The sequence below is a fragment of the Bufo bufo genome, chromosome 7, assembly GCF_905171765.1.
Source record: "Bufo bufo chromosome 7, aBufBuf1.1, whole genome shotgun sequence".
Taxonomy (NCBI): domain Eukaryota; kingdom Metazoa; phylum Chordata; class Amphibia; order Anura; family Bufonidae; genus Bufo; species Bufo bufo.
This window is the reverse complement of record NC_053395.1, coordinates 14,298,181-14,426,898: the sequence shown is the minus strand read 5'-3', so window position 1 is coordinate 14,426,898 and position 128,718 is coordinate 14,298,181. Positions and strand designations below refer to the sequence as shown.

The window sequence follows — 128,718 nt, the reverse complement described above, 5'->3', positions numbered from 1 at the left end:
AACTCAGGATACACAGACACAACACATCCCCACAATGCATCATGGTTTCCTCCTCTCTGCCCTGGAGACACCCGAGGAGCAATTCAATTATCTCTCAGGACAAAGGGAAATCACCAATACACATGTGGAGACAACAGGACAGAAATCAACACCCAAACACACAATGTCACACCTCCACAGCAAACACAGACATTTAACATATCCCAGATAGCTCAAGTCTGAGTGCATATCATTAGGTGAATGGCACTCAGAATACACAAATACAATAAAATTAGCTATCTGGGTACCCTCACATAACAAAATACAATTCCAAAGACAGCTGTGCGGCCGGTCTGTCTTCTCCTTTAAAGTTAGTATGGGCCTTAATCCTGAGTCAAGAGGCTGGTAAACAGGCCTCTCCAAAACCCAGTGGCGAGGTTGGTTTCGCCACACATCTCCCCCTCCCAGGAAAGACTAACCAGATATCTGACCTCACGGTCAGTACCTGAGTTAGTCTGGCAGTCCAACCACAACCCAATACGGGACCTGTTGAATCTTGGGGCCTGGCTCTGTTCTGTATGTCCCCAGCTGTTGAGTGGGCATCTGCTACTCCTTGCTTCCTTGTTGCTCTCTAGCTTGAAGCTGTAGGTACTTGGTGGGCAGAGGCCGACTGCGCTCTGCCCCGATGCCAGCTCTTCCGCTGGGGTAGCCTGTGGGAAGTCCGGCTCTGGAGAAGAGGATAGGGGAGGGCAGTGGCCGACTGCGCTCTGCCCAGATGCCAGCGCTTCCGCTGGGGTAGCCTGTGGAAAGTCAGTCTCTGGAGAAGAGGATAGAGGAGGGCAGAGGCCAACTGCGCTCTGCCCAGATGCCAGCTCTTCCGCTGGGGTAGCCTGTGGGATGTCCGGCTCTGGAGAAGAGGATAGGGGAGGGCAGAGGCTGACTGCGCTCTGCCCAGATGCCAGCTCTTCCGCTGGGATGTGGTCAGGGAATCCTATCCCCAGGACCTTGTTGCAGATCGGCTGTGGAGAAGAGGATAGGGGAGGGCAGAGGCCAACTGCGCTCTGCCCAGATGCCAGCTCTTCCGCTGGGATGTGGTCAGGGAATCCTATCCCCAGGACCTTGTTGCAGATCGGCTGTGGAGAAGAGGATAGGGGAGGGCAGAGGCCAACTGCGCTCTGCCCAGATGCCAGCTCTTCCGCTGGGGTAGCCTGTGGAAAGTCAGCCTCTGGATAAGAGGATAGGGGAGGCCAGAGGCAGACTGCGCTCTGCCCAGATGCCAGCTCTTCTGCTGGGATGTGGTCATAGAATCCTATCCCCAGGACCTTGTTGTAGATCGGCTGTGGAGAGGAGGAATCGCTTACCTCCTCCTCCTGGCATTCCTGCAGGGTTGGTGGGGGATCTGAACCGGCCATCCAGCATCCCGGTAGGCCTGGTGCCGAGACCGCGGTCCCATCTGCACCATTGGAGTTAGGGGTGCTGTCCCCCTGGGGTTGGGGAGAGAGATCGGTTGTCTCTTCTCTCTTTACAACACACTGCCGCTGGGGAATGGAGATGATGCTCTCCTCTCCCTGCAAAACATACTGCCGCTGGGGAGCAGGACCAACTGTCCCTACTCCCTGAAACTCCGGCTGCCGTTGGGGATCTGGGCCGACTGCCCAGCATCCCTGTAGGGCCGGTGGAGAGATCTCGGTCCCATCTCCACCTGCCATATGGGTTTCCCCCCAGGACCAGTCTATGAGGTCCCCTACCTCTGTAGCTGGTACTGAAGCAGGGGATACTTCAGTCGGGTCTTCCCAGAACACCTCCACAATATCCTTCCAGCTGAAGGGCTCTGGACCTGGGTCTGACACTCTGCTCTCTCGCTGAGCCCTCTCAATGGAGTGGAAAAGATCTCGGTAGTCCTGCTCCAGTTCCCACTCCAGGGTTGCTAGGTGAGCCAGGTCTTTCTCTACCTCATGGGGGTCATCCCAATCCAGCCTAGCCTCCCTCTCGTAGAAGACGTTCTGAAGTCTGGACTGTGCAGGGCTCCCGAAGTCAGGCTCTGCAAAGGACTCCCATAACAAGCCAGGACCATAAAAGTCCTCTCCCTCTGGCTTGTCATGCTCAGCTGCCCAGGGGGAATGTTGAATGACATGCCACCTTAGGGCCTGGTAAGCGTCCTCTAGCCAAAGCTCCTTACATACCAGGCTCTGGAGCACTGTTACCGAGTCATCCAGTGGCTGCTCTCCCAAGAGACCCATCCGTTTTGCCACACGCTTCTGTAGCTGCTGCTCATAACTGGGGAGACTCTCACCTCGCCGCCGCTGGGCATTTTCCAGTGCATCATACCAGACTTCCTTTCTGTCTGCATCCCTGTAGTCTGTGGCTGCCTCCTCCTCCTCGTCATAGAACGTTGTCCGAAGACTAGCCAATTCCATCCTGCTGTAGCCAGGGGCGCTGTATGGATACTAGCGTTGCCCTTAATATACTCCACGAACGGTGTCTCCGAGCTGCTTCTCCTCACACTAGGATGCCATCCCACTGCTGCCACCAAATGTAACGGAACTCCTTGCACCCCGACCGGGTACCTCCGTTGATAGATGCTCCTAGTGCTTTCCAAGGACTCCAAGCACTCCACTTGACACCGTACGCACTGCAGACCCCACGAACCGCCGAAGCTTGGTTGAGGCCTCACCGTCTCCTACCCACCCTGAACCTATGACAAGGCTCCAGTGGGTGAACCTCTCCTACATCCAGAGAGCAGGAACCAGGAGCAAGCTCTTACAAGAGCTAGTAGTTATAGCCAGGGGAGTATAGCAAATCTCCCAGCGTATAGCAATCCCCCAGTGTCGATCAATTACCCAAACACCAGCCTCAACATGATGAAGGATAAAACAGGAACTCTTTATTGAGGGCTACCCGCCCGTATTTATGCAGGTCCCCATCTGGTGGACACGCCCCTAGTGGACCAGAAGGAAGACTGTGACACAGGACAGATACGTAGCAACTCAGGATACACAGACACAACACATCCCCACAATGCATCATGGTTTCCTCCTCTCTGCCCTGGAGACACCCGAGGAGCAATTCAATTATCTCTCAGGACAAAGGGAAATCGCCAATACACATGTGGAGAAAACAGGACAGAAATCACCACCCAAACACACAATGTCACACCTCCACAGCAAACACAGACATTTAACATATCCCAGATAGCTCAAGTCTGAGTGCATATCACTAGGTGAATGGCACTCAGAATACACAAATACAATAAAATTAGCTATCTGGGTACCCTCACATAACAAAATACAATTCCAAAGACAGCTGTGCGGCCAGTCTGTCTTCTCCTTTAAAGTTAGTATGGGCCATAATCCTGAGGCAAGAGGCTGGTAAACAGGCCTCTCCGAAACCCAGTGGCGAGGTTGGTTTCGCCACAGTCCCTATAATGACAGTCCGTACAAGGAGGGGAGAGAACAAGAGCTGTAAAAAAGGCACACTTTAAGTAAGTTGCTACATTTTTGTTAAGTGCAATGGTTAAGTGCAATCGTCACAAACAGTGCATAAATTCACATTGTGGCACCTAGACAGAGAAGACACACAATGGGCATCTTATCTTGAATGTTGCATAACAGATAACTGGTACAATAAGTGCAAAATTATTACATTATAAAATCACAAAGAGCTCAGGTATCACGTTTGAGTCTTTTCCTTGGGTGCAAGCTTTTATGTTGCAATAAAACATGTTATAAAATAGTGCAAATTTTAATGCAAGGATAGGCTCAACAAGAACTTGAGTCATTTTTCCTGGAAGTGCTTAAAGTTGTAGAATCCTCTGGAAACTGATAAAAGTCAATTTGTAATCCACAGGGTAAAAGTTAATTGTAATCCAAAAGGTATAAAATGTCATAAGAGCACCAGGCTATCAGGTAACCTGAGAAAGGGGAAAAAACACTGAACTTGGACGTGAAGGGGTTAAGTGCTGGGGGGAGTCCTAACTGGCATGACCATCAGGATGAGGACTAAACAGACAACCTGAAACAAAATGTTAAAAACACACAAAAGGCCAACAGGTCCTGACCCGTCAGGAATCAGTTCATGGAGTGGCTCCCAAATGTCATTGTTATTATTTTTTTCTTTATAGGGGACACCTTTTACAGATAGGTGTCCAGCTCCTCATCGCTGCTGGAGCTGCTGAACCTCATGAGAGGTTGTTCCTGCCTCTGGTGGTAGCTCATTGTAGCTGCCGTTGTGGTACGCCACTGCCCTCTGCTGGTGGCGGCAGGTACTGGTTGTGCTGACAGCCTGGAAAACGCTGCGGTGACGCGCTTTCGCCCGGGATCTCCAGCCGGCACAGAAGGTCTCAGAACCTCTGGCTGAAGGGGCTCAGGAAGGGTTGGAGCAGCTTCCTGGGGCTGTTTCCAGGGCAGAATGTATGGGGGCTTGGCATATGACTGTACCTTAGGGTTAAACGTAAGGACAGAGTTATTTATCTGTCCTACCCTCAGGGTTGGTGGTGCTGCCAAATCCGGTATAAGGGTTTCTCCTTAAACTGCATACGGCCGTCCAGGGTTTCCTGGAGGCATCTTACTTTGCCCGCAGACCCTGGTTCTTCCTGCCAGGTCTCTGGGGTGATGGCAGGGGTGAGTGGCTTGTCCAGCAATGTGACACCGGCAGCGAAAAGGCCTTGCATGGACCGCATGGGGGTATGCTCTATTTGGTCCCCCACATAGAGATTGTGTCGGGCCTGGGGCAGGTAGTGTCTCTTAACAGAACACCGGCCCACAAAAACTTCGGTGCCTGAATAGTTATCCTGCAGGAACTCGACTCCTCGCTCTACAGAAAACCAAAATACAGTCCCGATTCTTCTAATTAGCTTGGGGTCCCCTGGCTGGGGGTCATCGACCACCTGTTTGACCCATTCTTTGATGGCTGATTTATATTCCCAGGTCGTCTGGGCAAATGCGGTGATTTTGTGAGACACCTCAGGGTTCAGGCTCCTTAACTGGCCGGGAAGGGAGCTGGGCGGCGGAGTAGATACGTCAGCCGCCTCCGCCGCACCAGTAGGTGACGTCAGCGGTGCAGGCCTAGGCCTGGTGCCAGGTGCTGGGGTCTCAGGATGCGGTGCAGGGGCGGACACGGACTGGGCTGGGGCCTCAGGGAGCGCGGCAGCTCCTACCTGTGGTTGCTGCCGGGCAGCCGGTTCCGGTGCCTCCTGGGTGCCGTCAAGGGGTGTCATCTTCATCTTGTCGTTGGCTGTGGTGAGTGCGTCAGCGGCGTCCTCTGCGGGAACAGGCTTGACGTCGGCTTCTCTCTTTACTTGCACGTCGTCTTCCGCGGGGGCGCTTGACTTGGCGGAGGGATCCACTGCCTCTGGGAACTCGATTAAGTCCTGGCCCTTTGCATCGGGAACCGGGACATCAGCGGCGGCCTTCTCAGGATCCTCAGGGATACTGGCCAAGGTAGGAGACGCAGGTGCTTTGACCAGGGAGGAATCCACGGCCTCCGGACTGGTGCCAAAGATGGAGGGTCCGCGCCGCTTCAATAGCTGGGAGACCTGAATCTCCAGCGGATACTCTGGGTACACTGGCTCTCCACCGATGGACATCTCGTTCCATTTTGGGCGCGGGTAGGCCATCACTGCTTCTTCACATGAGCAAACTTCTAGATCTGAGGGTGTAGTCCGGAGGGAGGAGTCTTTATCACCTCGGCTCACCATAGAAAGTTCACAGGGGGCCGTCTCTATTTTTACCGCTCCCAGAGGGGCATATTCGATATCTTTGATCTCTGGAGGGGGAGTTACTAATTTTTCCCGCTTCTGGGGGGCGTATACAGCATTTTCACGCTCTTGTGAGGGCGTTCTCATCTTGTCCTGTCTCCGGCAAGCATGGAGAGGCGGCGCCATTTTGTGAATATGGCGAATTAACTTTTTAAGTACTCGTGGGCATTGCATGGCAATTCTTTGCACAGCAAACAGGCGATAAAGTCACTTTTCTGGGTTTTTACACAAGCGGCAGCGCTTGCACTACTGTGAAACATGCGATGGGATCCGTTTCAACACACAATTGGATTCGGTTCTGTTGGACAGGGATGGCACACAATTCAATCCGATCCTGTTCTCAGGGGTGGCACACAATTCAATCCGATCCTGTTCTCAGGGGTGGCACACATTTCAATCCGATCCTGTTCTCAGGGGTGGCACACAATTCAATCCAATCCTGTTCGTGACGCCAAATATGCAGTAAGCCGGATTGGGACTAATGCACACTGGCGCAAAATTAATAGTTTTTAGTTCGTGATGCCAATTGCAATGTGCGCAGGTTATAGTCTCAGGGCCCGTTGAGGTGTTATAGCTCACGTACCAGGTGAGGAATGCCAGAGGGGGATAATGTCTCTGTGTAGTGTCAACAGTGTTTCCTACCTTGATACGGCTGGACTCCTGGATCCTGGCTCACTTGCAATAAATTGAGTGTTGTTAGTAGAAGTGATTGAGGAATGAATGAGATCCAGACTTGCAGTATAATGCAACTTGTCTTTACTGGATGGCAACAATAATCCATATGAGTTACAGCAATAGTCTTTAGGTCCCAGCAGGTATAGGCAATGTATGGCAGAGATCAATATCTCTTCTGCTCCTATACTATGTGCCTGGAGAATCTGGCAGGTATTTATCTTCTGCTCTGTCTGTCTTCTGCTTAGTATGGGCCTGACTAGCTGAGGAGGAATTTGGCTTCTACTGGTCTCTGGATAAGTACTCACAGGACTGCTCGCAGGGAATGATTCTTCCTGGAGATTTGTAGTTCTGGAGGTGTTGCTTGGTTGTCCACAGTTGAGGCTGAAGGGCTCAGACTGGGAGGATGGATCCTTGGCCTCAGCCAAGGTTGAATTCTAGGTTGGGTTCCCTGTAACTGGGAGCTCCTACTAACACAGCCTTCCCCAAGCGGGGGTAGCTGGTACACTAACTAAACTTCCTTCTCCTCTCCATGAGACAGGACATGGGAACATCCCACTTCTGCTCACACAGGGGAGACTAGGCTGGAATGAACTATTCCAGACTAGCAATACTAAACTGGCTAAGGTCTGCTGAATACATTGCTGCCACCTGCTGGTGTACATGGAAGTTACAACATAATATATAAAACAGACTTCAAAGTATATATACTAGGAAATGCAATGTTAGATTACACAAGATGACAATAAATATACACCTGACAGGTTGTAGCAGGGCAACAGAGTTTAGTAACATACTCTGGGATGTTACAGATATACCCATAAAGAACCCCATGAATCGTCAGGGGACACAGGGCTTGCTACAAACATAAAAGAAGGAGGGGCGCCTTTATCAAAGCCCCATACTGTAAAGCAAGGTAGAGGGATATTTAGGTGAGGCGTCTGGAGTTGGCATCAGCAGGAGAAGGCCACCGAGTGGCACAATGACCGAGTCTGGAGTTGGCAGAGGTAGGAGGAGGCCACAGAGTGGCACAATTACAGTCTAGAGGTGGCGGCAGTATGAGGGGGCCACCGAGTGGCACAATGACAATCTGGAGGTGGCGACAGCAGCAGCATCAGGAGTATACCACAGAGTGGCAATGTGACATAGTGTGGAGATGGCAGCAGCATCAGTAGACCTCAAAGTGACCCGATGACAGAGTGGGGCGGTGGGTGGCAATACCAGTACCCGCTGACAAAGGTGGGTGAAAGAAGGAGCACTTGGCATCAGATGTGTGGCATCAGGCAGGTTGCAGCATCAGAGTAGTAGCTGAGGCAGGTAGCCAGAAGAAACCACTCTCTTTTGTCAAAGTGTTGCTATGGCACCATGGATTATCAAAGTCTAATGCATCAGACATTGGTGGGTGGAAATCCTGGCTGACCCACGCCTGATTCATCTTGACAAAGGTCAGTCTATTCACATTTTGGGTAGACGGGTGAGTTCTCATTGGGATTACTATGGCCCCAGCCACACTAAACACCCACTCTGATGCCACACTATTGGCCGGACAGGACAGCTTTTCCAGGGCAAACTCTGCTAGTTGCAGCCACAATTCCAGTTTGGCTGCTCAGTAGTCCAGCAGATCTTCAATGTGGGTTGGACGATGGAGCAGATAGGCAGCGGCCAACTGACTACATAGGATGTCTTTGTAGTAGTTCAGTTTGTCCTCCCTCTCAGTGGGTGTAAAAAAGGCCCCTATTTTGGACCGGTAGCGAGGGTCCAACAAGGTGGAGAGCCAGAAGTCGTCTCTCTGCCGAATGGTGACAATTCGGCTGTCACTATGCAAGCAAGTGAGCATTAGTGTTGAGCGCGAATATTCGAATTGCGAATTTTTTTCTCGAATATCGCAATTTCGAGATTTCGCGAATATTTAGAATATCGTTCTATATATTCGCGAAATAGAATATTCGTTTTTTTTTTTTTTTTTTTTATTATATTTTTTTCTTTCCCACTTCCCTAAAATTGTTCTTACCTGTCCTTTGGATTCCTGGCTTCCTGGCTGCTCCAGTCAGTGGCGTTTTCAACTTACTGCTATATTCCATATTAGCTAAATTACAATCTAATCTATATGTGTATTTTACGAAATTTCGCAATAGTCGCAATTGCGATGCGAGTAATATAACACGAAATATTCGCATGAAGATTTCAACTTAGCACTGCTATACTCCATATTCTAGCCTAATATGGAATATAGCTGTGCTAAGTTAGCACTGCTATATTCCATATTAGGCTAGAATATGGAGTATAGCAGTGCTAAGTTGAAATCTTCATGCGAATATTTCGTGTTATATATTATATAACACGAAATTTTCGCATGAAGATTTCAACTTAGCACTGCTATACTCCATATTCTAGCCTAATATGGAATATAGCAGTGCTAACTTAGCACAGCTATATTCCATATTAGGCTAGAATATGGAGTATAGCAGTGCTAAGTTGAAATCTTCATGCGAAAATTTCGTGTTGTATAAGTCGCATCGCAATTTCGACTTTTTCAAATCTTCTTAATATTGCTCTAACTTCGTCTTTTAGAAATTTCGTAATATTGCTCTAACTTCGTCTCTTAGAATATTACGAATATTCTAAAAGACGAAGTTAGAGCAATATTAAGAAATTTCGTAAAATACACATATAGATTGTAATTTAGCTAATATAGTGCTATAATCCCTTTTTTTTCCTGTAATTTTTTTTTGCCTCTTCTGAACCTAAGTTTTGTAAAATATGTACACTATTAAAAATTATTACTATAGCAGTATATTAGCTTAAATACAATCTATGTGTATTTTACGAAATTTCTTAATATTGCTCTAACTTCGTCTTTTAGAATATTACGAATATTCTAAAAGACGAAGTTAGAGCAATATTAAGAACATTTGCAAAAGTCGAAATTGCGATGCGAGTAATATAACACGAAATAGTCGCATGAAGATTTCAACTTAGCACAGCTATATTCCATATTCTAGCCTAATATGGAATATAGCAGTGCTAACTTAGCACAGCTATATTCCATATTAGGCTAGAATATGGAATATAGCTGTGCTAAGTTGAAATCTTCATGCGACTATTTCGTGTTATATTACTCGCATCGCAATTTCGACTTTTGCAAATGTTCTTAATATTGCTCTAACTTCGTCTTTTAGAATATTCGTAATATTCTAAGAGATGAAGTTAGAGCAATATTACGAAATTTCGTAAAATACACATATTAGCCTAGCCATAGTCATTAGCATAGGAACGTTGCCTTATACTATCAAGATAAATTTTCGCAATATGCGAAAAAAAAAATTCGCGATAATTGGAATAATTGCGAATATTCGATTTCGACGAATATAACACGAATATTCGTGCGAATATTCGCGAAATATCGCGAAATCGAATATGGCACCTCCCGCTCATCACTAGTGAGCATGCATCGGGCCATTTGTGCAAGTGACTCGGTGGGACTCCCTGCCTCCATCTCCACTGCATACTGCGACGGTGTGTCTGGGTCCTCTGTCTCGTCTTCCTCATCGCCCTGTAGCTCCTCTGGCTGCTCCTGCTCCTCCTCTCCTGTCAGCTGAGTAGAAAAAACACCCATTTCGCTACACATTGCCTGTGATCCAATGTCCTCCTTCTCTTCCTCCTCCTCTTTCAGTTCAGCCCCCACATGGTTAATGTGGCCATGAGATCTAGGCACCACGTCTCTTGTCCCCTTACCAGCCATTGTTACCACCATCTGTTCCAGGACATGAAGCAGTGGAATGACGTCATTCATCCCATACTCCTGGCGACTGACAAATAACATGGCGTCCTCAAAGGACCTGAGCAAACGGCAGGTGTCATGCATGAGCGGACACTGGCTGACATCAAAGTTATAAAGTGGAGTACTCCTATCCGCTTGGATCATCAAGAAATCGTTGATGGCCTTTCTCTGTTCGTACAGTCGGTCCAACATATGGAGGGTGGAAACGTCGCATATCAGCCTATGTTGGGGGATGCTGTTCTGCCGCTGCAGCTCAAGGAGGGTGTGCTTTGTGGTGTACGAGTAGCTGAAGTGCGTGCAAAGTTTCCTGGCCATTTTTAGGATGTCTTGCAGATGGGTTGAAGACTTCAGGAACCAATTGAAAACCAGATTGAACACGTGCGCCATGCAGAGCACATGGCTCAGCCCTCCTTGACGCAGCACCGACGCCATGTTCTTCCCGTTGTCGGTCACCATGGTTCCGATTTTGAGTTGTCGCGGAGAAAGCCAGGATTCGATTTCTTGATGAAGGACACGGAGCAGTTCCTCTCCTGTGTGACTCTGTTCGCCCAGGCAAACGAGGTGTAGAACAGCGTGACACCGCCATGCCCTGCATATGTGGTATGCTGGAGGGGCACTGTGACTTGTCCCTGCAGTGGAGGCTGAGGACATGGTGGAGGAGGCAGAGGCGGACATTGTCACAAGACCAACGTTGTGACACCATGGAGGCGGAAGCGGCGTGACCTGGCCAAGTTGCTGCTGTGGCTGTGCAGGAACCACATTCACCCAGTGGGCCGTAAAGGACATATATTGTCCCTAACCGTAGTTACAGCTCCACACGTCGGCGCTGCCGTGCACTTTGGCAGACACCGACAGGCAGACACCTTCTGTTCTACATATTTGTGCAGGGCTGGTACTGCCTTTTTCGCAAAGAAATGACTGCTTGGGCCTTCTACCTCGGCTCGGCACAAGCCATCAGTTCTCTAAAGGTGCAGAGTCCAACACTTGGAAAGGGAGAGACTGCAGCACCAGCAACTTGGCCAGGAGCACGTGCAGCTTCTGTGCCGTTGGATGAGTGCACGCATACTGCTGTCTCTTGGCAACCACTGGGTTGCTGGTCAAGACACGACCACTAGCTGACACTGGGAGCTCATGCCTCTCGCTGCGACTCCTGCCGCCACGCCCCCTTACTCTGCTGCGACCTCTGCCTGCGTCAGAATCATTTATTCCTCTGCCACTCCCCTGTGCATGGCCTGGCACTTCTCTGTCTGACATTATTTTAGCTGAACTAAATAAATTAAAAGCAAATTAAAGACACCCCTAAAAGCAACAAATATATTTTTCTTTCTGTACTGAAATAGGCCAAGAAACACTTTCACCACATAAAACTGCAGAAGTGAACTGAAAATATTTTTTTCTTTTTCCACAGATATAAGCCACTAAAGGCTTTTCAACTAGTGTTGAGCGCGAATATTCGAAAAGCAAATTTTTATCGCGAATATCGCAACTTCGAGAATTCGCTAATATTTAGACTATATTGCTATATATTCATAATGAAGAATATTATTATTATTTTTTTTTTTTAACGCAGTCTAGCTTGTGGGCCAATGAGAACGCTTTGTCGCAGCTTAGCAACATCCCTAGCAACCAATAGAAAAGTTGCCTACCCCTTACTATATAAGAACCTCCCCAGCAGCCATTTTCTAAAGTTTATTGCAGTTATGAAAGAGACAGCAGTGTGATATATATATATATATATATGTGTTATTTCAAATAGTTAGTGTAGGTTAGATTAATCTATAGTGTAGCTGATAGGTTCTGCTGTCTATACATACATGCTACAGACATAGTGCTGTGTTGTCACAAGTTGCACGTATTGCGAAAAAATATGCGCATCATTAATTGCTGAAAATTTGCAATCACAAATATATTGGAGCACTCTATCTGCATATAAAGCTATTCTAATGTTCTGCCGTGTCAACCATTTTCTCCAGTCTCAGGAAACTAATACCAGCTTGAAAAATGTAGTATAAGTGACTCACGCCGGTATTTCGCGCGCATTACGCAAATAATACAATGCCGATTTTCGCAATCAAGAATATAATCTTGAATTCGCGAATATATGATGAATATTCTACTAAATATTCGCAAAATATTGCGAATTCGAATATTGCCCCTGCCGCTCGTCACTATTTTCAACATAGCACTTGCACACCAAGAACAAATTGCTGGAATGACAGAGATGTCTAATGGCTATTTGGATCCCCAAGTAATCTTTCCCTGCAATTGTAAAACACTTTTTTTTCACAATGAGGTTTTTCATATCACTGTCCCTAGCGCCTTTTGACGTCTGCACTAAGATGATGTGAAATAATTCCTCCTTATCCTTTCCCTGCACTTATAAATCGTTCAGTTTTTTTTCACAATGAGGTTTTTCCTATTGCTGTCCCTAGCGTCTTATCACGTCTCTCCCTGCACTCCAAACGCCTGAAAATGTCTGCATCCAAGATAGCTGCCATATTTATACGGCTGTGACATCACAGGGCTGGCTCGCTGATGATTGGCTGCATGAAGGCATGTCAGTCTGGGTGATCCCGCCTTCCCAGAGTTCCTTGCCCCATGTTTTAACACATGCAGCAGCCATTTTAGGAAAAATCTAATTTTTCCTGAAATTCGGATTGAATTCCACTTCGTCAGCTTCGATTCGCTCATCTCTAGAAGATACACAAGAGGCCTCTGCACTGCGTCTGTGTGAGATTGTGAGACAGATCTCTTTGTTTAAAGTTTGTATATAATTGTCATTTGGCATTTCTGCCACTAGATGCCACTGTTTCGCAGTTACAACCAGTACACTCTGGGATTTGAATATGTAAAACAGATGATGCCTCTTGCAGACTGTTTTTGTGAGGAGAACCAGGAAGTGAAGGTGCTGACATCTTGAGAGGATTGTGTGTGAAGGAGGCCACACGGTTACATCCTGGCTGCAGGGAGTCTAAAAGTGACCGTAGTCGCAGAAAGGAGAGACTGATCGCTGTTTACTATTTTTGATCCTGCTTGTGGGAGAAAGGATTACTTCCAGGAAGGCTGCTGTGAGCTGTGTAGTGAAACATCATCTACCTCGGCAATGCTGCATTTGTGTAAAGGAACCTGTGGCCATCCCGGTCAAAGCCACCCTCTGATACAGAAGGGACTAGGGGCTGTGAACCGGTTTATGCTTTATATTGCATCAGTGACTCCAGTACCAGAAACCAAGTTTAGGCCTGCAAGTAGTTAGATAGATAGGTTTCTATTTTTGCTAGACTGCACTAAATTGTTCTGCGGCGCGGTAACGACTTGCAGGCTCTGCTGTGTCCGCCACCGGCTAGGTTTGTCCTCTTTTGCGGCACAGCACGACTTGTAGGCTCTGTTGTGTGCGCCACCGGTCTAGGCCTGGTGAGCGGAGGGACACTGACTGGGGAAGGGAGTCTGGAATACAAGATATTCTGGATGTCTTTATATTGTTGTGTTATTACTACTGTTAAAGTAAAGTTTCTGTTCTTGCATAAAAAGCTGGTGTCTGTGTCACTTTTCTCATCTGTGACTTTGCTGTATCCTGGGGAACCCACCCCGGTATACGGCTAACATCTTGACGTAGTCGGCAGGATACAGCAACCGTTATTCACGTGAAGGCGGCGGGAGACCTTCCCCTGGCGCCAGTGGTGCCAGATCAGGACCCAGCCCAGGGTGCACATGCGCAAGACCAGCTTGCCCCCAACAACATGGCCAACCCAGTAGGATACATCCCCGTAGGGGCACTGCTGCGTCATCTGCCAAAGTATGACGGTAGATACATGACATTGCAGGGCTGGACTGAAAGGGTGTGAAGTGTGGTTAAAATGTGTAACTTGACCCCCAAACTGCAGGCAGAGGTTGCGTTGGGAGCCCTAGAGGATGACGTCAGACGGACAGTGATGGTAAGGCCCGACTTCGAGAGAGATATCCTAGAGAAGATATTCTCCCTGCTAGAGAGAGACCAAGGTGGGCGTGCCAAAGTGGTACAGTTACGGAGTCACTTCTTTAACCGACCCCAATGAGAGGGAGAGACCCTGATAAAATATTCCAATGCTCTACAGGAGACGATGAATGAGATACAACGACGGTACCCCAAGGCCATGGGCAACTTCCGGGAGGTGGACCGGCTACTACGAGATCAGTTCATAGTGGGGCTCTCAAATAAATTCTTACAAGAGATGACCCGAACAATGGCCGACATAACATTCTACAGCGTTTACTTAGCCACAGTAGAGAGAGAGGAAGAGCCCATGCCTGCGGTGGCGAGAGTAGTGAATAGCACGCATGCTACAGGGGACCGGCCGGGGTCTGAAGAATCGGAGACCTTAAAGGATGTGGTCCTGGCCCTGCGGGCGGAATTGAAAGCTTCGCTGGAAGTGTCCCAGATGAAGGCCGAGCTGCTTCGGCATCCAGAAACGATCCCTGCACCTCGTGCCACTTCACCCAGAACAACCCAAGTGAGGGGGCTGGTCAGAAGAGGGCCTCTCTGTTGGACTTGCCGAAAGTACGGCCATATGGTCAGAGAGTGCCCAGAACAGGTAGCGTTAGAGCAGATGTTAAACTTCCGACTGCTGCAGTAGCTGGGCGTCCTGCAGTGGTGCACAAGGAGTTAAGCCCTCTGCATGAAGAACATGATCTGTATGCCAACAGCCCCGTTATAGAAGCAGAGTTGGAAGGCCGGAAGGTCTGCTGCCTAGTCAATACAGGGTCGGAGTGCACCCTTATGCCTCTGGAGTTCTTCGAGAGGCACTTCCGGCATATGATGGAGCCCGAAGGCGGGAGCATCATCAGGCTGACGGCTGCCGATAACAGAGAGATGGATGTCCGAGGGATAGTCTGGATGCGGGTCCGACTGTTTGGGCAAGACATCGGAAAGGTGGACCATTTGTCCCGGAAAGGAATGGACGTGACCTTGGGCATGAATGTACTGAGAGATCTAGACCATCAACTCTATGCCAAAGAAGGGCCGAAGTATTGGCAACGGGCCACCACACACCGGCCTACCCAGAAGGTTTTACAACAGATGGTGAGAAGCTGTAGCCTGCAAAAGAGTAACATGTCTGGTTGGCCCATTGGAAATGTGAGGGTGCCACGGAGGACCCCGGTGAAGATCCACCCCCCCCAGACAAGAGCGAATATTGATGCTGCCGGTGGGGGCTGGACGACTACTGAATGGACTGGAGGTCCTGATCGAGCCTGCCCATCAGAAAAAAACACAGGCTTGTCCGCTGGTAGCCCGGGTCCTTGCCATTGTGAAGGATGGATGTGTGCCTGTACGCTGCCCCAGTGTTGAGGACTGCGAGTAAACTGTCCCTGGAAACACCTTGCTGGCCACAGTTTGTGTCCGAAGAGGGTATCTTTCAACAAAGGGACTTTACGCTACAGCCTGATAGGAGATCAGCCTGGACCTATGCCGTAGAGATCCATCCAAGGGAAACTCCGACAGCGGGGTGGAACGGTCGAGTGATCATGGCCGGGATGGGGGTGGACTGTAGAACAAAAGCTGCTGGAAGACACCCTTTGGGTATTTCAGGAGGCCTTCTCAAGACATGATGAGGACTTTGGGTGTGCTGCTGCCATTGAACACGAAATCCCGACCGGCGATGCTGCACCGATCAGGGAATGTTACCGGCAAATCCCACCTAATATGTACCAGGAGGTGAAAGATATGGTGGCCAGCATGTTGGAAAACTGGGTGATCCAGGAGAGTCAAAATCTGTGGGCTGCTCCGGTAGTCTTGGTGCGGAAGAAAGATGGGAGTCTCCAGTTCTGCGTGGATTATCGGAAGCTGAATGCTCAGACCGTCCGGGATGCCTGCCCCCTTCCGCGGATTGAGGAGTCATTGCCAGCCCTAAGCCAAGCAAAGTTCTTCTTGACTTTTGACCTGGCTAGTGGGTACTGGCAGGTGCCGGTGGCCAAGAAGGACGAAGCCAAGACGGCCTTCATTCTACCTATGGGACTCTACGAGTTCAACCGGATGCCATTCAGCCTCTCCAATGCTCCGGGGACATTCCAGTGATTGATGGAGCACTGTCTGGGGGATCTCCACTTCGAGTCAGTATTGATATACCTTTATGACATAGTAGTGTTTGGGGCCTCCTTTGAAGATCACCTCCAGAAGCTGCGACAAGTCCTGGGACGGCTACGAGACCATGTGCTCAAGATCAAGCCCAAGAAGTGCCAGCTGTTCCGACAGCAGATAGACTACTTAGGACATGTGGTCACCCAGGAGGAGGTAAAACCGGCCCCCAGCAAGGTGGAGGCCGTTCAGAAGTGGCCCCGGCCAAATACACTACAAGAGGTGTGGGCGTTCGTGGGACTGGCCGGTTACTAAAGGAGGTTTATACCCAAATTTTCTCAGCTGGTGGGCCCATTAAACGAGTTACTAAGGGGCACGGCTAGGGGCCCGAAGAAACTTCCTGGGGACCACAGCAACAAGAAGCCTTTGAAGCGGTGAAGGAAGCGCTGACCAGTGCCCCGATCCATGCTTACACGCGGTTCGACACCCCATTCCCGCTGTACACTGACGGAAGCCTACATGGAGTGGGGGTGTACTTTCCCAAATCCAGGATGGACGGGAGAGAATCTTCACCTATGGGAGCCGGTCCCTAAGAGTCAGAGCGCAACCCTGATAAATATAGCTCTTTCAAACTGGAACTACTGGCACTGGTGTGGGCCATGACCGAAAGGTTTGCAGAATACCTGACTGGTGCAGAAGTGACCGTGATGACGGACAACAACTCATTGGCACATCTGGAGAATGTCAAGCTCGGTGCACTCGAGCAGAGATGGTTGGCCCACCTTTCTAAGTACCAATATCGCATCAAGTTCTGGTCCGGTAGGGAGAACGGCAATGCCGATGCACTCTCCCGAGTTCCAGTAGGACAGTCATCTCAGAGGGCCGATGAGGAGTTAGCGGACACTGAAACCCCTGACCTTGTTCGCTTACCCATGTTAAAGGATGTGGCACATTCAAGTGGGGGTGGCGTCCGGAATGACCCTGGTGCTGGGAAAAATGTTGGCTGATTGGGAGAGTCCAGAATGGCTGCCCGAACTTGTGGAAAGTGAAAGAATGGGTTCGGAGCAAGATCTGGCCTCGGCCAGAAGAACGAGCCAGTCTGACACTAGAGGGCCAAAAGTTGTTAAGGGAGTGGGACAAGCTGACAGTTACCCAGGGTCTCCTGTGCTGGACCATATATTTACAGTCAGAACTGCAGTATCGGCAACAGATTGTCATCCTCATGTCGTTGGGATCGGAGGCCGCCAGGGAAGCTCATGAAAAGGGAGCTCATTTCGGGAGCGACAAAACGTTCAAGTGGCTCCAATGGCTTGTATACTGTCCAGATCTGACCGACATGGTGGCCGCGGCACGTCTGTGTCGCTCCTGCGGGCTGAGTAAGAGTACTGAACAGTGGGCTCCTGTGCAGACCATCCGCACCTCAGCGCCCCTAGAACTTCTGATGATCGATTATGTACAGATTGGATACTCTACCTCGGGACACTCGTACTGTCTATGACAGATCACTTCCCCAAGTATGCGGTGGCCGTGCCCACCAGAGACCCAACCGCAGAGTCGGCCGCCGAAGTTGTCTGTAAACCCTTTATACAGGTGTTCGGGTGTCCACGGAGAATACATTCTGACCAGGGAGCATGCTTTCAGGGTACGTTAATGACCAAACTGTACCAGCTGTATGGGATCGAATGCTCCTGCACCACTCCATATCACCCACAAGGAAAAGGGGCGTGCGACCGCTTTAATCGCACCATGCTTCAGATGCTGCATACTCTGGAAGACAGCCAAAAAGCTCAGTGGCCCACGTACCTACCTGAATTGATGTGGGCCTACAACAGGGTACACAGTACCACTGGATACTCTCCACATATGCTCATGTTTGGAAGAGCCGGACGGGAGATTGAAGATCTTCACATGCCTAACCCGATGGAGCCCCCACCGAGAAGTACCACCGCGTGGGTGCAGGAGCACCGCCGCCGGCTGAGAGCGGTTCACAAGGTTGTGGAGGAGCGCCTGGGACAGGTGGTACACCCTAACCCAAGACCAGTGCAGAAAGATGGGAATGCCCCGGGTGATCGGGTGATGGTTAAAGCCAAACGGCCGTCTGGGAAGTTGGATGGACAGTGGGAGGCGGTTCCATACACGGTGAAGAGAAGGATAGACCCCGCTATTCCAGTCTATGAGGTAGAGCCAGTAGGGACAGGGGGACGCTCACAAAACTTGCACCGTAATATGTTGCGACATTGCAATTTTGATGAGCCGGTGTGCATGGAGGAGGTGCCTCCTCACGCTTAGAGTATGGAGGAAAGTCCCTCAGATGAGGAAGAGGAGGAATGGTGGGTTGTCCCTGCCCAGGTGTCCACGGAGGTTCCAGCCATGGCAGGTTTGCCACACAGGTGCAATGCTGAGCAGTCAACAGCTCCTCCCTTGTCAAATATGCCCGACGTCCCCAGTATTTCTGAGCCCCTCAATAGGCGAGGCCCAATGCTGGTGTGCCTCCACAGCGCTATGCACAAGATTAGTTTGTATGGGGGGAGTTGCAGAGGACGACAACCTCTAGTGGGGTCGCATGTGAGATTGTGAGCCAGCTCTCTCTTGTTCAAAGTTTGTATATAATTGTTATTTGGCATTTCTGCCACTAGATGCCACTGTTTCGCAGTTACAACCAGTACACTCTGGGATTTGAATATGTAAAACAGATGATGCCTCTTGCAGACTGTTTTTGTGAGGAGAACCAGGAAGTGAAGGTGCTGACATCTTGAGAGGATTGTGTGTGAAGGAGGCCACACGGTTACATCCTGGCTGCAGGGAGTCTAATAGTGACCGTAGTCGCGGAAAGGAGAGACTTATCGCTGCTTACTATTTGATCCTGCTTGTTGGAGAAAGGATTGCTTCCAGGAAGGCTGCTGTGAGCTGTGTAGTGAAACATCATCTACCTCGGCAATGCTGCATTTGTGTAAAGGGACCTGTGGCTAATACAGAAGGGACTCAGGTCAGTGAACCCGTGTATGCTTTATGTTGCATCAGGGACTCCAGTACCAGAAACCAAGTTTAGGCCTGCAAGTAGTTAGATAGATAGGGTTCTATTTTTGCTAGACTGCACCGAAATTGTTCTGCAGCGCGGTAACAACTTGCAGGCTCTGCTGTGTCCGCCACCGGCTAGGTTTGTCCTCTTTTGCGACACAGCACGACTTGTAGGCTCTGTTGTGTGCGCCACCGGTCTAGGCCTGGTGAGCGGAGGGACACTGACTGGGGGAGGGAGTCTGGAATACGAGATATTCTGGGTGTCTTTATATTGTTGTGTTATTACTACTGTTAAAGTAAAGTTTCAGTTCTTGCATAAAAAGCAGGTGTCTGTGTTGCTTTTCTCGTCTGGGACTTTGCTGTATCCTGGGGAGCCCACCCCGGTACATGCTTACATCTGTGTAGTTGATGATCCTTCACTAGTCTTCAGTTAGTTCCTTCTTATTCTCTGCTGCCTATTACTATGAAGAGTAAATGGAATAAATCCGGATGGTATTATTCAGATTACATTTTATTTGCTGTATTAGCAGACATTTTCCGCAAAGAAATCCGCACGTAACTTTTTTTTGCATCCAGCAGGTCAGTTGTGGTTGTGGATATCTGTAGTGCAAGAGGAGCAATTCTCAACAAACCTGCTGCATGTCCACCAGGATTTCCACAATGAAATGCACACCATTTGGTCTGAACTCTGCTGTTGTGAATACAGCCGGCCCAGCGAGATTGGCCATATTTTCTTTTGGAGACACAAGTCCTTCAGGTGATATATCATCTCTCCATGTACAGACTTCCTGGTGGACTTGTGATGGGCTTGTGAGGTTCTCCAGTGTAATGAAGTAACAAGAATCGGAGTGACAGCAGAGAGTAGAAGACTACCAGCGGTGCACGGCGAATGACTGCTTTAAAAGAAGGCACCTGGGAGAGATTTCTAGTGAACCTTCAGATGAGCGGGTGTGTACGTCCTACCATCCTTATCTCAAGCTTTTGAATAGGAGCTGCGCAGACCCGTCATGACGCTCTGCAGCAGGTACACCCCGCAGGTGATGTACCTGTATGACGCTCTGCAGCAGGTACACCCCGCAGGATATGTACATGTATGATGCTCTGCAGCAGGTACACCCCGCAGGTGATGTTGGTGACATTTTATAATAAGTATCTAATTAAAAATAATTAGAATTGCACATTTACTTCATATAAGATGTTATTAATGATGTATCAGTTCTACTTGGTAATTACTGGAGAAGGACTCACCATAGACTTGTATTGGTCCTGTAGATTTCTCCACGTGTTGCTCTGAGCTCGGATGCTGCACTGTGCAGATGATCTCTGCTTCATCATGGTCTTGTATGGATGGTCTGACTACCAGGCTGGAGGTACAGGTGTACGTGTTGTCAGGCTGTCTCTCTGCTGTGGTTGTAGTGTCCTCGGTTAGCTTTTCATATCCACTTTTTGTCGTCTTCCTGTACCAGGTCACAGTGAGATCGTTTGGAAAGTACTGAGAGATTTTACACTGTAATCTGGCTTCAGTGTTCACATGGAAAACGGGTTTCTCTATTTCTTCAAAGACCGGACGCCAGGGAAGATCTAGAAAGAAGTCACAGAAAACCGACCGATGAGGGATATTACCGGACGTCACTTGTTAGGATCTGTTCACACCTGTGCTCTTTACTGAGACGTTCTGCTCTGTTATAGGAGAACAACAAGAAAATGGCCGTGCGGGGTCCATTAGACGCCGGACACCAGACCCCATTGACTATAAGGTCAGTTACCCTTCCGCCATGGCGCACAATACTGCAGCGTGCTGGGGGATGGAATCTTCTATGGAGTCTCTAAACTCCTATAATCCCTTTCTCTAATACATACATTTTATAAATCCACAGAATAATGCAAGTACAGATGACTGTGGGGACCGAAAACTATCCTTTACTACAATGTAACAGGGTCGACCTCCAGCTTATCCTACTGTATGTACTACTACTCCCACCAGATCTCTGCAGGAAATCATTCACAGTGCAGATGATGGGGGTCTGGTGGGAACTATCTATGGAGTCAGTGTGGTGCAGGGTGTGACTAGGCCATCAGTGTTCTGTGCGGTGCGGGGTCCTTCTAGGGTTGTACCTGTTACAGGGAGGTCGTGATGCTGAGGAGATGTCAGGGATTCATGCTCCCAAGTCACTCGCACTCCAGAGCGGAAATCTTTCCAGGGAACTGTGCATTCACTTGTAGCATCAAAGGTCTGTTCCTCGTCCGTCTGGATAAGTTTTCTGGTTGAAGGGATTGGTTTATTATCTGCCATATTTTTCCAGGTAATCTTAATACTTGATGGATAAAACTTTAATAAACTCATGGAGCAGGTCACTGTGTCTGATGCACCGGGGGTTAAAGTCACAGGCTTCACCATCTGTGGAGTCACTGGGGGTAAAAGTGATAAATCATGATAACGTAGGAGGAAATTTATCACAAGGGACATTTTTAGTTAAGTTAGTTTTGCCAAAATCTGCAGTAATTCACTATAATGCAGGCATGCTCAAACTACGGCCCTCCAGCTGTTGCAAAACTACAACTCCCAGCCTGCCCGAACAGCCTACAGCAGGGCATTGTGGGAGTTGTAGTTATACAACAGCTGGAGGGCCGCAGGTTGAGCACGCCTGCTATAATGCACATACACAGCTGAGCCGAACGTGCACGGGGGTCGGGGAAGCCGGGAGAGACTGTCCTGTGGACAACATCTATTGAATTTGTATGAGCAGCTTAACACTAATGTCTTTAGATTTTAATCCACTTTCTACACCGCCCCTTTATTGGATCACAAATGGCCACTTTCACACGGTCAGTATTTTTATCTGTATTTGGCCTCATGCACATGGCCGTTGGGCAGCCGTGGCCGTATTGCAGCCCGCAAATGGCTGGTCGACAATCCACGGCCGCCGGCCGTGTGCACTCCGCATCACGGATGCGGACCCATTCACTTGAATGGGTCCGCAATTCCAGAGATGCGGAACGGAGTCACGGAACGGAGCACCGGAAGCACTACGGAGTGCTTCCATGGTGTTTCTTTCTGTGGTTCCGCACCGCAAAAAAAATGACATGTCATATTTTTTCACGGTGCGGACATACCATGGACCGAATGGGTCCGGCCCGCTGCACGGATGTTGCCCGTGCATTGAGGACCACAATTGCGGTCCCCAAATACACGGAATGGCCGCACAACGCCCTTGTGCATGAGGCCTCTGTGAGCTAATTCCAGGAGTAGGTACAAAATCCAGATGAGAATCATTTCCATCCTACTTGGATAACAAATAGTGATTTCAAATTCTGACTGAACACCGACCATGTGAAGGTGGACATTGACAAGTTAATAAATCTGGCTACAATCAGCTCCTCGGACTAATCATGTCCTCATTTACCACCTACTTATCAAAACTGAAGTGAGTGGAGTAAAAGGACTAAATGTGGCAACATTTTTGCTTAACAGTGTTTTCTAAGATTTAAACACCGATGACTTATCCTCTAGACAGGTCATCAGTATCAGATTGGTGGGCGTCTAATGCCCGGGACCCCCGCCGATCGGCTGTTTGAGAATGTACCAGAGCTCCTGTGAGCGCCGTGGCCTTTCCTTGCTCACCAAGCACAGCGCCGTACATTGTATAGTGCGCCTAGGCCATGTGACCAATAAACGTGACGTCACATGGCCTAGGGAAGGCTGCGAGAAAGCCATGGCGCTACTGTGAGCCCTGCCGTCTTCTCAAACAGCTGATCAGCGGGAGTCCCGGGTGTCCTGAGGGGAAGATTTTTTGGACTTAATTTATATTTTTCAACCCCCAATGATTAATTTATCCCCGTATGGCCTTCCGGTCTCTGCACTTAGCAGTCATTTTCTTTATTTTAAATGTTTAATCAGAAAAATACCTATTGTTTTTATGCTAAACGCATATTTTATAAAGATTTGGTTTGATTTTCTCTATTTCTTTATAAATTTAACAAATCATCCTTCATTTTCATCCCGACCATTGAGCTTCATAATAGGCTGACACGTTCTGTTCTGCACTTCTTAGCAGTCACCTCATTATCACAAGCAGGATTGCAATGACCATTACCAACTCTATTAGGGTTCATTCACACGATTGCATTCCTGGGTCCGCATCCGTTCTGCAATTTTCTTCAATGAGTGCGGACCCAATCATTTTAATGGGTCCGCAAAAGATGTAGACGGGACACTGTGTGCTGTCCTCATCAGTAGTTCTGTTCCGCGGCGCCGCAAAAAAGATAGAGCGTGTCCTATTCTTGTCCAATAGGCATTTCTCTCATAGGACCGGCCATGTGCGGACCGCAAAACAGTTACGGACACGTGAATGCACCCTTGTACATATATGATTTTAAACGTTTGTATAAATCACTTTACTCACCCCTCTTCGTTGCTTTCTTTGTGCTCCATTCTATTGGATCCTTTAGGCTAGGATGTGAAACTTTGCAGATAAATTCGAGGTCTTCAGGCTCTGACTGAGCCATGAATGATAAGGAGGCTGAGCAGGAGCACAGGGTATCAGCAGTTCTCTCCGGTTTCTTAGACATGTTGTAAGTTCCATCCATACACTGTGTTACAGATTCCCCAACCTTCTCGTACCAGTTCACCGTCAAGTTATCAGGGAAAAACATTGAGATTTTGCAAGTGACTGCAGTCTGTTCGCCCATTTGCAGAATCAGAGGAGTCATTTCCACAATTCTTGGACGCCAAGGAAAATCTAGGAAATATTAGTGTTAGATGTAGAGAATGTTCTCGCATAAGACGATGCAGTAACATCAAGACAATCTGCTTGAGATTTTCATTTGGAAAAAGTGTGTGGAAACACATGAGATAATTGCCTGCTACCTTTTTCTTATTTTTTTTTTACATTTTTGCTGTAGGTTGAATTTCTTTAAAGGGGTTGGCCACTTTTTGGCTTCTGTTGACTGATGTGTTAGTAAATGCTGTATACTGTAGTCATATTGCAAATATAACCTTTTTGATATTTTGTACCATATGCCCCTTGTTGGCCAAGTCTTTTGGGCGGACAACACAGAGGTCCTGTCCATATAATGGCTGCTGGTGGAGGGTCATGGGACTAGACAAATCCCCCCCCCCCAGTCTCCTCATTTAACATATACTGCACCTGCCATCTGCACTTGGGAGTTTAGAGCCGGAGGATTGTGTTTGAACGGAGGAGACTGAGTGATGTGTCTGGTGACACGACCCTTCATCAGTGGCCATCTTATGGACAGGACCGCTATACTTTCGGCACAGAATATTTGCCCAAGAAGGGGACATGGCAAATATAAATCTGCCTCCCCCTCCCTTAACTGATTTCTAATTTAACCCACCAAAACACTCGTAAACCTCCAGTTTACAAATAATTAGTACTTGATTGAATATGATACATACACATATTAAAAATTCATAAGAAAGAATAGCAGCAAATATCAACCCAAAGGAGGATACGGAGGGGGCAGCAGAGTCCGTCCCCCACACTCCATAAGCACCCAAGGCAATGGCTCTCACCATAATGATACACGATAACGGGGCCATACAACCTACCCAAAGCTTAACTATAATCACAGCAATGTAGAAACCCATTGCACTTCAGTACAGACCAATACAGTAGCGTGTATCATGAATAGTATAAGCACAACCATCAAGCCATACCGAATGTGGGAACGTGACTCTCCAGCCGCCTCCACCCAACGCCGTTTCGCCAACCAGGCTTCTTTTAATCTGTTGGGAGCTCGGTGGGGGATGGAGGTCACAGTGGTAGAGTAGCTCTACAAAGCACTTTTACCATCTACAGTATGTCCTGTCTGTTGCTCTTGTAGAACAACGGCCCATTGTGACCATAGAATCTCAGGTTTAGACACTGAAATTAAATAATACGTGTGACACCTTTAATAACGCACGGCCATTAACAATAATGACATGGCCACAACCCGACCTTATCACAGCCGCTCTGTGTGGCCGTACCCCAAGAAAGAAAAGGAAGAAAGAACATACCTGTCAACAAGACCATTAATGTTCATGGGTATGGAAAGAAGGGTGCTCACAAATAAACTTAACATTGTAATAATCAGCGACTTCCATCGTTAGTATGCTCAGAATTCTCCAACACTCTGCATATTTATATGGATAAACGATGGAAAGATAAACTTTGCCCATTACAACGTGAATGTATAATGTAGGTATAAAACACTCCTGACTGCTCAGCATCCTAAGGTAGCTGGAACAGAAGCCTCACCGTTCAGTGATCTGCCATCACCGCAAGATGTAGCTGAACAAAAAATACTGGGATAGTTATAGTCGGGTTATTGGAAATGTATGGATTGCTGACAGAAGAGTTTTCTACGGCTGCTGTGTAGTGTAATACATAGAGGCTGCAGAAGCCAAAAGGATGGACGCGTTTTTATAAGAACCTAATACCAAAATGTATTAGCCCCAAAATGCATAAAAATCAATAATATGTAAAATATGGCTCTGAAGGTTTCTTTAAACCCCTCTTTTTTTTAATGCAGAGTTGTCAGGAGGATCATGTACGCGCACCGAGTTCACCGTCTCACCTGCATCTCTTACAGACATCTCTCTGCTTTCTGCCCGCTCCATTGTTTTATGTTTCCATGTCACTTTCATTTTAAAATCCACGTCGTTAAAGCTCTGCCCGGGGATTGTACACCTTGTAGTAATGGAGAAGGTGCCTTCAGGATTTTCAGCGGCACATTCAACTGACGGCCTCTTCTCCTGGGATTGACCATCGCTCCATGTGATGCTTATGTCTTTAGGATAAAACTTTAGAAGAGATAAAGCTGCTATCACATCTCCGGAGTCACTGATGGAAAGCTGTATGGGATGGTCGAGTGTAGGTTTTACTGAAAGAGAGAAGAACTAAAGTGTAAATCATCAGTAAGTCATCAGTAATACACAGACGGTCATCGGATGCAGGATCTGCATTTAAATGATGTCTAATATCTCTTTTTGGAAGTAACATAGTAACATAGTACATAAGGCCGAAAAAAGACATTTGTCCATACAGTTCGGCCTGTTATCTTGCAAGTTGATCCAGAGGAAGGAAAAAAAAAACAACTGCCATACTAGTGCACGCTAGGCTGAGTACCAGTGCTATAAGGTCATAGTGATGGCAGGTCCTTCATGGTATAAAGTGAATAGACACTGCAGCTCTTGACGGCTGGAGATGACACTGGTGCGGATCTTACTCGGAGGATCAGCCTGAACTCACCGCACACTTGTATCTGTCCTGTGCTCCTCTCCGCCGGCTGCTCCAGGCTGGGATGTGCGACTCTACAGATGATCTCTGCGCCTTGATCCTCCAGCGATGGGGTGAGCAGTAGACATGCTGTGCAGGTAAATGTCTTGTCACGCTGCTTCTGTGACGTGTGAGGTGTAATCTTGTATTTCTCAGACGTCTTCATTATTTCCTCATTACCCTTTACTTTCTTAATCCAGTTCACAGTGAGATTATCGGGGTAAAAACGTGAGATTGTGCACTGGAGCTGCGTCTGGCTGTTCAGCGTCAGATTTGGTGTCAATATTTCCCCCAGTTCTGGAGAAGACATTAAATCTGCAAAAAGAAAACTTATCAGATGCTTCTTTACACATTCATACACAACAGTTGTGTTATTGATGTGATTTTTTAATTCGTCATCATTTGGGTGAAATCAATGTACTGTGTATCTAAGTGCAGGGCCGTATTTATAGCATCTTGGGTGTCTCAGCAGTTACAGCACATCAAGAAGAATACATTAGAGCTTATACAATTGTATGGACTTAGTCTGTCACTCAGTAGTTAAAATCAATCAGTAGTGCTGGAAAATGTCACCATGTAGCCCAGGCCCATCATTTTTTTCAAATGTTGAACCCTTGTCTATGTACAGCCTTGAGTTTCTCTTGTATAAGGATCTGAATTTTCATTCTGTGCCATCAGGCAGCTTAGTTGACGGCCCCTACTATTAACCCGTATAGAACCCTCACCGTACATTTACGGCGCTGGTCGACGTGACTTAAGGACCGGTGCCGTACATGTACGGCGGGCTGATCGGGCGGGTGCAGGAGCTGCACCCACCCGATCAGCGGCACAGATCTGGCAGTCACTGACAGGCGGTCCCCGGCTGCATCGGTGAAAACACCTATCCCGGCGTATTAACCCCTTGTATGCAGCAGTCAAAGCTGACCGTGGCATGCAGAGGGTTTGCGGAGGGTACCGGTGCCCTCTGCATCTCCATCGGGTCCCAACGCTGCAGTGACGGGTACCCGATGGCAGAGAAGGCAAGCCCGATGCCTTCCATAGGCATCGTATCTTTCCTTCTACGGAAGCCTGTAAGATCCAGCACCTTAGGCTGGGTCTCACAGGAAGGCTGTCAGCATAAAAAGATGCATGTTGTATTGTAATGCATTGCAGAGGGGATCAGACCCCAGAAGTTGAAGTCCCAGAGTGAGACAAAAAAAAGTGTTTTTCATAATAAAAAAAATGAAGTTTCAAGTAAAAAATATATATATATTTCCATAATAAAACACCTAAGATTGTAAAAAACAAAAACAAAAAAAAGACAGACATATTCGGTATTGCCGCGTCCGTAACAACCGGCTCTTTAAAAATATTACATTATCCACCTCCTGATCTGAACGCCGTAGAAAAAAATAAAAAAAAAACTGTGCTAAAACAATAAAAAAAAAAATTCACCTTGCATCACAAAAAGTGCAACACCAAACGATCAAAAAGGTCTATGCCCCCCAAAATAGTACCAATCAAACTCTTACCTCATCCTGCAAAAAATAAGCCTCTACATTAAAAAAAAAGAAAAATCGGGCAAAAAAAAAAAAAAAACATGGCCTCAGGTGAACACCGTTAAAAAAAATTAAAATGTTGTCAAAAAAGCTATTTTTTTTGTCACCTTACTTTACAAATAGTGTAATACCAATCGATCAAATTATCATATGCACCCCAAAATAGTACCAATCAAACTGTCATCTCATCCTGCAAAAAATGAGACCCTACATAAGACAAAAAACTTTGCTCTCAGAATATGGAGGACACTAAAACATGATTTTATATTTTTTTGTTTCAAAAATTCTTTTATTGTGTAAAACTTAAATAAATAAAAAAGTATACATATTAGGTATCGCCACATCCATAACGACCTGTTGTATACAAATATCATATGACCTAACCCCTCAGGTGGACACTGTAAAATAATAGAATAAAAACTGTCAAAGCTATTTTTTGTCATCTTACATCACAAAAAGTGTAATACCAAGCGAGCAAAAAGTCATATGCACCCCAAATTGTACCAATCAAACTGTCATCTTGTCCCACAAAAAATGAGACCCTACATAAGACAGTCGAACAAAAAATAAATTATGTTTCAAAAATGTTTTTATTGTGTAAAACTTAAATAAATAAAAAAAGTATACATAATAGGTATCGCCACGTCCATAACAACCTGCTGTATAAAAATATCACATGAACTAACCCCTCAGGTGGACACCGTAAATTTTTTGTCACCTTACATACCAATCGATCAAAAAGTCACATGCACCCCAAAATAGAACCAAACTGTCATCTCGTCCTGCAAAAAGTGAGACCCTACCTAAGACAATCGCCCGCCCCCCCCCCCAAAAAAATAAAATATGGCTTTCAGAAAAACAACCAAAAAAAGTAGTGTATTTAGTATTGTCGCGTCCGTAACAACCTGCTCTATAAAAATTGCACATGATCTAACCTGTCAGATGAACATTGTAAATAATAAAAAATAAAAACGGTGCCAAAACAGCTATGTTATGTTACCTTGGCTTACAAAAAGTATAATATAGAGCAACCAAAAATCATATGTACCCTAAAATAGTACCAACAAAACTGCCACCTTATCCCGTAGTTTCTAAAATTGGATCACATTTTTGGAGTTTCTACTCTAGGGGTACATCATGGGGGCTTCAAATGTTACATGGCAAATTAAAATTATCCCAGTGAAATCTGCCTTCCAAAAACCACATGGCGTTCCTTTCCTTCTGCGCCCTGCCGTGTGCCCGTACAGCAGTTTACGACCACATATGGGGTGTTTCTGTAAACTACAGAATCAGGGTAATAAATATTGAGTTTTGTTTGGCTGTTAACCCTTGCTTTGTTACTGGATTAAAATGGAAAATCTGCCAAAAAAGTGAAATTCTGAAATTTCAATTACATTTTCCTTTAATTCTTGTAGAACACCTCAAGGGTTAACAAAGTTTGAATACCTTGAGGGGTCTAGTTTCAAAAATGGGGTCATTTATGGGTGATTTCTACAATGTAAGCCCCACAAACTGCCTTCAGACCTGAAGTGGGTTTTGGAAATTTTCCTGAAAAATTTCAAGATTTGCTTCTAAACTTCTTTAAGCCTTCTAACGAGCCCAAAAAATAAAATGGAATTCACATAATTATCCAGACATAAAGTAGACATATGGGAAATGTAAAGTAATAACTATTATATGAGGTATCACTATCTGTTTTAAAAGCAGAGAAATTGAAAATTGGAAAGTTGCTAATTTTTCCAATTTCTTTGTAAATTTATTATTATTTTTTTTAAATAAAAATTACAAATATTGACTTAAATTTTCCACTGTCATGAAGTACAAAGTGTCACGAGAAAACAGTATCAGAATGGCTTGGATAAGTAAAAACATTCCAAAGTCAAATTTCCAAAAAACGGCCTGGTCCTTAAAGTGAAAAATGGTAGGGTCCTGAAGGGGTTAAAATATGGGGGTCATGTGTTCAGAGGACTAGTTACTTGGTACAGCAATTATGGTTACTTTTATAATTTTTTGATGTTTTTGCCCCATCAAAGTCTTCTAACCACGTGTTTTTGATTCATTGGATAAAAAACTTTGTTTTGATATGTATTATTATTGGGCATTGTGTTTTTTATTCTCTAAATCAATCCCATTGCCTAGGACACCAGGATCTATAAATACGGACCTTTCCGAATGGTCAAAAATTGTGTACTTCACAACGTCTTGATATATTCTTATAACGGTCGGAGCTCAATGTCTATGCTAGAAATCCAAATTCCCTGGATAGACATAGATGTCAAAAAGTAACTGGAAAACTGGTTATTGGCAGCCTCTGCCATTAGGTGGAATGAGAGCTTATTGCCAACTAATTATTGAATTCATTATATAAGAATATGCGCTCAGCTCCCTCTTATGGTAGGCGCAGATGCAAGACTTTCTAGATTAATTTGAAGCATTAGGGTATGTCCACAGCCTGTTTCTGCAGCCTAAATCAAAAGTGTATAATAAAAACAGGGAAAGTATAGGTCAGATACAGCTTGTAACCTTTTTTTAATTTACTTCTGGTTGGCTTCCAAAACTGAATCAGGAAACCTGACCGTGTGGTCGTATGCGTAAAATTTATCTAGGAAGTCTTCCCTAGAATGTGATGGAGCTGTGAGTGATATGGAAGCTGAGTAGTAGAGAGGAGCAAAGTTTTGAAAAATTCAATTTGGCAACTTCGCAGAATTTAGCCAAGAAATTTGATTAGTTAACAATGAATTTGTCACGAATCACTATAAATCAGGAATACCCAGGCCACTCTGCCTTAGGGTGCGGCCACACGGAGCAGCTGCTTTTCATTTAATAATGAAGACCGCACTGTATAGTCCTTCTTTGTTAATAGCCGCGCAAAACCTTTAAAAAGGGGCTGTTGCTGGTATGCGGTTTGGCTGGTTAGATGGGGGCACAATATGCATATTATTGCTGTTCTTGCCTGCAATCTCCTTCAGGTTATTTTACAGTAAACACAGAATATTAATCAGCTCTGGCATACCCTACAGGTGGGAGCCCTTCTTCTGCCATCTGCCTTTCCTCCTTTTCCACATCATCTAATATCACTGAGAATATGTAATCGGGAACATCCAGCTCCTCCTTTCTCTGCATTTTGTTGACTTTTTTTAGGACACAGAAACTTTGAAGGATGATTTGGAAGACTTAAAGCCAGCAAAAGATGAGGATGGTCATCATTAAAATTCGGCCCCCTTAAGGGGTGCAGACTGGATGGAGGAGTAAGTAGGAAGGAGTAAATAAAACTGACACAGCATAAGTCTCCCTGCACTGTCCCTGCAGTCTTCCTATCCTCTCCCTGCACTGTCCCTGCACTCTCCCTTCTCCAATATTTTTCTATACATTTTTTTTCAGCAACAATGTCCCTAGCGTATGAAAACTTGCCACGTCTCTCCCTATGCTCAGCTCACAGGACAATGGCAGAGACCGCGTGGGATAAGGGCTTTATAGGGCTGTGACATCACAGGTGATGGCTTTCTGCAGATTGGCTGGCTGCATGGCATTATGGGTGATCTTGCGTTCCTGGGCTTCTTACTTTCACTTTGCAGCCGCCATTTTAGGAAAAACTGATTTGCTACCACGAAGTGCAAGGAAATTCAGATTTGTTGCGAATCGAAGTTTTCATAAACTTTGGACCAAATTCCACTTCGAATGGTTTGCTTCGCTCAACACTACTGAGCAGGAACCCCAGATATCACCCGTTTTCTCTTGTGTACGGGAAATATTTATTTGACCCATTTTTAGGGATTTCTTCCTTTTCTCTGTGCCCGGTCACATTTACGCTACTTGGTAAAAACTCTGGGGGACAATTATTAGGACTGGCATTTTACATGCCCTTGTTATCTCTGCCCCCCTTGCATGAAAGGTGCACTCCTCTTAATAATTGTAGTGCATCTCTGAAGGTCCATGTCGCAGAACTGAAATCTAAGTCAGCAAGGGAGCCGATGAAGATTTCAGGTATAACCTACGCCAGTTTCCAGGCCTAGATCATAATAAATGTGGCTATACACAAACTGAGCACAAAGCAGGACGCAAACTGCCCAAAAAAATTCACCTTTTTGACACCAGTTGTCTGGCATACAAGGATTGATAAATGTCCCTAACCTTAGCTTGTTTTGCTCATTTGCAGAATGAAAACATTTTGGACATAACGGAAAATAGAAAATCTTTGTGTTAGATGTAGAAAAATATCATCATGTATATGTGTGGTTATACGATGCAGTAATATTATACAGCAGAATGCCGTCCTTACATGTGTTGTCTTTGTTCTGATGAGGCGTCCATTCTTTGTAGGACGGATGCTTCAGTTTCCGGTGAGTCACCGTAGCACGCAGGGTATACTCCTCTCCTGCGTTGACTTTGTCTCTGAGGCTTTCAGTGGTGCTGGTCACATTAAAAGTGCCATCTGGGTTTTCTTGCATGACGTTTGTAGATTCCAGGTTCTGTGGGTTTTTACTTGAAGAAGGTTGAAAGATTTCCCAGGTGACTGAGATTTCTTTGGGGTAAAAATGGTCCACATTCAAAGTGAAGCTGCCGTCTGTCACCTGTGTGATGTTCCTTAGCTTTGGATGGCCTGGAACGAGCAAAACCATAATTTATACTTACACTATACAGAACGGTTAATGTGGAGAACCCTTTGGAGAGATGGCAAATGAAGTTCATTTTGGAAAAATTTTAAGTTTTGTTCTTTGGTCAAGGAAACAAAAGGTATAGTTATGTATGTAATAGTGGAACTTTGGGAAAATCTGTGTAAGACTTGTGGATGTTGGTGGACAGTAATCCTAACTTCAGCAGCCAGTGTCAGATAGCTGCTACCAAGGAGAATAAATAATGTGCATTAAAAGAGGAGGGTGACCACGGGAATTATAGGAATGGGTGGACTGCAGTACAAGATAGGTTATCCGATTTGGGGTTATTTCATTTGGGAAAAGATGGCTTAGGGGCAATCTCTTTACAATGTGAAACACAGTATGTGGGCAGTGTAGAGATCCCTCTAATCTTTTTTTACCTAAACCACTGACTATGATGAGAGGGCATCTTCTACGTCTAAAGGAAAGAAGGTTTCCCTGTCATCATAAACAAGGATTCTTTACTGTAAGAGCAGTGAGACTATCGATCTCTCCGCCACAAGTGGTGATGGTTCATTCATTGTACAGGTCTTTCTTTAAAAATTTAATATCACAGGTTATTTGTACTAGATTTGTGGAGACGGGACGTTGATCCAGGGAGGTATACCAGTTGTCGGATTTGGAGTTGCAAATGAAGCAATTTTGGTAGTAAACTATAGCAATAACAAATTACCCGTCATAAAAACACTATGATCAGTTGAAGGGGTGAGACAAGGTACTAACAGAGATTGATGAGAGTGGATCCTACATTCATCCGGTAAACCTGTTATAACATTCCAATGTTTTATATCAGGGGGTATGATGTGTGTGATTCTAAACCTATATTTATATTCTGAATTCTGATATAATAATATCAATGACTTACGTTTCTGTCTGTATCTATACACATAAAAGAAAATGGTCCCAGCTCCTAATCCAGCAGACAGTAATATAGCGACCGCTACAACGAGAAGTTTGTAATGTGCCTTCAGATCTGAAACAAAAGACACAAAACAAGAAAAGATCATAATATATGATAAAATGTTATAGAAATGGTTCGGCAAGACTTGTAATCTTGCAGTTCTTATCATGCTCGTGTATCGAGTGCTGTAAATTCATGCTCATAAATTGCTAGAATTACTTGATGTTCTCCAACAGGAGTCGTAAGTCAGGAATTGAATTCGACTTGTTGACTTTGGCTCCTGCTCGTTGTTATAATCCAGTGTCATCAGTGGTTTCTAGGCTCATTATTGTCACATTTTCACCCACCTTTCCCCAGTATGATCAGGCTCTTAGCTTCCGGACGTAGTAGGGTTTCATGTTCCACCACACAGGAGACCTCCGTACCCCAGTTCTCCTCTGTTGGCATGAATTGGAGGACAGCTTCCAGGGCTGAGCTGTTAATTCTCCTTGTTTCGGTTTTATCCACAGATGTCCCGTTCAAGAACCAATTCACCACAATGGATTCTGGGTAAAACCCAGAGACGTGACAGACCAATGGCTGTTCTACATTCTTTTTGAAAGCATGAGGAAGGATGTGCACAGTTGGGATAGCTAAAAATGAAGTAAAATTGAGGTTATTTCTTAATATCATAGCTATTATTTTATGAGGACTTCAGGTTTGTAGAAGATATAATTTTCAGGCCTATTCCATTGTGTTGTGCATAGTTGTCACTATAGGTTATGTACCTCATAATTTCTGTAGAAACAGTCCAGACCTGTTGAGAAAGCTACATACCTATACACACCATTATAGGTAGTCAATAATACCTGTGATTACAGCAGCCTCAGCACAGATTCCAGTTGCCAACAGACAGAGTCAAAGAAGTGGTGAATGTTATATGAGATAGAAAGATTGTAGAAACAGTGACCAGAGACCAGGCGGAACCTTTACTATGTCTGCAACATGGCAGACAATTACAGCAACTTCCTGTTCTTTGATTCAGGAGGATGGAGAGGACTGCTGGAGTCTGAAGGTAAAGGCTTCACTAAGGTGCTGCCGGTCTAAGGCTACTTTCACACTAGCGTTGTTAGAATCCGGCAGTTACGTTGCCGGAATCGGCAAACCGTATACAAACGGATATAATTGTTTGCTGGATCGTTTAGACGTATCTGGTGAAATACCAGATTCATCTCACCCAGTATCATCTGGTTTCAAACGGAATGCCATATCTGGTATTTTAATTTTTCAAAGATCAAAGGAACCAATTTCAGATGCAAATTGTACACTGGCTATAAGGGTACTTTCACACTAGCGTTACAAGAATCCGGCAGGCAGTTCCGGATCTGGAAATCCATATGCAAACGGATATATTTTTGATCCGGTATTTAATTTTTTTGACAGCTATAAAGAACTGCGCATGCGCAGACCGGAAAACCGGATCCGGCAATGCAGCAATTTAGGGAACACTTGGTACCGAATCCGGCATTAATACATTTCAATAAAAATTAATGCCGGATCCGGCAAGTGCGGTAGTGTTCCGGGATTTTGTCCGGTTAAATACCGTACAAGGGACGGAACGGAAGACATCCTGATGCATACTGAACGCATTGCTTTCCATTCAGAATGCATTGGGACAAAACTGATGAGTTCTTTTCCGGTATTGAGACCCTTTACCGGATTTGAATACCTGAAAAGAATAATGCTAGTGTGAGAGTACCCTAAGAGGACTGTCAGGTTTTCATTTTTACTAATTACACTAAACTTTAACCACAAACTTAATGTTCGTTAGCAAGGAATGGGTATACTCTAGAGGCTGCTCCACTCTTGGTGACTTTTTTCATGCTCTGGAGTTCAGTACCTTTGGAGTATATGAAATGATTAGAGATATCTCTGGTGTCGATGCCCATGTGAAGTTCACATTGGAAAGTCCACTACTGGCCTTCCAAGTATAGTTCACTACCAAGCAGGTGAAAGGGAATACCTGGAAACAACCGGTCATATATCTGGATGCTAAGAATAATAAAGTCTCTTGGCACGTGATTGATGAAACATCATCTTCAATCTCATGCAAATCCCAAGATAAATATGATAAATTTCAACAACCGTGGTCTCATGGATAGACTATGCCATCCAATCTGACCAATCCCCCTTTCATATTTATTTTTCTGTTTCTTATTTTTCCTTTGATCCTCAAAATTAAAATTACGTATTAGCAAATTTAGAGTATCACATGTTATCAGTAGTATTCTGTCAATCATTTTAACAGTTAATTTCAATTGAGTAAACCTGGATTTATTTAATGTATTCTAAAAAGAAAAGGTTTGCAGGTTCCTTAGTAACTGCAAATAGGAAACTAAAGGGGTTGTGCCATAAGCTATTTCCATCAATTACTCTAGCTCCCATTCCTTCAGATTTACCTCATTTGCAGTTTCCTCTTACCCCCCATGCTTTAATCCTATTTTCTGGTTTTTCATGTGACTGCTGTCCCATCATGCTTCAGGGCAGTGAGATGTGTTCTGACATCAGCAGATCATGTGAAACTTTCCATGACCCCTTGTTCTTACCAGTGGGGCCTCCTATGTCCTACATTTCAAGGCTCTAATGCAGAACCTACAGCAACTGAATATCCAAACAGATCTGCCACGGGGTGCAACGGTAGGCTAATAATGTTTGAAAAAGGCAGTATTGATAAGTGATGTTATTTGGGAAAAGTAAAATAACAGCAATATCAGTTGGGCTGGATACATTTGTATTAGTGGTACAATCCTTTTGTTAAGTCTGAACTCCAGTGCAGCATTCTCATTATACTTAGTTACCTCCATATAAAAGTTGGAACGTTTCTTGGAGAGGTTGCTGAAGAGATTCATGTTGGACTGTACATGAGAAGTTCAGCTTTCTGTCCTCGTCGGTGGGGATGATTGTCACCGAGCTGTTCACATTGTACGTCCTGTCTGGGTTCCTCCAGGGCTCATCTGTAGTGACATCCCTCAGCATCTCCGAGCCCCTGAACCATTTAATACCAAGGTCCACCGGGTAGAATCCAGTGACGGAGCAGCGCATGACGCTCTTATCATTCAGTACAACTGTTTTACCCGTGATTGTCACCTGCGGAGGAGCTGAATCAAAGGAAACACAGGAAATATATTATACATTATGTTTGTTGGTTGTCATAAAAAAATTACTGGACATAAAAGTTGCCTAATGCAACTAGCATAGGGTGTGGGACTTGGAGCTTGAAGCTCCACCAAAGAAAACTATTGATACAACTGTAAGAAGTAAAGGCATTTCTTCTAAGATGTCATCTCAAACATACAAAGACATTCTGGAAATCGTACTGATGGCGACCTCTTTTTGGGAACAGTAAAACATTGGTGTTTACAGAAAATAATGAACAACACCTTTGTGACGATCTGCAGGTCTGTCTGGTCTGGTTTCTTTTACCTTCTGTGATCAGGTCAGACATTTCAGCGTCAGAGATTACATGGCAGCCATTCAAATTAGTGACATCCATGTAACATATCCACCAATGGACAGCGGAAGGCTTGTTTTCAGATCGACACTCCATGCTAGCTCATAGAGGATGGACCTCCTCCATGACGTCCATATTTCTTTTTGAGCATATGGAGAGAACTTTGTTTAACGAGAGATTAATAAACAATAACCAACTCAGATCATAAAAGTGTTTCCAGGCCGTCTTGTGGCATATAGAGAGGGGTCAGCCGCTTGTAAAACAATGGCAAACAGGGACACAGCCATGTATCTCCTAAAAGCTGATCAATGAGGTTCAAACAGCTGCTGCCTCAATATCATCTCGCTGTCTAGGGACTGTCCTTGGTGGACATCCCTTTGGAAATAGGTATGATGAGTAGTGATGAGCGGCAGGGGACATATTCAAATTCGCGATATTTCGTGAATAATCTGTAGAATATTCATCATATATTCGCAAATTCGTGAATTCGCTATTATTTTCTTGATTGCGAAAATCGGCAATGCAATATTTGCGTCAGGCGTGGGTCACTTATGCTACATTTTTTAAGCTATTAGAAGTTTCCTGAGACTGGAGAAAATGGTTGACACGGCAGAACATTAGAATAGCTTTATATGCAGATAGAGTGCTCCAATATATTCGCGATTGCGAAAGAAATCGGCACTAATGATGCGAATATTTTGGCGCAATACGGGCAACTTCACATTTTAACAGGTCTGAGTAGATATTACTGATTGGTGCACTAAGTATTGTTGTGACATCCCAGCACTATGTCTGTAGCATGTATGTATGGACAGCAGAGAAACAGTAATCCCTATCACACTACCTAACACCCTGCACTGGAACCTATCAGCTCCACTATATCACTATCTAACCTACACTGACTATCTCCCACTAACTAACTAACTAACTAACTAACTAACTAACTAACTGTCTAATGTAATGACACAGGAAAGCAGAGAGCACAGCAATAACACTGCTCTCAGATCTGCAAAATACTGCAGACAAGAGCTGCTGGGGAGGTTCTTATATAGTAAGGGGGAGGCAGCTTTCCTATTGGTTGCTAGGGATGTTGCTAAGCTCAGACAAAGACATTGCAGCCTTCTCATTGGCCCACAAGCAAGAAGCAGGGAGGTTACTGATGAAAAAAAAATCTGGAATATTTGAAATTCCGAATATATAGCACTATATTCTAAATATTCGCGAATTCTCGAAGTGCCGATAATCGTGATTAATATTCACAATTCGAATATTCGCGCCCAACATTTTATTATGAGGTGTTTTTTCTTACCTTGAATGTCCAGCCGGACTTCCCCCTCCTTCCTCTGTGAGCCGTATAGGACAGAGCATTTGTAAAGGCCGCCATCAGATAGCGCTAGGTTTGAAATTAACAGATCGGCGCCCCCGTCCCAGGCTCTGTCCACATAGGACAATCTTGGATTCGTTGTTGTCTCTGATTTGTCATCGACTCTTAAGACTTGTTTTCCTTGAAAGTACCAAGTTATCACAAGCAGCGTGCGGTCGACTGGAGGTTTATCCACGGTGAACGAGCACGGGATCTGCACATTTCCCCCCAGAAATGCTTTATGAGTGTTCGGGACAAAGAACCTCAAAGCTGCAACTGTAGACAATGAAAGAGGACGTATTGTCAGACGATTTCATGAAGATATTTATAATAATCCGCCTAGATATAATCAGTGCCGTCTTGTCCCTGTGTGATTTGCTGGCACCTAGGATAGGTTTGCACGTCTGCAGTTTCTCTTTTTGCAGTACTCCTCTCCCCTTCAATCCATACACGATAATAAGAGCGACATTAGCGTCCGAGTGTTCATCTTAATTGGTCTATCATTCACTAAGTGATTTTTGGCTCAATTCAATTCAGTTTACCTGAGAAGGGCTCAGATTAAGGCCTCTTTCACACTACAGTATGTCCATTTCAGTGTTTTGCGTTCCGTTTTTAACGGATCCGTTGTTCCGTTTTTTTGTTCCGTTGTGTTTCCGTTTCCGTTGTTCCGTTCCGTTTTTCCGTATGGCATATACAGTATACAGTAATTACATTGGAAAAATTGGGCTGGCCATAACATTTTCAATAGATGGTTCAGAAAAAACGGAACGGAAACGGAAGACATACGGATGCATTTCCGTATGTAATCCGTTTTTTTTGCGGACCCATTGACTTGCATGGAGCCACGGACCGTGATTTGCGGACAAACATAGGACATGTTCTATCTTTCCACGGAACGGAAAAACGGAAATACGTAAACGGAATGCATACGGAACACATTCCGTTTTTTTGCGGACCCATTGAAATGAATGGTTCCGTATACGGAACGCAAAAAACGGACCGCAAAACGGAAAAAAAAAAACGGTAGTGTGAAAGAGGCCTAAAGCCAAAATGCCTGTTAGGTTTCTTTCTGACAACTGTGATATGGGTGACAGTTGTCAGAAAGCTGACAATTTTTTTGCCAATTGCAGGTCCAACATCCAATATCAGAAAGAGAGTTTAGTCACCATAGGTTTCCATACAACTAATTTTAACCATAGTATAGGAGCCCACAAAAAAACACATATTACAGTCAGTGGTCAGGGTGTGATCAGAGAATTTTGTAAATTTTTTTGTGTGGAATTTTCGCTGCTATTTATTTGCTGTTCCAATTTTGCATAAATCAATAGCACAAGTGAATATAAGAAACATTCTAATATATCTTATTAGAGAAAACATCTGCCACTTATCAGCAACTTCTCTTCCCCCTGCCTCCTGAAATGTCCATTCACTCTCGGTTCACTTCACTACATTTTGTGTCTAGAGCTGAGGACATGGGTTGCTAGATGGCCGCTAGCACATCCACAATATCCAGTCCCCATAGCTCTGTGTGCTTTTATTGTGTAAAAAACCCGATTTGATACATATGCAAATTAACCTGAGATGAGTCCTGTCCCGGAGATGAGCCCAGCGTGAAGGAGCCCAGCACCGCCCCGCATCCTCAGAATCTCCTCCTTGCTCCCCGACATCAGCCGTAATCTCGCGATGTGCGAGCTAGCGCATGCACATCGCGAGATTACAGCGTTCTAGCGTTCTGACGTCGGGGAGCAAGGAGGAGATTCTGAGGATGCGGGGCGGTGCTGGGCTCCTTCACGCTGGACTCATCTCACGTACAGGACTCATCTCAGGTTAATTTGCATATGTATCAAATCGGTTTTTTTACACAATAAAAGCACACAGAGCTATGAGGACTGGGTATTGCGGATGTGCTAGCGGCCATCTAGTAACTGATGTCCTCAGCTCTATACACAAAATCCCGGTGACATGTTCCCTTTAAAGGGGTTATCCGAATTCTAAAAAATCCCCTCCATTGCCTGGGCCCCTCGTGTACATTATACTTAGGGTACTTTCACTTGCGTTGCCGGAACGGCCTGCCGGATCCGGAAAAATGTTTGAACACTGATTACATTTGCATCCGGATACTTTTGACAAATGTATTGAAATACCAGATCAGTCTCTCCGGTGTCATCTGGAAAAACGGATCCGGTATTTACTATTTTCACATTTTTAAAGGTCTGCGCATGCGCAGACTGGAAGAACGGATTCGTCAATGTGGCAATTTTCAATGCCGGATCTGGCCCTAATACATTTCAATGTAAATTAATGCCGGCATTCCAGCAAGCGTTTCCGGACACGTCCTCGTTCATATTCACACATCAGTGTTTTAGCACGGTCCGTGGGTCCGTGTTTTCAGCACGGATGCATGTCCTATCTTGGTCCGTGTTTCCGGATCCCTCACGCCCATGAGTCCGTGAAAACCACAGATGCAACACGGATGCCATCCGTGTTGCATCCGTGTTTCATGGATCATTAAGAAGAGATGCTTTGAAAATTGTTTTTCAGCTCTTCAGTGTCAGTGAAACACGGATGCCACACGGACAGCAAAAAACGGACACACGGACCCAACACGGAGGCATCACTGACCACCTGCTCACGGATTTCAGCGCGGACACCGATGTGTGAATGAGGCTTTATGCGTAGAAAATGGTCTAAATATAAGACAACTTGGAAGCCGTCTTACATTTAGAACTGGCGCTGGATACGCTGAAGGTATGGAGAGGCCTCCACTTCTTCATAACTTCAACGGATCCTCCGCCAGCCATGTATGGGACTTTACTAAGACCGACGTCCAAAACAATCCCCTGACCATGATACACGTGGAATCTCCCGTTTGACTCTTCCCTTTTAGTGCTGGGGGAAGGGGTTAAATATTAGATCTCGGTGGTTTATCTGTAACTAGCAGCCCTTGTCCTGCTCCAGACCTAAGCCTCACACAGATGGGACCTACATCGTGCGGAGGATTCCTGCCTGTCCTGAACTGTTATGCCGCTCGTCCTCAAGGAGTTAAATGCATTATATGAGATTAGAAAAAATTAGTTATTTTTTTTTTCCCTGCAAAAACAGAAATCCCTCCAGTTCACTGGTTGTGTCACAGCAAAGCGAGTTACCGTACACATGGGGTTAATGCAGTGAGAGACATCATACAAGGAGCTGGAGAAGCCAGGATCCCGGCTGGGACACACTGTACAGTATATTACATGTCACCATCCGCGCTGCAGACGTGTATTTCTGGCGTCACGCTGAGCTCTGTGATACTGTTCTATTCTCCATGATCTCCTCTCTGCGAACAAGATAAAATATAAAACATACCTGAATGGAGAAGGAGGACAACGCGTGAGGTGGCCATGATCTTCTGAACCCTCTACCTTTACTTTCACTATTGTTATGCAGACTGCTGGGAAAAACCACACAGAACTGCATGTGTTCTCCTCCATGTTCACCCGATAACGGAGGAAATCTGCACAAGAATACAGCACGCCGCAGAGTTTATGCCTTTTTTTTGCCTTCCTGCATTCAGACAACCATAGCTTTTTAACATTTTTGGTTTCAGCAGGAGAAGTTGTACATACTTACAGATACATGGAACTTAAACTGGTTTCCTGGGAGTTTTCTGTCGATGTCCTAACATCAGATCGGATGCGACGCCCCCACCAGTCAGCTCTTCAGGAATGATGCACAGTGGACACCGCTACATCCAAACAGTAGACCGGTTGGGGCGCCAGGAGACCTAAGGAAAGTCCCAGGAAACCCTTTTAGATGTATTACTGTGTGATCTCGTAGAGCATCCTAAATAAAGCATTCTAGGAATACGCATGGAATAAAATGTTGTTTGTTGTTTTATATACATTACATTTTCCTCTCAGGTGGCGCCCCCTTCAGGTCCATTTAGTGGTGGACTGACACGCCCAGTAGAGATCTCATGGACACGACCGTATGTATTTTGCGGTCTGCAAAAAACAGACCTGCGAAAAATACAGATGACATCCGCGTGCATTCCGTATTTTGCGGAACGGAAGAGCTGGCACCTAATAGAACAGTCCTATCCTTGTCCGTAATACGGACAATTATAGGACATGTTCTATTTTTTGGGCAGAACGGAAATATGGACTTACAGAAACAGAATGCACACAGAGTACCTTCCGTTTTTTTTTGCAGACCCAATGAAATGAATGGTTCCATATGCGGTCCGTAAAAAAGAACGGAAGGGACACAGAATTTAAAAAATAGGTTTGTGTGCATTAGGCCTAAAGCAGGTGGTGGTCCTACCTCTCGTTCATTCATCCAAACATCTAAGTTGATCTATATAATAGAAGTATATAGTTATAGCTCTCCAGATAGTGGAGATGGAAGGTTGGGGAGGGCGGTACATACATATATATTTCTATACACCAGGGACTATTTGCTATACACCAGGGGTTAATTGCAGTGCATCTTGTGTGATACAGGCGCTTCATGAGCTGCAGCTACCCGCAAAAAGGCAAACAAGTCCCAGAGATAGAAAAGTAAAAATCTGCTTTTTTTTTTTTATGTAGTATTTCATGGCAGCTAGGGATCAGCGAATCGACTTTGGATGAAATATCCAAAGTCAATTCGCATAAAACTTTATTTCAATACAGTATGGAGCAAGCGCTCCTTACAGTATTAGAATGTATTGGCTCCGATGAGCCGAAGTTATTAGTTTCCGAAGTCTCGTGATACTTCGGGTAATAACTTCATAAATTAAAGGGGTATTCTCATTTGATTAATCATAGTTTATTCTATAAAATGTCCCCCAACAAACTTTTTACTAAATATATATATTTATAAAAAAACTACTATTCTTATAATTGAAAAATTCTAATTTGTTGTCGATCAGCGCTGCCCATGGATACGGCCACCGCTCGCGGGCCGCATCCATGGGCCACACTTGCGCACATTATTCCCTGGTGATCTAGTGCCGGCCTCTATTCTCCTTGAGATCGCGCACGTCGCATGCGCAGATCTATTTTCCTTTGAGCCGCGTTGAAAATAGAGCCGCACATGCGCGGCTCCAATGCAGCGCAAGGGAATATAGATCTGCACATGCGCGGCCTCCCAATCACTTCATGGAAGGAAGAGACGATTGCGGACGGCGTGGGAGAGACAGCGGGGTGAGTATTTGTTATATATGCGATTGGGGGCAGATGGAAGCACTTGATGGGGGCACTTGATGGAGGCACTTGATGGGGTCAGATGGAGGTACTTGATGGGGGCACTTGATGGGGGCAGATGGAGGCACTTGATGGGGGCACTTGATTGAGGCACTTGATGGAGGCACTTGATGGAGGCACTTGATGGGGGCACTTGATGGAGGCACTTGATGGAGGCACTTGATGGAGGCACTTGATGGGGGCAGATGGAGGCACTTGATGGGGGCACTTGATGGAGGCACTTGATGGAGGCACTTGATGGGGGCACTTGATGGAGGCACTTGATGGGGGCACTTGATGGAGGCACTTGATGGGGGCACTTGATGGGGCACTTGATGGAGGCACTTGATGGGGGCACTTGATGGAGGCACTTGATGGGGGCACTTGATGGAGGCACTTAATGGGGGCAGATGGAGGCACTTGATGGGGGCACTTGATGGAGGCACCTGATGGGGGCACTTGATGGGGGCACTTGATGGAGGCACTTGATGGGGGCACTTGATGGAGGCACTTGATGGAGACACTTGATGGGGACACTTGATGGAGGCACTTGATGGGGGCACTTGATGGGGCACTTGATGGAGGCACTTAATGGGGGCCCTTGATGGAGGCACTTGATGGAGGCACTTGATGGGGGCACTTGATGGAGACACTTGATGGGGGCACTTGATGGGGCACTTGATGAAGGCACTTCATGGGGTCACTTGATGGAGGCACTTCATGGGGGCACTTGATGGAGGCACTTGATGGGGGCACTTGATGGAGGCACTTAATGGGGGCAGATGGAGGCACTTGATGGGGCACTTGGGGGCACTTGATGGTGGCACCTAATGGGGGCACTTGATGGGGGCACTTGATGGGGGCAGATGGAGGCACTTGATGGGGCAGATGGAGGCACTTGATGGGGGCAGATGGAGGCACTTGATGGGGGCACTTGATGGGGGCACTTGATGGAGGCACTTGATGGGGGCACTTGATGGAGGCACTTGATGGGGGCACTTGATGGGGGCACTTGATGGGGGCACTTGATGGAGGCACTTGATGGGGCAGAAGGAGGCACTTGATGGGGGCACTTGATGGGGGCACTTGATGGAGGCACTTGATGGGGGCACTTGATGGGGGCTCTTGATGGGGCAGATGGGGGCACTTGATGGAGGCACTTGATGGGGGCGGATGGAGGCATTTGATGGGGCAGATGAAGGCACTTGATGGGGCAGATGGAGGCACTTGATGGGGCAGATGGAGGCACTTGGGGGCAGATGGAGGCACTTGGGGGGCTGATGGATGTAGCAGAGCTGATGGGGGCACTTGATGGAGGCACTTGATGGAGGCACTTGATGGGGGCACTTGATGGAGGCACTTGATGGGGGCACTTGATGGGGGCACTTGATGGGGCACTTGATGGAGGCACTTGATGGGGGCACTTGATGGAGGCACTTGATGGGGGCACTTGATGGAGGCACTTAATGGGGGCAGATGGAGGCACTTGATGGGGGCACTTGATGGAGGCACCTGATGGGGGCACTTGATGGGGGCACTTGATGGAGGCACTTGATGGGGGCACTTGATGGAGGCACTTGATGGAGACACTTGATGGGGACACTTGATGGAGGCACTTGATGGGGGCACTTGATGGGGCACTTGATGGAGGCACTTAATGGGGGCCCTTGATGGAGGCACTTGATGGAGGCACTTGATGGGGGCACTTGATGGAGACACTTGATGGGGGCACTTGATGGGGCACTTGATGAAGGCACTTCATGGGGTCACTTGATGGAGGCACTTCATGGGGGCACTTGATGGAGGCACTTGATGGGGGCACTTGATGGAGGCACTTAATGGGGGCAGATGGAGGCACTTGATGGGGCACTTGGGGGCACTTGATGGTGGCACCTAATGGGGGCACTTGATGGGGGCACTTGATGGGGCAGATGGAGGCACTTGATGGGGGCAGATGGAGGCACTTGATGGGGGCACTTGATGGAGGCACTTGATGGGGGCACTTGATGGGGGCACTTGATGGGGGCACTTGATGGAGGCACTTGATGGGGCAGAAGGAGGCACTTGATGGGGGCACTTGATGGGGGCACTTGATGGAGGCACTTGATGGGGGCACTTGATGGAGGCTCTTGATGGGGCAGATGGGGGCACTTGATGGAGGCACTTGATGGGGGCGGATGGAGGCATTTGATGGGGCAGATGAAGGCACTTGATGGGGCAGATGGAGGCACTTGATGGGGCAGATGGAGGCACTTGATGGGGACAGATGGAGGCACTTGGGGCAGATGGAGGCACTTGGGGGCAGATGGAGGCACTTGGGGGGCTGATGGATGTAGCAGAGCTGAATATGCTGCTGTTCAGCCATAGTTCGAGTGGGGAAGGGAATAGACAGATGTCAATGCTGGTGAAAGAGAGAAACAGATGTAGCAGAGCTGTATATGTGGCAGGTCAGCATCAATGCTGGTGAAAGAGAGAAACAGATGTAGCAGAGCTGAATATGCGGCTGTTCTGACACAGTGCTGGTTGAAGAGAAAAACAGATGTAGCAGAGCTGTATATGTGGCAGGTCAGCATCAATGCTGGTGAAAGAGAGAAACAGATGTAGCAGTGCTGTATATGCGGTGGTTCTGACACAGTGCTGGTTGAAGAGATAAACAGACAAATGTAGCAGAGCTGTATATGAAGCTTTTCAGACCCAGTGCTAGCGGGGGAGTAGAATAAAGATGTAGTTGGGCTGTATAGGAAGCTATTCAGCCAAAGTGATGTTAGGGGACTGGAGACGACACATGCAGCTGAGCTGTATATGCATCTATAAAGATACATAGTGTAAGGTTTATACACAACTGGAGTACAGCTGTAATGGAAACAAATCTGCATCAGTGCTGGGGGATGGGGGTTGGTCAAGCTTTTGAGCTAATGTATAATATGGAATTATAGTTTTTGATGCACAGAATGGGTTTGTAAAAGATCAGAATGATATTTTATGTGTAAAACTGCATGACAGCCACGTGTTACTGTACGCTGAGCTCACTTCACATGGCTCTCTGAGTGACCATTCCCCTCACAGACACTGCAGGCTGCCAGACTGATGAGTCATACTCTTCACATGAACTAGCACGCAGGACTCAGCTCTCAGTGTGATGTCATAAGGAGGCGTGGCCGGCCTTCACTCTAGCTGCCTAAGCCCGCCCAGCCTTAGCAGCAGAAAAACCGAAAAGTGAACAGCTAGCTGGCAGCAGGTGAGGATGAAGTAGCAAGATGAGAATACCCCTTTAATTTCTACTGTTAAAATTGTTTTCAGTTCCAAGTGATACAAGGGCAGCTGCAGTCACCACTATGGGAGCCGCTCATACTATAGGGTAAATATAGGGCGTATGGACAAGATTTATATTTAATTTAAGGCCTCATGCACACAAATGTGCCGTTTTTTGCGGTCCGCAAACCTCGGATCTGCAAAAAAACAGAAGCCGCCTGTGTGCCTTCAGCAATTTGCGGAACGGAACGGGCGGCCCATTGTAGAAATTCCTATTCTTGTCTACAAAACGGACAAGATAAGGACATGCTATATTTTTTTTGCGGGGCCACGGAACAGAGCAACGGATGCGGACAGAACACTGAGTGCTGTCTGCATCTTTTGCGGCCCCATTGAAGTGAATGGGTCCGCATCCGAGCCGCAAAAAATGCGGCTCGGATGCAGACCATAACTACGGTCGTGTGCATGAGTCCTTACTCTTATTTTTATCTGTAATTGTAGTATTTGAAGTGTGCCCTACTGCTGCATTCACACACACTTTTTCCTGGCATTTTTATTGCCATTTATCTTTTTTTTACTGTGGCCAAATGTTCCTATAACACCTTCCCAGCCAGTAGGGAGGATATACAGTGCCTTGCAAAAGTATTCACCCCCTTGACTTTTTGGGTATTTTGGTGCCTCACAACCTGGAATTAACATGGATTGTTTGAGGATTTGCATCATGTAATTTACAGAACATGCCGACAACTTTGAAGATTTTTATTTTATTGTGAAGCAAACAACAAATAGGACAAAATAACAGAAAAGGTCAATGTGCAGAACTATTCACCCCCTAAAGTCAGTACTTTGTAGAGCCACCTTTGCGGCAATCACAGCTCCAAGTCACTGTGGATAAGTCTCTATGAGCAGTTGCCACATCTGACCTCTGGGATTTTTGCCCATTCCTCCTTGCAGAACTGCTCCAGCTCCTTTAGGTCGGATGTTTGCGCTTGTGAACAGCAATCTTTACGTCTGACCACAGATGTTCTATTGGATTGAGATCTGGGCTGTGTCTCGGCCATTCCAACACATTTACAGGTTTCCCCTTAAACTACCCAAGTGTTGCTTTAGCCGTGTGTTTGGGGTCATTGTCCTGCTGGATGGTGAACCTCCGTCCGAGCCTCAGGTCACACACAGAGTGGGACAGGTTCTGCTCAAGAATATCCCTGCATTTAGCACCATCCATCTTTCCCTCCACTCTGACCAGTTTCCTAGTCCCCCCAGCATGATGCTGCCACCACCAGGTCTCACTGTGGGGATAGTGTTCTTTGGGTTATGTGATGGGTTGGGTTTGCTCCAGACATAGAATTTTCTTTGATGGCCGAAAAGTTAAATTTTAGTCTCCTCAGACCGGAGCCCCTTCCTCCATACATTTTGGGAGTCTCCCACTTGCCTTTTCGCAAACTCACAACTTGCCTTAGGCTGCGTTCACACGGGCGAGATTTCCGCACGGGTGCAATGCGGTAGGTGAACGTATTGCACCCGCACTGAATCCCGACCCATTCATTTCAATGGGGCTGTTCAGATGAGCAGTGATTTTCACGCAACGCAGGCCCCATAGAAGTAAATGGGGTTGCGTGAAAATCGCAAGCATCCGCAAGCAAGTGCGGATGCGGTGCGATTTTCATGCACGGTTGCTAGGAGACGATCGGGATGGAGACCCGATCATTACTATTTCCCCTTATAACATGGTTATAAGGGAAAATAATAGCATTCTGAATACAGAATGCTTAGTAAACTAGCGCTGGAGGGGTTAAAAAAAATTAAATAAATTATTTAACTCACCTTAGTCCACTTGATTGCGTAGCTCGGCATCTCCTTCTGTCTCCTTCACAGGACCTGTGGTGAGCATTAATTACAGGTAAAGGACCTTTGGTGACGTCACTCCGGTCATTACATGATCCATCACATGATCTTTTACCATGGTGATGGATCATGTGATGACCGGAGTGACGTCACCAAAGGTCCTTTACCTGTAATTAATGCTCACCACAGGTCCTGTTCAGCAAAGGAGACAGAAGGAGATGCCGGGCTACGCGATCAAGTGGACTAAGGTGAGTTAATTTTTTTATTTATTTTTTTTAACCCCTCCAGCGCTAGTTTACTATGCATTCTGTATTCAGAATGCTATTATTTTCCCTTATAACTATGTTATAAGGGGAAATAATACAATCTACAGAACTCCGATCCCAAGCCCGAACTTCCGTGAAGAAGTTCGGGTTTGGGTACCAAACATGCGTGATTTTTCTCACGTGAGTGCAAAACGTATTACAATGTTTTGCACTCGCACTGAAAAATCGCGGGTGTTCCCGCAACGTACCCGCACATTTTCCCGCGACGCCCGTGTGAACCCAGCCTTATTGTTTTTAGCTGAAAGTAATGGCTTCTTCTGGTCGCTCTGCCATAAAGCCCAACTCTATGAAGCGTACGGCTTATTGTCGTCCTATGTACAGATCCTCCAGTCTCTGCTGTGGAACTCTGCAGCTCCTCCAGGGTTACCTTAGGTCTCTGTGCTGCCTCTCTGATTAATGTCCTCCTTGCCCGCTCCGTGAATTTTGGTGGGCGGCCGTCTCTTGGCAGGTTTGCTGTTGTGCCATGTTCTTTCCATTTGCTTATGATAGATTTGATGGCGCTCCTGGGGATCATCAAAGATTTGGATATTTTTTTATAACCTAACACTGACTTGTACTTCTCAACAACATTGTCCCTTACTTGTTTGGAGAGTTCCTTGGTCTTCATGTCAGTGTTTGGTTAGTGATGCCTCATGCTTAGGTGTTGCAGCCTCTGGTGTGTATATGTGAGGACAGATCATGTGACACTTAGATTGCACACAGGTGACATCATGTCACTAATTATGTGACTTCTGAAGGTAATTGGTTGCACCAGAGCTTTTTATGGGCTTCCTAACAAAGGGGGTGAATACATACGCACATGACAATTTTCTATTTCTAAACAATAGTTTTATTTAGATATTTTTCTCATTTCACTTCACCAACTTAGACTATTGTTTTCTGATCCATCACATAAAATTAAGGCTGTAATGTAACAAAATACCAAAAAAGTCAAGGGGGTGAATACTTTTGCAAGGCACTGTACATCACAATCACCCGCTAGCTCCCTGCATGGTGACATACATTTTTGTCACAGCAATCTCAGCCCAATTAATACACAGACGAACACCTGACGCAACTTCTGAAAGTAGAGAAAACGCAGCATTTAACCCCTTCAATGCTGTGACAAAGCACCTGTGGCTGCCCCCTGTGGCTGCCCCCTCCCGCCTATGGCCCACATACTTTTTGTAAAAGCGGCGAGGATGGTAGAGAAAATAAAAAATGCTACTTTCGTACAAACTTTCATACAAACTTGACACATTTTCCCCCCACTGTTAGGGTACATGCACACGACCGTATGTGTTTTGCGGTCCGCAAATTGCGGATCCGCAAAAAAAAATCTGTATGCCATCCGTGGTTTTTTTTTGCGGATCCATTGTAACAATGCCTAAAACGGACAAGAATAGGACATGTTCTATTTTTTTTGTGGGGCTACGGAACGGACATACTGATGCGGACAGCACACGGTGTGCTGTCCGCATTTTTTGCGGACCCATTGAAATTAATGGGTCCGCATCCTATCCGCAAAAAAAAGGGAACGGACACAGAAACAAACAACATTCGTGTGCATGTAGCCTTAGTCTAAGTGAGGGGTGCAGGAAATGATACGCAAACGGTAATGTTATCATCAGTGACGCACAGTATAGTGCTGCAATTTAATGCAACGGTGGCTTTATTCTGTTGGATAAGAATTTGATGCACAGATCGTATAACCGCAGGGGACAGGTATGAGATGTGAACAAGCCTTAGGCCTCTTTTACACAACCGTTTTTTTTTTTCGTTTAAGAGCCGTTTTTTGCGGTCCGTATACGGAATCATTCATTTCAATGGTTCCGCAAAAAAAAAACGGAATGTACTCCGTATGCATTCCGTTTCCGTATTTCCGTTCCGTTGAAAGATAGAACATGTCCTATTATTGCCCGCAAATCACGTTCCATGGCTCCATTCAAGTAAATGGGTCCGCAAAAAAAAGGAACATATACAGAAATGCATCCATATGTCTTCCGTATCCATTCCATTTTTTGCGGAACCATCTATTGAAAATTTTATGCCCAGCCCAATTTTTTCTATGTAATTACTGTATATGCCATACGGAAAAACGGAACAGAAACGGAAACACAACGGAAACAAAAAACGGAACAGCAGATCCATGAAAAATGGACCGCAAAACGGTCATGTGCAGGAGGCCTTAGGCCTCCTGCACACGACCGTTGTGTGCATCCGCGTCCGTTCCGTCATTTTTCACAGTTTAGCGGAGGTCCCATTCATTTCTATGGAGCTGTGAAAAAAAACTGATAGTCTTCCGTTTTTTTTCCGCGTCTGTGATTCCAGTCCGTCAAAAAAATATAACCTGTCCTATTCTTGTCAGTGAAAAACGGAGGACGGACCCATTCAAGTCAATGGGTCCGTCATAAAAAACGGATGCACAACTGGTATGTCATCCATGTCCGTGTCCGTTTTTTTCTACACGACTTTGGTGCAATAAAATTACACTTTTCATTAACCTTCCTTTTATTTCCCCTGTCAGACAAAAAAAAAGGAAGACACAGGGAAACACAACTGAAGCAAAATCGGACACGGACCACTGAAGCCAAATCACTGAAGTAGTAAGAGGGTATATGTTTCGTCAAAGTGACAGGTACCACGCCCCCTTTTACACGCCCCTTTTATATCGCTTGATATAAAGTTTATATCGCTTGATATTAGTTTTATATCGCATGATATTAGGTTTATATATCTTGATATTAGTTTATATTGGCACTTCTCAGATGCCTGCTAAACTGCATATCACAAATGTCTGTAAACATATTGCTTAATTAATGATTTACCAGACCCATGTCCCCGGAGCTGCCGTACAAGGTCGTGACACCTGTCAAGTACATCAAAGCACAGCTTTTAGGATAGGCCACAGACTGCATTCTTGTAATCGATACGGGTCTAAATGACTTTTCTACAGACATGCTCATTAAAACATCTGGACATTGCCACATGGCTGTTTTATAAATAAATTTTGTAATTTTATATCATCTCATAACTCGTTTACAACATTTAAGTTTTGATATAAAGCTACCCAGTTTGATATGAATTTGATATGAATTTATATCATTGTTTGATATAAAGTTTATATGGCTTGATATTAATTTTATATCGCTTGATATTGTTTGATATAAAGTTTATATCGCTTGATATTAATTTTATATCGCTTGATATTAAGTTTATATTGCCTTATATTGTTTGTTATAAAGAGTATTCGTCCATTAAGGTCTTACCACTTCTGCCAGCTTCTTACTACAGAGGGCAACATCCCCCCAGACATTCTTCTCAGATTACTGTTAGTGCTAAAACAGGATGCTGAAGAGAGACAGCAACTAATGAATGTGCTAATAGTTGCAACATGTGTTTTACAACAGGACCCGCTGATATAAAACAGGAGACAGTCTGTGCATGGTTAGCACAGAGAAACGTATCCCCGTACATGCATAGGTCTATCCAACTATCTGGCTATATCCAGCTATCTGTTATCTATCTATGTATCTATACATCCATATACCCCATCTATCTAAATTATATCTATCTATTAGCTATCTATCTTTCTAGCTACCTATCTATAGTCTATCTATCCATCTATCTGTTTTCTATCTATCTACATATCTATAGTCTATTTTTCCATCTATCTATCTATTATCTATACTTCTATCTATCTATCTATCTATCTATCTATCAATTATCTATATTTCTATCTACCTATCTATAGTCTATCTTTACATCTATTTATCTATCTATCTATCTATCTATCTATACAGCCATATACCCCATCTATCTAAAGTCTATCTATCAATGTATCTACCTATCTATCCTTCTATCTAACAATTATCTATCTATCTTTCTATCATACCTAGCTATAGTCTATCTTTCTAGCTATTTCTATCTATCCATTTTATCTATCAATCTATTTTTATCCAGACAACTGTCTATCTATCTATCTATCTATCTGTCTATCTATCTATCTATCTATCTATCTATCTATCCAACTATCTATTATCTATGTATATATACATCCATATACCCCATCTATCTAAATTCTAGCTATCAAACTTCTATTTATCTATCTATCTAACTGGCTGTCTTTCTATCTTTCTTTCTATCTATTATCTATCTATCTATCTATCTATCTATCTAGCTATCTAACTATCTAACAAATGTATCTGTATATCTATCTAACTGGCTGTCTTTCTATCTATTTTGCCTATCAATCTACCCATTTATCTAACAATTTATCCATTTATCTATCTATCTATCTATTTCTAACCATCTAGCTACTATAACATGGCTAGCTATCAAACATTTATTTACATTTCTATCAAACATCTATTTATCTTTCTACCTATCTAACTGTCTGTCTTTCTATCTATGATCTATCTTTCTATCTATTATCTATCCATCTTTCTATCTAGTATCTATATGTCTTTCTATCTATTTAGCTATCTATTTATCTAGCTTCTAATATCTATCTAACTTCCAATCTTTCTATCTATTTTCCTATCAATCTATCATTTTATCTAACAATTTATCCATTGATCTGTCTTTCTATCTATCTTTCTATAAATTTTTTCTATCTATCCAGCTATCTAAAAATTTATCCATTTATCTATCTATGATCAATTTATCTGTATATCTGTGCCAATATAGACAGACAAACCCCACCACTCTGTCAATACACAATTTGAAATGTTTACACAATACAAAATTTCAAAAATGTTGTACAATATGCTGTAAAAATGTAAAAATGATCAATTTATCCGTATATCTATCTATCCCAATCTAACGTTTCAATAGATAAATATTTTATCTATCTATATACCTATCAATCTATATAACATTTTATCCATTTATCTATCTATCTTTCTATCTATTTCTAACCATCTAGCTACTATAACAAGGCTATCTATCAAACATCTATCTATTTACATTTCTATCTATCAAACATCTATTTATCTATCTATCTAACTGGCTGTCTTTCTATCTTTCTTTCTATCTATTATCTATCTTTCAATCTATCTATCCATTTATCTAACAAATGTATCTTTCTATCTATCTAACTGGCTGTCTTTCGATCTGTTTTGCCTATCAATCTATCCATTTATCTAACAATTTATCCATTTATCTATCTATCTATCTATTTCTAACCATCTAGCTACTATAACAGGGCTATCTATCAAACATTTATTTACCTTTCTATCAAACATCTATTTATCTTTCTACATAGCTAACTGTCTTTCTATCTATTATATATCTAGCTTTCTTTCTATCTATTATCTATCCATCTTTCTATCTATTATCTATATGTCTTTCTATCTATTTTAGCTATCTATTTATCTAGCTTCAAATATCTATCTAACTTCCAATCGTTCTATCTATTTTCCTATCAATCTATCCATTTATCTAACAATTTAGCCATTGATATGTCTGTCTATCTATCTTTCTATCAATTTTTCTATCTATCCAGCTATCTAACAATTTATCCATTTATCTATATATGATCAATTTATCCGTATATCGGTGCCAATATAGACAGACAAACCCCACCACTCTGTCAATACACACAGCAATGTTGCAAAGTTGTATTCATTTGAAATGTTTACACAATTCAAAATTTCAAAGTGTTGTACAATATGCTGTAAAAATGTTTAAATGCTCAATTTATCCGTATAGCTATCAATCTTTCTATCCTTCTATCAATCTATCTATTTATCTTTCTATCAAACATCTATTTATCTTTCTATCTAACCATCTATCTTGCCACTATCTTGCTAGCTATCACATATCTATTTATCTATCAATTTATCTATCTATCTATCTATCTACATATCTAGCTATCTACCTATTTGACTATTTATCTAACAATTTATCTAGACATCTATCTATCAATTTATCTATGAACAATCTAACTATCTGCCTATCGATCTATTTTATCTATCTTATCTATCTATGTATCTAGACATCCATATACCCCATCTATCTAAATTCTATCTAACCTTCTATCTATCTATCAACTATCTATCTATCTAGCTATCTTTCTATCTACCTATCTATAGTCTATCTATCCATCTACCTGTTTTCTAGCTATCAATATCTATCTATCTACTTATCTGTAGTCTAGCTTTCCAGCTATCTATATTTATAGTGCTTGATATTAAATGTTATATTGCTTGATATTAAATTTATATTGCTTGATATAAAATTTATATACTGTTGTGCACTGTCACAGATGTCCTAAGACATATCCTACACAACCAACCCCCAACACTCTGTGTCAATACAAACCTTAGTATTTCTCTGGGCCAACCATCACCACCACTCTGTGGCAATACACACCGCAATGTTGCAAAGTTGTATTCATTTAAAATGTTTACACAATACAAAATTTCAAAAATATTGTACAATATGCTGTAAAATGTCAAAATGATCAATTTATCCGTATATCTATCTAGCACAATCTAACGTTTCAATAGATAAATATTTTATCTATTTATCTATCAATCTATCTAACAATTTATCCATTTATCTATCTATCGTTCTATCTATTTCTAACCATCTAGCTACTATAACATGGCTATCTATCAAACATCTATCTATTTACATTTCTATCTATCAAACATCTATTTAAGCTTTCTATCTATCTAACTGTCTGTCTTTCTATCTTTCTTTCTTTCTATCTATTATTTATCTTTCTATCTATCCATTTTATCTAACAATGTATCCATTTATCTGCCGGTTTTAAGAAATATGCAATAAAGAAGAGCTGAAAAGAGGACCTCTATTTGTCTCCAGAATCCTTCTTTCTATTTGTTTGCTATCCATTTATCTATCTGTCTTTCTATCTTTCTATCTATTTCTAACCATCTAGCTGACAAAATGATCAATTTATCCGTATATCTATCTACCCCAATCTAACGTTTCAATAGATAAATATTTTATCTATCTACCTATCAATCTATCTAACAATGTATCCATTTAGCTATCTATCTTTCTATTTCTAACCAGCTATCTACTATAACATGGCTATCTATCAAACATCTATCTATTTACCTTTCTATCTATCAAACATCTATTTATCTTTCTATCTATCTAACTGTCAGTCTTTCTATCTTTATTTCTATCTATTATCCATCTTTCTATCAATCTATCCATTTATCTAACAATGTATCCATTTATCTGTCTTTCTATCTATCTTTCTATCAATTTTTTCTATCTATCCAGCTATCTAACAATTTATCCATTTATCTATCTATAAGCAATTTATCCGTATATCGGTGCCAATATAGACAGACAATCCCCACCACTCTGTCAATACACACAGCAATGTTGCAAAGTTGTATTCATTTGAAGTGTATACACAATTGAAGATTATGCTAGCTCTAGTGTACTTATAATCTTAATTTTAATAATGACAGGAGGCGAGTATTTTGCATCAAACTCTTTTTACTAACTCCATATAGCAGTAAAGAAAAGAGAAAAAACGATGACCAATCAAAATGCAATAGGAGGTATATAATGCATCGCGGTGAAACTCCTCTTTCTTACGCAACTTAGAGTACAAAGTCCAACCGTCTATAACACGACAACGGAAGAGTCCCAACCCGAGGAATCTCGCGGAAAGAAGGCTGATCCCCAAACTTGAACCAGCGCCAAAGGGTAACTTGCTTGAACGAATATCCTCAGCAACCGAAGGTCGACCCAAATACGTCCATCCTAAGACGACACTGCTATCATTGCGGATTTACACTGAAAAGAAAACATGAAACGGGTCAGGAACCGGATTATGAATCCGAATGCAGTAATGACCTGGCATATAATTACCGTCAACAGCACATCAATGCAAAGAATATTGCCCATACAATAACAACACCCCCCCAACCTGAAAAGGATGAACAAGAATGTGAGCACACCAAGCTAAAAAATTTACTTACGCGAGACCGCAAACCTGAGGGTGGGAGAAAAGGGTGGGAAAATACTCGCCTCCTGTCATTATTAAAATTAAGATTATAAGTACACTAGCGCTAGCATAATCTTCAATTTTACCACATGACAGGAGGCTTCCTATTTTGCATTTTTAATGCTGATTTAGTAGACACATAGCCGCACCCGAACTTGGGCGAAAGTAAAATGTCCGGAAAGTAGATTCTCTAGACCAATCCGCCGAGCGAAGGATGTCTGAAAGAGAAGCACCCGCCAAGAAGGCCGACGAGGCGGCTGCCCCGCGTACCGAATGCGCCCCAAAAGTGGGATCCACTCCCGCCAGAGACAGGATCCATCGTATCCACCTGGCAAGCGTGGTAGTAGAGACGGGAACATGAGGTGTAACATAGGACACAAGCAATTGCCCCGCTGCCGAGACCCGAAGGGCAGACGTGACCTCCACGTAACGGTGTAAAGTAGAAACGACGCATAATTGCGGTTCAGAGGCAAAGAAAGGATAAAACACTGATGAAGAGTCCGATTTGGTACGTCTAGACACCCTAAAGGTATCTCCATCGGGAGACACCGAAAAGGCGTCAATGTCAAAAGCACGTACATCAGAAACCCGTCTGAAAGAAACCAGACAAAGCAATAGAGTTAATTTGGCCGATAGTTGTCTGAGAGACAAATTATCATTCGACGGCCAATCCCTCAGAAACTGCAGGACTAGTTCTACGTCCCACAGGTGAGAGTATTTAGGTCCTGGGGGCCTCTGTAGACGTATACCCCTTAGAAGACGACATACCAGCGGGTCCCTACCAACCGGGATTCCCGAGGCGGGAACGTGCGTTGCTGAAATAGCAGAGCGAACTACATTGAGAGAACGATAGGAGCGGCCCATAGAGAAAAGGTGTGAAAGAAAATTAAGGATGGCCGTCACAGGTGCCGTAAATGGATCGAGGTCCCGTTCACCGCACCAAGAGGACCAGGAATCCCAAGCTGAAAGGTAACATCTTCTGGTCCCGGGAGCCCAGGAGTCCCAAATGAGGTCTCTAGCCGTCTGAGATAAGCCGCTGGTCTGCCAGGCTCCCCTGAAAGAGTCCAAGCCACCAGGGTGAGACGGTCCTCGAGCACCATGGGATGGGGATTCCCTTTCGGATCCGTGAGGAGTAACGGATATGATGGTAGGAGCAATGGATCGGTGTAGGACAGTGCTAAGAGGTCCGGGAACCACGGTTGACTACGCCAAAGGGGGGCGATGAGTAACAGAGAGACACGTTGATTCCTCAGGTACTGAATCGTCCTCGCTATCATGGAGAATGGGGGAAAAGCGTACACCCCTACGACTGGCCATTGCTGGAGAAACGCGTCCACTGCCCTGCTCTCCGGATCCGGGAGCCAGCTGAAATAATCCTGAGTCTGTCTGTTGTTGCGGGAGGCAAACAGATCCAGCCTGAACGGGCCCCTTTCTGGTTGAGAGCCTTCGGAAGATCCGAGGATCCAGTCTCCAGTCGCTGTTGTCCCGCCAATGACGTGAAAACCAGTCTGCTGTCAGATTCGTTTCCCCCGGGAGGTACTCCGCTTTGAGCGAGATATTGCGGGGAAGGCAGAAGTCGAATATCTCCTTCGTTATTTCGGATAGGAGTCGAGACCGGGCTCCGCCCAGGCGGTTGATATAACGAACCGCCGAGATGTTGTCCATCCGGAGGAGAATACAACAGTCCGATCTGCCCTTTGCCAGACTGCGGATTGCGAATGACCCTGCGAGGAGTTCCAGACAGTTGATGTGGAGAAAGGTCTCTTGAGAGGACCAGGTGCCTCCTGTAGACTCGCCTTCGCCCGTTGCGCCCCAGCCCCAAAGGCTGGCATCCGATTCCAGGACGATGTCGGGCGAGTTCCCGAAGATGGCCCGGCCGTTCCATGCCTCCATACTGTCGAGCCACCATCTGAATTCCTCCCTGACCTCTTCCGTTATCGGGATCGTTTGATCGTAGGAAGGATTCCGGTGGAGAAAGGAGGTCTGCAGACGCTGCATCGCCCTGTAGTGAAGCGGTCCCGGGAATATGGCCTGGATGGAAGCGGAAAGTAGACCTACAATCCGAGCCAGAGCACGAAGTGGGATGGAGTGGCACCAAATGACCCTGCGTAGTTCTTTTTTGATGGCCGTGATCTTTGACGCTGGCAGACTTAACGTGCTGGACCTGGAGTCTATCACGAAGCCCAAAAACTGTACAGTCTGCCTTGGGTATAGCTCTGACTTCATGAAGTTTACCACGAAACCCAGAGATGTCAGGAAATCCACGGTAAAGCGTGTGTGCTGACCCAGTCTGGACTTGTCTGAGCAAAACAGAAGCAGGTCGTCCAGGTAAATAATGCACCAAATTCCTTGTGTGCGTAGATGAGCGACCACTGGCTTCAGCAGCTTGGTGAAACACCACGGAGCTGAACTGAGGCCGAATGGAAGACATGTGAACTGCCAGGGGAGGTCCTTCCACAGAAACCTGAGGAAACGTCGGAAACGTCGGTTTCCACTTGATCGGGTAGTGAAGGACGAGGACACTCGGAACGCATACGGTTGCGCACCGTCTTGTCCATAGGCTTGCGCAGCCACAGGTGCATAAACTTTGCTAAGTGCTCAGGCGGTGTCCAGTCCCCTGAACGTGGGTGGCGGATGTTTCTCGGGTCAAAAAGGCGTTGGCCTGAGGGGTCTAAGATGGCTTCCTCTTCGTCCAGTGTTGGTACTGGGTCGTCCTGAAGAGGCCTGTTGTCAGGAAAACCGTCCTGACGAAATCCGGTCTGTGAACCGTCGTCCGATCCCCAAAAGTCTTCTGGAGAGTCGAAGTCCGTGGCTTGCCACGAATCCACGATATTCATGGAAGGCGAAAGCTTATCCTCCTCGTCCGAGGAGTAATGGTGTCTTGGAGAGGGAGTGGAGGGAAAATTTCGGGTATGCTTAGGAGCCTTGCCCCTGTCTGAGTTGGTGGTCCCCTTATCACCTTTCCAGTGGCGCTTAGGTGGTCGGACTTCGGCACAGGCCTGGGATCCTGAAGCCTCTGAATCGTAGTCCTGGGCTTGGGCCACCGTGGGGTTCTTCTGTCGATCGGTAGAGGCCGTCATAACCCTGGAGAGAGCCTTTTCCATGGAGGCCGCCACAGCCTCATTTATCATAGCCTGAAAACTTGCCGCGCTCTGATCCATGGCGGATGTTCTCTGATAGCACACGGCACAGGGCAGGGAGGGCTAGGGGTCGGTCTGTATGAAAACTGGCACCAGCAGTACCTATAACCCCAGCAGGGTAATTGGGTTTTTGTCTCTGGGTTACACCCAGGTAACAGTGGATGTATGAGTCACACCACGTTAGCAGCAGGAAACAAACAGGGCCTCACCCTGAAGCACCGGGTAGTCAACCCTAGAGTGCAGCAACACAGACTCCGGTACTGACCTGGCGACCCCCGCCTGAGCGCCGAAGAGTAGGCTGACAAGCTGGAAATGTTGGTCACAGCCGAACGCCGAACGAGCAAAGACACGGCGTCATCCAAGATGGCGGCCTCAGATCTCGCGAGATCTCGGATGGCCGCTACAGCCGTCGGGCGGAGAAAAATCCCGCGCGCGCCGGGAGAAGAGAGATCAGGTAGGATCGTTGGGAGATTGATTCTGTTATGTAAACGAGGTGAGCGTTACCCCAGGGGAGGGAGAGGGGAGACGAAACCGCCGAAGATAAACGGCGGACCGGCCTGGCCGAAAAAACGCCAATGCGCGGTGAGCCGGATAAGGAAAAACACCTGTCACGACAAAAAACCACACTGGGAAATAAACCCCTAGTACCAAAACCCCTCTAATAACCTAAAGGTCAAAACATGTTAAACAAGTAATGAATAGAAGAGCTGAAAACTCTGACCTGTCTGCTTGATGGAGCAGTAAAGAAAGAGGAGGAGGAGTTTCACCACGATGCATTATATACCTCCTATTGCATTTTGATTGGTCATCGTTTTTTCTCTTTTCTTTACTGCTATATGGAGTTAGTAAAGAGAGTTTGATGCAAAATAGGAAGCCTCCTGTCATGTGGTAAAATTCAAAATTTCTAAGTGTTGTACAATATGCTGTAAAAATGTCAAAATGATCAATTTATCCATATAGCTATCTATCTTTCTATCCTTCTAGCAATCTATCTATTTTATCTATCTATCCATTCTGTCTTTCTATCTATCTATCTATCTATCTATCTATCTTTTGTAAGAGAATGTCTGGAGTGGTAGTGGATGGAAGGTATGTACCACCGGGGGTCGTGGCCCTGGTGGAGTAAGAGCAGGGTGGACGGGTTTCAGTTGTTGGTGTCAGTCTACACTGATCCTGGCAGGTTGGTTATCTCTGGCCTTAGTTGGGTAGGGAAGGAGTTAATCCTTCACTATGCTTGCTGGGTGTGGTCTGCCTGCTACACCCAGGGCTGTGGATATAGGTTTGAGGCTCACTGACTGTGGTGCTGCTGATGAAGTGTGGTCTCCTGTCTCACTGCAGGAAGCTGTATGGGAGGCTGATCGCTCGGTCGGGCTGAGCGCTGTAGTCCGCTCGTCTAACAAGAACTGCCCAATTGCTGCAGGCTCAGCGAAGGACCAAAAGAACGGATCCTGTGGCCGGAGCCAATCCCTTGTCCAGGCCGACACGTGGCCTGTCTAACTTGCACGAACTTGGACAAACTCGCCCCATGACAAGGTGTAGTACTGACCACTGATGTGAGAGACTGTGTGAACAGGCACCAAGACGCCTGCAGCGTTTGGGGATCCGTTGTGGGAGGTGGGGTTTATGGACATTGCTGTTGTGTGAATTGCACAGTGTTGATGTGATGCACTAAAGTGAATAAAAGAGCACGGTTTGGACACAAAGCCTGTCTCCTGAGCCTCTATACTGCCACCGCTACCATCTGCCTACCAGAGCAAACTCCCACAATTGGTGGCTTCAGCGGGCAAACGGCAGTGAGGCTGAAAATTGTGCTGTTTGGACTGTATGTCATATATTAAGCCGGCAAGCTTTGTGGCTCCAGATAAGATGGAGGAGGCCATTAGACATTTGGTGCAAAGTAATGAGGAGGCTACTCGGAGACATGAGGAAGCCCTGAGAGACCAGCGGCAGTTGAATAGTCTACTGGCCCAGCAACTGGCGACTATGCAGGAGTCCATGCGTGAGTTACAACAACAAGCCGTCCCGGGGGGAACCGCAATCCTACCTGCTGCCCGGGATAAGGTGCGCTCAGCGTTAAGGAAGATGGGCCCCGAGGATGATATCGAGGCGTTCCTGATGGTCTTCGAACGCACTGCGGAACAGGAAAGGTTACCGGCAGAACAGTGGGCCGAAGTAGTGGCGCCATTTTTAGTGGGTGACGCACAAAAGGCCTACTTCGACCTCAGTCAGGAGGAAGCCAAGAGCTATGAGAGACTGAAGGGGGAGGTGTTGGCTCGTCTTGGGGTTAATACCTATGTGCGTGCACATCGAGTCTACCAGTGGGCTTTCTCAGAGTCCAAGCCTGCTCGGTCCCAGGCCTATGACCTGTTACACCTCGTAAAAAAATGGCTGCAGCCTGAGACATTGAGCCCCTCGCAGATGGTGGAACGTGTGGTGGTGGATCGTTTGGTGCGTACCCTCCCAAGAGCAATACAGCGCTGGGTGGGACAAGGTGATCCAGGCACCCTGGATCAAGTTGTTGGCCTAGTCGAGAGATACATGGCAACCCAGGACTTGGTCCGAGAGTCCGCCTTCCTGCAAAAGCCGCGTTCACTCTCCCTGCCACAAGGGGGACCTGAGAAGGGGGCTCAACGGCTTAAGGGGGGGAGGTGATTTCCACTCCTGGGAGGCCAAACCTGGGGAGACGAGAGGCCCTGGGGATTAGATGTTGGCACTGTCAGGGCCTGGGACACATTGCTGCCAACTGCCCGAGGGCGGCAGAGCCCATGGACTGCGGGTTCGCACGACGGTCCTCCTTTTTCGGCCAGCCGGTGTATGTTGCTGCTTCGCTGCTATCCACTGATACACCCCCGTTGTGTGCCATCTCTATTAATGGACACCCAGTTAAGGCATTGCTAGACTCGGGGAGCTTAGTGACCCTCGTGCACGAGTCCCTGGTGGCCAGTCGCGGCTCAGGCAAGCAAACCATCAGGATTGTGTGCATTCATGGGGACCAGCGAGAATATCCTACAACCTGTGTGACCTTGTCTACCCTCGGAAGGGAGATACAGCAGGTGGTTGGGGTGGGGCGACAAATCCCTTACGCTGCCATCCTAGGTAGGGATTGTCCTCTGTTCTGGTCTCTCTGGGAGGGACGTGGTGCAGAGCCGGTGCCCGTTGATCCTGAAGAGGAGCTACCAGCTGTAGGGGTCACCAATAAGGAGGAAGAGTGTCAACCCGATAGCTTGTACCTAGAGGGGTTGGCTGGTGAGCCGGTGGCAGCCCCATCTGTTCCAGAACTAGAAGTATCCCGAGACACATTCGGGACCGCCCAGCTCCAGGATCCTACATTGTCACGGGCCAGAGAAGGGGTGACTGTCATCAATGGAGTGGCTCAGCACCCGGGAGCCGACTCGGAATTTCCCCACCTGGCCTGTAACCAGGACCTACTGTACCGGGTCGACAAAGTCCGGCAAGAGGTAATAGAACAGTTGGTGGTACCCCAGCCATACCGCCGCATGGTATTAGACCTAGCGCATACTCATGTGTTAGGAGGACATCTGGGGGTCCAGAAAACTCAGGAACGTATACTGCAGCGTTTCTATTGGCCGGGGATATATGAGGAAGTCAGGAGGTTTTGCCAGTCCTGTCCAGAGTGTCAGAGGACCAGCCCCCAGCCTCATTATCGTAGTCCCCTGGTGCCCATGCCCATTATTGAAGTACCTTTCGAAAGGGTTGCAATGGACCTGGTAGGCCCCATTAACAAGTCAGCCAGAGGCCACCAACATATCCTGGTCATAGTAGACTACGCTACTCGCTACCCTGAGGCGATACCCCTGCGCCACACGTCAGCCAAGCTGATAGCCAAGGAGCTGATGGGTATGTTCTCCCGGGTGGGGATCCCAAAGGAGATATTGACGGACCAAGGGACCCCTTTCATGTCCAAAGTGATGAGGGAGCTCTGCAAAATATTAAATATTAAGCACTTGCGTACTTCCGTCTATCACCCCCAAACTGACGGGCTGGTGGAACGCTTTAATAAGACCCTAAAGTCAATGCTCAAGAGAGCGGTGGCAAAAGATGGAAAGGACTGGGACCTCTTGCTGCCCTATGTGTTATTTGCGGTGCGAGAAGTGCCCCAGGCGTCCACGGGGTTCTCACCGTTTGAGCTGTTATATGGTAGGCATCCCCGAGGGCTGTTGGATATCGCTAAAGAGGCATGGGAGCAACAGCCTACCCCTCACAAAAGCATAGTCGAGCACATCGAGAAGATGCAGGACCGGATAGGAACAGTTCTGCCCATAGTCCGTGAACATATGGAAGCGGCACAGCTGGCCCAGAGCCGCGTGTACAACCGGGCCGCCCAGGTAAGGACGTTTAACCCGGGCGACCGAGTGTTAGTACTAGTGCCCACCGTAGACAGCAAATTCCTGGCCAGGTGGCAAGGGCCATATGAGATAAGAGAGAAGTTAGGCCCCGTGAATTACAGGGTATACCAGCCAGGAAGGCGGAAGCCCGAGCAGGTGTACCACGTTAATTTACTGAAAGCCTGGAAAGATAGAGAAAGTCTCCTTGGGGATGACCCGCGCTTTGTCTTGGCTGCAGAGAACGTCCCCGGCCCTACAGTGGTACCAGAGGATACCCCTGCAGTAAAGATAGGTAGCGGTTTGTCGACTAAGCAGACTCAAGAAGTGAAGGCGTTCATTAGCAGGAATAAAGACGTGTTCTCTGACCTTCCGGGACGTACCAATCTCGTCCAACATGACATTGTCACCGAGCCCCAGGAAAAGGTCCGTTTACGACCGTACCGGGTACCGGAGGCTCGGCGACAAGCCATTTCAGAGGAAGTAAAGTTTATGCTGAAGTTAGGGGTCATTGAGGAGTCTAGGAGCGAGTGGGCTAGCCCGATCGTTCTTATCCCAAAGCCCGACGGTTCATTACGTTTTTGTAATGATTTCCGGAAACTAAACGAGATTTCAAAGTTTGACGCCTATCCCATGCCGCGAGTAGATGAGTTAATAGAGCGAATGGGTAAAGCCAGGTATTTCTCGGTGATAGATCTCACAAAAGGGTACTGGCAGGTACCTTTAACAGAGACAGCAAAAGAGAAGACCGCCTTTGTCACGCCGGAGGGGCTGTTCCATTATAGAGTGTTGCCCTTCGGGTTGCACGGTGCTCCAGCCACGTTTCAACGGCTGATGGATATCGTCCTCAGACCACATCTCCGGTATGCCTCAGCATATTTAGATGATATAATCATATTTAGCCAGGACTGGGAAAGTCACTTGTCGAAGGTTCAAGCAGTGATAGACTCGCTCAGGAAGGCAGGATTGACCGCCAACCCAAAAAAGTGCTCAGTGGGCCTGGAGGAAGCGAGGTATTTGGGTTATGTCATTGGACGCGGAGTCGTTAAGCCCCAAATAAATAAGATCGAGGCGATCCGAAATTGGCCTACACCCCGTACGACCAGGCAACTGCGGTCATTTTTAGGGATGGTAGGGTATTATATGCGGTTCATCCCACATTTCGCCACTATAGCTGCCCCGTTGACAGGACTCCTGAAAGGTAGGAAGTCGGTAATGGTTCGCTGGGATGAGCAGGCGGAAGAGGCGTTCTCCCGTTTGAAGTCGGCCCTATGCGGGTCCCCAGTTCTGGTGACGCCCGACTTCGGACGGGAGTTTATAGTCCAGACGGACGCCTCTGGAGTAGGCCTCGGGGCGGTACTCTCCCAGGAAATCAATGGTGAAGAACACCCCGTTGGTTTCCTGAGCCGCAAGCTCACCCCAGCGGAAACCCGGTACAGCGTGGTAGAAAGAGAATGCCTCGCCATCAAGTGGGCACTTGAATCTCTCAGGTATTACCTGTTGGGGAGAAGGTTCCGTCTGGTGACTGACCACTCCCCTCTCCGGTGGATGAGCCAGGCTAAGGAGGGGAGCGCTCGGGTCACCAGATGGTTCTTATCCCTCCAGAATTTTAAATTCAGGGTTGAGCACAGGGCAGGTCGCCTGCAAGGGAACGCTGATGCCCTGTCCCGGGTACACTGCTATATGTGTGTTCACCCCGGTAGGATTGAACAGGGTCGTCAAGCCTTCAGGGGTGAACAAAGGGGGGGGATATGTAAGAGAATGTCTGGAGTGGTAGTGGATGGAAGGTATGTACCACCGGGGGTCGTGGCCCTGGTGGAGTAAGAGCAGGGTGGACGGGTTTCAGTTGTTGGTGTCAGTCTACACTGATCCTGGCAGGTTGGTTATCTCTGGCCTTAGTTGGGTAGGGAAGGAGTTAATCCTTCACTATGCTTGCTGGGTGTGGTCTGCCTGCTACACCCAGGGCTGTGGATATAGGTTTGAGGCTCACTGACTGTGGTGCTGCTGATGAAGTGTGGTCTCCTGTCTCACTGCAGGAAGCTGTATGGGAGGCTGATCGCTCGGTCGGGCTGAGCGCTGTAGTCCGCTCGTCTAACAAGAACTGCCCAATTGCTGCAGGCTCAGCGAAGGACCAAAAGAACGGATCCTGTGGCCGGAGCCAATCCCTTGTCCAGGCCGACACGTGGCCTGTCTAACTTGCACGAACTTGGACAAACTCGCCCCATGACAAGGTGTAGTACTGACCACTGATGTGAGAGACTGTGTGAACAGGCACCAAGACGCCTGCAGCGTTTGGGGATCCGTTGTGGGAGGTGGGGTTTATGGACATTGCTGTTGTGTGAATTGCACAGTGTTGATGTGATGCACTAAAGTGAATAAAAGAGCACGGTTTGGACACAAAGCCTGTCTCCTGAGCCTCTATACTGCCACCGCTACCATCTGCCTACCAGAGCAAACTCCCACACTTTCTATTATCTATCTTTCTATCTATAACATATCTATTTATATATCTATCAATTTATCAATCAACAACCTATCTATCCATACAACTATTTATCTAGCTTCCAACAGCTATCAATTTATCTAACTATCTATTTATGCATATATCTATGTATACGTATATCTATTTATCAAGCTTCTCATATCTTTCTAACAACATATCTTTCTATCTAGCGATCTATCTATAACACGGCTATCTATAACACGGCTATCTATCAAACATCTATTTATCTTTCTATCTAACTGTCTAGCTTTCCACTATCTTTCTATCTATCACATATCTATTTATCTAACAATTTATCTATCAACAATCTATCTAAATATCGGCCAATTTATTTATCTACTGTAGCTTCTAATATCTATCTAACAGCCTATCTTTCTATCTATCTTTCTATCAATCTATCTATATATCGACCTATCTATTTTAGCTGTCTTTCTATCTATCTTTCTATTATCTATCTTTCCATTATCTTTATATCACATATCTATTTAGCTATCTATCAATTTATCTATCCATTTATCTTTATATCTATCTTGCCATTAAGCTGTCTATATATCTACCTATCTGTCCACTTTCTATCTATCCATAGATAGGGTTTTACGGGACGCTGATCCGGGTGATTTCATACAATTGCGTTTAGACGACGGCGAAATGTTTGATTTGATTTTTTCTAATAGGTCTTCTAGAGATGGATTTAGAGCCGAAACATTTTTGGACAATATCGCTAACGCTTTACAGAGTAACGCGGAGTGCATAGCCGGTAATACACTTAAACTAGTTGGCATCATTGTCAGTTGTCGCCGTGGTGGGGCCAGAAGACGTTTGGGCGGTGTCGCGTATAGTCAGATTATTGATCGTAAAAAACAACATTTATACGATTTTAATAATTACGATAATAACGTCTGTCTGGCCGCTACTGTTTACGCTATTTTGGAGGGTGCTGCTTTGAGCGACGTCGCCTTGTTAGAGAAAGCGCAACAACTGCATAGAGACTTACAAATACCCGAGTGGTATTTGGTGTCTTTTACTAACGCCACTGGCCCCTATTGTGGTACAAAATTTTAATTGTGATGTTTAATTATTTATATTTTTTTCAAATTCAGCAACATCAGTAAAAGACACCAAATACCACTCGGGTATTTGTAAGTCTCTATGCAGTTGTTGCGCTTTCTCTAACAAGGCGACGTCGCTCAAAGCAGCACCCTCCAAAATAGCGTAGACACTAGCGGCCAGACAGACGTTATTATCGTAATTATTAAAATCGTATAAATGTTGTTTTTTACGATCAATAATCCGACTATACGCGACACCGCCCAAACGTCTTCTGGCCCCACCACGGCGACACCTGAAAATGATGCCAACTAGTTTAAGTGTATTACCGGCTATGCACTCCGCGTTACTCTGTAAGCGTTAGCGATATTGTCCAAAAATGTTTCGGCTCTAAATCCATCTCTAGAAGACCTATTAGAAAAAATCAAATCAAACGTTTCGCCGCCGTCTAAATGCAATTGTATGAAATCACCCGGATCAGCGTCCCGTAAAACCCTATCTATGGATAGATAGAAAGTGGACAGATAGGTAGATATATAGACAGCTTAATGGCAAGATAGATATAAAGATAAATGGATAGATAAATTGATAGATAGCTAAATAGATATGTGATAGAAAGATAATGGAAAGATAGATAATAGAAAGGCAGCTAAAATAGATAGGTCGATATATAGATAGATTGATAGAAAGATAGATAGAAAGATAGGCTGTTAGATAGATATTAGAAGCTAGATAAATAAATTGGCCGATATTTAGATAGATTGTTGATAGATAAATTGTTAGATAAATAGATATGTGATAGATAGAAAGATAGTGGAAAGCTAGACAGTTAGATAGAAAGATAAATAGATGTTTGATAGATAGCCGTGTTATAGATAGCCGTGTTATAGATAGATCGCTAGATAGAAAGATATGTTGTTAGAAAGATATGAGAAGCTTGATAAATAGATATACGTATACATAGATATATGCATAAATAGATAGTTAGATAAATTGATAGCTGTTGGAAGCTAGATAAATAGTTGTATGGATAGATAGGTTGTTGATTGATAAATTGATAGATATATAAATAGATATGTTATAGATGGAAAGATAGATAATAGATAGAAAGATAGATAGATAGATAGAAAGACAGAATGGATAGATAGATAAAATAGATAGATTGCTAGAAGGATAGAAAGATAGATAGCTATATGGATAAATTGATCATTTTGACATTTTTACAGCATATTGTACAACACTTCGAAATTTTGAATTGTGTATACACTTCAAATGAATACAACTTTGCAACATTGATGTGTGTATTGACAGAGTGGTGGGTTTTGTCTGTCTATATTGGCACCGATATACGGATAAATTGCTTATAGATAGATAAATGGATAAATTGTTAGATAGCTGGATAGATAGAAAAAATTGATAGAAAGATAGATAGAAAGACAGATAAATGGATAGATTGATAGAAAGATGGATAATAGATATAAATAAAGATAGAAAGACTGACAGTTAGATAGATAGAAAGATAAATAGATGTTTGATAGATAGAAAGGTAAATAGATAGATGTTTGATAGATAGCCATGTTATAGTAGATAGCTGGTTAAAAATAGATAGAAAGATAGATAGCTAAATGGATACATTGTTAGATAGATTGATAGGTAGATAGATAAAATATTTATCTATTGAAACGTTAGATTGGGGTAGATAGATATACGGATAAATTGATCATTTTGTCAGCTAGATGGTTAGAAATAGATAGAAAGATAGAAAGACAGATAGATAAATGGATACATTGTTAGATAAAATGGATAGATAGAAAGATAAATAATAGATAGAAAGAAAGACAGACAGTTAGATAGATAGAAAGCTTAAATAGATGTTTGATAGATAGAAATGTAAATAGATGTTTGACAGATAGAAATGTAAATAGATAGATGTTTGATAGATAGCCATGTTATAGTAGCTAGATGGTTAGAAATAGATAGAACGATAGATAGATAAATGGATAAATTGTTAGATAGATTGATAGATAAATAGATAAAATATTTATCTATTGAAACGTTAGATTGTGCTAGATAGATATACGGATAAATTGATCATTTTGACATTTTACAGCATATTGTACAACATTTTTGAAATTTTGTATTGTGTAAACATTTTAAATGAATACAACTTTGCAACATTGCGGTGTGTATTGCCACAGAGTGGTGGTGATGGTTGGCCCAGAGAAATACTAAGGTTTGTATTGACAGAGTGTTGGGGGTTGGTTGTGTAGGATATGTCTTAGGACATCTGTGACAGTGCACAACAGTATGTAAATTTAATATCAAGCAATATAACATTTAATATCAAGCACTATAAATATAGATAGCTGGAAAGCTAGACTACAGATAAGTAGATAGATAGATATTGATAGCTAGAAAACAGGTAGATGGATAGATAGACTATAGATAGGTAGATAGAAAGATAGCTAGATAGATAGATAGTTGATAGATAGATAGAAGGTTAGATAGAATTTAGATAGATGGGGTATATGGATGTCTAGATACATAGATAGATAAGATAGATAAAATAGATCGATAGGCAGATAGTTAGATTGTTCATAGATAAATTGATAGATAGATGTCTAGATAAATTGTTAGATAAATAGTCAAATAGGTAGATAGCTAGATATGTAGATAGATAGATAAATTGATAGATAAATAGATATGTGATAGCTAGCAAGATAGTGGCAAGATAGATGGTTAGATAGAAAGATAAATAGATGTTTGATAGAAAGATAAATAGATAGATTGATAGAAGGATAGAAAGATTGATAGCTATACGGATAAATTGAGCATTTTAACATTTTTACAGCATATTGTACAACACTTTGAAATTTTGAATGGTGTAAACATTTCAAATGAATACAACTTTGCAACATTGCTGTGTGTATTGACAGAGTGGTGGGGTTTGTCTGTCTATATTGGCACCGATATACGGATAAATTGATCATATATAGATAAATGGATAAATTGTTAGATAGCTGGATAGATAGAAAAATTGATAGAAAGATAGATAGACAGACATATCAATGGCTAAATTGTTAGATAAATGGATAGATTGATAGGAACATAGATAGAACGATTGGAAGTTAGATAGATATTTGAAGCTAGATAAATAGATAGCTAAAATAGATAGAAAGACATATAGATAATAGATAGAAAGATGGATAGATAATAGATAGAAAGAAAGCTAGATATATAATAGATAGAAAGACAGTTAGCTATGTAGAAAGATAAATAGATGTTTGATAGAAAGGTAAATAAATGTTTGATAGATAGCCCTGTTATAGTAGCTAGATGGTTAGAAATAGATAGATAGATAGATAAATGGATAAATTGTTAGATAAATGGATAGATTGATAGGCAAAACAGATCGAAAGACAGCCAGTTAGATAGATAGAAAGATACATTTGTTAGATAAATGGATAGATAGATTGATAGATAGAAAGACAGCCAGTTAGATAGATAGATAAATAGATGTTTGATAGATAGAAATGTAAATAGATAGATGTTTGATAGATAGCCCTGTTATAGTAGCTAGATGGTTAGAAATAGATAGAAAGATAGATAGATAAATGGATAAAATGTTATATAGATTGATAGGTATATAGATAGATAAAATATTTATCTATTGAAACGTTAGATTGGGATAGATAGATATACGGATAAATTGATCATTTTGACATTTTTACAGCATATTGTACAACATTTTTGAAATTTTGTATTGTGTAAACATTTCTAATTGTGTATTGACAGAGTGGTGGGGTTTGTCTGTCTATATTGGCACAGATATACAGATAAATTGATCATAGATAGATAAATGGATAAATTGTTAGATAGCTGGATAGATAGAAAAAATTGATAGAAAGATAGATAGAAAGACAGATCAATGGATAAATTGTTAGATAAAATGATAGATTGATAGGAAAATAGATAGAAAGATTGGAAGTTAGATAGATATTAGAAGCTAGATAAATAGATAGCTAAATAGATAGAAAGACATATAGATACTAGATAGAAAGATGGATAGATAATAGATAGAAAGATAGATAATAGATAGAAAGACAGACAGTTAGATAGGTAGAAAGATAAATAGATGTTTGATAGAAATGTAAATAAATGTTTGATAGCTAGCCATGTTATAGTAGCTAGATGGTTAGAAATAGATAGAAAGATAAATGGATAAATTGTTAGATAAATGGGTAGATTGATAGGCAAAATAGATAGAAAGACAGCCAGTTAGATAGATATACAGATACATTTGTTAGATAGATAGATAGATAGTTAATAGATAGAAAGAAAGATAGAAAGACAGCCAGTTAGATAGATAGATAAATAGATGTTTGATAGCTAGAATTTAGATAGATGGGGTATATGGATGTATATATACATAGATAATAGATAGTTGGATAGATAGATAGATAGATAGATAGATAGACAGTTGTCTGGATAAAAATAGATTGATAGATAAAATGGATAGATAGAAATAGCTAGAAAGATAGACTATAGCTAGGTAGATAGAAAGATAGATAGATAATTGTTAGATAGAAGGATAGATAGGTAGATACATTGATAGATAGACTTTAGATAGATGAGGTATATGGCTGTATAGATACATAGATAGATAGATAGATAAATAAATGGAAAGATAGATAGATAACAGATAGATGTAAAGATAGACTATAGATAGATAGATAGAAATATAGATAATTGATAGATAGATAGATAGATAGAAAGAAGGATAGATAATAGATAGATAGATAGATAGATGGAAAAATAGACTATAGATAAGTAGATAAATAGAAAACAGATAGATGGATAGATAGACTATAGATAGGTAGCTAGAAAGATAGATAGCTAATAGATAGATATAATTTAGATAGATGGGGTATATGGATGTATAGATACATAGATAGATAACAGATAGCTGGATATAGCCAGATAGTTGGATAGACCTATGCATGTACGGGGATACGTTTCTCTGTGCTAACCATGCACAGACTGTCTCCTGTTTTATATCGGCGGGTCCTGTTGTAAAACACATGTTGCAACTATTAGCACATTCATTAGTTGCTGTCTCTCTTCAGCATCCTGTTTTAGCACTAACAGTAATCTGAGAAGAATGTCTGGGGGGATTTTGCCCTCTGTAGTAAGAAGCTGGCAGAAGTGGTAAGACCTTAATGGACAAATACTCTTTATAACAAACAATATAAGGCAATATAAACTTAATATCAAGCGATATAAAATTACTATCAAGCGATATAAACTTTATATCAAACAATATCAAGCGATATAAAATTAATATCAAGCGATATAAACTTTATATCAAACAATGATATAAATTTATATCAAATTCATATCAAACTGGGTAGCTTTATATCAAAACTTAAATGTTGTAAACGAGTTATGAGATGATATAAAATTACAAAATTTATTTATAAAACAGCCATGTGGCAATGTCCAGATGTTTTAATGAGCATCTTATGTAGAAAAGGGTCGGCACTGCTGGAATAGACGCGGTGCACGAGTCAGTGGGGAGACGTCCCAATACTTGCAATAAAGAAGGAAGGACCGGCACTCGCGATGATGATGAATGTTGCGTTTATTCAGTCACATATTAAGGACATATAGTGACGCGTTTCAGCCCAACACGTGCTTTCTTCAGACTATACAATAAACTCCTATCACACCTCTTTTATACACAGAGAGAGGGAGGAGTAACAAAACAAAAGAGAAATGACATCATACTATGTAGCTCCACCCACCTCAGGGCTGACACAGGTGAAGTAATGAAAGGTGCAATAAACCAAAAAGGTCAATGTGGATACATTGATGAAACAATGGAACAGTTGATAACAATTCAGGAATCAAGTCCGCTGAAAGAGACAAATGAAATGTGTATTATTATAATCTAAATTCTTATAATAAGAATAATATAGTCAAGAACTAAGTGAAACTGGAAATATTATACTCGCGATTGAGCCCCCTTGGATCCAAAGTTTGTAACCGATGGATCCAATAAGCCTCACGCTTTAAAAGCAAACTATTCCTGTCGCCGCCACGGCGAGGTAAAGATACACTCTCAATCACTTGAAACCGCAACTGCGATATCGCATGACGCTTCTCATGGAAATGATGTGGTAGGGGTAACAGCAAATTCTCAGTGCGGATAGTGGACTTATGCTTACTTAGTCTATCTTTAATCCGCATTGAGGTTTCCCCTACGTAGACCAAACCGCAGGGACATTTCAAAATATAAATGACATTTTTGCTGTCGCATGTGAACATGCCTTTAATGGGAATTTGTTCTCCAGAATGAGGGTGGGTCAGTGTAGAACCTCTAATGACACTCGAGCAATTGTTACAATTTAAACACGGAAATGTGCCCTGACGCGGAGTAGTCAGTGTGGTTTGTCTGACTATAGGTTTGTTAGTGCCTATGTCTGCTCTAATAATTTTATCACGAATATTATCCGCTCTTTTGAAACACATCATTGGAGAATTTTGAAATATCTCCATATGAGGATATGATCTAGACATGATGTGCCAATGCTTATTGATTATGCCCCTTATTCTCTGTGTCCAAGGATGGTACTTCACTATTAATGGGATACGTGGTGGTTTAATGATCTTCTGTCCCTGCGGTTGATCTAACTTGTGCTTTTGAGATTGTAATAAGTGTAGGGGATAGCCTCTATTGAGGAACTTTTTCGTCATCTCTTGCAACCTAATTTCACAGGTGTCAGGATCAGTCACGATCCTTTTAACCCTCTGGTACTGTGAGAAAGGAATCGCCTTCTTGATTGCTGGGGGGTGGCTACTAGTGTAGGTAAGTAGACTATTTCGATCTGTATCCTTGATATATAAATCAGTATACACTGTACCATCATCCTTGCGCTTTACCCATGTATCAAGAAAGGATATTTGTTGAAAATCAAAGTGTATGGTAAATTGAAGCTCACTCCAAATGGAGTTAAGATGACTGTTAAATTCCATGAGGGATCGAACGTCGCCTCGCCATACGCAAAACACGTCATCTATAAATCGACGCCAAAATATGCAATGCTTTAAATATAAAGAATTGGAATAAACAAATTCACTTTCAAACGATGACATATAACTGTTTGCGTACGGCGGCGCGACGTTCAATCCCATCTACGTAGGGGAAACCTCAATGCGGATTAAAGATAGACTAAGCAAGCATAAGTCCACTATCCGCACTGAGAATTTGCTGTTACCCCTACCACATCATTTCCATGAGAAGCGTCATGCGATATCGCAGTTGCGGTTTCAAGTGATTGAGAGTGTATCTTTACCTCGCCGTGGCGGCGACAGGAATAGTTTGCTTTTAAAGCGTGAGGCTTATTGGATCCATCGATTACAAACTTTGGATCCAAGGGGGCTCAATCGCGAGTATAATATTTCCAGTTTCACTTAGTTCTTGACTATATTATTCTTATTATAAGAATTTAGATTATAATAATACACATTTCATTTGTCTCTTTCAGCGGACTTGATTCCTGAATTGTTATCAACTGTTCCATTGTTTCATCAATGTATCCACATTGACCTTTTTGGTTTATTGCACCTTTCATTACTTCACCTGTGTCAGCCCTGAGGTGGGTGGAGCTACATAGTATGATGTCATTTCTCTTTTGTTTTGTTACTCCTCCCTCTCTCTGTGTATAAAAGAGGTGTGATAGGAGTTTATTGTATAGTCTGAAGAAAGCACGTGTTGTGCTGAAACGCGTCACTATATGTTCTTAATATGTGACTGAATAAACGCAACATTCATCATCATCGCGAGTGCCGGTCCTTCCTTCTTTATTGTTTTAATGAGCATGTCTGTAGAAAAGTCATTTAGACCCGTATCGATTACAAGAATGCAGTCTGTGGCCTATCCTAAAAGCTGTGCTTTGATGTACTTGACAGGTGTCACGACCTTGTACGGCAGCTCCGGGGACATGGGTCTGGTAAATCATTAATTAAGCAATATGTTTACAGACATTTGTGATATGCAGTTTAGCAGGCATCTGAGAAGTGCCAATATAAACTAATATCAAGATATATAAACCTAATATCATGCGATATAAAACTAATATCAAGCGATATAAACTTTATATCAAGTGATATAAAAGGGGGCGTGGTACCTGTCACTTTGACGAAACATATACCCTCTTACTACTCACTGACAGTGAAAAAACACTGTCGTGTGCATGAGGCCTAAGGCTACATGCACACGACCGTATGTGTTTTGCGGTCCGGACATACTGATCAGTATGTTACGGAACGGACATACTGATGCGGACAGCACACAGTGTTTTTTGCGGACCCATTGAAATGAATGGGTCCGCATCCTATCCGCAAAAAAAACGGATCATACACGGAAACAAAATACGGTCGCGTGCATGAGGCCTTATTCACACATCAGTGTTCGGTCAGTGATTTCCATCAGTGATTGTGAGTCAAACCCAAGCGTGGAGCCTCCACAGACATATGGTATAAGGCCTCCTGCACACGACCTTTGGCTTTTTCAGTGTTTTGCGGTCCGTTTTTCACAGATCCGTTGTTCCATTTTTTGTTTCCGTTGTGTTTCTGTTTACGTTCAGTTTTTCCGTTCCGTTTTTTCGTATGGCATATACAGTAATTACATAGAAAAAATTGGGCTGGCCATAACATTTTCAATAGATGGTTACGCAAAAATGGAACGGATACGGAAGACATACGGATGCATTTACGTATGTGTTCCGTCTTTTTTGTGGACCGATTGACTTGAATGGAGCCACGGAACGTGATTTGCGGGCAATAATAGGACATGTTCTATCTTTCAACGGAACGGAAAAACGGAAATACGGAAACGGAATGCATACGGAGTACATTCCGTTTTTTTTGCGGAACCATTGAAATAAATGGTTCTGTATACGGACCATATACGGAGCGCATACGGAGCCCAAAAGACGGCCAGTAAATGGAAAAAGAAACGGTCGTGTGAAAGAGGCCTAAGGGAGAGATCTGCTCCTGTTCTGTGTTTAGAGCCGCACCTGGTTTTGGCTCACAATCACTATAGCTCATAGCAACCAATCAGATGCCACCTTTCATTTTTCAGAGCTCCTTTGTAAAATGAAAGGTGAAATCTGATTGGTTGCTATGCTTTACAGCAGTTTGATAAATCTCCCCCACTGACTGTGTGAATAAGGCATTACACATTGTGGAGACAGGATTATAAGGGGGGGGGGGCATTTGCTAAACTGAAATATATTATATTAGGAGCATTTCAGGTGCAGATTGTGTCGCAGCAGTTAGTTGTAATCTGTGACTTCACCCCATTTACACCAGCTTTAAAAAAAGTGGGCGTGGTGTGGGCGAGGAAGGGGAGGGGCCGGCAGAGCCGTCTAATTGTATGATTTTCCTAGTCTATGACGTAAAGTCATGATTTTATGAAAGACACGGAGGCGAGTATTGCCCATTCCCCCCCTTGACTTTTTTATTTTGGGTTATCTTCCCTATAGGTTTATAAAGGTTTAGATTGATGATTGTACTCTTATTCCTGCGTACGTTGATACATTTAAGATTTTTGTGATTGTATTCTGAATCATGCATACTTCTCTACCTCTAGAGGTGTTAACACACTCTTCATGCACTTTATATTTTCGCAGGATGAACATCTAATCTGCTGTACCTGAGTTACGTCCATACGGTTCCCTAGACTGCTGTATCCAGGGTGCATCCAGCCAGTTATTTTCTTTGGTTTCTGTGTTCGGTTCCTGTTCCTACGGTTCCACCGATTTTCGTTAAGGGATTTTGGCGTGGCATCCGCCAAGAAAGAGGGGGTGCTACTGGCCCATGAACACTTTATAGGGGCTCAGGAGGGGAGGGCCAGTTGCCATGGTGATATGCTAAGTTTCTGTAGATTTTCTTTGCTGCTGTGGTTGTCAGTAAAGAGAGATATACGCAATAGGAGCCTCCGTGTCTTGAAATTAAATTAACAATTTTGTATGCCTGTTTCAGGCATAGAAAAAGGTCTAAATGTAAGACAGCTCGGAAGGTGTCATATATTTAGACTGGCACAGGATACACCAAAGTAATGTAGAGGCCGGCGCCTCTTCATTCCTCCGGCGGATCCACCGCCAGGTATAGGGAATATTAAGACCGGCGTCTAAAACACTAGTCTTAATAAATGACCCCCAATGTCTTAGATGAATGGCTCATGTTACCACACAAATCGTTGTGCCATTGGGTACTATAATTCCACTGTGTACTGTGCAAACCAATAATGCCATATACAGTCCTAATAAATAGTGCTGCCATATCATGTGCCCAGAAAAAGTACCAGGATAGACATGAATAATACTGCCATACTGTAAAAGCATAAATACTGCCACGGCCAGAAAACTGAAAACCATTCTTGGATCATCTGGGTCAGGTTAACGCTGCACATCTACACTCACCTAAAGAATTATTAGGAACACCTGTTCTATTTCTCATTAATGCAATTATCTAGTCAACCAATCACATGGCAGTTGCTTCAATGCATTTAGGGGTGTGCTCCTGGTCAAGACAATCTCCTGAACTCCAAACTGAATGTCAGAATGGGAAAGAAAGGTGATTTAAGCAATTTTGAGCGTGGCATGGTTGTTGGTGCCAGACGGGCCGGTCTGAGTATTTCACAATCTGCTCAGTTACTGGGATTTTCACGCACAACCATTTCTAGGGTTTACAAAGAATGGTGTGAAAAGGGAAAAACATCCAGTATGCGGCCGTCCTGTGGGCGAAAATGCCTTGTGGATGCTAGAGGTCAGAGGAGAATGGGCCGACTGATTCAAGCTGATAGAAGAGCAACGTTGACTGAAATAACCACTCGTTACAACCGAGGTCTGCAGCAAAGCATTTGTGAAGCCACAACACGCACAACCTTGAGGCGGATGGGCTACAACAGCAGAAGACCCCACCGGGTACCACTCATCTCCACTACAAATAGGAAAAAGAGGCTACAATTTGCACGAGCTCACCAAAATTGGACTGTTGAAGACTGGAAAAATGTTGCCTGGTCTGATGAGTCTCGATTTCTGTTGAAACATTCAAATGGTAGAGTCCGAATTTGGGGTAAACAGAATGAGAACATGTATCCATCCGCTGATGGCTACTTCCAGCAGGATAATGCACCGTCACAAAGCTCGAATCATTTCAAATTGGTTTCTTGAACATGACAATGAGTTCACTGTACTAAAATGGCCCCACAGTCACCAGATCTCAACCCAATAGAGCATCTTTGGGATGTGGTGGAACGGGAGCTTCGTGCCCTGGATGTGCATCCCTCAAATCTCCATCAACTGCAAGATGCTATCCTATCAATATGGGCCAACATTTCTAAAGAATGCTATCAGCACCTTGTGGGATCAATGCCACGTAGAATTAAGGCAGTTCTGAAGGCAAAAGGGGGTCCAACACCGTATTAGTATGGTGTTCCTAATAATTCTTTAGGTGAGTGTATATGGCCAACGAGATTCGGATCTCTAGGGAGTGATCCTTCCTCATGGCGTTGTTCCTGCTGTTGTACATATAGACTGTGTCCTGCCCGTTTACAGCTGTGCTTCCCATGTAACTCACAGGTGAGCTGATAAATACCGCCACCACCCTGTACCCATAATGATGCGCCTACACAGTCACAGTGAATAATGCTGCCATATGATGCTAAAGGGGGTGTCTTTACATGGCCTGAGGCAGGGCTGTCCGCCATTCTTACTTCCACTGCTTTGTATGGCATCAAGATCAGGGATTCCGGTTGTTTTCCGGTTTTTATAGCTTGCGTTGACCTGTTAGCGGGTGTAACTGATTGTAATGTCAATAATTTACTGTAACGGCCTTACGGGGGTTGTGCAAGAATGGGATGGTTTTTGGGGAATCCCCCCAATTTCCCAGACTTGTAAAGGGAAGATGACGTACCTGCTCCCTGGCTCTTCGCTCCTTCTCCTCCAGGCCTGAGATGCTCCCCTGGACTACATCCAGTTTGACATCGCTGCGGCCAGTCACTGGCCATGGTGGTGATCGGCTCCTCTTACGCCATGACAGAAGGGGATCTGGTCTCCGCTGTGGCCTCGAGGGAGCGCAGTGGAGCTTCACAGGCCTGGAGAAGAAGGAGCGGGGCCAGGGCGCAGGTAAGTTTCCCTTTACAGGGCCAGAACCAGTGTGTGTTGTGTGTGTGTTGCACAACCCCTTTAAGAGAACGGACACATGACGGCCATGATGCGGGTGAGCACTGAGCTTATATGCAGCCCTGCCACAAATTTGCTGAGATTTCACATTATTTCTAATGTCCACAAAAACCTAATCTGCAAAAACCTCCAGCGGCCTCCTGCTCACAGCCCGGGGTAGTGCAAGTCGACTCTACAGGGTGAAGTACAGACTGTATTTAATCTAGTACAGTGGAGAAGGGGGATGGGCTGGGGCCATTAAAGGAGTACATGCAGTTTAATGCAAGCTCCTAGCGTTCCTGCACCGTCTCGGAGTACTGCCGATTACCCGATCAACAAGCTCCTTTATTGGGGAACCACATCTTTTATGTAGGCTAGAAAATCATTGTTTGCTGGCAGCAGGTTGTGCCGTCTGATCACGCTCTGCTGCCAGCAAATAATTACTCTGCGTGGGGACGAGCGATGGCATTAGCGATCACTGCTCCCTATACTGTGGAGGAGATCGCTGCATGCAGGCAGGCTTATCAAGCTACCTAAACTGACTATTCATCGAGTAAACCTCTCCCCACCATCTCCTCTGGCCTGAACTCGATCCTCTAGTAGTCCCAAACCCCAAAGCAGATCGGCCGCACCGCTCCTGTCAGTTCAATAATGGCTTGAATCCTACTTATCACAATCAACTACTTTATGTGTCACCCCCAATTCCTCATAGATTGTAAGCTCTTGCGTGCAGGGCCCTGACTCCTAGTGTTTCAGTTGTATATTAGCCAGTTACGTTTGTTTTGTACATAAACTCTATGAATTTCTAAAGTGCCGCGGAATATGGTGGCGCTATAGAAATAAATATTATTATTATTATTATGTAAATGTGTCTCCTCCACTGAAGAGCAGGCGATTGTCAGGAAGGGATCGCTTCTGTATGTGGACGAGCGATGACGTTAGTGATCACTGCTCCCTATACTGTGGAGGAGATCGCTGCATGTAAATGTGTCTCCTCCACTGCCGAGCAGGCAATTGCAGGGAAGGACCCCTTCCTTACGATCAATCAGAATGCCCATCTAGTCTAATACAGCCCTTTTTCACTGACGAACCCACTTGTGGAATGAGAGGAAGCCGATTCTGGTAATCTGACAACTGCAGAGAAGGAATGTTCACTGACACTGAAATGCTTTTAATTTTTCTCTTCAGGAAACAGACACCTGACATCTGCTCTGCCGGTATCTTTTATATCACAGTCTATAGCGGCTTTACTCCAACTGCATGATATTGTTCTTTATACAGTTGCAAGAAAAAGTATGTGAACCCTTTGGAATGATATGAATTTCTGCACAAATTGGTCATAAAATGTGATCTGATCTTCATCTAAGTCACAACAATAGACAATCACAGTCTGCTTAAACTAATAACACACAAAGAATTAAATGTTACCATGTTTTTATTGCACACACCATGTAAACATTCACAGTGCAGGTGGAAAAAGTATGTGAACCCCTAGACTAATGACATCTCCAAGAGCTAATTGGGGTGAGGTGTCAGCCAACTGGAGTCCAATCAATGAGATGAGATTGAAGGTGTTGGTTACAGCTGCCCTGCCCTATAAAAAACACACACCAGTTCTGGGTTTGCTTTTCACAAGAAGCATTGCCTGATGTGAATGATGCCTCGCACAAAAGAACTACGACCACCTGATCTCTTACAAGGGGCTGTGCGGCACCTGAGGGGTTAATTGTGCGGATCATTGCCCCCCTGTAAGAGATCAGGGGCTGCCAGGCAGCAGGGGGCAGACCCCCCTCCCTCCCCAGTTTTAATTTCATTGTTGGCCAGTGCGGCCCCCCCAGCCCCCCTCCTCTATTGTATTAATTTCATTGGTGGCACAGTGTGCGGCCCTCCCCCCGGCCCCCCCTCCCTCCCTCTATTGTATTAATTTTATTGGTGGCCAGTGTGCGGCCTTCCCTCTCCCCCCCCCCCCCATCATTGGTGGCAGCGGAGAGTTCCGATCGGAGTCCCAGTTTAATCGCTGGGGCTCCGATCGGCAACCATGGCAACGAGGGCGCTACTGCAGTCCTGGTTGCCATGGTTACTTAGCAATATTAGAAGCATCATACTTACCTGCAGCGCTGTCTGTGACCGGCCGGAAGCTCCTCCTACTGGTAAGTGACAGGTCTGTGCGGCGCATTGCTTAATAATCTGTCACTTACCAGTAGGAGGAACTCTCCGCTGCCACCAATGATCGGGGAGGGGGGGCCGGGGGGAGGCCGCACACTGGCCACCAATGAAATTAATACAATAGAGGGAGGGGGGTGCTGGGGGGGGGCTGCACACTGGCCACCAATGAAATTAATACAATAGAGGGAGGGGGGGCACACTGGCCACCAATGAAATTAATACAATAGAGGGAGGGAGGGGGGCCGAGGGGGCCGCACTGGCCACCAATGAAATAAATACAATAGAGGGAGGGGGGGGCGGGGGGGCCGCACTGGCCACCAATGAAATTAATACAATAGAGGGAGGGAGGGGGGTCTGGCGGGGGGGTCGCACACTGGCCACCAATGAAATTAAAACTGGGGAGGGAGGGGGGTCTGCACCCTGCTGCCTGGGAGCCCCTGATCTCTTACAGGGGGCTATGATACGCACAATTAACCCCTCAGGTGTTAAAATATACCATCGGATTGGAGAAAACTCTGATCCGATGGTATAATAGGGACTCCTGACTTTACATTGAAAGTCAATGGGGGACGGATCCGTTTCCAATTGCACCATATTGTGTCAACGTCAAACGGATCCGTCCTGACTTACAATGCAAGTCAATGGGGACAGATCCGTTTGGCTCCGCACGGCCAGGCTTTCAGTTGTAAAATTTTGCAAAAAAAACGACATCCATATATAAATTTTGCTCTAAATTTATTGTTCTACATGTCTTTGATAAAAAAAAAAATGTTTGGGTAAAAAAAAAAAAATGGTTTGGGTAAAAGTTATAGCGTTTACAAACTATGGTACAAAAATGTGAATTTCCGCTTTTTGAAGCAGCTCTGACTTTCTGAGCACCTGTCATGTTTCCTGAGGTTCTACAATGCCCAGACAGTACAAACACCCCACAAATGACCCCAATTCGGAAAGTAGACACCCTAAGGTATTCGCTGATGGGCATAGTGAGTTCATAGAACTTTTTATTTTTTGTCACAAGTTAGCGGAAAATGATGATTTTTTTTTTTTTTCTTACAAAGTCTCATATTCCACTAACTTGTGACAAAAAATAAAAACTTCTATGAACTCACTATGCCCATCAGCGAATACCTTGGGGTGTCTTCTTTCCAAAATGGGGTCACTTGTGGGGTAGTTATACTGCCCTGGCATTTTCCAGGGGCCCTAATGTGTGGTAAGTAGGTAAATGACCTGTGAAATCCTAAAGGTGCTCTTTGGAATGTGGGCCCCTTTGCCCACCTAGGCTGCAAAAAAGTGTCACACATGTGGTATCTCCGTATTCAGGAGAAGTTGGGGAATGTGTTTTGGGGTGTCATTTTACATATACCCATGCTGGGTGAGAGAAATATCTTGGTCAAATGCCAACTTTGTATAAAAAAATGGGAAACGTTGTCTTTTGCCAAGATATTTCTCTCACCCAGCATGGGTATATGTAAAATGACACCCCAAAACACATTCCCCAACTTCTCCTGAGTACGGAGATACCAGATGTGTGACACTTTTTTGCAGCCTAGGTGGGCAAAGGGACCCACATTCCAAAGAGCACCTTTCGAATTTCACCGGGCATTTTTTACACATTTTGATTTCAAACTTCTTACCACACATTTGGGCCCCTAGAATGCCAGGGCAGTATAACTACCCCACAAGTGACCCCATTTTGGAAAGAAGACACCCCAAGGTATTTCGTGATGGGCATAGTGAGTTCATGGAAGTTTTTATTTTTTGTCACAAGTTAGTGGAATATGAGACTTTGTAAGAAAAAATAAAAATAAAAAATCATCATTTTCCGCTAACTTGTGACAAAAAATAAAAAATTCTAGGAACTCGCCGTGCCCCTCACGGAATACCTTGGGGTGTCTTCTTTCCAAAATGGGGTCACTTGTGGGGTAGTTTATACTGCCCTGGCATTTTCCAGGGGCCCTAATGTGTGGTAAGTAGGTAAATGACCTGTGAAATCCTAAAGGTGCTCTTTGGAATGTGGGCCCCTTTGCCCACCTAGGCTGCAAAAAAGTGTCACACATGTGGTATCGCCGTATTCAGGAGAAGTTGGGCAATGTGTTTTGGGGTGTCTTTTTACATATACTCATGCTGGGTGAGAGAAATATCTCGGCAAAAGACAACTTTTCCCATTTTTTATACAAAGTTGGCATTTGACCAAGCTATTTATCTCACCCAGCATGGGTATATGTAAAATGACACCCCAAAACACATTGCTCAACTTCTCCTGAGTATGGCGATACCAGATGTGTGACACTTTTTTGCAGCCTAGATGCGCAAAGGGGCCCACATTCATTTTATGAGGGCATTTTTAGACATTTGGATCTTAGACTTCCTCTCACGCTTTAGGGCGCCTAGAATGCCAGGGCAGTATAAATACCCCACATGTGACCCCATTTTGGAAAGAAGACACCCCAAGGTATTCAATGAGGGGCCTGGCGAGTTCATATAAAAAATTTTTTTTTTGGCGGAAATTGATATTTTATTTTATTTTCTCACAAAGTCTCCCTTTCCGCTAACTTGGGACAAAAATTTCAATCTTTCATGGACTCGCCCATAGTTACGGACTCCAGCCCCTCCTCTCTCCCGATGGAAAAAAAAAAAGTATTCTATTTATGTATCGGGGCGGGGTATCGGCGGCTGAGTACCGCCGAGAAAACTCGGAATCGGTCCCGATACCGATACTAGTATCGGTATCGGGACAACCCTAGTTTATTTAGCACAGTTTTATTTTTTATTTTTTACGGTGTTCTTCTGAAGGGGTTAGGTCATGTGATATGTTTATAGAGCCGGTCGATACGGACGCGGCGATACCTAATATGTCAACTTTTTCCCCCCCTATTTTTTCCCTATTTTTTTTTTACTTTTTTTGGGGAAAATAACGTTTTTGTTTATTTTTACTTGAAACTTTTAATTTTTTGGGCAGGAAAACTAAATTTTTTTATTTATTTTATTTTTTGTCCCAATTTGGGACTTCAACTTTTGGGGGTCTAATCCTTTACAATGCATTCCAATACTTCTGTATTGGAATGCATTGGCTGTATGAGTAATACTGTGTGTATTACTCATACAGCTTCCGGCCTGTGAGATCCAGGGGGCTGGATCTCACAGGCTCGTCACCGGAAGGCGGCGCGATGCCTTCCTTAGGTATTGCGCTGCCTTCCATGCCATTAGGTCGCGCCTACAGCCCCACGGGGACCCGATGGCACTGCCGCCCGCAGCCGCTGCACCATAAAAAGCCGCAAACCACAGGTCTAAATTCACCTGCGGTTTGTGGCGATCACCGACACTGGGGGGGGGGTCACGGGACCCCCCCCCCCCCGCGCATTGACCAAAGGTGCCTGCTCAATGATTTGAGCAGGCACATTGTCCCCGATCACCGCCCGCCGGGCGGCGGTGATCGGAAATACACATGACATACCGGTATGTCCTGTGTCCTTAAGGATCGGGACATTAGGGCGTACCGGTACGTCATGTGTCCTTAAGGATCAGGACATTAGGGCGTACTGGTACGTCATGTGTCCGGAAGAGGTTAAAGGGGTCGTTTGCTTTTTTACTATTGATGACCTATCCTCAGGATACTGTAGGTCATCAATATTACATCAGCGGGGGGGAGAGGCGATACCCGCGCCGATCAGCTGTTTGATGAGACAGCAGCACTCATACAAGCACCGTGTTCTCTTCTCATGTTCCCTGCTAGTCGTAGTAATTGCAGTGGCGAGCAATTACAGGTATGGCGTCCCCATTCGCTTCTATGGGACGGCTCCCGTTGGTTCAAGTGATGTTCCCGGCACCTCTGCCCATCTGATATTGATGACCTATCCCAAAGATAGGTCATCAATAGTAAAAAGCGTACAACCCTTTAATCTGAATCTAAGGGTACTTTCACACCAGCGTTTTTCTATTCCGGTATTGAGTTCTGTCTTAGGGGCTCAATACCGGAAAAAAACTGATCAGTTTTATCCTAATGCATTCTGAATGGAGAGCATTTCGTTCAGGATGCATCAGTTCAGTGCCTCTGAACACTTGCCGAAATGCCGGATCCATTGAAATGTATTAATGCCAGATCCGGTACTAATGTGTTCCGGAAAACTGGATCCGGTTTCCCGATCTACGCGGATGACAACTGGAAAGACGGATCCGGTATTGCAATGCATCCGGATCAGTCTAACAAATGCATCCGTTTGCGTCCGGATTGCCGGATCTGACGGAACTGCCTGCCGGAATCCTCTGCCGCAAGTGTGAAAGTACCCTAACCCGTATGAAGTATAATAATGACTTCTGTGAAGAGTTTTCTTTGGTAAAGAGGGCAATGCCAGGAAAATCATCTATGGGCCGAGCTCTGATTTATCGGCTAACTGCCTTTAGGTGGCGCTAGACTGGAAGTTTTCTTCCTTCTGAAGGAGAGCTGCTTCGGACAGATAAAAGAAAGAAATTAAACTGATTCGTTGCCCCAATTTTGGACTATTATCTACAGTAATACATGAGTAGTGCTGCAGAGAAGTAGTCCAGGTCACTGTTTTTTATTTTCCTCCTGCCCCCCATTCCCCCGATGTCAGCGCTCACACATGCTTTGAAATACATTGTCAGAACTGCTGAATCTGAATCCTCCATTATGTTAGAACAGCCCAGCGTCTGGACAGTGCATTTCAGTGCAGCTTTGAGCGCTGACAGGAACCAGGGGCAGCAGGGAAATAAAAAAAATAGTGATTACGGTAGTGCTACGCACTCATTTTTCCATCACATTATACATTTCTCGTTTCCATGGTTACAGACCACCCTGCAATCCATAAACTTAGGAATTCATTTTTCCTTCGATGATAGCAATCCGTCCAGGCCCTGACGCAGCAAAGCAGCCCCAAACCATGATGCCCCCACCACCATACTTCACAGTTGGGATGAGGTTTTGATGTTGGTGTGCTGTGCCTCTTTTTCTCCACACCTAGTGTTGTGTGTTTCTTCCAAACAACTCAACTTTGGTTTCATCTGTCCACAGAATATTTTGCCAGTACTGCTGTGGAACATCCAGGTGCTCTTGTGCAAACTGTAAACGTGCAGCAATGTTTTTTTTTGGACAGCAGTGGCTTCCTCTGTGGTATCCTCCCATGAAATCCATTCTTGTTTAGTGTTTTACGTATCGTAGATAACAGGGATGTTAGCATATGCCAGAGACTTTTGTAAGTCTTTAGCTGACACTCTAGGATTCTTCTTCGCCTCATCGAGCAGTCTGCGCTGTGCTCTTGCAGTCATCTTTACAGGACGGCCACTCCTAGGGAGAGTAGCAGCAGTGCTGAACTTTCTCCATCTATAGACAATTTGTCTTACCGTGGACTGATGAACAGCAAGGCTTTTAGAGATACTTTTATAACCCTTTCCAGCTTTATGCAAGTCAACAATTCTTAATCGTACGTCTTCTGAGAGATCTTTTGTGCGAGGCATCATTTACATCAGGCAATGCTTCTTGTGAAAAGCAAACCCAGAACTGGTGTGTGTTTCTTATAGGGCAGGGCAGCTGTAACCAACACCTCCAATCTCATCTCATTGATTGGACTCCAGTTGGCTGACACCTCACTCCAATTAGCTCTTGGAGATGTCATTAGTCTAGGGGGTCACATACTTTTTCCACCTGCACTGTGAATGTTTACATGGTGTGTTCAATAAAAACATGGTAATATTTAATTCTCTGTGTTTTTAGTTTAAGCAGACTGTGATTGTCTATTGTTGTGACTTAGATGAAGATCAGATCACATTTTAGGACCAATTTGTGCAGAAATCCATATCATTCCAAAGGGTTCACATACTTTTTCTTGCAACTGTAAGTATTGCACCTCATAAGAATATGAAAGTGTTCGGAAAATATCTCTGCTTGTCTGGTAAATGTAATAAGTTGAATAAAGTTAGAGAAGAAATGAGTCCTTGAAGAATGCCCTACCTTTGAATAAGGGTTGGTGTCTCTGGGCTGTTCAAGGATATGGACGCACACAGATAGCGGTATTTTATGGTCTGATTGTATAGCTCTGTTTTTCTCTTCTTTTGCTGAAGTGAGGGAAGGGGGGGCTAAGGGCTGCAGTGCGCTGATCCCATCCCCCAGTCTTAAGAGAAAAGACTTGTTAAGAGACATATACTGTAGTTTGCTAAATCCAAACATTCCTTTGATAAGGGAGTTTGGATTATGCTCAATGCAAAAGAGACTATGAAAAAAGGAGGGGGGGGGGTATGAGGAGTAAGACAAAACCTTTTACAAGACACAGAAAGGTGAATATTATTTAATAATTTATTAATTCAGCAATTCTGGGTGTGATGTGCGTATCTGTTTCCAGAAAAGCTGTGTAGCTGAGAGTCATAAATCATTCAGTGGAATGTGAGTGGTGCGGGTTTAGGTTGTATTTGTGTTGAAGTACTTCTTTAATCATGAGCAGCCGGCTAAAGGACCTGTGGTGACGTCATATCACATGGTCAAATCACATGATCCATCACCGTGGTCACCACAGGTCCTTTAGCCGGCAGCTCATGATTAAAGAAGTAAGAAGGGACCAGCAGCTACGCGATCAAGAGGAGAAGGTGAGTTTATTATTTTTTAACCCTCAATTGACCACCTACTATGCATTCTGTATTAAAGAATGCTATTATTTCCCCTTATAACCATGTTATAAGGGAAAATAATACAGTGAATAGACTGTCATCTTAGCAACCATGCATGAAAATCGCACTTGCTTTCGGATGCTTGCGATTTTCACTCAGCCCCATTCACTTCTATGGGGCCTGCGTTGCGTGATAAACGCACAATACAGAGCATGTAACGGCATCACAGTAACTATTGCGCATGCGCCGGCTAACTGCGCGAAGCCGGCGCATGCGCATTAATTACTGTGATGCCATACAAGGAATGGGCATCGCAGTGCGCATGCGCCGGCCGACGGACTGAGTGCGCAGGCGCAGGATCTCGGCGGAATAACAAGTTAGTAGAAAGGCGGTCAGTGGGAAAGGATGGGCGGGCGGAGGGTAGGAAGGGGCGGGGGGACGCAATGAAAAGGCTGAGCAAGCAGGGCACCTACAAGTGTAACGCCGCCCCTGGGCACTTGCGAGCCCTCATTTGCATAAGTTATAAAGATCGTTTTTGATGGTTCTATAAGTCCAGGATTGATGCCAGAGGTAACGTTTTTATTAACTGTAAGCATGCTACGGAGCTATGGGAAGGGTTAAAAAAGTGAAATGCTGATGACAGACTCCCTTTAAATTGCTTTCCCACTTATGTTACCTGCACCTCAATAACATCTCTAGAATCCGCCCTCTGAGACAACAGTAAAAACCCATTTAGTAGCATCTTCTGATCATCTTCCCCTCACAAACTCTCCCCTCTCTAATCTGTCTTGAATGCAGCAGCCGGTCTCCTCTATCTGTCCACCTGCTCCACAAGTGTCTCCACCCTGTGCCAGTCACTACACTAATACCTCCACCCTGTGCCAGTCACTACACTAATACCTCCACCTTGTGCCAGTCACTACACTAATACCTCCACACTGTGCTAGTCACTACACTAATACCTCCACCTTGTGCCAGTCACTACACTGATGCCTCCACCTTGTGCCAGTCACTACACTAATACCTCCACCCTGTGCCAGTCACTACACTGATGCCTCCACCTTGTGCCAGTCACTACACTAATACCTCCACCCTGTGCCAGTCGCTACACTAATACCTCCACCCTGTGCCAGTCACTACACTGATGCCTCCACCTTGTGCCAGTCACTACACTAATACCTCCACCCTGTGCCAGTCACTACACTGATGCCTCCACCTTGTGCCAGTCGCTACACTAATACCTCCACCTTGTGCCAGTCGCTACACTAATACCTCCACCCTGTGCCAGTCGCTACACTAATACCTCCACCTTGTGCCAGTCACTACACTAATACCTCCACACTGTGCTAGTCACTACACTAATACCTCCACCTTGTGCCAGTCACTACACTGATGCCTCCACCTTGTGCCAGTCACTACACTAATACCTCCACCCTGTGCCAGTCACTACACTGATGCCTCCACCTTGTGCCAGTCACTACACTAATACCTCCACCCTGTGCCAGTCGCTACACTAATACCTCCACCCTGTGCCAGTCACTACACTGATGCCTCCACCTTGTGCCAGTCACTACACTAATACCTCCACCCTGTGCCAGTCACTACACTGATGCCTCCACCTTGTGCCAGTCGCTACACTAATACCTCCACCTTGTGCCAGTCGCTACACTAATACCTCCACCCTGTGCCAGTCGCTACACTAATACCTCCACCCTGTGCCAGTCGCTACACTAATACCTCTACCTTGTGCCAGTCACTACACTAATACCTCTACCCTGTGCCAGTCACTACACTAATACCTCCACCCTGTGCCAGTCACTACACTAATATCTCCACCCTGTGCCAGTCACTACACTAATACCTCCACAGTGTGCCAGTCACTACACTAATACCTCCACCCTGTGCCAGTCACTACACTAATACCTCCACCTTGTGCCAGTCACTACACTAATACCTCCACCTTGTGCCAGTCACTACACTAATACCTCCACCCTGTGCCAGTCACTACACTAATACCTCCACTCTGTGCCAGTCACTACACTAATACCTCCACCCTGTGCCAGTCACTACACTAATACCTCCACCTTGTGCCAGTCACTACACTAATACCTCCACCCTGTGCCAGTCACTACACTAATACCTCCACCCTGTGCCAGTCACTACACTAATACCTCCACCCTGTGCCAGTCACTACACTATTACCTCTACCTTGTGCCAGTCACTACACTAATACCTCCACCCTGTGCCAGTCACTACACTAATACCTCCACCTTGTGCCAGTCACTACACTAATACCTCCACCCTGTGCCAGTCACTACACTAATACCTCCACCCTGTGCCAGTCACTACACTATTACCTCCACCTTGTGCCAGTCACTACACTAATACCTCCACCCTGTGCCAGTCACTACACTAATACCTCCACCCTGTGCCAGTCACTACACTAATACCTCCACCCTGTGCCAGTCACTACACTAATACCTCCACCCTGTGCCCTGTGGGGTCGTTTCTGTATCTATAACATATCACTATAGCATCTTATTAGTTTGTTCTTTGTGCGTATGTTCTGTTTGCGTATTTTTAACCCCTAGGTGGACCCTGTACCTCCTGGCAATCGGTCACGAGGGATGTATATAGTGGACACCTTTGTGTCTCTATCTTTGTTTTGTTTTTGTGCTAGTCACTTATCGGGGGGTCACTTTTGGTACCAGCATCACTCTACCTGTCACCTCTATAGGGCCAGACAGGAGTTTGAGGCTAGGTACGAGGACAGGGAGTCCCCACCATCAGGGGACGTCCCTGGGCATAGGACCAGTTTAGGGCAGTAGTGGCAGGGATACCTTCCCTACCATTCACCCAGTATGCTGGATCTGGCTGTGGCCCACCCGATTTTGACTATTTAGGTATAGTTTTCTCATAAAATTTGGACATTGTATCATGTACTAGGGTATTGCTGCTGGACGTGTTCACTACACTAATACCTCCACCCTGTGCCAGTCACTACACTATTACCTCCACCTTGTGCCAGTCACTACACTATTACCTCCACCTTGTGCCAGTCACTACACTAATACCTCCACCCTGTGCCAGTCACTACACTAATACCTCTACCCTGTGCCAGTCACTACACTAATACCTCCACCCTGTGCCAGTCACTACACTAATACCTCCACCCTGTGCCAGTCACTACACTAATACCTCCACCCTGTGCCAGTCACTACACTAATACCTCCACCCTGTGCCAGTCACTACACTATTACCTCCACCTTGTGCCAGTCACTACACTAATACCTCCACCCTGTGCCAGTCACTACACTAATACCTCCACCCTGTGCCAGTCACTACACTAAGTCATAAATTTGAGTCAAAATATTTCACCTTTATTTATGAAAAAATCCCAAATTTACCAAAAAATTTGAAAAATTAGCAATTTTCTAAATTTCAATTTCTCTACTTTTAAAACAGAAAGTGATACCTCATAAAATATTTATTACTTAACATTCCCCATATGTCTACTTTATGTTGGAATCATTTTGGAAATGTCATTTTATTTTTTTAGGACGTTAGAAGGCTTAGAAGTTTAGAAGCAATTCTTCAAATTTTTAAGAAAATTGCCAAAACCCACTTTTTAAGGAACATTTCAGGTCTGAAGTCACTTCGTGGGGCCTACATAGTGGATACCCCCATAAATGACCCCATTGTAGAAACTACACCCCTCAAGGTATTCAAAACCGATTTTACAAACTTTGTTAACCCTTTAGGCGTTCCACAAGAATTAAAGGAAAATGGAGATCAAATTTTAAAATTTCACTTTTTTGGCAGATTTTCCATTTTAATCCAATTTTTTCTTTAACACATCGATGGTTAACAGCCAAACAAAACTCAATATTTATTACCCAGATTCTGCGGTTTACAGAAACACCCCACATGTGGTCATAAACTGCTGTATGGGCACACGGCAGGGCGCAGAAGAAAAGGAACTCCACATGGTTTTTAGATGCCATGTCCCATTTGAAGCCCCCTGATGCACCCTTACAGTAGAAACTCCCAAAAAGTGACCCCATTTTGGAAACTTGGGGATAAGGTGCCAGTTTTATTAGTACAATTTTTGGGTACATATGATTTTTTGATCATTCATTATAACACTTTATGGGGCAAGGTGACCAAAAAATTGGTTGTTTTAGCACAGTTTCTATTTATTTATTTTTACAGCGTTCATCTGAGGGGTTCAGTCAAGTGACATTTTTATAGAACAGATTGTTACGGACATGGTGATACCTAATATGTATACTTTTTCTCATTTATTAAAGTTTTACACAATAATAGCATTTTTGAAACAAAAAAATTATGTTTTAATGTGTCCATGTTCTGAGAGCTATATTTTTTTTATTTTTTGAGAGATTTTCTTATGTAGGGGCTCATTTTTTGCGGGATGAGGTGACGGTTTTATTGGTACCATTTTGTGGGACATACGCGTTTTTGATCACTTGGTGTTGCACCTTTTGTGATGCAAGGTGACAAAAATTGCTTGTTTTGAAATTTTTTTTTTTTTTTTTTTTACGGTGTTCACCTGAGGGGTTAGCTCATGTGATATTTTTATAGAGCTGGTTTTTACGGACGCGGCAATACCTAATATGTATACTTTTTTTATTTGTTTCACTTTAACACAATAATAGCATTTTTGAAACCAAAAAAATGATGTTTTAGTGTCTCCATGTTCTAAGAGCTATAGTTTTTTTATTTTTTGAGAGATTTTCTTATGTAGGGGCTCATTTTTTGCGGGATGAGGTGACGGTTTTATTGGTACCATTTTGTGGGACATACGCATTTTTGATCTCTTGATGTTGCACCTTTTGTGATGTAAGGTGACAAAAATTGCTTGTTTTGACACAGTTTTTTTTTTTTTTTTTACGGTGTTCACCTGAGGGGTTAGGTCATGTGATATTTTTATAGAGCTGTTTTTTTACGGATGCGGCAATACCAAATATGTCTATTTTATTTTTACATGTAAAACTTTTTTTTATTTTATTTTTTCAACCCTTTATTTTTTTTTATTTTTTTTTTACACTTTTCGTCCCCCATAAGGTCATACAAGACCTCTGGGGGACATTTACTTCACTTTTTCTTTTTTTTTCCACTGTTGATTTCTCCTGTAACTGGGGCTGACATAGTAGCCCCAGTTACAGTGGAAATACACCCCCCAGAGAGGCTGTACAGCAGCAATACTGCGCTGTACAGCCTCGGTGCAGGGCTGATCGAGGTCTCTGAAAGACCTCACACAGCTCCTGCACACTCCGGTCACGGCGGTCACATGACCGCCGGGCCGGAACAGGAAGCGCATAGCGCTTCCTGCTCTGTATACACAGCGCTCGGTAAGCGCTGTGTATGCAGCGATCCAGAAGGCAGGGACACCTGGGCACTGTCCCTGCCTTCTCTCTGGGTTGCCCTGCTGTCACTGACAGCGGGCAACCCGATCAGCAGCTGCACGATTAGCGTCCAGCTGCACTTTCTGAACGGACGTTCTGGAACGTCCATTCAGAAATAGAGATCCACCTCCCGGACGTTTATATCCTATGGGCGGACGGGAGGTGGTTAAAGGCATATTATCTTTTTCTGCTTCTGTGAACACAATATATATAACAGTTATATGACAAACATGAAGTCACTGTAAATAACTCTGCTTTTGTCTTTAACACACAAACATAGGAACTGTATTAAGGCTATTGGCAGGTCCAGCTGTATACACATATAAGCTATACGAGCAACCTAGGACAGGTCCTAGCTGGCCAGCTACACACTGCATTATCATGGAATAGCTCAGCACTAAATGAAAGAGTTTACCAGAAGCTGACCAACACATTTTACATATTGATCATCACCTAAACATTAAACATATTAAAAAGAATTATCAAGCCAAAACATAGAGATGGTTGGAGGAGACTACTGCTCAAACAAGATCTAAATATAAAAGCCATCTAATATATTTTTATTCAATGAAAGTAGATTGTATCTTCTCATTAGGCTGGTGCTATATAAATATAGGTTACTAGCAGGATGACCCGGCTCCACACGGGTATATTTAGACTATTTCATTTAATGTTTGTGTGAGGTTAAAAGACATCGACAGTGTCCCCCATAATAGTGACTTCTACAGCACGCCTCCACCTTAACATTGACCACCACAGCAGCCCACCCCCTTACCAGTGATCTCCACAGAGGCCCGGCCCCTTAACATTGACCACCACTGCACCTTGCCCTCTTAAAGGGAATCTGTCACCTGGTTTGAGCATATTAAGGTGTCACTACTGCCATGTACAATAAAATACCTTATTTCTTGCTGTAGTCTTCATTTTTTGTTTCATGATTTCATTAGCGATAAAATCCACTTTTTATGTTATGCAAATGAGTGTCCAAGGTGCCCAGAGGGGCGTTATTATCCTTCTCTGGACCCCAGGAACTCCCCCGTACAGTGCCCAGAGGGGCGTTATTATCCTAATCTGGAGCCCATCATTATAAATACTCCTAGACAGTAAATGAACCTCAAAAACCTGTCTGGCAATGATACTAAAAACCTATCAGTAATGAAGGGGTTAATCAGATTTTGTATTGTTTAGCAGCTTAGTCTCATCTTCAATATAACAAAACAATAACAAAGACAGTTGTACTCTGCAGTCTTGAGACTGCAGAGTGCACCTGTCTTTGTTATTGTTTTGTTATATTGTTATATTAATTATGACATCCGCACTTGTTACCTTGTGTAGGATGTCTATTGTGGTACTTGTGGTTCGCCGCGGGCATCCTCCACCGTATGTATTTTGCGGGGGATTGCCATTAGCAACGGGCCACAAGTGCAGGATTTGCTCCCCTATATATATGCACAACTGCATGTGGGTTTGAGCACCTCCTGCGAATGCCAACCTGTCTTCTTAGTTTGTATATATAGTCTCATCTTCAACCGATTGTCTATGTAGACGCCATCACTATTCATTTTTACTCTTTTTTTTAAGAGGAACTCTTATCTAATCCAGTGTCAAGTTTGGTGTTCATTAGTGAAGTCTCTTCGTTGTCCTCCTCCTGCTCCGATAATGATGATTCTTCCTCATCAATTGGTTTATTGAGGAGATGTGATGTTTCTTCCTTCTCTTTCTTCTGGTCCAGTTCTTCTTCGTCTTTACCGGTAGAACGTTCCTCTAAGTCACCAGTCTTCTTTCCATGAGATAGTTTATTGGTGGGTAGTGAATGGCCTTCAGTCCTTTCTTCTCCAGGTGCTTCATTAGCTGGACACACTGCTCTGATATTTCCATTTGTCCTTGTACCTTCACTGTTATCGTATTCCCCCAATTCATCACTTTCTTTTTCCACGTTATGATCTGGTGCCGGCATTTCCTGCTTCTCTTCTTCATGAATTGATTCATTGACTGGACACAAGCCTTCTCTGCCCTCCCACCTCGGCTCCTGTATATGTCTCTCTTCTACGGTCTCTTTATGTGGGGTCTGTCTCTGGTCATATGCTTCTGGTAACTTTGGTGAAGTGACTTTTTCTGGACTTTTATAATTGGGTAATGGTCTTTGTTCTGCATGAAATAGAACAATCTTAGTTCAGAGCTAATACTAAAGACACATACAGTATGTGGTTATTACAAGTATCAGGCTAATAGAGATGATGTATGATCTCCAGTGTACATTGCCACCAGGCTCCACTTCAGGACTGTTATTTGCAGATCATTATCATTCTGATTTAGAAATAGTTGGAAGCAGGACCATCAGACAAACATGTAAGGCTAAGGCTTCATGTAGACTTTTTTGTGAACTGACCGTATCATGCTTGTTTCTAGATATTTTCATAATCAACAGTGACATAAAAATTACTTTTAAAGGGAGTCTGTCACCTTATTGTCACCAATATATCTAAGAGAACTGTACCACAGAAGATTGCAGACACATTCCAAGCATCCCTGTGTGCACTATGTGTCTGTATTCCATGTCCACGAAAAGCACTTTTATTCTGCTGGAAAACAGCTCCCAAGTGCCCAAAGCAAACCAGACTGAAGAGGGGAGCGCTGCTTTAGCTGCTCAAATCTTAGAATTGGTACCAGCTAGAAATTTGACCTTGTTTGTAAGCTGGCATTCTAAGCTTTCAAACAATACCAGAACCACAGCATTATATCTACTATATCAGAAGATATAGCCATTAGAAATCGAGTCAGGAGTGAAAGCTGTTTTCACTTTCAGATGGGGAAATGGGAGCTGTTTTCCAGCAGAATAAATGCTTTTTCTGGACATGGAATACAGACACATAGTGCACACAGGGATGCTTGGAAAGCGTTTGCAATTTTCTATGGGGCAGTGTTGTTAGTTATATTGGTGAAAATGAGGTGACAGACTTCCTTTAAATTTTACTCTGCCTAATGGCTGCTGATATGCCCTGGGAAGAGGGCTGCCATATGATGCAAGTGCACCTCCAACCCAAATCGCCACAGAAAAGCTATGATGACATTCTTTAAGGGTACGGCCGCACAGTACGGATTCTGCAGGCAGTTTTGGAGTGAATTGAAAAAAGAGGAAACATTTGTTCCTGTCCTTTCTCTCCTTTTCTGATAGACTCCTGATTTCTGCTTCCAGGACTGCATCAGAAACCTGAACGTGTGGCCGAATAGCCGAAGAGTTTTCTTCAGCCCCGGCTGTTCATGCAGATGTGTGCCTGTCAATCACATCCACACTCCACAGGACCAATGGTGACATACACATGGCACTGTGAGGGATACTACGTACTACAAAAGCCTGCATCTCAGTGATCGTTAACGTGACCTGGGTTCAAGAAGAAGAAAAAAATCGCAGTAACTGGGGCCTGAACAGGACATTTACTCGGGTCCTTCATTTTCCTCTTTTTAGTTGCCGATCTGCCGATTCCTGGTCACACCGCCTCTCAGGCCGATGTACACTGTGCATTTGGCAGTCCGAGACGCTTACTACTTGTCCAGTCCTGCCCTCCGATTGGACAGCATTGCTCCTGTGAGCAGCAGGAAATGCCTTGGATTGTCAAATGCGCAGTATGCGGCAGGTAGTCTGACCATCCTGGATGACAGAACAGGTGCCTGGGATTTGGCAGATCTGCAGCTGAAAGGATTAAAAGAAGGAAACCAAGCGCTCTGTTCGCTCTCAGTCAAGCCTCATTCACACGTCAGTGTTTCACGGACGTGTGCTGTACGTGTTCTCCGCGGACAGCACACGTCCCCATTCATTTTAATGTGTGTATTCAGACATCAGTGTTTTAGCACGGTCCGTGGGTCAGTGTTTTTAGCATAGATGCACGCTCTATTTTGTCCGTTTTCACGGATCCATCACGTCCATTGTAGTCTGTGGGTCCGGATGCCATTCATATTTCATCCATGCTTCACGGATCATTAAGAAGAGATGCTTTGAAAACTATTTTTCAGCTGTTCAGTGTCAGTGAAGCACGGATGTAACACGAGTGACATATATACAGGGAGTGCAGAATTATTAGGCAAGTTGTATTTTTGAGGATTAATTTTATTATTGAACAACAACCATGTTCTCAATGAACCCAAAAAACTCATTAATATCAAAGCTGAATATTTTTGGAAGTAGTTTTTAGTTTGTTTTTAGTTTTAGCTATTTTAGGGGGATATCTGTGTGTGCAGGTGACTATTACTGTGCATAATTATTAGGCAACTTAACAAAAAACAAATATATACCCATTTCAATTATTTATTTTTACCAGTGAAACCAATATAACATCTCAACATTCACAAATATACATTTCTGACATTCAAAAACAAAACAAAAACAAATCAGTGACCAATATAGCCACCTTTCTTTGCAAGGACACTCAAAAGCCTGCCATCCATGGATTCTGTCAGTGTTTTGATCTGTTCACCATCAACATTGCGTGCAGCAACAACCACAGCCTCCCAGACACTGTTCAGAGAGGTGTACTGTTTTCCCTCCTTGTAAATCTCACATTTGATGATGGACCACAGGTTCTCAATGGGGTTCAGATCAGGTGAACAAGGAGGCCATGTCATTAGATTTTCTTCTTTTATACCCTTTCTTGCCAGCCACGCTGTGGAGTACTTGGACGCGTGTGATGGAGCATTGTCCTGCATGAAAATCATGTTTTTCTTGAAGGATGCAGACTTCTTCCTGTACCACTGCTTGAAGAAGGTGTCTTCCAGAAACTGGCAGTAGGACTGGGAGTTGAGCTTGAATCCATCCTCAACCTGAAAAGGCCCCACAAGCTCATCTTTGATAATACCAGCCCAAACCAGTACTCCACCTCCACCTTGCTGGCGTCTGAGTCGGACTGGAGCTCTCTGCCCTTTACCAGTCCAGCCACGGGCCCATCCATCTGACCCATCAAGACTCACTCTCATTTCATCAGTCCATAAAACCTTAGAAAAATCAGTCTTGAGATATTTCTTGGCCCAGTCTTGACGTTTCAGCTTGTGTGTCTTGTTCAGTGGTGGTCGTCTTTCAGCCTTTCCTACCTTGGCCATGTCTCTGAGTATTGCACACCTTGTGCTTTTGGGCACTCCAGTGATGTTGCAGCTCTGAAATATGGCCAAACTGGTGGCAAGTGGCATCTTGGCAGCTGCACGCTTGACTTTTCTCAGTTCATGGGCAGTTATTTTGCGCCTTGGTTTTTCCACACGCTTCTTGCGACCCTGTTGACTATTTTGAATGAAACGCTTGATTGTTCGATGATCACGCTTCAGAAGCTTTGCAATTTTAAGAGTGCTGCATCCCTCTGCAAGATATCTCACTATTTTTGACTTTTCTGAGCCTGTCAAGTCCTTCTTTTGACCCATTTTGCCAAAGGAAAGGAAGTTGCCTAATAATTATGCACACCTAATATAGGGTGTTGATGTCATTAGACCACACCGCTTCTCATTACAGAGATACACATCACCTAATATGCTTAATTGGTAGTAGGCTTTCGAGCCTATACAGCTTGGAGTAAGACAACATGCATAAAGAGGATGATGTGGTCAAAATACTCATTTGCCTAATAATTCTGCACGCAGTGTATACGTAACTAACGTCACATCGATTACTTACCAGTCACGGTCACGGATAGTTTCCCTGTTCTCCTCTCAATCATCTCCCCAGACCTTGAAGGCTTCACTCTGAAGATATATTCTGTTCCAACATCTAAACGATTTACTGGGGTGAGAATTAGATAGGCTTTACGGGTGAGGCCATACTCTGATTCTTCTTGGCCTATGGTTTGGACCCTTCGTTGATCATTTGCAGGTATTGGTTCCTCAGTTTCGTGCTGCTTTTCATACCATGTTGTGTTGTGTTTTCCATTAACATAATTATGTAGTGCACACTCCATCGTGGCTCTCTTATTCAGTATCAGCTCTGGTACCGTTATTTCTCCAATCTGGAGGTCAGGCAGAGTTCCTGTGCAAATACAACAGAATACGAAGGCATTCAGTGAAGAAAACCCATGTGCAACGCTGCAGGTACAGTTTCCACTTCTCAATATTTCTGGTGCCCGCATTTCACGTTGTCATATGATATTGTAGAAGTATACAGTAGTTTATTCTGTGCAGAGAAACAAGTTCATCCCGGTAATATCAGAAACAGTTAAAAGCAGGATATTGTGACGAGATGATACACAGGGATATTGTCTGATTGTCGGCAGCGTTCCCTCTAAGCATTTGTACCCCTGAACAGAACGGTTAGGGACTAGTGATGAGCGGGAGGTGCCATATTCGATTTCACAATATTATGTGAATATTTGATTGAATATTCGTCTTATATTCGTCGAAATCCAATATATTCATCATTATACTATTTATCGCGAATAATATGCGATTTTATTATTTGTGTATTGCGATTTTCTTTTAACTGTATAAGGCAACTTTCCTATTGGCTAATATGTGTATTTTATGAATATTCGCTATATTGCTATATATTCTTGTCTTAGAATATGACAGCGAATATTTGTAAAATACACATATAGACTGCATTTTAGCTAATATAGTGCTATAATCTTTTTTTATAGTCTAATTTTTTTTGTCTCTTCTGAACTTCAGATCTGGAAAAAATTTACACTAATAAAAAAAATACTCTAGCACTATATTAGCTAAATTGCAGTCTATATGTGTATTTTACAAATATTCGCTATATTGCTATATATTCTTGTTTTACAATATGACGAATATTCTAAAAAACGAATATATAGCAATATAGGGAATATATTCGTTATTTAGAATATTCGTCTTTTTTTAAAAAAAATCGGTACTGTTATTCCACTTTGGCATACTCCTCCCCGACAAGCGTCCCTGTGACCATGGGAACGCCTGTGGGTTAGAATATACCATCGGATCTGAGTTTTCCCGATCTCAGGGAAAACTCAGATCCGATGGTATTTTCTAACCCACAGGCGTTCCCATGGTGACGGGGACGCTTGTCGGGGAGGAGTATGCGAACAACTGTACAGTTTGAAAAAAAAAAAGGCGAATATTCTAAATAACGAATATATTCCCTATATTGCTATATATTTGTTTTTTAGAATATTCATCATTTTTTGTTCCATATAAAAACACGATTCCTTCCTGCTTAAGTTGCTTGTGGGCCAATGACTCATTGACCCACAAGAAAGAAGCAGGGAGGAATCATGTTTTCAGCGCTATAGCACTATATTCGAAATATTCGCGAATTAGCGAAGCTGCGATATTCGCGATTAATATTCGCTATTCGAATATTCGCGCTCAACACTATTAGGGACCTTAAATAATCATCTATGGTGCAAAGGGCCACAGAGCATCCAGGCAAATAGCATTAAAAACCATCCGGGACTAACACAGTGAAGGTTATTGTCTGAATCCCAAGGCAGTCATGGGGTTAATATCTGTATCCCTAATGGCCAGAATGCTGTGTGATCTAGGGCAGTGAAATGGTTAATATGAATTTTCCTGGTGGTCTCGGGGCAATGAAGGCGTTCATTTACACAGCAGTATATAAGGATGTGATTTCACAAATGTTTTGTCTTCCTCCTTAATTCTTACAGCAAATATATAATAATGGGAAAAAGGTAGAAAATAATTATATGTCCATGCAAAAGAATGGGGTCAGCAGTGCTGAGTGCGGTAAATGTCCAACGGTTCTCACACCTGCACTACTATCATGCGATGTACGGTGGTGCTCTGCTTAACTAGCCGTGCAAAATCAACAAATGAAGAAAAAATGAACAGCGGCCCTCACCATGTAATTCTGTTTGCAGCTTTATCCTGGTTAAAAGAAGGAAAGTGCGGGCACCACACAACCGTTTCGTGCAACCTGCGCTTTGTCAAGCCTCCCATCATTTTGAGTGAATATGGGAGGCTTGACAAAGAGCAGGTAGCGCGAAATGGCTGTTGCCTTATTCATCTGTGTGGTGCCCGCACTTTCCTGCTTTTAACTGTGTTCTTTTATGTGATGGAGTTTCATCATTTCATGTACAGTATGTGAAGCGTCCCACTAGTGCACGTGGGCACTGCAAAAGCTTATTGTGTCACATATCATGCTGTACTTCTTTCCTATGTAAAGTCCCTGTTACCAGGCTGTCAGCTGCACTACATACATTCCACCACTAGATGGGGGTAGCACCACAGTATAGATGGCTCAGTTCAGGCCTAGTTAGTCAGTTGGTAAAATGTAGAAGTTGGTGTTCAGAGTGTGGGAGTTGAAGAAGGAGATGGAGTGAGGAGCAGGGGGAAGGAGAGGTCCCCTCTCCGCTCAGCTCTCTCTCTTGGGCTTCGCGGCCCAGAGGAGCCTACTTGTATCTCAGTGCCAAGCCAGGAAAATAGGCCGAGGTGAAGTCTGTATTCTACCATTCACTCTTCCGGAGTAGCAAGTTATTGTGGAAAAGACAAAGGAAGGACAAGGCCATTATTGTAGGCTCTAGGCTCCTTTGTATCTAGGTGAAGGATTCATCAGCTTCCGGCAGCCTCACCGTTATTCTAAGATAAAGACTTGATCTACCTCAACTGAGACTGAAGCAAGGCAAAGAGCTGAGTATCAGTGACTACATAACTAACTACTATAGCCTGAGACATAACTACATGTACAGCCTGTTACTGGGATTCATCACATCCAACCTGCATGTGTATCAGAGACTGTTATATAACTGGATGTGAACTGTTATCAAGAACCTGGTTATAGTAAAGTTCTCAGTTTGGATTCAAACCTACCTCATTCTTCTAACTCCAAACTACTACTACTCTTAGAATTTTGCACCATTAAGGTGCTGGCGTCCCGACAAAACCTAAACCAGAGGCCCAGCCGCACAAGCACTCAGCAACCAATCACCATCCAGGGCTCCTCGATCACCACCTGGCCGGTGTCCCCATGTAATAGAGTGTGCCCCGGAGAATCCCCTTCACTGCACTGCCGGCCCAGGGAGGCGACTGCTAAACCATGAGTAACCGATGAACTGTTTGTAGACTTCCACCCACCGTGCACCTCGCGTGTTCTACCCCTGCGGACCGGCACGTTGCATATGTAAGCACAGACCTCCAGTGTACCGTTCACTGGTACTCACCTGTCACCGGTGGCGAGCCCGTGCTTCTGTCACTACCCGAGGTAGATATATTTGGACTGGTTAGAGGATCATCACCGCTCTGTGGATGAGGCGTTCCTGGCGATGTAATAGTAATAAAGTCATACATACGGGAAAGTATCAGACACATTCCTGTCTGCCACGTATCTCACTGTGACCACGTGTTGGTTGTAGCCTCAGCCGTCTGGTGACATTTACTGTCTTTCCTGACAACCCTATAGCTGTATGAGATTCCACAGCTCACGTTCTGCCATATTGTTCTCTACTACCTGAGGTGCGCGCTCCATGGTGACTTACCACATGCAGTAGGTATTTTGAGTGAATTTCAAAAAAAAATTTAATTCAAATTCTTTATAAATAACTTAAAGGGGTTTTCTGAGAGTATAAAAATGTCCCCCCATATGCCGGGCCCCCAACATTGAATATACTTACCTGGGTCCCCGCCGCTGCTGCTTCTCCTCGCGCACGGATGAAAACATCTGGTGTCGGGGGGAGCAGCCAATGGCCGGCAGGGACGAGCCTTCCTAGTGTCACCCGCAATGCTAGGGGAGCTCGTCCCTGCCTGCCATTGGCTGCTACATCCCCGACACTGGATCTTTTCATCCATACACGAGGAGAAGCAGCAGCGGCGGTGCGTGGACCAGGAGCAGGGACCCAGGTAAGTATATTCAATGTGGGGGGCCCGGTACATGGGGGGATATTTTATACTCTCGCATAACCCCTTTAATATTGCTTCTTCCGGGTGGGTAGAAAATTGCACATAATCATTAGGAAAATCAAATTTACACAATTGCAATTTCATGTAGCCTCATAGGAATACATTGGATAATACAGTGCAATACTTGGCTCACCATGGAGGTTCTTACTGTATTTGTAACTACCATAATATACTCATCCGCCGTCCTCCTCGGGACATCTCCTATCAGATATTGACGACCTATCCTGAGGATGGCTGCACAACCCCTTTACATTGCAGTAGATAAATATTCATTCATATTCTCAGCTAAATCCATGTTTCTATGCCGATCTTGTCACATTTGCAACGGATTTACAAATAGTGAAACGTGACATAATGCGACATGCTGCAGATTGAAAATCCGCAGGTCAGTTTCTGAGTGAAGAGAAATTGCGTTTTAAGCCTACGCTTTGCCTCATCAGTTTCCATCTTCTTTTCGTAGCATTGTGTGGAGTGATAATCATGTAATGTGCTGTCCGGTGACCGTCAGTTCTGATTCTGCAGGTCAGGCTGAGCTCCTGTACATATACATCAGAATACAGACATATGTGCAAACCTACAAGTACAGACTGCATTTCTTGCGCTAATGTCTCTTGTACCCGCATTTCACGTTGTAATAGGTTAATGCATTGAAAGTATATTGTATAGAGAAGGAAGATCGTTCCAGACATTAGACCTTCCGAGCCGACATTGTGACAAGGTGATAACCAGGGTTGTGGTCTGATTGCTGGCAATCTTCCCTGTAAGCCTTTGTAGCCAGTGAATAGAGCGGATAGGGACTGGTTAGGAAGGGGTGTAATGAGGGATGGGGAAGACGGGGTACATGCCCCGGGTGCAGAGGCTGGGGGGGTGGATGGGGGGTGCACCCGCCCAGCAGTTCCTTCCACTCCCGGGCAGTTCATATCCATACTGAAGCAGGGAGTCGTCTGCTCCCTGCTTCACTGTTCTGCCGGTGCTTCCCCCCTCAGGCCGTATATCTGGCTGTGTGAGGAGCGCTGAAAGCCCGGGAATCGGCCTCCTGCACAGCCAGCAGCGCGATGTGTGTATGGGAGCGCGTCCTCAGGGAAGTGGGTAAGTATTTTTTTTTATTTTTTTTCATGTAGCTGGAGAGTGCACTGGGGGCCAAAAGGGGCCACAACAAGGACATAACTCTGTGAGGGGGCACAAAAGTGGCCATAACTACAGTGAGAGGGTACAAACTGGGCAAACCTGTGAGGGGCACACAGGTGGACATAACTACTGTGAGGGGAACAAAGGTGGACATAACTACTATGAGGAGCACAAAGGTGGGCATAACTACTGTGAGGAGCACAAAGGTTGGCATAACTACTGTGACGGGCACAAAGGTTGGCATAACTACTGTGACGGGCACAAAGATGGGCACAACTACAGTGAGCGGCAACAAGGAGAACATAACTACTGTGAAGGGGCAAAAAAGTGGGCAAAACTAATGTGATAGGCACAAGGGTGGGCATAACTACAGTGAGGAGCCACAAGGAAAACATAACTATTGCGAAGGGGCCAAAATGTAGGCATAATTACTGTGAGGGGGCACAATGTAGGCCTTAGTACTGTGTGGTAGCACTAGGGGGAAATGTCCTAGATTACCCTCCTATACATGGGGATGCCTCAGTCTTGCAGGGCAGCACAGCGCCCCTCGTAGGTATTTACCAGTCACCACAGGTACCTTGTTCCTGATCCAGAGGACATCACGCCGACGCCAGCGTCACCCTGGATGAGGTAGGACCAGTTGGTTCTTTAGTTTATCGTAAGGTGGATTGGTACAGCTGTGTATCCTCTGATAGATTTTATTAGGTGGGACTGGGTGAGTACAGTTATGCATTGGGCTGAGTTGGAGGAGTGGCTTAGTGTAAAAACAAATTGCGCTCGCTGCTTAACTACCCCCTCTTTATGTAAATTTGAGTCGCGGGGGGTGGGGGGAATCTGAATACCTGACCCGGATGCAGTAAAGCCCTAAATATTAATATATGGTGCACTACAAATGGTAAAAAACTGCGACCTAATGTGACATGCTGCAGATTTAACGCAGGTCCATTTCTGAATGGATTCTATGCAGCCTTTTTTCTAACGTGGGGATGAGACTTAACATCTCATTCACTTCAGTGGTACGGAACTGCCTGTATGACCTGGACAGAATATCTGCGGCGTGTCTGCCCTGTGTGAGCATGCCCTAATAGGAGGCTGCAGGCCAATAACACAGATCTGCCACATGAATAGTGCGGGTACTCACTGATACTCACTTCTTTTTTTGCATATGAATACGACAACTGCAATAATCAGAATCAGAACTGCCGCGATTATTGAGATAAGAAGGATATTATTCTGCGACGTCACATTTTTATCTGTTAAAATATAGAACTATAAGTAGATTAGTTAGAAATATACATGTCCTGCAATATTCAACGTGGCTGGTGTGAATGCCATGAAACTGATGTGGCCTTATGTCCTTACACCCCATACAGAAGCCTAATGGACTTTATTAGATCAAAATCTGTCAGCAGGATAAACCCTATACAGCCAGCCATTATGCCTTGTAGGGCTGACCCTGCTCATTAAAAACTAACCTTTACTATCCCGATCCATATAAGAAATACATGTTTTAAAAAGTATGTATATAAAGCTACATTCACACGACCGCACCATGTTTTGCGGTACGCAAATTGCAGATCAGCAAAACACCGCTGCTGCCCGTGCACGTTCCGCAATTTGCGGAATGGAGCGGGCGGCCCATTATAGAAATGCCTGTTCTTTTCCGCAAAAAGGACAAGAATAGGACATGTTCTATTTATTTATTTATTTTTTGCGTGGCCACATAACGGAGCAACAGATGCCGACAGCACACGGAGAGCTGTCCGCATCTTTTGCGGCCCCACTGAAGTGAATGGGTCCGCATCCCAGCCGCAAAAAATGTGACTCAGATGCGGACCTAAACAACGGCCGTGTGAATGTAGCCTTAGGGTATATGTGCACCGAGGGCGGCCCGCGCCACTCGGTGCACCTTGGCTCCTCCACTCTGCTGCCCTGGAGCACTCTCCATTCACTTGATTGACAGATCCAGGTGAGGAGGGGAACGTCCGTGTATACAGTTGCGCTCGGGCCCACCCTTACACTTAAACCCTAACTTGCTTATTTCTAAAAAGATTTATTTTTAATGCAGCCATGGATCAGAGGAAGGTTTTTAATCAGCAGGGTCAGTCTTACTGGTTTAGTAGAGTTGATTCTGCTGACAAATGCCCTTCAAGGCAAAACTATATCAAAAGCACAAAGTTCAAAATGGTGATAAAACCTTAGTTATGTGTTGCAGGAGCCTGGGTGGTGTTTACCTTCAGATCTTCATTACCTCTATATGTCAGCTGGAAGTCTTTCTGGAGAGGATCTGGTAGAGATACATGTCGGACCCTACATGAGAAGATCCGCTCCTTCTCCTCATCGGTGGGGATTATGACCACGGTGCTGTTCACATTGTAGGTTCCGTCTGAATTCCTCCGGGGCTCATCTATAGTGACATCAGTCATCCGCTCCGTGCCCCTGAACCATTCAATATCAATGTCCATAGGGTGGAATCCAGTGACGGAGCAGCGCAGGACGCACTCCTTGTCTATAATAACATTATATTCAGTGATCACAATCTGCGGCCGAGCTGTCTCAACTGAAAATTGAAAAAAAAAATGTTCTGTATTATTTTGTTTCAATAGTTTTTATTGAGTTTTTCATTTCAAACGGGTAAAGAAAGTACATTACAGTTTGGTTTGTTACAGTGTCAAGCAGAATACCATTATAATCAGGTAATCAAAGGAGAATATAAATTCCGATATAATAGAATTATTCTGATAACATTACTTATTTATGTAAAGCATCATCCTATTCTTTATTGTGCTTCAATGAAGCAACCTTCTAGTTGGTTCTTGCTTCGTGTCGGCCAAAGAGGTATCGTGTACTGTAAAGTGTAGAAGAAAACATAAACTGGTAGATGAAGATAGAGATGAAATAAACAAAAAGATAGATAACTAGAGAGAACGTAGAAAACCTATTTAGGTCCCTTATGCAAAGGAAAAAGTGTACATCACAACCTAATGTAACTGTCTAATAATGAGAAGTACCTCGATGTAGACCATGGGCTCCATTCCCTCAGTCTATGCTGGAGAGGCTGTAATCAGGTCGGCACATTACTACATACATTTTGGGAATGCCCAATTATTACAGGCTTCTGGAAAGAAACTGCCCTCCTAATATACTCTTCTCTTAAGATCAATCTACCATTTAACCCCGACACTTTTCTGTTAAGACTTGATATCGATAGGTACTCGGACCGCTAAAGGACTGTTCTCTGTCATATTTTAACAGCCACTCTCCAATGTATTGCGCAAAATTGGAAATCCTCATCAACTCCTCACCTGTCTCAAATAAGAAGGAAGGTAAATGTCAATTGTAGCTTTGAAAAAATATTCTGTATTATTTATATACCTGCTTATGTAGAGATAGCGGACGTCAGCAGCCATCTTATGTCCATGAGGAGAATGTCCCGCAAACCCACATTAATTTACAGTGCAATACACCTCGATGAGGGTTCAATAAAATCAAGTGTGTGTGCTGATCAGACACTTTTGGTGTATGTGTGACATATCTTACTACATGGATCACTAATTAAAATTAAAATTAATCAGAAATGCTAAAGAACCATTAAAATTCACACCAGTTCAAACAACAATTCATAAACAATCGAAGGCAAAAAACGCACCTTAAAGGGGTTCTCCGGGAATTAAGAAAATGAAAATACTTAAATATTACTTTAGTATAAATATATTCCCAAATACATTTCATTAGCTATAATGGTTCATTTTGTCTAGGGAGCAATCATTAGGAGAAAGAAAATGGCCGCCGTCCTATTAGAACACACAAAACCTGTCCTAATCACACAGCAGGACAAGTTACTTTACAACACTGAGCTAAAGAGCTGCCTCATCTTTCTCTCTGCTCTACTTGTCAGGGATTATGATCCTGAATACAGATGATAAGATCTTCAGCTGAATCTCTGTAGGAATGGAGTTCACGAGGAGACATGAAGTACAGAGAGGACGGACAGGACAGGTAATGTGAGGCTGAGGTAATGGAGATGGCATACACGTGCTGCTGCTCATCAGCCACATCCACACCTCCTCTCCATACCTCATGTCTCCTCATGGACTCCATTCCTACAGATATTCATCTGAAGATCATATTAAACTGCATTCAGGATCATACTCCCTGACAAGTAAGAGAGTAAAACGAGCCATTATAACTAATGAAAGGTATTTGGTAATATATTTATAATAAAGTAATATTTAAGTATTTTCTTAATTCCCAGAAAAACCTTTTAAAATCATGCTTGTGTGTGAGGTAACCGCATGCGGACGGCCGCATTTGTTCCCTTACGGCAGCATGACCGCAACCCGACTGCACCTCGTGGTTGTACCCTTATATTACACCTTGCAGGAAAGCTGAAGCTGATTTTCACTCTTTCTGAAAATATGGATGTATACCTATTGCAATTTTACATCCGAATTTTCCTTTGTTGGTACTGTTCATTCAGTATTTGGACAAAAAAGGATCTGTTTTTGCCCAAAACCAAATACTAATGAATACCAGCACTGATGCAGTACTGACGGATACCCATGCCTGCTGTTTCATCATACATCTGTACACTCGTGTGAAAAAGGCCCAAGAGGGATTCAGAGGAATGATATTGTACACACGGCACGGACAAGGTTTGAGTTACCTGTGATGTGCACTGTGATGTCCTTCTGCCCCCGCTCTGGGCTGTAGATCACTGTACAGGTGTAGACCCCGGCATCTGATAGGAATATTTCCGATATAGAAAGATCCACCTCTCCATTCAGTGCTTTCTCTAAGTTCAGAGAATATCTGGCATCCGTTGTTCTTACATCATCATCATAACTCAGAATTTCTTTTCCCTGGAAATGCCAAAACGCTGCAAAAAATCGGAGATCCACTGGAGGTTTCTGTACTGTGTAGTGACAGGGAATGAGAGCAGCGGAGCCGACTGTAGCCTGATGAGTGCTAGGACCCCGGATCTCCAAAGCTGCACCTGTGTGTAATACATATGAGATGAATGCTACAATATAATTGACCAATACTGGGTAAAGCGTGGGAAGGCACAGAATACAGCGTATATGTGTGTAACAAGACTTCTGGATTAATGACACCCTCACCGATCAGCTGTTCCCTGCAGAAACTAAGGGGGTCATTTATTAAGACCAGCGTTTTAGACGCCGGTCTTAATAACCCCTATATCTGGCGGTGGATCCACCGAAGTTATGATGATTGAGATGGGCCTGGTGGACTGTCCCCGCCCCATCACGTCCACTATTTTAGACCTGACACTAACCGTTGTGCCTCAATTCGCGCCAGAACTGCTAAGTATGCACTTTCAGTAGTACAAATTGGTTAATGTGGCTTTATTTATGCACTTGTATCTCAAAAGGCTGTATATGGGAAGGGAATAGTTAACTGGAAGACTTTCAAGACAGTTGCCAGGTGGTGGGCTCACCCCATCCCTCTGGTTAGTGAGTTGCTGCCGAGTTATGAAGAGAGAAGCTGTGCATAGTCGTTGCTGGTGTACCGGCCCGTGTAACAGATACCAGTGTGTGAGCAGCATCCTGCGTATGTGCACAAGCATTTGAGGTAATGGAGAATCCTTATCCAGGGAAACACCATCCCTGTGAAAAGCTGCCAGAAAAAACTGTACTCAAAGCTCACTTCTGAGGGAAACATTAAACCTCTGCAGAAAGTTGAGGATCATTAAAAGCAAAGTGCATGGATAAGAAAACCAGTGAAAGTAACACGTTTATGGCTGTATACTTTACTGCATGTGTCAGGGTATATTGCTTCAGGCGCCTGCCACACTGTTGAGATGGACGGCCATCTGTTAAAGGACTACAGTGCATAGTTGGGCATTATAGTACATGTGACTGAGAGAAAATTGCCGGCTTGTTTATTTGCCACGATCTCCACTGGCCCCTCTCTTCCTGCCCTGCACCCTGAAATCCGTCCACCATCAAGGGCACCCCAGCCACCACCAGGCAGGAGCCTCTAAACCAGGGCGTGCCCAGAGGGAAAGGAAGTGTGCCCCCTGCCATCACTTCACACTAGAGTCAGGCAATGCTGGAGCAGGATTGCCACTGTGAGGACTACAATCCCCCTCTATGCCACTGCCACTACTCCCGTGTGTGACCATGTGGCCCTACCCTAAGATGTCTACTATAGGCAGAAGAAAGCAAGAGAAAAACAAGACAGAAATAGAAAAACATTGATGGAAAACAAGAATAACAATGTGTAAGGAAGGCGCTGATCGGACATGGTGCCTGAAGATCAGAAATTTCCAGAAGAGGGTCTCCGGGGGGTCATGAATCTGACGACTCTCTGGCGCGCACTGTGTATTGCACAGCCCCAATGCTTGGCTTGCTAAGTACAGATTTGAGCACAAAGGTTGGATTAATTCCTAAAACTAATTCTAGAAAGTGGCCCTTCGTTTTCCTCATGGTATTTGTCACCAGTATATGCTTCTTAAGATAGGACATAAAACTGGTGACAGACTCTTTTAAAGGATATGGCACTTTTTGTCTGGCCGCCTCTCAGCATGTTTACCGTGCGGTGGCCGGACCTCTGGCCTATCCCCATTATAGTGAATGGGGCTGGAGCCGACTAACGCTAATGTGAAAGTAGCCCAAGTGTGGCATTATGAGTAGAGATGAGCAAATTTTTTAAAAATTCAATCGGTTGGCCGAATTTTCCAAAAAGATTTGATTCGATCCGAGTTTATTCATGCCGAATTGCGTTAAAAAAACAGCTATTTCATGGCTGCAGAGAGGCTGTAAAGTGATGCAGTAGGTGGCAGCAGCATGAGGAGACCACAGAATGGTGATGTGGCAGCAGCATGAGGAGACCACAGAGTGGTGAGGTGGCAGCAGCATGAGGAGACCACAGAGTGGCCCAGTGACATAATGGTGAGGTGCAGTAGCATGAGGAGACCACAGAGTGGCCCAGTGACATAGTGGTGAGCTTTCAGCAGCATGGGGAGACCACAGAGTGGTGATGTGGCAGCAGCATGAGGAGACCACAGATTGGTGAGGTGGTAGCAGCATGAGGAGATGACAGAGTTGCCCAGTGACATAGTGGTGAGGTGGCAGTAGCATGAGCAGACTACAGAGTGGCCCAATGACATAGTGGTGAGGTGGCAGCAGCATGAGGAGACCACAGAGTGGCCCAGTGACATAGTGGTGAGGTGGCAGCAGCATGTGGAAACCCCAGAGTGGTGAGGTGGCAGCAGCATGAGGAGACCACCGAGTTGTGTGTCAGCAGAATGAGGAGTCCACAGAGTGGCCCAGTGACATAGTTGTGAGCTGGCAGCAGCATGAGGAGACAACAGAGTGGCCCAGTGACATAGTGTTGAGGTGGCAGCAGCATGAGGAGACCTCAGAGTGGCCCAGTGACATAGTGGTGTGGTGGCAGCAGCATGAGGAGACCACAGAGTGGCCCAGTGACATAGTGGGGAGGTGGGGGGCAATACCAGTACCAGCTGAAGATGGTGGGTTGCTGTAGGAGCACCTGGCAGCAGGTGTGGCATCAGGCAGGTGGCAGCATCAGAATAGTAGCTGAGGCATGTAGCCCGAAGAAACAGGTCTCTTTTGTCAAAGTGTAGGTATGGCAAAATGGATGATCTAGTCTGATGCATCACGCACTGGTGTTTGAAAATCCTGGCTGATCTACGCCTTATTAATCTTCACAAAGGTCAGTTACTCCACATTTTGGCTGGACAGGCGAGTTCTCCTTGGAGTAACTATGGCCCCCGCCGCACTAAACACCCACTCTGATGCCACACTGCTGGCCGGGCAGGAAAGCTTGTCCAGGGCAAACTTAGCCAGTTGCAGCCACAAATTGAGTTTGAGTTTGGTTGTTGAGTAGTTTAGGGGACCTTCAATGTGGGGTGGCAGGGTGCACTCTAAGGCTTCTTTCACACTAGCGTTTTTGCTGGATCCGGCAGGGTCCAGCAAAAACGCTTCCGTTACTGATAATACAACCATCTGCATCCGTTATGAATGAATGCGGTTGTATTATCTTTAACATATCTTTAACATTGCCAAGACGGATGCGTCATTAACGCCATTGAAAGTCAATGGGGGACAGATCCGTTTTCGATTGTGGCAGATTGTGGCAGAGAAAACGGATCCGTTCCCATTGACTTGCATTAGGGGTAATGCCGGATCCCTCTTGCTCCGCATCCGAGGATGGAAAGCAAAATACAACATGTTGTGGTTTGCTCTCCAGTCTGGGAACGCAACTAAACGGAACGGAATGCATTCTGGAGCACTCCGTTCTGGTCAGTTCAGTTTTGTCCACATTGACAATGAATGGGGACAAAACTGAAGCGTTTTTTTCTGGTATTGAGCCCCTATGACGGAACTCAATACCGGAAAACTTAAACGCTAGTTTGAAAGTACCCTAAGTATGCCACAACCTTCTGGTTCAGGTTCTTCTCTATGTCTAGCTGCTGCTGCTGGTGAGTAGTTTCTTCAGTAGGTGGGTGTAGAAAACTGTTCACAAGCGACTCTAGACTTAAGTTGCTGCTGATGGACCCCAACCCACCCAAGCAGCCATGCTAGTGGAACGTGAGCACAGAGGGCCCTCCGGTCAGACATGCGTGAGGATGGGCGATGGCGCACATAGGCAGCGGCCAACTGACTACATAGGATGTCTTGATAGTAGTTCAGTTTGCCCTCCCTCTAAGTGGGTGTAAAAAAAGGCCCCCATTTTGGACAGGTAGCGAGGGTCTAACATGGTGGAGAGCCAGTAGTCATCCATCTGCCGAATGGTGACAATTCAGCTGTCACTACGCAAGCAACTGAGCATGCATCGTGCCATTTGCGCAAGTGACTCGCAGGAACTCCCTGCCTCCAGCTCCACTGCATACTGCCACGGTGTGTCTGAGTCATTCACCTTGTGTTCCTCATCGCCCTGTAGCTCCTCTGGCTGCTCCTGCTCCTCCTCTCCTGTCACCCGTATAGAAAAACCACCCATTTCTCTACGCGTTGCTTGTGCTTAAATGTCCTCCTCCTCCTCTAGTTCAGCCCCCACAGGGCTTATGTGGCTGTGAGATGTAGTCGCCACGTCTCCTGTCCCCTGGCCAGCCAGATTTAGCAGCATCGGTTCCAGGACATGAATCAGTGGAATGACGTTGTTCATCCTGTAGTCCTGGCGACTGACAAATAAAGTGGCCTCCTCAAAGGCCCCGAGCAAATGGCAGGTGTCACGCATGAGCTGCCACTGGCTAACATCGAAGTTACACAGGGGAGTACCTCTGTCCGCCTATATCATCAAGAAATCGTAAATGGCCTTTCTCTGTTCATATAATCGGTCCAACATATGGAGGGTGGAATTCCAACGGGTGGAAACGTTGCATATCAGCCTATGTTGGTGGACGCCGTTCTGCCCCTGCAGCTCAAGGAGGGTGTGTACGAGTGGCGGAAGTGCAGGCAAAGTTTCCTGGCCATTTTCAGGATGTCTTGCAGATGGGGTGAAGACTTCAGGAACCACTTTACAACCAGATTGCACACGTGCGTCATGCAGGGCGCATGTAGAGATGAGCGAATTTTTGAAAACTTCGATTGGGCCGCTTCACCGAATTTTTTGAAAAAATTTGGTTTGATTCGAATTTAATCGCGGCTAATCGTGTTAGAAAACGGCTATTTCCTGGCTGCAGAGAGCCTTTATAGTGGTGTACAACACTGTGCCTTGCAGGAACACGCATAGGGAGTCTGCTGTGGTAGGGAAATAATACTGTGAGTCAGTATGACATGCATATGACAGGCATCGCTCTTAGAATCTCTTCTCCTGTACCCTAGTTTCCAGGCCTCGTTACGTTCCCCTTCCCTCCTGTGCTCGGTGTGGAGTTTCCCACCCATACCGCATCCATGACAGTACATTGGTAAATTGCAGAATCTAAGATGGCTGACGATATTTATAGGGCTGTGACATCACAGGGCTGGCTGATGATTGGCTGCATGCATGGCATTATGGGTGATCCCGCCTTCCCAGAGTTCCTTTCTCCATGTCCTCACAAGTGCAGCATCCATTTTAGAAAAAAATGTGATTCGTTACTACGAAGCGTTAGGAAATTCGGCTTCGGTGTGAATCTAATTTTTCCTGAAATACGGATCAAATTCCACTTCGTCAGCTTTGATTCGCTCATCTCTAGGCGCATGGCTCAGCCCTCCTTGACGCAGCACAAACACCATGTTCTTCCCGTTGTCAGTCACCATGGTTCCGATTTTGAGTTGTCGAGGAGAAAGCCAGAATTCTATTTCTTGCTGAAGGACGCAGAACAGTTCCTCCCCTGTGTGACTCAGTTCGCCCAAGCAAACTAGGTGCAGAACAACGTGAAACTGCTGTGCCCTGAACATGTGGTATGCTGGAGGATCACTGTGAATTGTACCTGCAGTGGAGGCTGAGGACACAGTGGAGCATGAGGAGGCAGAGGCAGATATTGTCGCAGCACCAATGGCGTGAGAAAGTGGAGGCGGAAGAGGCCTCACCTGACCAAGTTGTTGGTGTGGCTTTGCAGGAACCACATTCACCCAGTGGGCCGTAAAGGACATATATTGTCCTTGACTGTATTTACAGCTCCACACGTCGGCGCTGCCGTGCACTTTGGCAGACACCGACAGGCTCAAGGACTGGCCCACCTTCTGTTTTTCATATGTGTGCAGGGCTGGTACTGCCTTTTTTGGAAAGAAATTACGGCTTGGCACTCTCCACCTCGGCTCGGCACAAGCCATCAATTCTCTGAAAGGTGCAGAATCCACCAATTGGAAAGGGAGGGACTGCAGCACCAGCAACTTGGCCAGGAGCACGTTTAGCTTCTGCGCCGTTGGATGAGTGCACGTATACTATTGTCTCTTGGCAATCGCTTTGGTGATCGATTGCTGATGGAATGACAGACGAGTAGTAGGAGGACGAGGAGCAGGATCATCAGGACCAGCAGATGATGGGAAGGACAGACAGCTCCCTTCGGCTGGGGTGGTGGAACTTTTACTGCATGAAATTGGGTGCATGCCACTGGGTGAGCAGTGGTTGCTGCGGCAGGCTGGACCACTACATCGGAGCCACAGTTCTCCCAGGCCACTTTATGGTGATGCTGCATGTGTTGACGCAGGGCCGTGGTGCCAACATTGGCACCCTGGTCACGCTTCACCTTCTGCCCACAAATTCTGCTAATGGCCATGTTCACCTCCTCCGGCGGCCTAACAAAAAATTGCCACATTGCTGAGTATGGCATTTTCCCCCCAACACTGCCTGCTACCGCTGCCTCTGTGAATCCCTGCACCTGTACCTTCCGGGCCGGTAGGCTCCTGCAAAGCTGGTGGTCTACCCCGGGCACGTTTTGGCTGCCGACCTCCCACTGCTGTCACCCTGCTGACTCACAGCCACGCTGCCAACCTGCTGGCTCTGCCGCTGCCTCACACGCAAGCTGCCACCCTCTTCTCCTGATGATGATGATGATGATGAAGCCCCTTCTTAACCCAGCTCCCAAGTGCGATCGGCTACATCATCATCATCATCCGCTACTGTCTGTACGTTACTGATGTCCCCCTCAACTGTCTTAGGACCAGGAGCCTGACCTTTTGCAACACCTGCTCCCACGTGACTCTCATCATCACTGGTCTGTCTACCGGAGGAAGTGGCAGATGTCTCCTCCAGATCTGGGCTGGGCAGCAGCTGCTGACTTCCTCTAGTAGCTCGTCCTCACTAAAAAGTAGAGCCAAGTCTATGGCATATAATACTTTTCGCGCTGAGGGAACTGAAAATGACAGAGGAAGGTTCAGGACAGGTGGGGGCACAGGGCCTGCTCCCAGGCCATTGCCATGCCAACTAAGCGTCGTCTCAAAGGAACCCACCGACTCTTGGCTAAGGGTGTCTGATGTCACTTGCGACAAAGTCGATGACCGAGTCAACCATTCAAGCACCGCTAGGTTGCTGGTCAAGACATGACCGCTAGACGACACCCGGAGCTCAGGCCTCTCGCTGCGACTCCTGCTGCCTGCGACATAAACATTTTGGCCACTGCCCGTTCCCTTTGAAGGGCCTGTCACCTGTCTGTCTGACATACTGTATAATAAAAGAATTAAATTAAAATAATACCCCCCAAAAAAGGCTGTAGTACAATGTAACTTCACCACTGAACTGCAATAATACATATATATATTTTTTCTGATTAACAAATTCCCCCCCCCAAAAAAATATAACAATCACAATTCACCGCAGAACGGCAATTAAGGCAAATTATTTTTTCTATTACTACACCCCAAAAAAAATAAATTATAATCACAATTTACCACAGAACTGATAATAGGAAGTAGGTTTATTTCCCTTCAATACACCCCGTAAATGGCTGTAGTACAATGTAACTTCACCGCTGAACGACAATTAAGATATATATATATATTTTTTCTGATTAATGAACCCCCCCAAAAAAAAATAACAATCACAATTCACCGCAGAACGCCAATTAAGATGTATTCTTTTCCTATTAATACACCCCAAAAAAAGAAATATAACAATCACAATTCACTGCAGGACGGCTAATAGGACGTACGTATCTATCCTATTAATACACCATGTAAATGGCTGTAGTACAATGTAACTTCACCGCAGAACGGCAATTATGACTCCCCGTAAATGGCTGTATCACAGAACTTGTACCCCAATCATAAGCAAGGTTTTCTGGAATTACTGATGTATCATATAGTGCAAACAACCTAAAAGCAGCAGTAAAACACCAATTTGGTTCCCCAATTAGTGCAGCAAGGTGTAACAGAATTGCTCCTATTACCCAGGCTGTACACTCTCCTATTGGACCCTGTTCTCCTTTTATAGTGTGGATATTCTTTCCCTACACCTTGAATAATATTTCCCTGAACTTGTAAATCTTTTTTTCAGCACAAATAAGTCTTTCCTAGCACTGTCCCTAGCGCCTGCTGACGTCTCTCCCTGCACTAAGTACACTGGAAAATGGCAGAATCCAAGATGACTGAGGCTATTTATAGGGCTGTGACATCACAGGGGCTGGCTGTCTGCTGATTGGCTGCATGCATGGCATTGTGGGTGATCCCTCTTTCCCAGAATTCTTTGCTCCATGTCCTCACACGTGCAGCAGCCGAAAAAATGCCATTCGTTACCACGGAGCATGAGGAAACTCGTCAACTTCAATTTGCTCATCTCTAATTATGAGGGTTAAAAGGCTGAGATTGGAGATTTCTCTGGTTGGTTGTCTTGGAACCGAACGCGAGTTCGGGAAATGTTTTTTTACAGTATAAATGAATTTCTTAAGTTATTATGCGAAGTCCAGCGAGACTTCGCGAAGTAATAACTTCGGCTCATCGGAGTCAATACATTCTGATACTGTACAGAGCGGGATCTCCGTACAGTATTGGAACTAAGTTTTATGCGAATCGATTTCGGATGTTATATCCAAAGTCGATTTGCTCATCCCTAGTAATGACATACTGTAATAGACCTAGTCCACCACAGCTGCAGTTAAGCCTCACACAGATGGGACCTACATCTTACTAAGGATTCCTGCCTGTCCTGAACTGTTATGCCGCTCAACCTCAAGGAGTTAAATGCATTATATGAGATTAGAAAAAAAACTATTTTTTACTTTACTGCATTAACAGAAATCCCTTCAGTTCACTGGTTGTGCCAAGTATCTCAGCAAAGAGAGTTACCGTACACATGGGGTTAATGCAGTGAGAGACATCATACAAGGAGCTGGAGAAGCCGGGATCCCGGCTGGGACACGCTGTACAGTATATTACATGTCACCATCCGCGCTGCAGACGTGTATTTCTGGCGTCACGCTGAGCTCTGGGACACTGTTCTATTCTCCATGATCTCCTCTCTGCGAACAAGATAAAATATAAAACATACCTGAATGGAGAAGGAGGAGAAGGAGGACAACGCGTGAGGTGGCCATGATCTTCTGATCCCTCTACTTTTACTTTCACTATTGTTATGCACAGGGCCGGACTGGGGATAGAGACCAGCCCTGGAAAAAGTTGCACACCAGCCCCACAGCATTGTGTCCTTATTTACTTGTTTATAAAAGGGGAAAGCATTCATTTTAAAACATGAATATTAACTTTGCCCCACAATAGCTTTTTTGTAGAACCCCCATTGTTCATATTATCACAGTAGACCAACTTTTCCCAACCAGGATGCCTCCATCTGTTGCAAAACTACAACTCTCAGCATGCCCAGACAGCGTTTGGCTGTCAGGGCATGCTGGGAGATGTAGTTTTGCAATAGCTGGAGGCATCCTGGTAGGGAAACACTACAGTAGACCATTATCCCATCCAATTGGGTCAGAACTAAGAATAATCAACTTATACCAGCTGTACATATATAATTATATACAGGAGATGCCCAGGTTATACCAGCATGCTCCATATCACTATATACAAGTAGATGTATAAGTTATAAATCTTCAATGGACCATGCTGGTATAACCTGGGCATCTCCTGTATATAATTATATATGTACAGCTGGTATAACCTGGGGATCTCCTGTATATAATTATATATGTACAGCTGGTATAACCTGGGTATCTCCTGTATATAATTATATATGTACAGCTGGTATAAGTTATACATCTTCTTGTATATAGTGATATGGAACATGCTGGTATAACCTGGGTATCTCCTGTATATAATTATATATGTACAGCTGGTATAAGTTATACATCTTCTTGTATATAGTGATATGGACCATGCTAGTATAACCTGGGTATCTCCTGTATATAATTATATATGTACAGCTGGTATAAGTTATACATCTTCTTGTATATAGTGATATGGACCATGCTAGTATAACCTGGGTATCTCCTGTATATAATTATATATGTACAGCTGGTATAAGTTATACATCTTCTTGTATACAGTGAAGCCAGGAAGCGCTGCCACCCTGTCCCCAGGTCTGCTCTGTGCATGCACCCAGAGCACCTCGCTCTGCCCTCTGTGCCCACGCTGGTAATGCCATGCCCCGCAACCATAGTGGAGGTGATGTGGGAGGCTCTGGGCTCTGGATAAAAAGCAGCTCTGGAGGGAAAGGCCGGGGCAGGGACCGTTACTACGGCATGAAAGATGTGGAGTCGGGTCGGGGCAACAGGGTGCTGCTGAACTCCAGTAGAGGGGACGGGCTGCTTCTCCTGGGCACCAGTGACACTGGCAGAGGCAGCGGTGTGGGACCGTGAGGGGGCTTGCAGGAGAGCCGCCGGGGGAAGCAGGGAGCTCGCATGAGCTTATTGGGGAAGCCGCTGTCGTACAACAGCAGCCAGAGCTGCCGGAGGAACGTGAAGAACCGGAGGCTGCATAACTACCTGTACAACATGCTGCAGAGACCCCAGGGCTGGGAATTCGTCTACCACGTCTTTGTGTGAGTACTGGACACCGTGCTGCTGTGTATAATGCACCGCCACTCGCCACATGTGGGCACGGCCCTGGCATCCAATACATATCAGGGAAAGCCATACTGTGCATTATAAGACTGTAGGTAAATAAATATACACTACATAACCCCGACAGCCTGCACAGTCACATATGGGCACAGCCCGGCCCCTTCTTACCCCCAGTTCGGGACGTGCGCCTCGTAGTCCCAGTATTCGCGGCTCCTCAGGCTGTTTACAACGGTGACTGCATACACGTGGGCTCTGCTTCTGGTCTGCGGGCCCAGCATAGCTGCTGAGAATCTGGAGGTTAGGCCCCGCAGCCCTGGGCTAGGGAGGCGGCGGGAGGCCACTTGCAGGAAGAGAGTTGTGGCCACACACAGGACCGCCAGCCAGGCCGGGTTCATCTGGATGCCGGCAATTTTCTGCTGAGTGACTCTTAGTTATGTGGACGGAGCTCAGCGTTCACGGTCTTCTGTTGGAGGGAATTTCTGAAATTCTATTCTATATTCAGCGTATGTTCATTTGTAGTGTACGGGAGTTGTAATACCCGTCACTACCAAAGTGTCACTTGGTGTGCTGTCGTCCCTCCTAATTATGGGAAGTTGCTATATGTCAGTTTTATAAAATAGAATGTAATGTAATGCATGTATTTCCCTGTTGCTATGAAACTTGCAAGTACAGGCCGGCTAGGGGTGTCATTCCAGCTCTTAGGCATTAGAGGGAGCTAGAGAGCCCTAGTTTATATAAGGCCAGTCAGGGAAGTGCAAGGCAGTGTAATCTGATCTAGTGTGGAGTGCAGAAGTCAGTCTAGACCAGAGCTCAGAAGTTTCTAGAGCCTGAGGAAGCTGAGAGAGACAGAGGCAAAGAACAGAGAAGCCAGAGGCACTGAGAGAAACAGAGGAGGTACTTATTTAAGCCATAATCAAGGATATAAAGCCAGACTTGGGTTAATGGGCCTTGGTGAAGAATTGCTACATTCCAGGAACAGACAGAGTTAGAGTGCTAGCTCCTTTGCTGTGAATCCTGTATTTAACACTCTGTAATTACCCTGCTGTACTGAATTGCCTGCATCGACCGAATTGCAAAATCGACTGTATGCTGAGGAACTGCGTTTCCAATATTGTCTCTGCCTGCAAACTACTAAAGTTGAAGTTCTGTTTTAACACCACGTTTCCTCAAATTATTCCTGCATCCGCAAACGGCGTGCCACCGTTTACTTGGCACTGGCGTCACGAACTATTCCTACCTATACCTGCCCTTGCAGAGAGTCAGCTGTACCAGGTTAGTGTATATTGCACTACTACACTCAGAAACACCTACTACGCACAACTTGAGTACACTGCACCTCTCTTTTGGCGTCACGAACAGGATACGCACGCTTTATAGTGCAAGAAGCGTGAACTTTGTGCCTTATACAGTTGCCCTGTGACCAAAGTGACAATTTGCCTGTTTATTTCAAGTGGACTTTGTGGACTGAAAATTATACCCAAAGTATACCAAAAACTTCTAAAAAGCGCTGTGCAGTATTGCGCTATACAGAGGAAGAAAATCGCCGCATTGGAGTGTGGATTTATAGACTTTTTACAATCCTGCTTGCTGTCAGTGAATGGACAGCGTTTTGCTAAAGATGGCCACCGGCTGCCTGGAGTAAAGTTTCCCGCGCCGCTGAGGACTTCGTGGGCGGATCCCTGCAAAGACACAGAGAGTCCCGCCCCTCTTCATCATCGCACTGCCGCGGCCCTGCTTCTCCTGCGTCACCGCGGTCTCAGGACGTCCGGGATCTCGCGAGACTTGGCCTGCGCAGGCCCGACGATACCGGTAAGCACCTGTAACCGGAGGGAAGGGGAGTGTACCGGCCTCTTTAGTCGCCAGCGGCCACCTCTCAATAGACTACCATGTCAGAGCCAGGAGTGCCTGAACAGCCGGCCCCAGGAGAGCTTGTGGCTCCTGGTCATCCGGCGGCCCCCAGCATGATGCCCTTTACCATGCCCTACTATTTCGGGGCCCCATGGTTCCCCCGCTACAGGGGAGAGACCCATACCCTACGGGACTTTGAAGAAAAGTTGCTGGCACTATTCCGATTATACCCTATAAATGCCGACCAGCAAATGGAAATCATGCTGGCGCAACTGGAGGGGGCTGCCCGCAGGGAAGTGTTATCATGGCCTGCTACTGAGCGGAGTACTCTAGGACAGATCTTCACCCGCCTCAGAGCCACTTTTGAAACTAGGACTGCCTCAGAGATAAAGATGCACTTCTTTGGCAAGAGACAGAAACCCGGTGAGTCCCTCCGTGACTATGCCCTATCACTTCAGGAGGCTTTAGGGGCTGTAATTCAGATAGATCCCAAAGAGGCTGATAACCGGGACCAGACCCTAAGGGAACAATTTATAACCGGGGTGTTTAGTGAACAAATAAGGACCCAGTTAAAGATGCTGTCCGCCCAGCACCCTAACAGTGCCTTTCTGGATTTTAAAGAACTGGCTATAAAAATTCTGGGGTCCACAGTATCTCCTGAGTTGAGCGTCCTATCTGAGTCATCAGCCTGCAGGCCGAAACCGCTTATCACTAACCGAGCTGAGGCCGGCCAAGCTGTTCAAGTGTCAGCTACCGATACTATTGCCATGCTGACAGAGCAAGTAAATCACCTCACTAAAAGTTTAGAGAAAGTGTGCAGAAAAATAGAGGAATGGGAAAAACCCATAATGACAGAAGAAGAATTCCTGTCATCTCCTAGGCCGTTCTCACCTCCATACCAAGAGACTCACCCCAGGGATCCTGGGAGGCGTAATAGAGGTCGCAAGAAGCCCGTGTGTACATACTGCAAAAAGCTGGGACACACAGAATCCACGTGCTGGCAGTTAAACAGGGCAACCCCTGAGGCTGAGGACCACCCCTCGGGAGGTAGAACACTAGGTCCAGATGATCCAAATTGGATGCCGCGGTATGTAGGATCCCATCCTAAAATCAATATAGAGATCAACGGGGTCCCCTTTGAAGCCTTATTAGATACTGGGTCTCAGGTCACTACTATTCAGCTGCCTGCATTTGAAAAGTTCTGGGACACCAACCAGTTAACCCAGCCGCCTGAATCCTGGGTGGAGATTATCGCCAGCAATGGCAAACCAGTAAAGGTTCATGGATACTGGGAACCCACCCTGCAGATGGGAGAAGTAACCTTACCACAACAGGGCGTGATAGTAGTGCAGGCCGGTGACAGAGGAGGACATCCTGTCATTCTAGGCACCAATGTCTTCAAAAACTGTTATTCAGAAATACTTGCTGTATTACATCAGACTTTGCCCACTGCTTCCTCTGCATCCAGGAGGGTGATTCAAAAGACTATTACTGTATTAAGTGCCCAGCAGAGGTTTGCTAATGGGAAAGGAGAAATTTGTACTGCCAGGATTAGTGATATTAAGCCTGTGACTTTGCCTCCTAATTCTCAAACTCTTTTGTGGTGTCGTGCTGTCCTGGGAGTCGAAGGCCGAGATTATCCAGCCCTGGTGGAACCGATCCAGATGGAGGATTATCCTTATGTGAGAGCTGCCAAGTCCCTGGTGAACGTCTCCCAAGGTAAAGTACCTGTCCGTCTGATTAATCTGAGTAATCATCCTGTTGCGCTTACTAAGCATTGCCCTGTTGCCCAGCTGTCCCAGGTGTCCTTCCAAGACATCATTCGTCTTCCAGTGACAGAAAAGCCGTCAGCTGCAGGCCGCGGATGTTCGCCGGTGACCCAGCCACAAGTGCCCTGGTGGGAAGAGCTCCATGTCGGGGACGAGAATACCCCCCAACGGCAACAAGAAGGGATTATACAGCTTGTCAAAGAGCACCACCAGGCCTTCAGTAAGCATGCCACTGATTATGGAGAGGTGAGTGCCATACAACACACTATACCTACTGGCTCTCATCCTCCTATCAAGGAGAGGTACAGACCTTTACCGCCTACTTCATATCAGACTGTAAAGGAAATGATCCAAGAGATGAAAGACTCTAATGTAATCCGGGACAGCCGTAGCCCGTGGGCGGCACCCCTAGTCCTTGTAAAGAAGAAGGACGGCGGTATCCGTTTCTGTGTGGATTATAGGAAAATCAATCAAATAACCCACAAAGATGCATACCCATTGCCCCGCATTGAGGAGTCACTAACTGCTTTGGGCTCCTCTGCCTATTTCTCCACGTTGGACTTGACCAGTGGCTACTGGCAGGTACCCATGGCCCCTGCAGATAGGGAAAAGACTGCTTTCACTACTCCCATGGGCCTGTTTGAGTTCAATTGTATGCCGTTCGGGCTATGTAATGCCCCAGGAACTTTCCAGAGACTAATGGAGCGGTGTTTGGGTCACAAAAACTTCGAAACAGTGCTGCTGTATCTAGATGATGTCATTGTGTACTCAAAAACATATGAAGACCATCTGAAACATTTGGCAGAAGTATTTGAAATCCTTATCAAATATGGCTTGAAAGTAAAGCCATCCAAGTGTCACCTGCTCAAACCTGCAGTAAGATACCTGGGGCATATAGTAAGCGGAGAGGGAGTGCAACCTGACCCTGATAAATTGGCAGCTGTCCGTAATTGGCCGGTTCCTACTACTGTCAAAGAGGTGAGGAGTTTCCTGGGTTTTGCCGGCTACTATAGACGTTTTATCCCCCATTTTGCTCAAATAGCTGATCCTATCCAGGAGCTCTTGAGGGGGCAACCCAAAAAGAGTCCTAGAACTCCTGTGCCCATTGAGTGGAATGAGGAAAGAGAGATAGCATTCCAATTGCTAAAAAAGAAACTGACCGAGCCTCCAGTGTTAGGTTATCCAGATTATAGCAAGCCCTTCCATCTCTATACTGACGCTAGCAAGCAAGGCCTGGGAGCTGTGTTAGCCCAAATCCAAGAGGGAAAAGAGAGAGTGATAGCATATGCAAGCCGCTCCCTGAAAGGAGCTGAGAAAAATGACCAGAATTATAGTTCCTTCAAACTGGAGTTCCTGGCATTAGTGTGGGCGGTGACGGAAAAATTCAAGGATTATCTAGCCGCCACCCCGTTCATTGCATTCACTGACAATAACCCTCTGGCACATCTAAATACAGCTAGATTGGGGGCCTTGGAGCAGAGATGGGCCTCTCGCCTTGCCAACTATAATTTCTCTGTAAAGTATCGTGCTGGACGTACTAATGATAACGCTGATGCTTTATCCAGGCTTCCCACAGAGACAGCTCCTGATGATGTGCGAGATGCTTGGGAAGATGTAGAGATGCCGGCTTTCTATAACAAATTTGCTCAACAGGATCAGGCTCGAGCTACCAATAACAGAGCTGCAGTTCCTTCATCCTCCAATAGGCCTGAACCTAAAGAAGAAAGGTGGGTGAGACTGCAGTCTGAAAGTAGAGTGCTGGGTGAGCTGTTGGACTTCATTACTAGTGGCAGAGCCCCTGAGAGGATTCGGCGTAAGAGTGCAGATCCTGAGCTCATCAAACTATGGAGACAGCGCCACCAACTCTTCATACAAAAGGGCCTGTTGCTACGGAGGAGCCTAGACCCAGTGTCCAACGAAAGAGTACACCAGATTCTCATACCCCGACGAGATGCAGGTATGGTGTTGGAGATGTACCACAATCAATCCGGTCACTTTGGGGTCCAAAAGACTGAGGCTACTATCCGCCAGCGGTTTTACTGGGTGGGCATGAGAGAAGACATGGAGAAGTGGTGTCGAGAGTGTGTAGCCTGTGCCTTGAAACGAAGTGAGCACCATGATCAGAGGGCACCACTGAGACCCATTGTAAGTACCCGTCCTCTTGAACTTGTCGCCATCGACCATGTAAAACTGGAGCCTAGTCGCTCAGGGTATGTTTATGCCATGACTATTATTGACCATTTCACAAAGTTTGTTGTAGCAGTGCCTGTGAGAGACCAGACAGCCAAGACTACAGCCGAAATGTTCTGGAAGCACTTCCTCCTGCCCTATGGATGTCCAGAAAAGATCCTCACCGACCAAGGACCTGCTTTTGAGTCTCATCTGTTCCATGAACTGTGCCGCTTACACAACTGTAAGAAGATCCGGACAACGGCCTACCATCCTCAAGGTAACGGATTATGTGAAAAAATGAATCAGACCTTGATAGAGATGCTGAGGGCCGTACCTCCTGAAAACAGAGGAGATTGGCCCAGTCTGTTGCCACAGCTCATGTTCACATACAATCATACCATACATTGTTCCACCGGGTATACCCCTTTTTACCTGATGTTTGGGCGCCAAGGGACATTGCCTGCTGATCATTCATTGGACGTACATGTGCCTGACTGCATTAACCCATTACCTAACACCGACTGGGTTGCTGAACATCAAAGGCGATTGGATGCAGCCAAGGCCATTGTTCAGGAACGTATGGACTTTGCTAGAGACCGGCAGCAGAAAGACTATGATCAGGCAGCCCAGGCAGAACCCTTGACCATAGGGGCCGTGGTATGGTTAAAGAATAACCGTCGTACCAGTAAATTGGACAGTAAATGGGAGCGAAGTCCTTATGTTGTCACTGCAATCCCAAATGTTGGAACTCACACTTATGAGATCACCCGGGAAGACAAGGGATCCCAAATTGTACATCGAAACCGGTTGAAGCTCTGCCTGACACCAGAACCTAGTGCCGAGAGTTCTGGATCCGAATATCCTGTATCAGAGTCAGCAATACAGCCCGAGGATCCTATGCAGGCTGTCAATAATCTAAGGTATGACGCTGATCCCATGCATTGGCTTCTGACACCGTGGTTGAATTTGCTGGTGCCTGCTCCGGCCCCTGCTGTTTCTTCACCTCCAGAAGAGCCCGTTCAAGATGCCCCGGATCCAGTTTCCCCTCTTGTGGATATTGTTGTTCCAGTTGTTCCTGACCAGGGTCTCGCTGATGGAGACCCTCCTGTTGCTCCTGTCCCTTCTACTTCGTTGCTAAGGGAAGAGGAGACCCCTGTACTGAGAAGGTCTACCCGGATGACCAGGGGACGCCCGCCAGTCCGTTTAGGAGACTTTGACTATTCTGGTGGCGTCTCCTCCCAAACCGTTGTTACTGGGAATACCTTGTTGGACATTTGTGCGCAAGAATGGACTCCCCCACGTGAGCCCTTGCCTGTGCTACACCCACAGGAAACCCCTGGGTAGTTCAGTTTTTATGCTGTCATTTTATTGTGCAACTTCATACTAAAGTATTGTGCCCAGAGATGGACTCCACCGCATGAGAGCCTCTGTGATTTGATAAGAAATAACCTGGGTACGGACTCATGTTTGTTATTTGAGCCTCCAAGAACTTTTATACCGTTTTCTACTGTTTTATCATGGACTTATTCATTGTCATGGACTATCCTGGTTCTAATGTTACGCTGTGCCAGGTCAGCGCCCCCGTTCCATTCACTATCCTGAGAGAAGAGAACGACGCCCCTTGTCACTACCCTGCACCTTTGCCAATTGGTAAATGTAAATGCAGATGAATTGCATGTATGTATGCCTGCATGTCTCTATTTTCTATTTCAGGTAGAGATTCCAGTTGGGCGACCCATGATGGAGTACGAGGTCGTACTCAGCTTAAAGCAGTGGGGTATGTAGTGTACGGGAGTTGTAATACCCGTCACTACCAAAGTGTCACTTGGTGTGCTGTCGTCCCTCCTAATTATGGGAAGTTGCTATATGTCAGTTTTATAAAATGTCATGTAATGTAATGCATGTATTTCCCTGTTGCTATGAAACTTGCAAGTACAGGCCGGCTAGGGGTGTCATTCCAGCT

General features: G+C 44.9%; 2 protein-coding genes across 3 annotated transcripts; both read right to left on the bottom strand.

The window, feature by feature from the left end:
- Positions 1-20,455: 20,455 nt before the first annotated feature.
- On the bottom strand, positions 20,456-119,489 carry LOC121008695. The gene is made up of 11 exons (XM_040441392.1): positions 119,442-119,489; positions 38,428-38,757; positions 36,466-36,765; positions 33,976-34,260; positions 33,593-33,700; positions 32,352-32,672; positions 26,508-26,849; positions 25,834-26,139; positions 23,658-23,993; positions 21,370-21,663; positions 20,456-20,835 (listed from the first exon to the last, which is right to left on the bottom strand). The coding sequence occupies exons 1-11, from the start codon at positions 119,485-119,487 to the stop codon at positions 20,456-20,458; spliced, it is 3,048 nt and encodes a 1,015-aa protein (XP_040297326.1). The 5' UTR covers positions 119,488-119,489.
- On the bottom strand, positions 95,684-107,895 carry LOC121007655. Of its 2 annotated transcripts, XM_040439745.1 has the most exons (6): positions 107,800-107,895; positions 106,696-106,817; positions 103,685-103,780; positions 100,210-100,557; positions 96,080-96,704; positions 95,684-95,758 (listed from the first exon to the last, which is right to left on the bottom strand). In XM_040439745.1, the coding sequence occupies exons 4-5, from the start codon at positions 100,487-100,489 to the stop codon at positions 96,133-96,135; spliced, it is 852 nt and encodes a 283-aa protein (XP_040295679.1). In that variant the 5' UTR covers positions 100,490-100,557; positions 103,685-103,780; positions 106,696-106,817; positions 107,800-107,895; the 3' UTR covers positions 95,684-95,758; positions 96,080-96,132. The 2 variants fall into 2 exon arrangements, with proteins under 2 accessions (XP_040295679.1, XP_040295678.1); XM_040439744.1 differs by lacking the exons at positions 106,696-106,817; positions 107,800-107,895 and having other exon boundaries at positions 103,685-103,976.
- Positions 119,490-128,718: the final 9,229 nt, after the last annotated feature.

What these genes read in the sequence shown, in the direction of transcription:
- LOC121008695 (XM_040441392.1), bottom strand. Translation starts at nt 119,487, where the DNA reads ATGGCCACCTCACGCGTTGTCCTCCTTCTCCTCCTTCTCCATTCAG. An exon ending in TCTCCTCCTTCTCCATTCAG is followed by an intron (nt 38,758 to 119,441) that starts GTATGTTTTATA and finishes CATTGTCTACAG; the next exon opens with TTGCAGCTTTGAGGTTCTTT. An exon ending in AGTCCGGCTGGACATTCAAG is followed by an intron (nt 36,766 to 38,427) that starts GTAAGAAAAAAC and finishes CCTTTGATTCAG; the next exon opens with CTCCTCCGCAGGTGACAATC.
- LOC121007655 (XM_040439744.1), bottom strand. Translation starts at nt 103,832, where the DNA reads ATGTGTCTGATACTTTCCCGTATGTATGACTTTATTACTATTACATCG. An exon ending in GGGCTCGCCACCGGTGACAG is followed by an intron (nt 100,558 to 103,684) that starts GTGAGTACCAGT and finishes GTATTTGCACAG; the next exon opens with GAACTCTGCCTGACCTCCAG. An exon ending in ACTATCCGTGACCGTGACTG is followed by an intron (nt 96,705 to 100,209) that starts GTAAGTAATCGA and finishes TATTTCATGCAG; the next exon opens with AACAAAGACCATTACCCAAT.